The 144179-nt window shown below is 44.7% G+C and overlaps 6 protein-coding genes and 2 pseudogenes across 9 annotated transcripts in view; 2 read left to right on the top strand and 6 right to left on the bottom strand.

Moving 5' to 3' along the window:
• The window catches only part of LOC112223227 (protein transport protein Sec24C), a 30732-nt gene extending 19894 nt beyond the window's left edge, over window positions 1–10838 (top strand). The window contains exons 12-21 of the mRNA XM_042305530.1: window positions 55–246; window positions 1788–1998; window positions 2160–2330; window positions 2424–2520; window positions 2605–2889; window positions 3976–4094; window positions 8426–8605; window positions 8731–8916; window positions 9014–9103; window positions 9222–10838. Of these exons, the coding sequence (XP_042161464.1) occupies window positions 55–246; window positions 1788–1998; window positions 2160–2330; window positions 2424–2520; window positions 2605–2889; window positions 3976–4094; window positions 8426–8605; window positions 8731–8916; window positions 9014–9103; window positions 9222–9362 (1672 nt within the window). The 3' untranslated portion in view covers window positions 9363–10838. The remainder of the gene's footprint in view (window positions 1–54; window positions 247–1787; window positions 1999–2159; window positions 2331–2423; window positions 2521–2604; window positions 2890–3975; window positions 4095–8425; window positions 8606–8730; window positions 8917–9013; window positions 9104–9221) is intronic.
• A 2819-nt stretch (window positions 10839–13657) lies between these two features.
• Window positions 13658–19180, bottom strand: LOC112223421 (NACHT, LRR and PYD domains-containing protein 12). The gene is made up of 9 exons (XM_024386432.2): window positions 18656–19180; window positions 18330–18494; window positions 18144–18221; window positions 16075–17857; window positions 15805–15978; window positions 15490–15663; window positions 15160–15333; window positions 15031–15077; window positions 13658–14956 (listed from the first exon to the last, which is right to left on the bottom strand). Exons 1-9 carry the CDS (start codon window positions 18924–18926, stop codon window positions 14427–14429), a joined length of 3396 nt encoding a protein of 1131 aa, XP_024242200.2. The 5' UTR covers window positions 18927–19180; the 3' UTR covers window positions 13658–14426.
• A 1576-nt stretch (window positions 19181–20756) lies between these two features.
• LOC112223228 lies at window positions 20757–26514 on the bottom strand (annotated as a pseudogene).
• A 19319-nt stretch (window positions 26515–45833) lies between these two features.
• LOC112223422 (homeobox protein SIX3-like) lies at window positions 45834–48526 on the bottom strand. Its single transcript, XM_024386433.2, has 4 exons — window positions 47342–48526; window positions 46900–47271; window positions 46584–46747; window positions 45834–46299 (listed from the first exon to the last, which is right to left on the bottom strand). The coding sequence occupies exons 1-4, from the start codon at window positions 47468–47470 to the stop codon at window positions 46167–46169; spliced, it is 798 nt and encodes a 265-aa protein (XP_024242201.1). The 5' UTR covers window positions 47471–48526; the 3' UTR covers window positions 45834–46166.
• Window positions 48527–57671: 9145 nt separating this feature from the next.
• LOC112223425 lies at window positions 57672–93141 on the bottom strand (annotated as a pseudogene).
• A 10400-nt stretch (window positions 93142–103541) lies between these two features.
• Window positions 103542–110752, bottom strand: LOC121840689 (metastasis-associated protein MTA1-like). 4 transcript variants are annotated; one of them, XM_042305525.1, is made up of 6 exons: window positions 108059–110752; window positions 107749–107910; window positions 107629–107657; window positions 107195–107325; window positions 106488–106515; window positions 103542–104566 (listed from the first exon to the last, which is right to left on the bottom strand). In XM_042305525.1, the coding sequence occupies exons 1-6, from the start codon at window positions 108147–108149 to the stop codon at window positions 104507–104509; spliced, it is 501 nt and encodes a 166-aa protein (XP_042161459.1). In that variant the 5' UTR covers window positions 108150–110752; the 3' UTR covers window positions 103542–104506. The 4 variants fall into 4 exon arrangements, with proteins under 4 accessions (XP_042161459.1, XP_042161456.1, XP_042161457.1 ...); XM_042305522.1 differs by lacking the exon at window positions 106488–106515; XM_042305523.1 differs by lacking the exon at window positions 106488–106515 and having other exon boundaries at window positions 107195–107322.
• Window positions 110753–110903: 151 nt separating this feature from the next.
• On the bottom strand, window positions 110904–137339 carry LOC112223426 (metastasis-associated protein MTA3). The gene is made up of 14 exons (XM_042305521.1): window positions 137036–137339; window positions 131332–131399; window positions 129929–130022; window positions 129618–129744; window positions 125597–125660; window positions 125353–125470; window positions 125182–125284; window positions 124985–125084; window positions 124689–124877; window positions 112297–112371; window positions 112094–112152; window positions 111821–111939; window positions 111495–111652; window positions 110904–111347 (listed from the first exon to the last, which is right to left on the bottom strand). Exons 1-14 carry the CDS (start codon window positions 137061–137063, stop codon window positions 111102–111104), a joined length of 1548 nt encoding a protein of 515 aa, XP_042161455.1. The 5' UTR covers window positions 137064–137339; the 3' UTR covers window positions 110904–111101.
• Window positions 137340–140346: 3007 nt separating this feature from the next.
• Window positions 140347–144179, top strand: part of LOC112223427 (potassium voltage-gated channel subfamily G member 3-like) — a 6710-nt gene continuing 2877 nt past the window's right edge. Inside the window, exons 1-3 of the mRNA XM_024386435.2 lie at window positions 140347–141163; window positions 143561–143735; window positions 144070–144136. Coding sequence (XP_024242203.1) covers window positions 140743–141163; window positions 143561–143735; window positions 144070–144136 — 663 coding nt within the window. The 5' untranslated portion in view covers window positions 140347–140742. The remainder of the gene's footprint in view (window positions 141164–143560; window positions 143736–144069; window positions 144137–144179) is intronic.

Here is a 144179-nt window from a genome sequence, read left to right as displayed (position 1 = left end):
GGTACACACACGTACACCAGCGAATTAATAACATTTTGTGTCTTGTCCCTCCAGGGAGAATCCAGAGGCAGACTCGGTGGTGCGTGTGGGTTTTGTAACCTACAACAAGGTGTTGCACTTCTACAACGTCAAGTCCAGCCTGGCCCAGCCCCAGATGATGGTGGTCAGTGACGTCAGTGACATGTTCCTCCCACTGCTCGACGGCTTCCTGGTCAACGTCAACGACAGCCGGATGGTCATCGAGAGGTACACACACACACACACGCACGCACCAGATCTCCAGACTAACATTTCCGCTGGTGCATCTATGTTTTTCAGTTGGTGGCACCAGCCCATGATTTGGTCACAGCTATTTTGTTCTTGCGCTATCACGCGATAGAGAACATATGTAAATAGAATAGGGATTTTCAAGGTGAGGAGAAGAGCAGACAATCGATGTCCATCTGGTCTAATACAAGTTGCAACAGGGAGACGCCTCCAGAACAGAAGCAGAGAAAATGTGTAACTCTGCTTCTCCAAGAAGGTCCTTCTATTCTAATCTCACAGCACCGACGTTCTGTCAACACCAGCTGCTACACAATACAGTGACCGTGTCCTCTGTCCTTGTACCTTCAGTCCGGCGTCAGTCGCTATCAACAGATATGAGAACAATCCATAACATTCAGTATCAAGTCTAGTTACCATCAACCCAGACCCAATGAGTCCCAAATAGAGCCGGGAAATCCTGTGTATTACATAAAGGGAAAATCTGAAATATTCCGGCTCTAATAATCATTTTAGTCTCATAGACTACTGAGATGGCATTCAAGAAATAACTTGTTTTCATCTAACAAGTTGTGATAGAAAATGTTTTTATGTGCAACCTAATCCAGTGATTGTCATGAATTTCAGATTTACAAATAGATTATTTCTGTATTTACTGTTCAATGGAGATGAATTTGCCTTCATTTTTATATACTAATATCATGGGCTTCTTTTGGGGGGCTAATTCACTACCTGGTTAAGTGGAAACTCCAAACACATGACCTAGATTGCGAACTCTAAATATAAACCCAAAAACATGAGCTAGATCGCTAACTCAAAATATAATACCCACTGCTAGTATCCATAAATTAATCTAGCAGTACATTTTATGCCCTAAAAAACTGCCCAATGATGCCGATGCATTGGCTGATGCGCTCCATAGACCTATCTCAGCCATATGTAATATCTGGGTTCTTGAGCCCAGTAATCAGAGTTGAGAAATAAATTATACCCACCCCGGGAAAGGAGAGAGCGAGTGGCTCGCTCCCCGAAGGCGCCCCTCCCAGAGTGGGCGGCAGGCTCCCCTCCCAGAGTGGGCGGCAGGCTCCCCTCCCAGAGTGGGCGGCAGGCTCCCCTCCCAGAGTGGGCGGCAGGCTCCCCTCCCAGAGTGGGCGGCAGGCTCCCCTCCCAGAGTGGGCGGCAGGCTCCCCTCCCAGAGTGGGCGGCAGGCTCCCCTCCCAGAGTGGGCGGCAGGCTCCCCTCCCAGAGTGGGCGGCAGGCTCCCCTCCCAGAGTGGGCGGCAGGCGCCCCTCCCAGAGTGGAGGATCAGGATAATGTACTTTACTGATTGACGGGTTTTGATTGAGGTGACCATGTAGAAAAATTAAACAAAGCCAAGTCAAAGGGTCGCAAAATGTCTAAATGGCCGCGGTACGGAGCCCTAATATACAGACATTTACATTCATCACTTATATTACAGCAGAAGTCTCATCTGTCCAGGCTTCTCAACTGTTTCTGTTGCAGAGAATCATTGTGTGTGTCAGTTTGCTAGACCAGATTCCGGAGATGTTTGCAGACACCAGGGAGACTGAGACGGTGTTTGGACCAGTCATCCAGGCAGGACTGGAGGCACTGAAGGCTGCAGACTGTGCCGGGAAGCTGTTTTTGTTCCACTCCAGTCTACCCATCGCTGAGGCTCCTGGGAAACTGAAGAACAGAGAGGACAAGAAACTGGTGGGAACAGACAAGGAGAAGGTACACACACACAAACACACACACACACACAAGGACAAGGTAAACTGATATGGCTACTCAGCGTGGCAGACACAACACAGAGGGAGGATGTGTTCTCTCTGGTATTGGTTGGGCAGTTAATGACTCTGTCAATGTGTCTCGCTCCTCTTCCCCTCCCCCAGTCTCTGTTCCAGCCCCAGTCTGGTTTCTATAGTAACCTGTCTAAGGAGTGTGTAGCACAGGGCTGCTGTGTGGACCTCTTCCTGTTCCCCAACCAGTACGTCGACGTGGCAACGCTTGGCGTGGTGCCCGTCTCCACTGGCGGCTCAGTCTACAAATACACCTACTTCCAGGTAAACACACATTTATACACACACTGGCGCTGATCCAAACCCCATCCACCCTTCTCCTGTTATCTGCCTTCACTCTCTCTGTATATGTGTCAGGCTGAGATGGACCGCGAGCGGTTCCTGAATGATCTGCGACGAGACGTCCAGAAGCCGATGGGCTTTGACGCTGTCATGAGGGTCCGAACGAGCACAGGTAGGTGTTTCGCTCTCACACACACTACACCTAGTGTTAAATAGTTTTTCAGTGCCATCATAACCTCCTCCCTCTCTCCTCCAGGTATCAGAGCGACAGATTTCTTTGGCTCGTTCTTCATGAGCAACACGACAGACGTGGAGCTGGCGGGACTGGACTGTGACAAGACTGTCACCGTGGAATTCCGCCATGACGACAAGCTCAGCGAGGACACCGGGGCGCTCATGCAGTGCGCGGTGTTGTACACCAGCTGTAGTGGTCAGCGGCGTCTGAGGGTCCACAACATGGCGGTCAACTGCTGCTCCCAGCTCGCCGACCTCTACCGGAACTGTGAGACGGACACAATCATCAACTTCTTCTCCAAGTATGGTAGGAGTCACACGTCTATCCAACTATCTCCCTGTTCCCCTCTCTACACAGGGCCTTGCAAAAGTATTCACCCCCTTGGTGTTTTTCCTGTTTTGTTGCATTACAACCTGTAATTTAAATGGGTTTTTATTTGGATGTCATGTAATGGACAAACACAAAATAGTCCAAATTGGTGAAGTGAAATGAAAAAAAAAAAACTTGTTTCAAAACATTTTAACATTAAAAACTATGTAAAAAAAACTATGTATTCACCTCCTTTGCTATGAAGCCCCTAAATAAGATCTGGTGCAACCAATTACCTTCAGAAGTCATAAAATTAGTTAGATTGCGCACAGGTGGACTTTAAGTGTCACATGATCTCCGTGTGTATATATACACCTGTTCTGAAAGGCCCAGAGTCTGCAATAATAACACTAAGTAAGTGGTACCACCAAGTAAGTGGTACCATGAAGACCAAGGAGCTCCCCAAACAGGTCAGGGGGGGAACCACCAAGCAAGTGGCACCATGAAGACCAAGGAGCTCCCCAAACAGGTCAGGGACAAAGTTGTGGAGAAGTACAGATCAGAGTTGGGTTATAAAAAAAATATCAGAAACTTTGAACATCCCACGGAGTGCCCTTAAGAGCATACCCCGAGAGACTTGCAGCTGTAATTGCTGCAAAAGGTGGCTCTACAAAGTATTGACTTTGGGGGGTGAATAGATGTGCACGCTCAAGTTTTCTGTCTCATTTCTTGTTTGTTTCACAAAAATATATATTTTTCATCTTCAAAGTGGTAGGCATGTTGTGTAAATCAAATGATATCCCCCCCCCCCCCAAAAAAAACATTTTTATTCCAGGTTGTAAGGCAACAAAATAGGAAAAATACCAAGGGGAATGTATACTTTTGCAAGGCCCTGTATGTTAGTGAAATAGTTAACTATGTTTCTGGGATACGTTACTAAGAGAGCATGTATAAAGAACAGCAAGGGTTCACTCAACAAACAACCAATTCTACATCAGATGCGTTATAGCAGTCTGATCAGTAGGATTTAAACGTCATGTCTGGAAATGGATACCAATGGGCTTTTTCTCTCTGTGTGTGTAGCGTACCGCAGCCTATTGAACACCCCGACCAAGACGGTGAGAGACACCTTGGTGAACCAGTGTGCCCAGATTCTGGCCTGCTACCGCAAGAACTGTGCCAGCCCCTCGTCTGCCGGACAGGTCAGTCACTCACACAGCCCCCCTCTTGGACAGGTCAGTGACACACGCATGATACACACACACTCACCCGCACACTAAATGCTCACCACACACACACAGTCAGTCTCAAACACACACAACAACTTATACACACTCACTCAGGGTCGTCGTGCACCCATTATTTTAGAGGGGGCACAATGTACGTAAGAAAGGCGTTGCCATCTGTCGTGGAGTTGGATACATTTGCATTTTTCCTGCAATTTACAGCCATAATCGTTGTGCCTAGTTCTGTCAAAATGTCTATTTTCCTGTGTATGTGTCTAAACATACCTCTTTACTTGTTCAATTGTCATTTTAATGAGGGTGTCATTCTGTTGTCAATCACACACCTCAATGTGCTGTGCTAACATGCCTAGGATAATACATCCACATTACAACACAGGACATGGGATCATAACGCACGTTATCAAACGGGTTATTTGGATCCTGGATGTTGATTGGACGAGGAGCATTCCAAGCCGTTCTGTATTGGCCGTCACAAACACACCTATGCCTGCTAACCGTTCCATCTGAACGACCACTGCACCTTCATCAGAATATCATGTTCCTGTTGCTGTCCCAGTCAACTCTTGTATTGTTCTCAACTCGCCATTATTTCCCCTTGCTTCCAGCCTAGCATTTAGTTTGGTACAGCAGGGGTTAATATAAACCTCACTGTCTGCCTGTCTGAAGACAATGTTTCACTTTCGAATGTTGATCTGTGTCCTACCATACTTAGAGTGAACGTTCACCAGACAACTTCTACTGAGCCAGTCGAAATCACGCATCAACGTCATTGTCATGGACATATCCACGTTAAATGTCAATGGGAAAATGCAGCCAGCGTACTGTCATTCTAGGTCCAATGTTTGACGTGGCCGAAGTTGGCTAGCTAGCTAGCGACGTTATACAGCCTTCATAGCAACCATTTTGTTTAGAATGGACGACCAGTCCTTTTGCATAGCAACTAAGCAAAAATAATGAACGACTGGGTCGTGTCTGTAGCAACATGACCAAAAGACTGTTAGCAGTTGATGTTCTTTAATAACACAGACCCCGAAGCAAATCAGGAGGAGGAAAATAGGTTATTCAAATAGGACAAATCATGCTTGGAAGTAGATGGTCATTCTCCCCTGTCCCCAGTGATTCTCTCCTCAGAACAAAGGGACAGGATATACTTTATAACCCAGCCCATCATAAAACTGGGCCAATGGCCAAAGAACAAGTATCCTATTTCAGATTCAATGTATTAACAAGTTGGACCAATAAGAACGTGCCACAAGTAGCTGTAAGTTCAAGACTGACATTATGTTGAACTGAAAACCAACTATTTCCATTGATTCCCTATTACAGGAAAAGCACTATTTCCATTGATAATTCCCTATTACAGGAAAAGCACTATTTCCATTGATAATTCCCTATTACAGGAAAAGCACTATTTCCATTAATTCTATTCTAACACTATTGATAATCAGTACTCTCTTGACCTCTGCGTTGTCTTCATCTTCAGAACATTCTTACAGGGCTATCTTCTGATGGAAGAAGGAAGTTCTATCAATTCCCTTATCAAAATAACTTCTTAATGAAAATATGTCATTCATTGTTACTTGAATATGTTTGTAACAGTTTTCTAAAAGCTATAAGGCACGCGAGGCAGTGCCTCTGCTATCGCGTCGGGCCGAACAACGCCATTTACCTCTGACTGCATTCATGATACAGCACTGCTTCGTGTGCCTTATAGCTTAATCATCAACACAGGCACATATCGTACGGTGCCAGATTACAGTTAAACTATGTCTTTTTCTGCATATGTAAGAATACAGTACCTTCAAAGTATTCATGCCCCTTGACTTATTCCACATTGTGTTACAGCCTGAATTCAAGATGGATTAAATCATTTTTCTCACCCATCTACACACAATACCCCATAATGACAGTGAAAAACATGTTTTTAGGAATTTGAGCAAATATATATTGATAATGAAATACAGAAGTCTAATTTAAATAAGTTCACCCCCACTGAGTCAATACTTTGTAGAAGCACCTTTGGCGGAGTTTACAGCTGTGAGTCTTTCTGGGTACGTCTCTGAGCTTTTCACACCTGGATTGTACAATATCTGCCTATTATTTTCTAAATTCTTCAAGCTCTGTCAAATTGGTTGTTGATCACTGCTAGACAACTGTTTTCAGGTCTTGCCAAAGATTTAAGTCAACTGTAACTTAGCCACTCAGGAACATTTAATGTCATCTTGGTAAACAACACCCGTGTATATTTGGCCTTGTGTTTTAGGTTATTGTCCTGCTGAAAGGTGGAATCATCTCCCAGTGTCTGGTGGAAAGCAGACTGAACCAGGTTTTCCTCTAGGATGTGTTCCTGTGTTTAGCCCTGTTTCTTTTCATCCTGAAAAACGAACTCCTCGTTCCTTAACGATTACAAACATTCCCATAGCATGATGCAGCCACGACTATGCTTGAACATGTGGAGAGTGGTACTCCGTAATATATTGGATTTGCCCCAAACACAACTTTTTCCTCTTGAGTAGAAAGTGTTAACAGGATGCATGTTTTTGAATATTTTGATTCTGTACAGGCTTCATTCTTTTCACTCTTGTCAATTAGGTTAGTATTGTGGAGTAACTAGAATGTTCTTGATCCGTCCTCAGTTTTCTCCTATCACAGCCATTGAACTCTGAAACTGTTTTAATGTCACCATTGAGCGGTTTCCTTCAGCCACCTGGACATCTACCAATAGGCATTGTAAGACCTCCCTAGTGTTTGGTTACATATGTCTGAAATTCACTGCTCGACTGAGGGACTTTATATACTGAACACAAATATAAAAGCAACATGTAAAGTGTTGGTCCTGTGTTTAAAGAAATAAAATATCCCAGAAATGTTCCACAGAAAGTTTATTTCTCAATTTTGTGCACTATTTATTTTTTTTACATTTTTCACATTTCTACTTTACCGACATAATCCATGGGGCGGCAGGTAGCCCAGTGGTTAGAGCGTTGGACTAGTAACCGAAAGGTTGCAAGTTTGCATCCCCGAGCTAACAAGGTACAAATCTGTCGTTCTGCCCCTGAACAGGCAGTTAACCCACTGTTCCTAGGCCGTTCCTAGGCCGTCATTAAAAATAAGAATTTGTTCTTAACTGTCTTGCCTAGTTAAATAAAGGTAAATAAAAAATCCACCTAACAGGTGTGCCATATCAAGAAGCTGATTAAACAGCATGATCATTACGTAAGTGCACCTTGTGCTGGGGACAATAAAAGGCCACTCTAAAATGTGCAGTTCTGTCACACAACACAGTGCCACAGATGTCTCAAATTTTGAGGGAGTGCACATTTGACATACTGGTTGCAGGAATGTCCACCAGAACTGTTGCCAGAGAAATTCACGGTAATTTCTCTATCATACGCCACCTCCAACGTTGTTTGAGAGAATTTGGCAGTACGACCAACCGACCTCAACCGCAGACCACGTGTAACCACGCCAGCCCAGGGCCTCCACATCCGGCTTCTTCACCTGCGGGATCGTCTGAGTCCAGCCACCCGGACAGCTGATGAGACCGGAGTATTTCTGTCTGTAATAAAGCCCCTGAGTTTTTCCTCACATTCTGATTGGCTGGGCCTGGCTCCCCTGTGGGTGGGCCTATGCCCACCACAGGCTGCGCCCCTGCACAGTCATGTGAAATTCATAGATTAAGGCCTAATTCATTTATTTCAATTGACTGATTTCCTTATTTGAACTGTAACTCAGTAAAATCTTTGAAATTGTTGTGTCTTGTTTTATATTTTTGTTCAGTATAGATAATTCTGTGTGGGGTACAGAGAAAATCAAAAATCATGTGGAACACTTGTGGCAAATCTCAATTTAATCAGTTTTAAATTCAGGTTGTAACACAACAAAATGTGTAACAAGTCACGTGGTGTGAATACTTTCTGAAGGGTACTGTATATCAAATGAATTTACGAACATACCCCCTGACTTCCAGCAGCTAAAATGAAATGAAATGCTTTGTGTGCCACTCTACACTCTTTTTATTCCTCCACTGACAATACGGTCTGCACAGTCTCTGGTGCGCTCACTTGAGGGCTGGGGTGCTTTTTGTCTGGTCCAGTCAGTGTGCCCCCTGTGCAAAATACCACTGACATAACGTTTTATAAATAATTCTGATAAAACATGAGCTTAAAAACAAAGTTTAGTAATTAATTTACCATCTGAAAATGTTAACAAGACAAATCTGAGTGGGGCATGACGCTGCTAAACACACTCATACCCTTCCCCCTCTGTCCTCTCTCCTCCTGTAGCTGATCCTACCAGAGTGTATGAAGCTGCTGCCGGTCTATTTGAACTGTGTGTTGAAGAGCGACGTGCTGCAACCGGGAGCTGACGTCTCAGTAGACGACAGAGCCTACCTGAGACAGCTACTCAGCTGTATGGACGTATCAGAGAGCCACGTCTTCTTCTATCCCCGCCTACTTCCCCTGGTGAGACACACGCTTCTTGCTCTTCACTTCAATCAGCCTCATTTTGCATGACAAAGCATGAGCAAACATGTAAGACCATATTACATCAATGTTAAATCGTATATTCCAATCTCTTTCCATCCCAGGTGAAGTTGGATGGAGGGTCGTTGCCAATGGCAGTGCGTAACTCGGAGGAGCGCCTGTCAAAGGGTGGAGTCTACCTCCTGGAGACGGGGCTCTACCTCTTCCTGTGGGTGGGAGCCAATGCCCAGCAGGAGCTGCTCAGCAACATCTTTGGCACGCCCACCTTCAGCCAGATAGACCCCAACATGGTGAGACACACACACCTCTCAACTTCATACAAATCATCTTCCTGCCTCTAAGAGTGTGTGTGTTAGCAATCTCCTAAATGCGTGCGTTGCGTTCCAGACGAGTCTGCCTGAGCTGGACAACCCGTTCTCCCAGAGACTCAGAGAGATCATCGACTCCTTCAGATCACAACGATCACGATACATGAAGGTCCCTTCACTACCTCTCTTGCTCTCTCTCTCGTTCTTTGTATCTTTCAATCTCTATATTTCTCTGTGTTGTAGTTAGAGTATAATGTGTGTTAACATCTCTCTCTGCTTGTCTCTAGTTGATGGTGGTGAAGCAGGAGGACAAGGCGGAGCTCATCTTTAAACACTTCCTGTGCGAGGACAAAAGCGCCAGCGGAGGAGCTTCCTACGTTGACTTCCTGTGTCACATGCACAAGGAAATCCGCCAGCTGCTCAGCTAGGACCCTTGACCTCTGATTGTTCAACCCTGACCCTGTCGCCCCTCCGAAGCGCTTTCTTTTATTTACCTAATAAACTGAACCCCTCTCCCTCTGTCAGCGAGAGGCCAGAGACATAAACACAGCCTCGTGGCAGATTCCATGTGTCATCATATGACTCTAAACTATTCCAAACGTCAAGCTCTAAAACAACTGAAGCTAATCCACTGGCCAACGGAGGAGGTAGAGTGTGTGCGTGTGTGTGAGGGAGAGCACTGCTGTGGATTTGTACTAGGTGTTCTGTCTAGCACTGAAGCCCGTTGTAGCTGTACCCCCCCCCACCCGGCCTGTGGTAGAAACACCCAGTAGAACTAAGGAAGATGGCACAAACTAGACAGAAATAAATGCTGTTTTCCATCTCTAGAATAATTTTTCTATTTGTCTTTATTCTCACTTCCTCCTGTATGTTGTGTGTGTGCTTGTCTGTGACTTTTAGAAACACTACTAAGGCAATAGGAGAGAGGGGGCAGGAGTATATAGAGAGAATCTGTGGTGATAGAGGTTCATCTCCCAATTTAAATGTCTATGCATTGAATCATCCAGACTGGTGAGGGTTTTGAACTTTCACCTCTGACATTCTCACAGGGTCAACCAGCGTTGGGTCCCACTATGACTCACACAGGCACACAGTACAGACGATTTGGTGGAGGTGTGTGTGTGTCATGTTTTTACTAATGTGTGCATCTGAGACCATTCTGACAATGAGACCATTCTGACAATGATTCCTGCCTGTATTTGTCCTGTCTGTGGGGGAAGGAGTTACTGGCAGTGCTTCTCAATATTGAGGTCAGTCAGAGAATAACGGAGTCATGTTCAGGAGGTACGAAGCTGGAGAAACTATTTGAAACAAGGAAGTATGTTTTTTTTCTTCTCTCTTTTTCGTAGCAGAACGTTTTGCTATGTTGTCCCTTGCTGAACACGACCCTATGCTCCAAATACAGCTGTGTCTCTGAGTTGTCACCCTAAGGACTGTCTGCTGTAGCACCTCAGTTCAGAGTTGGATATATAACCTGTACAGAATTAAAGCCTCCATTTTAAAAACCTGTCTCAAATGCTGTGGTTTGTTGGTCCAAATCAGTTGCTGCCACTCTCTCACACACACGCTTGGTTCAAAAGCACTCCTGTTTTTTTTTTACGTCTATCGCAGGAGGTGGGGGTGTGAGAGAAGGTGGATGTGTGTTTCTGAAGGCAGATCATGGTGAATTTCTAGACAGAGGAAAAGAGGGGTCCGCTGATAGGTGCACACTGAATAATTTTCATTTCTGATTGTGTTTATTTTCTTGTCTTTACCACTGATTTTGTGTTTGTTGCCCTCTACCCTCAACCCGTCTCTATTGAATGGCCCTTCTTCCTGACTGGGATTTTAAGATTCCCTTTTCTTTGGTTTTGTATTTGTCATTGCCTCCTGGACTCCTTAATAAAGTTATTGTTGAATCACAATGCCATGCTCCTCCCATCCCTGTACTTATTGGTACTACGATTACAGTAGACTAGATGCGTCAGCATGCTTCCCAGCTTAAACATTTTGTATTTCTTGAGGCAAGTTGAAGTCGGTAGCCGAATACGCCCCTTCGTCGGTGATTGGTCAAAAGTAGGGAAAGTCTAAAGTGGCGCAGTGGTCTTGTGCTTTGCATCGCAGCACTAGCTGTGCCACCAGGCTCTGTCGCAGCCGGCCGTGACCGGCTTGGTTGGGTTGTGTTTCGGAGGACGCAAGGCTTTCGATCTTCGTCTCTCTCGAGCCCATATGGGAGTTGTAGCGATGAGACAAGATAGTAATTACTAACAATTGGATACCATGAAATTGGGGAGAAAAGGGGGGGTAAACCAGAGACGACTTGTTTTCATGCACATCTTTTCATTGATAAAAACTGCACCAAACATCTTTGATGTAAAATTGCGTGACTAGATTTCCTCTGCAAAAACATCAAAATTAATGACCGATTTCTTGTCTTACACTGAACAAGAAGTGTTAGTTTCATGAGCTAAAATAAAAGATCACAGAAATGTTCCATGTGCACAAAAGCTTATTTCTCTCACAAATTAGCTAACAGGGTTAGGGTTAGCTAACATGCTAAGTATTCCAAAATAGGTAAAAATAGTAAGTAGTTGCTATTTAGCTCAAATGCTAAAGTTGTCCATGTTGAGAATCAAACTCATATTGACGTTATACACCCATCCATCCTGACCAACCACCCTATGTTCTTTTTAGCCGTTAAATAAAAAAGGTTGATGTCCGCACCCCTGGGGAAATCTAATTAGTATAATACAGAAATCCCTATAAAAAAATCTGTCAATCCGCCTGTCGCACTTCCAACTCTTCTGTGAAAGGTGACAGAGCTATAGTCTTTGTCAGACCATGAGACATCCCGAAAACCGGTCTTCTCGTAAATTCGTCTGTAGTGTCCGAACGGTTTGGCCGTCAAACTATTATGACCCCTCTATGGAAAGATGAGACTCACGAACACAATGGTGTTACCTGCCTACTTCTGTCATTAGGTTCCCAACTGTTTGGGCTATGACCCTTTGGATATATGACCCCTCTTTTCAAAGGTGAGACCCTCACGAACATGTACAGGTGGGTTGTTTTGCTCACAGGCCTCAAGACTCATCTGAAGGTCCCCTGGTACCAGTTGAATAAGTGAATGGAAGTATATAATGGAGACTGTTTAATGCCAAAAATATAGGGTTAAATACATGTAAAGACAAAAAATGTTTCCTGATCGTTCTTATATTTATCAGATATAGGAGATACACTTCAGAACAAACATCCTTTTGATATTTTGTCACTATCATGAAAGTGATGACTGTTATTCATCAAATAATTACCTACTATGTTTAACTGTTATTAGATTAAATAAATCCTGTAACAAATAACTCATTTGGAATTTGGGGCACCACGGGAAAATTTGTTTAACGAGTTACTGTATCCCGAATTAACTCAAAGAAATAAAAATATAACAGTCACTAATTAATCATTTCCTCATATCAGTGTCATTCTGAACGTCGCAGACTTCGTGAATCAGCACAAACCCGAGTCTTACTAATCATTCCGTACCACACAAATTTATTTGATTATTTATTTACTAACAAACTCAATTATAACATAGGATACACACACACGGTATAGGTTATTGATTAGAAACTTAATACAACGACAAGTCCCAAGCAGACTAACACTATGATACTTGTTACACCAGATGTAGAGTTAAAGAGAGAGAGAAGCAACACTTGGATACATTTGGGAACTACACTCACAGTAACCCTAATACCTTGTCCCGAACTGGCGCTCTTACGGGTAAGAAGTAATACATGTATTTACGTTCAGGGATCGTCGGGGATCTCTGTTGGACCTAGGCCTTCGTGGGTTCCGCTTGGTGAGGAGGGTTCAATTGGGCCTTATTTCGGGTGGCCTTCTCCTTCGTTCTCAGGTGTAAGTCTCCGATAGTCCACAAAAGGTCACAATGTCCTTCTTAGTTGTCTGTTTTTCTTTGACTCTTCGTTCTGGAAGAGTGGACTTCTGTGGACAGCTAGTCAGCCGTGTCGATGATCCCAGAGTTGTGATGAAAGCAGTGTGGTGATATGAAGAGACTAACCGGAGGGTCCTACTTAAATTCACTTTCTTAGATACAGTACTTATAACAGATACTCCAAACATAACATTGATTGTTAAATGGTTTAGATTTCCACTGGTCTAAAGTCCATTGCTCGTGTTTCTTGGCCCATTGCTCATGTTTCTCATGTCTTTAAGAGCTTTGCACACCTGGATGGTACCATATAGTGCTAGACAGCCATTTTCAAGTCTTACCGTAGATTCTCATGTTGATTTAAGACAACTGTAATTAGGCCACTCAGGAACATTTAATGTCATCTTGGTAAGCAACTCCAGTGTATATTTGGCCCTGTGTTTTAGGTTATTGACCTGCTGAAATGTGAATTTGTCTCCCAAGTGTCTGGTGGAAAGCAGACTGAACCATGTTTTCCTCTAGGATTTTGCCTGTGCTTTGCTCTATTCTGTTTCTTTTTATTTAAAAAACTCCCTAGTCATTGACGTTTACAAGCAGACCCATAACATGATGCAGCCACCACCATGCTTGAAAGTATGAAGAGTGGTACTCAGTGATGTGTCGTGTTGGATTTGCCCAAAACATAACTCTTTGTATTCAGGACAAAAACGTTTTTTATTTCCCTTTTTTATTGCAGTATTACTTTAGTTCCTTATTGCAAACAGGATGCATGTTTTGGTATGTTTTTATTCTGTTCAGGCTTCCTTCTTTTCACTCTGTCAATTAGGTTAGTATTGTGGAGTAACTACCTTGTTGATCCATCCTCAGTTTTCTTCTATCACAGCCACTGTTTTAAAATCCCCATTGGCCTCATGATAACATCCCTGAGTGGAAGGGCGCCTGTATCTTTGTAGTGACTGGGTGTATTGATACACCATCCAAAGTGTAATTAATAACTGCACCATACTTTACTTTTTTTGTTACTCATGTTCCAATAGGGGACAGTGTTTGTTTACATTTGCATTGTTCACAAACAAAGGAGTAAAACAAGCTCATATTCTTGGTTTCCGTCAGTTGAAGAAAGCTCATGAGGCATCTATCTATAAGTTATAGTTAAGCAATACGGCCGGAGGAGGTGTGGTATATGGCCAATATTACATGGCTATGGGCTGTTTTAAAGCACGACGCAACGAGGAGTTGCGTCATATACCACAGACCCGAGGGTGCCTTATTGGTATTATAAACTTGTTACCAATGTAATTAGAACAGTAAACAAGTATTTTTCTGTCATACCTGTGGTTTACAGTCTGATAAACAATGGCTTTCTGCCAATCAGCATTCAGTGCTCGAACCACCCGGTTTATAATCTTCAATAATCATCGGGTATATATAACTCATTTAAAAGTCTAAAAATAGATGTAGCAACTGTAAAAGATCCCTTTAATATAACCCCTTTCTAAACTATGTTACACACAAATACATGAGTGTAAATCTCCCTGAAATCTCAGGTGTTTCTCCAGGGAGCCTATTCTACCTGACACAAGGACACGGACGAGTCCACCCAGCCTAGCCTAAACCCTGGATAGAGGGGCTCAGTGAACGTGGAGTGGAACGTGTGCAGGTGGGTCAGTGTGTTAGAGGAGACACTGTAGAAGGACAGAGTGCCGGCCGGCCAGTCCAGATACACTCCTACTCTGTTAGAGAGAGAGGGGATGGTTATGCCAGTGCTCTTGTCGTTGTGCCAGGCTGTGTAACTGTCATTAGAGCAGTTCAGACTCCAGGACACAGCGTTTCGTCCCAACCAGCAGTCATGTCCCTCTCCTCTCCTGCTGATCCCTCTGTAAGATACTCCCATCAGGGCCCTCCCACTACACTCTGCCTCCCAATAGCAGCGCCCATCCAGACCTTCCCGACACAGCACCTGCCTCCAGTAGTCAAATCTCTCTGGGTGATCAGGAAACGGCTGCTCTTTCCCTCGCGTCACCTTCCTGTTCTCCTCAGACAGCGAGAGCTCTTTGTGTGCTGTGTTTGGGTCCAGTGTGAGTTCACAGGCATCTGAAAAAATTATGAAACTCATAGTAAAGTAACGCACACACACACACACACACACACAAAATGTACATACTCACATCTCTGTGGTCCTGGTCTGATCCTGAACTCAGCACAGCACTCCACACTGTCAGAGAGGCAGTAAAACAGGGCTGTGATTCACTCAATCCCAAACTGTTAATAGCCTTGTTTTCCAAATTCATTGTTACCTAAGTTTCTCAAGTTTACAGTGTGGATCTTCCAGTACAGCAGAGAGAAGCTTCACTCCCGAGTCTCCTGGGTAATTATAGCTCAAGTCCAGCTCTCTCAGGTGTGAGGGGTTGGAGTTGAGAGAGGAGGCTAGCAAAGCACAGCCTTCCTCGGTGACACTACAAAGTGACAACCTTTAAACAAAAAGAGAAAATCCTTTTACATTTAGCTGCCTCTAAAAGTGGTGAATATATATTATCAATATTAAAATGAATATTATTATTATACATATATTACATGTATATACTTGTTTTTTACCCGTATAACCAGATTGTTTAGAAATCCCTCACCTTACAACCTCCAGTTTACAGTGCGGACTGCCCAGTCCTGCCGAGAGCAGCATGACTCCTGAATCCTGCAGGTTGTTGTCACTCAGGTCCAGCTCTCTCATGTGTGAAGAGTTTGAGCTGAGAGCTGAGGCCAACGCTTCACAGCATCTTTCTGTGAGTTTGCATCGCCTCAGTCTAGAATGAAAATATATCAAATGAATAGGGGACATACATAACAAACAAACATCGATGCTTTCCTAAAATATACTAGACAACACAGATTTTACATTAATTGTGAAAATAATGATCATGGTGTAAAACCACAGAAATGCTGACCTTAACGTTTCCAGTTTACACTGTGGACTTGCCAGTCCAGCAGAGAGAAGCTTCACTCCTGAATCCTGTAGGTCGTTGTGACTCAGGTCCAGCTCTCTCTGGTGTGAGGAGTGTGAGCTGAGTGCTGAGGCCAACGCTTCACAGCATCTCTCTGTGAGTTTGCATCGATTCAATCTAGGAAATAGAATACATAAACACAAGTCTTTACCTGACTAAACAGACAGAGCGAGAAGAGTGTGTATGTCTGATGATTTCTGATGTTGTACTCACAGGGCTGTTCTGGAGGCTTTGACCACTGGCAGCAGTCTCAGAAGACCCTCCTCTGATCTGGAGTATTTCTTCAGCTCAAACTCATCCAGCTCCTCTTCTGAAGTCAGCAACACAAAGACCAGAGCTGACCACTGTGCAGGTGAGAGTTTGGCCCTGGAGAGAGTTCCTGAGCCCAGGTAGCTTTGGATCTCCTCCACCAAAGAATGGTCATGCAGTTCATTCAGACAGTGGAACAGATTGATGCATCTCTCTGGAGAGGGATTTTCCTTGATCTTCTCCTTCACGTACTTGACTGATTCCTTGTTGGTCTGTGATCTACTTGTTTTCTGGGTTAGCAAGCCTCGTAGGAGAATCTGATTGGACTCCAGTGAGAGGCCCAGAAGGAAGCGGAGGAACAGGTCCAGGTGTCCATTCTCACTCTGTAAGGCCTTGTCAACTGCTGCTTTGTAGAAGCTGGTTGAGGATGAATTTCCGAATGGAAAACGTCTCAGAAATGATTGCTGTTTGGCTAATAGATTCACGTTGTCGTTGATGAATGTGAGAAACACATACAGGGCAGCCAGAAACTCCTGAATACTGAGATGAACAAAGCAGAACACCTTTCCCTGGCATAAGGTCAGTTCCTCACTGAAGATCTCAGTACACACTCCTGAGTACACCGATGCCTGGCCGATGTGTATGCCACACTCTCTCAGGTCTTCCTCATAGAAGATCAGGTTGCCTTTCTCCAGTTGTTGGAAAGCCAGTTTTCCCAGGGACATGATGCTCTTTCTCATCCAGTCAGGGTCAGGTGTTCCTCTTCCCTGAAGCCTGAGATCCATGTCTTTCTCCTGAAAAGCCAGGAAGTGTGAGTACATCTGAGTCAGGGTCTTTGGCATCTCTCCACTCCCTGCTTTCTCCAGCTTTCTCTCCAGAACAATGGCCGAGATCCAACAGAAGACGGGAATGTGGCACATGATGTAGAGGCTTCTTGATGTCTTTATGTGTGTGATGATTCTGCTGGCCAGGTTCTCATCGCTGATTCTATTTCTGAAGTACTCTTCCTTCTGTGGGTCATTGAACCCTCTTACCTCTGTCACCTTGTCAACACACTCAGGAGGGATTTGATTGGCTGCTGCAGGTCGGGTGGTTACCCAAAGTTGAGCGGAGGGAAGCAGATTCCCCTTGATGAGGTTCGTTAGCAGCACATCCACTGAGGTTGACTCAGTTATTTTAAACAGAATGTCATTGTTCTGGAAGTCTAGAGGAAGTCGACACTCATCCAGACCATCAAAGACAAACAGCACCTGATAATTGTCGTAGTTTGATATCTCGGTTTCTTTTGTTTCCGTAAAAAAGCCATTGAGAAGTTCGATCAAACTGCATCTTTTCTTTCTGACCAAATTCAGCTCTCGAAATGAAAGAGGGAATATCAACTGGAGATTTTGATTGGCTTTTCCATCTGCCCAGTCCAGAATGAACTTCTGCACTGAGACGGTTTTCCCGATGCCAGCGACACCCTTCGTCAGCACAGTTCTGATGGATTGATCAAGGAAGGGCTGAAAGATGTCGTTGCATTGGATTGGTGTTTCTTGTATGGCTGTTCTTCTGGATGCCGTCTCAATCTGTCTCACCTCATGTTCACTATTGACCTCTGTACTTCCAGCCTCTGTGATGTAGAGCTCTGTGTAGATCTGGTTGAGAAGTTTTCTGTTCCCGTGGCTGGCCAGTCCCTCAAACACACTGACGAACCTACTGTGCAGATTGTGTTTGAGTTTCTTTTGACAACTCTCGATTTGTTCATCTGGTAAAATAAACAAGGGACAAAGACGGTATACAAAGGTTGATGTGAATGTTAAATAGACGGTTCTGTGGATTATCCTAAAAACTGAAACTGTTTAGAGACTGCAGTATAATAATGAAGACTAAGGGTTGTTTAATTTGAATCTCTGTAAACTACAGGATACTGGACAACGCTGCCATGCTGTGGTTCTTCTTTACCAAAACAACTTCGGTTCCAAAGCGTTTCCTTGTTCTTACCACTGCCGATCTACAGTAACACAGCCATACACCCCTTCTATCAGTATTACCATTGTCTTCTGTATTCACAGGTTCAGGTGGAAACATGGTAAAATGGGCAGGTGAAGCTTGAGATGGAACTATGGGATCTGGGGGTAAGGGGAGAGGGACAGAGAGTAGTTTTACACTTTTACACAAGGTGATTTATTTTGAGAACTACAACATTCCGTCCAGTGTTGAGTATGTAGGTGACTTACCTTCGTCTAATGAGTTGACTCTGATGTTGAAGTGAACTGGACCACCGATATGGCAGCCGGAGAGCGAAGGGGCCACAACATGGCCGCCAGTCTGAGCTGTACAAGTGATGTAGACAGGAGAGTCTGGAACCCGAATTGAGGCAGCTGCTACCTCAACCTCAGCCTCTACAAATGGAGAGAGAGAACATTTTAGAGAATTTAAAAAATGTATATTTCATACATAATATTTTGTATAGTTTTCTGTCAACTCCAAGTGATTTTTTTTTCTGTGTATTTGTTTTCTCAAGTAATACTAAGCAGTGTAGGTGTGAGTATGGTATATCCACCTTGCTGATCCACTGTTAACGTCTTGCTGAGGTCCTTCTGGTTCATCTTCCTCAGGATCTCCAGTGAGATCTTCATAGCTACATCGTGGCCGTAGGTGTTCACCATCGTATCCACGGTGTCCTGCCTGTCAGCGTTCTCCAGATGGCCCTTGGGGATGAGAGGAAAGCCATCTGGTACACTCTGAGCCAGGTACCAGTGAAATGTCTTCAGATCGTTTCCTACCAGCTCCTCTAGAATAGCCAGTAGCAGGTCAGGAACAGATGTCGCCATCTCAGGTCACCGAAAGTTACAGAAAGAATCAAATCAAACCAAAATCCTCCGTCAGACACTGACACGTTACAAATGTGAGCTTTGTGTATGTATAGACAGAGGTCATCTGCCAAACTATTTCTCGATCTAGCTTCCAAAATGTCTATCACTGCATTTTCTCACTCTCTCTCTCTCTCTCTGTCTCTCTCTCTCTGTCTCTCTGTCTCTCTCTGTCGCTCTCTCTCTCTTTCTCTGTCTCTCTCTCTCTCTCTCTCTCTCATTTCTTTCTTTTATAACTCTGTCATATAGTGCCAGCTAGTGAAGCAGCAGTTTCCTGTGTGATCTGCTTTGTGGCATGCTGCACATCAAAACAGGAAGCTGTCTTTTCTGTGGTTTGATGTTTGGTTGGTGTCTGCGCGCTGACGCACAGTGATTTCATCACACTGGACCATGTCTTGTTAAAATGTGAGTCTTCATGTCATCACATGCACTCAGAGCCCCCTCTGACTTCTGGCTGCTCTGGCAGAATGAAGCACATCATGTGGTACTCTTACTCTGAGAGTACCTGAGGTTAGTGCAACTGTTGTAACCCCAAAAATGTCATTATTTGTGCACAATTCATTTTTATACAATTAAAGTGCTATTTGTGAGAGAAAATGACAAATGATGCATTTGTTCCATATTGCGGTTTGCACAAAGACTGGTTGATAAGTGATGTTATTAAAGGATTTCTATGGAATTCAAGACCACTGCACAGCACCTTTAAATGCACACACGCACACACGCAAGCACATCGACAACACTAACACGCACGCACACACACACACACGACAACACTAACACACACATCGACAACACTAACACACACGCACGCGCACACACATCGACAACACTAACACGCACGCACACACGACAACACTAACACACACGCACGCGCACACACGACAACACTAACACACACGCACGCGCACACACGTCGACAACACTAACACACACGCATGTGCACGAGCACGCTCAGTTAGAGAAAATGGGAGAGGTCGTTTTGTGTTGACAGCTGAGTGTTTATTACAGACAGACAGACAGACAGACAGACAGACAGACAGACAGACAGACAGACAGACAGACAGACAGACAGACAGACAGACAGACAGACAGACAGACAGACAGACAGACACTCGTTATCTCTATCATCCGAGGATCTAAAAACACTGCAATGCTGTTGTAGGAATTAAATTCCTCTGTTTTAACACCCAATTAAAATTAAACACTCTGTCAATTCATAAGGATTTGTATGACCCTTATTTTATAAAAATGGACAGAGCCCAGTCTTAAAGTCAACCAGCAGCTTTTATTCACGAGAGTACTGCTCCTTACACATTTTACCACAGGTTATAAACTGAAAATGACGTCATTAGTTTCAGTACCAAACCGTGGCATCTCCGCTCTAATACAAAGGCTGTATGGTTCTCACATCATCTTCCCCTATTAAGATGATATATGACTTGAGCTTAGGACAGCTGGTGTAGATAAGCCTTCTAGCCAGTCTGGCTATGAGTTCATTCATTTCTACCATGGTACAGACAGTCATTGTTCTAATTCTTGATTATATTTACACACATTATATTCAGTACTAGGATTAAAAAGAAAATTCATACATATACAGTAACATAATAGTATTCTGATTAGTACATATACATTAGCATAATAGTATTCTGATTAGTCAGTCCTGATTGAAATGTATACATAATTAGTCATTATTGATAAAAATTCCCTTAACAAATGCCATCACACATCAGACACGAGGGGCAGTTTAGATAAATCTTAGGGGACAGAAAGTAGAGTACCACCAGCTCAGCTCACCTCAGGCGCTATGTAATCAGGCGTGCCATAGAATGTGGTTGTGGTGACACCATTGATGATGCCCTCCTTACACATGCCAAAGTTTGCTAGCTTACAGTGGCCCTCTGCATCCAACAATATGTTATCTAACTTCAGATCCCTGAGAGAAAGGGAAAGAGAGAGAGAGAGGTGGTTAGAGGGCAGAGGTTACCTGTATATGACCCCGTTGCGGTGCAGGAACATGTGGACTGTGGTTAGAGGGCAGAGGTTACCTGTATATGACCCCGTTGCGGTACAGGAACATGTGGACTGTGGTTAGAGGGCAGAGGTTACCTGTACATGACCCTAACCACAGGAACATGTGTGCGGAGGTAACTTCAGCGGCGTAGAAGCGAGCCTCGTCAAACTTCCTGGAGTGTTGGATCTGAAACATCAGGTCTCCTCCGTTCACATACTCCATCACAAAGAACAGACGGTCCTGGGGAGGAGACGGTTAGAGTGTGAGTGTGTGTGCCTGCGTACCCGGGTCTGGAAGCAGCAGTAGAGCTGCAAGAGGTGTGTGTGTGTGTGTGTGTGTAGTGTGTGTGCCCGGGTCTGAAAGCAGCAGTCGAACTGGCAGAGGTAGGGGTGTGCGTAGTGTGTACCCAGGTCTGAAAGCAGCAGTAGAGCTGGCAGAGGTAGGGGTGTGTGTAGTGTGTACCCAGGTCTGAAAGCAGCAGTAGAGCTGGCAGAGGTAGGGGTGTGTGTGTGTGTATGTAGTGTGTACCCGGGTCTGGAAGCAGCAGTCGAGCTGGCAGAGGTAGGGGTGTGTGTAGTGTGTGTGTAGTGTGTACCCGGGTCTGAAAGCAGCAGTAGAGCTGGCAGAGGTAGGGGTGTGTGTGTGTATGTAGTGTGTACCCGGGTCTGAAAGCAGCAGTAGAGCTGGCAGAGGTAGGGGTGTTTCCTAGCTAGGGCCAGGATGCGTTTCTCTGTCAGGGTGCAGTCCACATCGTCATCCTGCTGGATCACATCCTTCTTCAACACCTTCACTGCAAACACCTCCTCACTGCCTTTCAGCTCTGCTAACATCACCTAAAGGAGGGAGGGAGGCAGAGTTAGAAAGAGAGAGGAAGAGAGAGATACTTTACACCTCCTCACTGCCTTTCAGCTCTTTCCCTCCCCCCTCCTTCTTCTCACCTTTCCAAAGCTTCCTTTCCCCAAGACCTTGATGAAGCTGAAGTCTTTGAGAGTCCTCTTCGCTGCTCCGTTGTCCCGCGAGGTAGAGGAGGAACCGGAGGAGGAAGAGCCTCGCATCTCTAACGACATCCCACGTTGTAGCCGCTCCTACTCATGCTGCTCTGCACAGACACACATGAAGAAAGTCAGACAGCTGTGTGACTTCGAGTGTGTTTGTGTGTTACCGTGCTGTGATGGGGAGGTGGGGGGGAAGCTCGTCTGAGAATTCTGAAGGGGACTGGGAGTCTATCCCTGGTGGTAACTAGAGAGAGGAAAGAAAAGCTCCATCATCACTGTCATCCTCGCCATCTTCTGTGTGTGTGTGTGTGTACTTGTTCTTCTATTCTTGTGGGGACCTGAAATCCCCAAATATCCCCACAAGGGAAGTAAAACAGGGAAAGTTCCCCCTCATGGGGACAAAGCCTTTTTTAAGCATAGGGTTAGGTGTAGGGTAAGGGTTAGAATTGGGGTTAGGATTTGGCGTTAAGGTTAGGTTTTAGGGAAAATAGGATATTGAATGGTTGTAAATGTTAGATCCCCACGAGGACAGAAAAGCTTGCTTGTGTGTGGGTGAACCTTTTTCCTGCACTGTGCACTAGTGGAAATCTTTTCAGGAGTGACTCCCATTTCAGCCAGGACTTTGGCGATGCCTTTAGCGTCCACCCCGCAGTTGGGAGCTACGTTGGACTCACACCTTTTGTGTACATTCATCTTACACACTAAACACACACACACACACACACACACACACAGTGTTGAAAGAAGCTACACATACATAAATCAGTGGATCTGTCTTATCTGACCTATGAAAACATAACCACCTTCATTACCAAAGTGAATACACACACACACACACACACACACAAATACCCTTGCATTGTAAGTTCAAATCCCCGAGGTGACAAGGTACAAATCTGTCGTTCTGCCCCTGAACAGGCAGTTAACCCACTTTCCCAGGCTGTCATTGAAAATAAGAATTTGTTCTTAACTGACTTGCCTAGTTAAATAAAGGTAAAATAAATAAATAGAGAGACTTTGGCAGCTGCTCGCAGCCCCATTCTGTAAGCTCGCAATGAGTTACTCAGTCAAGGAGCAGAATGGTGATAGGATAGGGGAGGAGAGGCAGCGTCAGGAGGAGGATAGGGGAGGAGAGGCAGCGTGAGGAGGATAGGCAGCGTCAGGAGGGGGATAGGATAGGGGAGGAGAGGCAGCGTCAGGAGGGTGATAGGATAGGGGAGGAGAGGCAGCGTCAGGAGGGTGATAGGATAGGGGAGGAGAGGCAGTAGGCGTCAGGAGGGTGATAGGATAGGGGAGGAGAGGCAGCGTCAGGAGGGTGATAGGATAGGGGAGGAGAGGCAGCGTCAGGAGTCAGGAGGGTGAAGGGTAATAGGATAGGGGAGGAGAGGCAGCGTCAGGAGTCAGGGGGAGAAGGGTGATAGGATAGGATAGGGGAGGAGAGGAGAGGCAGCATCAGGATAGGGTGATAGGATAGGGGAGGAGAGAGTAGTGGTGGCGAGAGAGCGAAGATTACGATGACTCATGACCATCTGGATTCCAAACCAAAACACATTGCGGTAATGTCACGTTTCTTCAAAATCGAACCCAGAAGCAGACCAGGACAAGGAGAGTAGGAAGAAGGTGAGTATTTATTTACAAGTGAATGTGAATGGGTAGATATATCCAGGTGGCGTAGCGGGCAGCGGTGGTGAGTTGATGGGAGTAAATAGGTGGATCCAATGGGGTAGCGGAATCCTCCGACGACCAGGCGGGAATGGGGTAAATGATCCGGGTGAGTAACTGAAGACAGAACAAACGGAGGTAAGTTTAAGGCAAGCAAGACGTAAAAAACAACAAAACAAATTCTATCCAACTTGAGGCTGATACTATGGCACAACATACTGTTCATGGCTAACGATCCGGCAGGGAATGGTTGTCAGGTCCGGGCTTATGAAGAGGAGAGATGATGATCAGGACCAGGTGTGCAGATAGCTGATGGGATACAGGTGCGGGTAATCAGAACTCCCAACTGGCTACATTGCCCGGCAACCAGACAGGGTGCGTTCCAGGACGCCGGAAAAAACACTCCAGGACAGAACACAGGCAAAAAACAGACTCAGGAAACGGGATTCGTGACAGGTAACTCATTGGTCAACATGGCCACCATAAACAGTCCGCAATACCTCCTCTGGTGTATCCTCCTGCTTCTTCATCCCGGCACACTTGGTGATGATGTGCTCATGGCAGCGCTTGTGGACCACGCACGTGCATACTGCAATAAACACACACAATTACACACTTTCACACTGAACAACACACGATAATAATACAACAGACAGACAATGTGCATCTCAATAATGTCTCAATTCATTCTAGAATGTTCAGGTATCACTCTAGAACTCTCATAATCATTTGAGAACCCAGACAGAAAGAGAGACAACTTGTTCTCACTCTGGCATTGATAACCCTGCATTCCCAGCACTCCCCTATAAAATCAAAAGAGAGAGAAAGAGGAAAAGAGGAAGAGAGAAAGTCATTATTTTGTATAGAAAACAGGGATATGCTACGATAATTATTGGAGCGGATTTCTGAGCCACTTTATCTGGGTCTCGCCAGCAGAGGGAGCCCTATCATGAGACAGCGGATAGACGGCTGAGACTGATGTGTGTGTGTGTTTCTCACCAGATGAAGTCTCGGCAGTGTGAGCAGTAGGTAGGTTGCCGTAGATACGTGGCCGTAGATACGTGGCCATGAACTTGTGTCCGTTAACCTGGTGGACACGCCTCCGGACGGCCCCCTGCCGCCGCCGAGGACCAATCCGCTCTCTGAACACACGCTCCTCATTCTCATTGGCAGCTGAGGCTAACAGACAGACAAAGAGCATTAAAGAGGGGTCGGTGGTAGGGTGTTGGGGGTACAGGCTAGAGTCTGACAGGATTGGGCACAAGAGATCATGAGACCATTCCTAAAAGTACAGTATCTTTCTCACTCCTCATCTTTCTCCCTCCTCCTCTACCTCACGTTATGTCTTTCTGTATGGGCACTAAACCAAAGAACAAAATTTGAAGATATAAAAATATATTTATATATCCTCCAACATATCGTTTTACTTCTCTCTCTCCCTCCATCTCTCCCTGTCCCTAGGACAGAATTAACCTTATGAGACAAGAGAACCACCTCCAATCCCCTCCTACTCTCTCACTTTCTCTGTCTGCCTAGGTTGTGATGCAGAGGTTGTGATGCAGAGGTGGTGACAGTGTGAGTGTGTGTGTGTGTGTGTGTGTGTGTGTGTGTGTGTGTGTGTGTGTGTGTGTGTGTGTGTGTGTGTGTGTGTGTGTGTTTGAGAGATAAAGCGAGAAAGTGCGGCATATAAATAGGCCATTACTGAGATCAGTGTGTTTTACATAACACATAACACATCATCCATCTGTCACACACACATTGGGCTGTCAGGAACGAAAAGAGCTTCGACAGGGCTGAGCAGGAGCTGGGGTGGGAGGGCCAAGATACCAGAGTTGGCAGAACGGAGTACTTGGGTTGGGGTGTAGGGTTTAAGCATAGCTTGAAGGTAGGTAGGGGAAGTTCCTCTTGCTGCTCCGTAGGCAAGTACCATGGTCTTATAGTGGATGCAAACTTTGACTGGAAGCCAGTGGAGTGTGAGGAGGAGTGGGGAGACATGGGAGAACTTGGAAAGGTTGAACACCAGGCGGGCTGCAGAGTTCTGGATAAGTTGCAGGAGTTTGATGGCACAAGTAGAGAGCCCAGCCAACAGCAGGGTGGCAGTAGTCCAGAAGGGAGATGACAAGTGCCTAGATTAGGACCTGCACTGCTTCCTGTGTGAGGTAGGGTCATACTCTACGGATGTTGTAGAGCATGAACCTTCAGGAGCGTGTCAATGCTTTGATGTTTGCAGAGAACGACAGGGTGACACCAAGGTTCTTTGCACTCTGGGAGGGGGACACCATGGAGATGTCAACTGGGATGGAAAGGTGTTGGAGGGGGCAGGCCTTCCCCGGGAGGAAGAGCAGCTCCGTCTTGTCCAGGTTGATCTTAAGGTGGTGGACCGACACCCAAGCTGAGATATCGTCCGGGCATGCAGAGATGCGTGTCAACACTTGAATGTCAGAAGAAGTGGAAGGAGAAAGTAGTTGAGTGTAATCCGCATAGCAATGATAGGTGAGATCATGTGAGGATATGACAGTGCTAAGTGACTTGATGTATAGAGAGAAGAGGAGAGGGCCTAGAACCGAGCCCTGTGGGACACCAGTAGTGAGAGTTTGTGGTGCAGACACAGATCCTCTCCATGTCACCTGGTAGGAGCGGCCTGCCAGGTAGGATGCAATCCATGAGTGGGCAGAACCTGAGACACCCAGACCTGAGAGGGTGGAGAGGAGGATCTGATGGTTCACAGTGTCGAATGCTGCAGTTAGATCTAGTAGGATGAGAACAGAGGAGAGAGAGTCAACTTTGGCAGCAAAGAGAGCCTTTGTGACACTGAGGAAAGCAGTCTCAGTTGAGTGACCTGCCTTGAATCAAAATTTATTTGTCACATACACATGGTTAGCAGATGTTAATGCGAGTGTAGCGAAATGCTTGTGAAGCCTGACTGAAGCCTGACTGATTAGGGTCAAGAAGATCGCTTTGAGGGAGATAGCGAGAGAATTGGTCAGAGACATCACGCTCAAGTGTTTTGGAAAGAAAATAAAGAAGGGATACCGGTCTGTAGTTTTTGACATCAGGGGGGTCGAGTTCTGGTTTCATAAGGAGGGGAGCAACTCTGGCACCTGGCAACCTTGGTTAGCGCGCACTGAGGCCGGCCCGCCACAGGAGTCGCTGGTGCGCGATGAGACAAGGATATCCCTACCGGCCAAACCCTCCCTAACCCGGACAACGCTAGGCCAATTGTGCGTCGCCCCACGGACCTCCCGGTCACGGCCGGTTACGACAGAGCCTGGGCGCGAACCCAGAGTCTCTGGTGGCACAGCTGGCGCTGCAGTACAGCGCACTTAACCACTGGGAAATCTGAGCTTTTGATGTTTGACGGAACGAATGTCTGGCGAATATCGAAACTCAAGCCAACTTTACCACAGTTTTTCAACAAGCTTTTCACTCCGGACGTTTTTATCTGCTCTACCATGCACCTGCCGGGTATGGTTGAACGCCTCCTCTCGAAAAAAGCTTCTTCCAAGCGGTGTGACACCTATTCCCATTGCCTGCTTCACTGCTGCTTGGATCCCACCTGGCGATCTGTTCCCTGACTGCCTGACTTCCCGTCTGGTACAGGTACCCCCGCCACACGCCCCCCTCTTTCCCGAAGTTTCGCTTGCCTCCAGAACACACGCACATACACACACACACACACCGCAGACTTTGAACTTATATGAATTTTATGTAGGCTAATTCTCTTGTGAAGCTTATTATGCTTTAATTATTAGTATAAGCTTACTATTTATTTATTTTATCTCAGACTTTTATAGCCTACTGGACTCAGAGACCTACTCTCTCAAGTTTTCTTGTTGGGACGAGTGACTCTTTGAACTTACAACAGCTAGCCCCAAGTTGCAAATGATTTTCCCTTGTGATTTATGCCATTTACCACATGACCCCTGCGTGCTTTGTTGACAATGAACTTGCTTGTTTACCCGACCATGGGACAGAAAATGTTTGTTCCCACTCTCGCGACTCTGACTCTATTGGTTACACACTCTTGGCCTCCAATCCTAACCACCTAGTTGCCAGCTATGTATTCATGTTACCTGATGAAATTGCTGTACAATATGACATAGTTACCATCTGATGCACATTCAAATGTCATAAAAAATCTACACTGCAGAGTTTTCCCTCTCCTCTGCCGTGCCCTGATTGTATTACGGTTGATGATATCTGGAAATGTGCATGTACACCCTGGCCCAACTACTGCTAGCCCCAATCCTGACTTGTGCTCTGATTTCTGCTACACTGAATTTTCTGTATGTTAACACTAGAAGCTTATTACCTAACATGTATCAATTGAAAGTGTGGGTTCAGAGCTCCAATCCAGATGTTTTGGTCATTACTGAGATGTGGTTAAGAAAGAGTGTTTTGAACACCGATGTTAACCTTTCTGGTTATAACCTTTTCCGGCAGACAGATCTTCCAAAGGTGATGGAGTGACAATCTTTGCCAAGGAACAACTTCAGTGCTCTGTTGTCTCTACCAAGTCTGTCCCCAAACAATTTAATTTGCTGGTTTTAAGCATCCAGTTTTCAAATAGCTCTTTGTTGACTGTTGCTGGGTGTTATCGTCCACCATCAGCACCGGCCTGTACCCTACCTGCCCTAAGCTCTCTCCTGGCCCCTTACACTAAGTCTGAATTTGTCCTGCTAGGTGAAGTAAACTGGGACATTCGTAAACCACCTGACCAAGTCCTAAAGCAATGGGACTCCCTAAATCTATCTCAGATTATTACCAATCCCACAAGGTATGACTCCAAACACCCAGAAAAGGCTACTCTCCTTGATGTTATTCTCACAAATAATCCTGATAGGTATCAGTCTGGTGTTTTCTGTAATGACCTTCATGATCACTGTTTTACAGCCTATGTTTGTAATGTCTGTTCAGTGAAACGACCTGTCCTGATTTGTCATAGACGCTTGCTAAAAAACTTTAATGAGCAAGCTTTCCTTCATGACCTGGCCTCTGTAAATTGGTATAGAATCAGCTTGATCCCCTCTGTTGAAGACCTTCAATATTTTCAGTGGTATTGTCAACAAACACGCCCCCATAAAGAAAATGAGAATTAAAAACAGGTTCAGCCCCTGGTTCGACCGTGATCTGGCAGAGTTACTCCACCTCAAGAATTCCATTTGGCGAAAGGCTCGGCACATGCATACTCAGGCTGACTGGCTGTCGTTCAGGCAAATGAGAAAAGTGCACTCAGGCTACCCAGAGTTACTTTAAGGAGCAGTTCTCTCTCTGTGGGTCTAACCCCAAGAAGCTGTGTAAAATGGTGAAAGACCTGGAGAATAAACCCTCCTCCTCAAAGCTGCACATCTCCCTTAATGTTGATGATGTGGTTATTACTGACAAGAAGCACATGGCTGAGCTCTTTAATCACCACTTCATTAAGTCAGGATTCCTATTTGTCTCAGCCATGCCTCATTGCCTGTCTGACATTTCCTCATCTACCAGCCCTTCTAGTGCGACTAGCCCCGATGTTCCTCCCTCTTTTTCACCTGCCCTGCTAGAACATTTCTAACTGCAGGCGGTCACTGAGTCTGAGGTGCTAAAGGAGCTCCTTGGTTTAGATCCTTTCTTCTTTAAGGTTGCAGCCCCTAACATCGCCAAGCCTACCTCTCACTTTCTTAACCTGTCTCTCCTCTCTGGGGAGGTTCCCATTGCTTGGAAGGCAGCCACGGTGTGTCCTTTATTTAAGGGGGAGATCAAGCTGATCCTAACTGTTATAGGCCAATTTGTCAAAAGTGTTGGAAATACTTGTCAATAATCAACTGTCTGGCTTTCTTGATGTCTATAGTATTCTCTCTGGTATGTAATCTGGTTTCCGCTCAGGTTATGGATGTGTCACTACAACTTTAAAGGTCCTAAATGATGTCACCCATTGCCCTCGATTCTAAGCAATGTTGTGCTGCCACTGGTGCCTCTGAGGAGTCTTTGGCCTGGTTTGCTCTCAAAGAGTGCACTGTATAAAGTCAGAACATCTGCTGTCTCAGCCACTGCCTGTCACCAAGGGAGTACCCCAAGGCTTGATCCTAGGCCCCACGCTCTTCTCAATTTACATCAACAACATAGCTCAGGCAGTAGGAAGCTCTCATCCATTTATATGCAGATGATACAGTCTTATGCTCAGCTGGCACCTCCCTGGATTTTGTGTTAAACACTCTACAACAAAGTTTTCTTCGTGTCCAATAAGCTTTCTCTGCTGTTAACCGTGTTTTGAACACCTCCAAAAACAAAGGTCATGTGGTTTGGTAAGAATGCTCCTCTCCCCACTGGTGTGATTACTACCTCTGAGAGTTTAGCGCTTGAGGTAGACACCTCATACAAGTACTTGGGAGGATTGTTAGACGGAACACTGTCCTCTCAGCACATATCAAAGCTGCAGGCTAAAGTTAAATCTAGACTTGGATTCCTCAATCGTAATTGCTCCTTTTTCACCCCACCTGCCAGACGAACCCTGATTCAGATGACCATCCTACCCATGCTAGATTATGGAGACATAATTTATAGCTCTGCAGTTAACTTCTTCCGGCTGGGGGGCAGTATTGAGAAGCTTTGATGAATATGGTGCCCAGAGTAGACTGCCTGCTATTCAGGCCCAGAAGCTAATATATGCATATAATTAGAATATTTGGATGGAAAACACTCTGAAGTTTCTAAAACTGTTTGAATGATGTCTGTGAGTATAACAGAACTTATATGGCAGGCAAAAACCTGAGAATAAATCCAACCAGGAAGTGGGAGGTTTGTAGGTTTTCAAGTATTTGCCTATCCAAGATACACTGTAAATTTGGTCCGATTGCACTTCCTAAGGCTTCCACTATATGTCAACAGTCTTTAGAACCTTGTTTAAGCTTATACTGTGAAGGGGGAGCGAATAAGAGCAGTTTGACTGAGAGGTCTGGCAGAATGCCATGAGCTAAATCATGCGCGTGGCCGTGAGAGTGAGCTGCGTTCCTTTTAATTTCTAAAGACAAAGGAATTGTCCGGTTGAAACATTATTGAAGATTTATGTCAAAAACATCCTAAACATTGATTCAATACATCGTTTGACATGTTTCTACGATCTGTAATATAACTTTTTTTTACTTTTCGTCTGAACTAAGCGATCGCGCATTGAGTATTTGGATTACTGGGCTAAACCCGCGAACAAAAAGGAGGTATTTGGACATAAATTATGGACTTTATCGAACAAAACAAACATTTATTGTTGAACTGGGATTCCTGGGAGTGCATTCTGATGAAGATCATCAAAGGAAAGTGAATATTTATAATGCTATTTCTGACTTCTGTTGACTCCACAACATGGCGGGTATCTGTATGGCTTGTTTTGGTGCCTGAGCGCTGTACTCAGATTATTGCATGGTGTGCTTTTTCCGTAAAGCTTTTTTGAAATCTGACACATCGGTTGCATTAAGGAGAGGTTTATCTATAATTCCATGCATAACACTTGTATCTTTTATCAATTTTTATTATGAATATTTCTGTAAATTGATGTGGCTCTCTGCAAAATCACAGGAATGTTTTGGAAGCAAAACATTACTGAATATAACGCGCCAATGCAAATGCAAACGCCAATGCCAATGCAAACTGAGATTTTTGGATATAAATATGAACTTTATCGAACAAAACATACATATATTGTGTAACATGAAGTCCTATGAGTGGCATCTGATGAAGATCATCAAAGGTTAGTGATTAATTTTATCTCTATTTCTGCTTTAAGTGACTCCTCTCTTTGGCTGGAAAAATGGCTGTGTTTTTCTGTGACTAAGTGCTGACCTAACATGGTATGGTATGCTTTCGTCGTGAAGCCTTTTTGAAATCGGACACTGTGGTGGGATTAACAACAAGTTTAACTTTAAAATGGTGTATAATACTTGTATGTTTGAAGAATTATAATGATGAGATTTCTGTTGTTTGAATTTGGCGCCATGCACTTTCACTGGCTGTTGTCAAATCGATCCCGTTAACGGGATTTCAGCCGTAAGAAGTTAAGGGCGCTCTCGAGCGGCTAGATGTTCTTTACCATTCGTCCATCAGATTTGCCACCAATGCTCTTTATAGGACACATCATTGCACTCTATACTTCTCTGTAAACTGGTCATCTCTGTATACCCTTCGCAAGACCCACTGGTTGATGCTCATTTATAAAATCCTCATATGCCTCACTCCTCCCATCTGAGATACCTACTTTAGCCCTCATCCTCCACATACAACTCCCGTTCTGCCACATTCTGTTAAAGGTCCCCAGATCCCTGGGTCACTCCTCTTTTCAGTTTGCTGCAGGTAGCGACTGGAACGAGCTGCAAAAAAACATCAAACTGGACAGTTTTATCTCAATCTCTTCATTCAAACACTCAAGACACTCTTACTGACACTTGTGGCTGCACCACATGATGTATTGTCTCTACCTTCATGCCCTTTGTGCTGTTGTCTGTGCCCAATAATGTGTGTACCATGTTTTGTGCTGCTACCATGTTGTGCAGCTGCCATGTTGTGTTGCTACCATGTCGTTGTGTGTTGCTGCCATGCTACGTTGTAGTCTTAGGTCTCTCTTTATGTAGTGTTGTGGTGTCTTGTCGTGATGTGTGTTTCGTCCTATATTTTTAATCCCAGTCCCTGTCCCCGCAGGAGGCCTTTTTGTAGGCCGTCATTGTAAATAAGGACTTGCCTAGTTAAATAAAAAAATACAAGTTTTCCTCCATTTTCACTCAGCTGCCCACAGCCCTGTTCTGTAAGCTCGCAATGAGTTACTCAGCAAGGAGCAGGAGGGGAGGGCCCAGCCGGCCAGGAGGAAAGGGGACAGTGCGAGTCATAGGATGAGGAGAGTAGGGTCGAAGAGGCAGCATCAGGAGTCAGGAGGAAGGAAGGTGATAGGATAGGGGAGGAGAGGTAGAATCAGGAGTCAGGAGGGAGAAGGGTGATAGGATAGGGGAGGAGGCAGCATCAGGAGACAGAAGGATCTAACAGAAGGGACAGCTGATAGGAGAGAAGAGGAGAGAGTAGTGTGAGAGCGAGAGAGAGACAGAGAGACAGAGAGAGAGAGAGAGAGAGAGAGATTACGACGGCGCATTACCATCTGGATAGGGGCTGAGTGGGTATGGTTGGAGGAGGGAGACAGAAAAGGAAATGAAGTAGTGATCTGGAGGGGCGTTAAAGATGAGGTCAAGCGTATTGCCTTGTGAGTGGAAGGGGACTGGAAAAGGGTGTGGTCAAAAGAGGCAAAGAGCTGGAAAGAAATGACTTGAAGGCAGACACCGGGAAGTTGAAGTCGCCCAGTATGAGCTTATCAACGGGTCAATGTCATTGAGGAACTCTAAGGGCACCTGGTGAACGATAAATGACAACAATGTTAAACTTGAGTGGGCAAGTGACGGCATGGAATTCATATGAGCAGATGGACAGGTGAGAGAGGGAGAAAAGAGAACATCTCCACTTAGGAGAAATGAGTAGCCCTGTGTCACCACCTCAATGACCAGATGCTCTTGAACTATGAGAGAACAAGTAGTCTGGTTAAGAGTGAGCAGCAGTGTTCTCTGGGGTGATCCATGTCTCCGTCAGGGCCAAAAAGTCAAGGGACTGAAGGGCAGCAGTGTTCTCTGGGGTGATCCATGTCTCCGTCAGGGCCAAAAAGTCAAGGGACTGAAGGGCAGCAGTGTTCTCTGGGGTGATCCATGTCTCCGTCAGGGCCAAAAAGTCAAGGGACTGAAGGGCAGCAGAGGCTGAGATGAACACAGCGTTCTTGACCTCAGATCTGCAGTTCCAAACGCCGCCGGAGACCCAGAATTCCATATGGGTTGTGCGCGCAGGGGACACCAAGTAAGAAGGGTTGCAGCCAAGGTGCGGGGAGCGTCTGTAAAGCAGGGAGAGGAGCGAACAGGTACAGAAAACACACATCGTTCACAGAGCTACAAAAGAGCAAAATGAGAGGAGAAAATAGCTAGGTAAGATGCTAAAGTGGGAGAGTGGTGTGGAGTCTTCCTCTGTTTCCTTCATCAAATAACTTGGCAGAACCGTCTTTTTTTCAGTCATGAGAAAACAGGGCAGACTGAAGTACTGACACTAATTGCAAATTGCCTAGCAGAGGTGAATAGCCCACCACCTGGTACTAATTGCCTAGCAGAGGTGAATAGCCCACCACCTGGTACTAATTGCCTAGCAGAGGTGAATAGCCCACCACCTGGTACTAATTGCCTAGCAGAGGTGAATAGCCCACCACCTGGTACTAATTGCCTAGCAGAGGTGAATAGCCCACCACCTGGTACTAATTGCCTAGCAGAGGTGAATAGCCCACCACCTGGTACTAATTGCCTAGCAGAGGTGAATAGCCCACCACCTGGTACTAATTGCCTAGCAGAGGTGAATAGCCCACCACCTGGTACTAATTGCCTAGCAGAGGTGAATAGCCCACCACCTGGTACTAATTGCCTAGCAGAGGTGAATAGCCCACCACCTGGTACTAATTGCCTAGCAGAGGTGAATAGCCCACCACCTGGTACTAATTGCCTAGCAGAGGTGAATAGCCCACCACCCGGTACTAATTGCTGATTGCCTAGGAGATGAGAAGCCACCCCCCTCCCCCTCTAATACAGCCACTGATTACCAAAACAACAAGAGTCACAAATTGCCCTGCCCCCTTAAACCTGGTTGATGTGTCAACAATCAGCTGCAAGTTATGAGCAGTGAGCAGTTCTCATACAAAGTAGACTACTGGGAAGCCAGGCAGCAGTTAACCTTTAACTGCAGTGGGCTAAATCAGTGTCACACAGAGTGTTTCTTGGTAGTCTTAAACAAATCTACTTTGAAACAAACGTATACACCTCAAACACATGGTTATGAGTTTAAAGAAAGTAGACACCTGGACCATGTCAGGTATAGAGTTGAAATGTTTTACATTTTGAGTTTGCATCCAAATATTACACTCCATATATCACAGAAGTAAAAAAACAAAAAACATTTGACATAGAAACACCAGGTTTTTGGCTTTTTAAAACAAATAATGTATATTAATTATAAAATTGTGAAAAAGATGAATAGCATTGCAACCATGAGGCCACTAGAGGGTGGTTTGATCATTTGACTGCAGGAAATGGAAACAGTAGATGGCCCTAGCTAGAAAAAAAACGGACTAAAACAAAATGTACTATCCCTCCTGGAGATATCAAAAGTCCTCTAGCTATAGATAGAAGCAGGTGTGAAGTAATTTGTGTGAAGTAATTGGTGTGAAGTAATTGGTAGCTTGGTAAACTATATTTTCAGAGTAGATCCAAAACACTGGAAAGAGAGCAGATAAAAGCTCAACAACTACGGTACAGTAACGGGAGTGAAGAGGCGAGAATTGTGGAATAGAGGCAGGAGAATTATAGGAGGATACACAGCAGTAACAAAAGGTGCGAGGAAGAGAGATGATGCACACACACACACACACACACACACACACACACACACACACACACACACACACACACACACACACACACACACACACACACACACACACACACACACACACACACACACACACACACACACACACACACACACACACACACACACACACACACACACACACACACACACACACACACACACACACACACACACACACTCTGACAGTTTTATAGTGTACCATGCCACCCACAAAAGGTTTTTAGATTCCAAAAATACAGTATGTATTTTGTGAGGTGGTACTGAATTACAGTAAATTACTGGCAGCACAGTAGCCAGTAAGTTACTGTAGTTTTACAGGACACATGTAAAACAATATGGTACTGTATTCTGTGCGGTACAGCATTCTCACTAATGGGTGCAACAAATTGCTATAATTTTACAGCAGTGTAGCAGAATTCCATAGAGCCCCCATAATGTATTACTCTTTACAGTATGGTACTGTAATATAGAATTACAGTAGCTAACTGTAAAAACAAAAACAAAAAAACAATTATATGAACTTAATATGTTTCTCAAAATGTAAGTATCTTTTATGAGGACAACCAAAGACAGAGAAAATAGTATGTTTACATCAAACTATTATATATTTTTCAATGTTAAACTGATTATGGCAGTAGGCAGATTATGAATAAGTCCTGTAAACACCTTACTCTGCTTATCTTAATCAAACTAAGGTCCAAATCTAAGTAAGCATATGCTGATTAAAACGCCGGGTTTTCTGAGCTGTCTTTTAAATGATTAGTACATGTAAACACCTTTAACCTGCATCCCAGCGCTGTATTTGATCTGTAGCTATGTGTCTTAGAAGTAGTTTTCACAGGCAAACTTTATATGTTCGAACTCAGAATCAAATATGCTTCCAAAAATAACATGATCGCTATGGTAGAACTTTTATTTTGATTACCGATTTTCTGCATTGCTCTGATTATGGGTAATTCAAATGTTTTAAACTTTATGATTGTTTTACACATTGTTGTATGCATGTTTGAAGAAAAAAAAAAAGTATACTTCTATGTTAGTATGAAATCAAATCTAATTTTATTGGTCACATACACATGATTAGCAGATGTAAATGCAAGTGTAGCGCATGCGCTTCGAGTTCCAACTGTGCAGTAATACCTAACAAATAATCTAACAATTCCCAACAACTAACTAATGCACACAAATCTAACAAGTAATCTGACAATTCCCCAAAAACTACCTAATACACACAAATCTAAAGGGGTGAATGAGCATATGTACATATAAACATATGGATGAACGAAGGCCGAGCGCCACAGGCAAGGTGCAGTAGATGGTGTAAAATACAGTGTATACATGTGATATGAGTAATGTAAGATATGTGGACATTATTAAAGTGTCATTATTTAGAGTGCCATTGTTTAAAGTGACTAGTGATGCATTTATTAAAGTGACCAGGGATTGGGCCTCAATGGGCAGCAGCCTCTCTGTTTAGCAGTCTCGGTCCCAGCTTTGATGCACCTGTACTGACCTCACCTTCTGGATGATAGCAGAGTGAACAGGCAGTGGCTCGGTGGTTGTTGTCCTTGGTGGTCTTTTTGGCCTTCCTGTGCTGTAAGTGTCATGGAGGGCAGGTAGTTTTCCCCCGGTGATGCGTTGTGCAGACCGCACCACCCTCTGGAGAGCCTTGCGGTTGAGGGCGGTGCAGCTGCCGTACCAGGCTGTGATACAGCCCGACAGGATGCTCTCGATTGTACATCTGTAAAAGTTTGTCAGGGTTTTGGGTGACAAGCCACATTTCTTCCGCCTCCTGAGGTTGAAGAGGAACTGTTGCACCTTCTTCACCACACTGTCTGTGTGGGTGTACCATTTCAGTTTGTCTGTGATGTGTACGCCCAGGAACTTAAAACTTTCTACCTTCTCCACTGCTGTCCCTTCGATGTGGATAGAGTCAGCGTATAGATCAATGTCGTTCTCTGATTTTTCAGAAAGACTGCATTTAATCAGTGGACACCACTCGTTTTTATTACAACACAACTGTCATAATTGTTTTCTTCAATAATAAGGCTAGGTGTCCCGCTAGGTGAAATTGGAGGGCAATTCAAATAAATAATTGTAATATTAAACATTTATGAACATACAGGTATCTTATATCGTTTAAAAGCTTAAATTCTTGTTAATCTAACGCCATTGTCCGATTTATAATAGGCTTTACAGTGGAAGCATACCATGCGATTGTTTGAGGACGGCGCCCCACATCAACATATTTTTCAACCAGCACAGGCTTCATAAAATCATAAATAGCGATTAAATAACTCACTTACTTTTGAAAATCGTCCTCTGTTTGCTATCCCAAGGTTCCCATCTACAACATGAATGGTCGTTTTGTTAAATAAAATCCTTCTTTATTATATCCCAAAAAGTCAGTTTAGTTGGTGCCATCGATTTCAGTAATCCACTTGTTCAACATGCAGACAAAGGAGTCCCAAACGCTACTGCTAAACTTTGTTCAAACAAGTCAAATCACATTTCTATCTAATCCTCGGGTACTCTAAAATGTAAATAAACTATAATAGGGGAGAGAGGCCTTCCCGTGCAGTGTGCTCGGGAAGACCACATTCTTGTTCCTCTTTGGGAGCTACGAAACTAGAGTGGTGGTGGGGGTGAAGGCAAACTTTGATGAGAAGGCCTCTCTCCCCCTTGTTGCGAGGAAAGAAGTATGTTCAATAGAAAAATAAAATTAGCAGGCTTGCCTCCTCTTCGTCACGTGCCGGCAGACTGATTTTCCACTGTGACTCTTTGTACCAAAACTCCAAATTCTTCCTTGTTTTGGAAGAAACAAGCCTGAAACCTTAAACAAAGACTGTTGACATCTAGTGGAAGCGATAGGAATTGCAATCTGGGAGCTAGAATTGCATAGGACCCATAGCTTTCCATTATAAGAGCCTGGGACCTAAAAGACAAAAAATTCTGGTTGGTTTTTCTTTGGATTTTCGCATTTTTTTGGCAACATAGTGATATATTCTTATATACTGTACAATGAGGAATTCAACTACAACATACTAGTCTTCTCCCATTTTTTTTACCATTGCCCCCACTCAAAAGGTGTATAAACAACAATAATAAATAAGAATAAAAACATGAAGAACATAAATCAATTACCTATAATTAGCACATGTAGGACAGTATGCAAGTGTGTGTGCATGGACTTTGCAGATGTATTTCTCACAAGTGCCGCACATAGTATTTGTTTCACAGTCCTTCTTTTGGGGGGCAGAATTGGCATCCCCTCCTCTTGCCTGCCCCAGCTGCAGCTTCAGGTGGATCAGGACAAGATTCGGCCCTCTGAACAGCTTTCACAAGCGCTGCAGAGGCTGCTCTGCAGGGGAGGCGCTCCCTTCTTTGAATATGTGGGGTTAAAAGTGCCTTTCCCAGCTGCTCCCGGAACACCCTCCTCTTGTTCCGCTTACCGGGCATCTAGGTAGGGTTGATCCTGTTCCATATCACGAAGGCATTGTATGAGGACACATCAATGATGTTATGGAAGATGACCAGGGGCCAGCGGGCAGTCATCATCCTGCAGCTGTAAGTTCCAATGACCTTGTCCAGGTTGTCCACACCTCCTTTGTTGTGATTGTAGTCCAGGATGATGGCTGACTTCCTGTCCTCATGATTACTGATATCAGACATTTTGTGCAGTGTGCTCGGGAAGACCACATTCTTGTTCCTCTTTGGGAGCTACGAAACTAGAGTGGTGGTGGGGGTGAAGGCAAACTTTGATGAGAAGGCCTCTCTCCCCCTTGTTGCGAGGAGTGCAGCGGGGAGCTCAGGCTTGTTCTTTCTAACTGTGCCAACCATGGTGATCTTCCTCTTCAGGAGCTGCTGGCTCAGTTCAATCAGTAGCACACATAATCTCATTTTCTCATTGTGTGTGTGTGTGTGTGTGTGTCTTTGTGGTTTTTGTGGTAAGTAAATGTATAATTGTAATTTTATAACTGCCGGGTCAAAAATGACCCTAAGACAATCTTTGTACCCTGGTGGTGTACAGCCTTGTACCCTGGTGGTGTACAGCTTTGTACCCTGGTGGTGTGCAGCTTTGTACCCTGGTGGTGTACAGCTTTGTACCCTGGTGGTATACAGCTTTGTAACCTGGTGGTGTACAGCTTTGTACCCTGGTGGTGTACAGCTTTGTACCCTGGTGGTGTACAGCTTTGTACCCTGGTGGTGTACAGCTTTCATGGAAATATGAACAAAGGCGATGTTTCACCTTTTCTAATGTTGGGGTGACTCTAGGAATAGTCATCAAATTTCAAGTTGAAAAAAATACAATTTTGGGGGTTTTCTCTGCTGTTAAACACAGTGGCAGGTCATTTTTGACCCTTAAGACAACACAAAGGTTAAGGCTTTGTCTCCTTCGCGTTTGGTGGCAACTCAGTTGTCACTAGTTTTGGTGTTAGAATGCCATAGCCGCGGAAAGTAGTTTGAGGGTGGGTGTGCTGCAATTTTTAAAATTATGATTATTTGATTCTTATTTCGCAGGGAGGGCTGCAGCACCCTCAGCACGCCTACGTCCCACGGCTATGTACAAAGCACTTCATTTTAGCCACGTCAAATCAAAGCAAATCCAATTGGATTTGTCACATGTGCCGAATACAACAGGTGTACCGCGAACTGCTTTACTTACACGCCCTTAACCAACAATACAGTTTTCAGAAAATATTTGCTAAATAAATTAAAGTAAAAGTAAACACAATAAAACAACAATAACAAAGGGTATGGGTACCGAGTTAATTTGCAGGGGTACAGGTTAGTTGGGGTAATTTGTACATGTTTGTAGGGGTAAAGTAACTATACAAAGATAATAAACAGTGAGTAGCAGCAGAGTAAAAACAAAGGGGGGTGGGATGTCAATGTAAATAGTTCGGGTGGCGATTTGATTAATTGTTCAGCAGTCTTATGGCTTGGGGGTAGAAGCTGACTTTGCACTCTGGTACCGCTTGCCGTGCGGTAGCAGAGACAACATTCTATGACTTGGGTGACTGGAGTCTTTGACAATGTTTTGGGCCTTCCTCTGACACAGCCTAGTATTTAGGTCCTGGATGGCAGGAAGCTTGGCCCCAGTGATGTACTGGGTTGTACATACTACCCTCTGTAGCGCCTTATGGTCGAATGCCAAGCAGTTGCCATGATGCAACTGGTCAGGATGCTTTCGATGGTGCAGCTGTGGAACTTTTTGTGGATCTGGGGACCCATGCCAAATCTTTCCAGTCTCTCGAGTGGGAAAAGGCGTTGATGTGCCTTTCTTGGTGTGTTTGGACCATGATAGTTTGTTGGTGATGTGGACACCAAGGAACTTGAAACTCCCGATGCAAATGGGGGCGTGTTTGGCCCTCCTTAGTCTTGATCACATTGAGGGAGAGGTTGTTGTCCTGGCACCACACTGGCAGGTCTCTGACGTCCTCCCTATAGTTTCTCTCATTGTTGTCGGTGATCAGGCCTACCACTGTTTTGTTGTCAGCAAATGTAATAATGGTGTTGGAGTCATGCTTAGCCACGCAGTCGTGGGTGAACAGGGAGTATAGGAGGGCACTAGCACACACCCCTAAGGAGCCTCCGTGTTGAGGATCAGCGTGGCAGATGTGTTGTTGTCTACCCTTACCACTAGGAGGTGGCCCGTCAGGAAGTCCAGGATCCAGTTGCAGAGGTAGGTGTTTTAGTCCCAGGGTCCTTAGCTTAGTGATGAGCTTTGTGGGCACTGTGGTATTTAACGCTGAGCTGTAGTCAATGAACAACATTCTCACATAGGTGTTCGTAGACATTTCCACTCATCCAAGGGGCTGCTACAAGATGCCGCAAATGTAGAAGAGGAATACGGAGTGGGATTTTAGTAAGACTCAGGAGGCATGCACACCATCTACTGCTTCCGAGTATATTACTCACTAATGTTCAGTCCCTGGACTTTAAAATAGACGAGCTCAGGGCGAGGATCTCTTTCCAGAGAGACAGTCTGTTTCATGGAATCATGGCTCTCTCCACATATACTGTCCCCGTCCATACAGCTTCTCCGTACATTCTGTGGACAGGAAGAAAGAAATCTCCGGGAAAAGGAAAGGCGGAGGTGTATGTTTCATCATTAACTACTCATGGTGTGATTGTGGTAATGAACAGGAACTCAAGTCCTTTTGTTCTCCCGATCTGAAATACCTCACTATCAAATGCCGACAGCATTACCTCTCAAGAGAATTCTCTTCTGTCATCGACACTGTTGTGTATATTCCCCTTCAAACCGAATATTCCGCTTAAAGTGAAATTGATGAAAACACTACTGAAGTTTTATCAACACAACACCTGAGCTACTTGCTCATCAAAAATTTGGGACCAAATCAAATCAAATTTTATTTGTCACATACACATGGTTAGCAGATGTTAATGCGAGTGTAGCGAAATGCTTGTGCTTCTAGTTCCGACAATGCAGTAATAACCAACAAGTAATCTAACTAACAATTCCAAAACTACTGTCTTATACACAGTGTAAGGGGATAAAGAATATGTACATAAGGATATATGAATGATCCCCCTTCCGGGATGGCTATAAGCCCCTCCCCCGCCCTGCCTTTGGCAAATCAGATCGCACCTCCATTCTGCTCTTCCCTTCCTATAGACAGAAACTTAAACAGAAATTACCTGTGGTCAGGACTATTCAACAACTTTGGTCTGACCAATCAGAATCTATCACACGGACTGGGATATGTTCAGGGTTGTCTCTGAGAAAAACATTGACGTACATATACACTGACTCGTGACTGAGTTCGTCAGGAAGTGCATAGAGGATGTGGATCCCATTGTGACGATTAGAACTTATCCAAACCAAAAGGCGTTGATAGATGGCAGGATTTGCGCAAAACTGATGACGCATCTGGAATACTGTAAGAATGCTGTTCACCGGACTACAGCCCAACCTTTAACCCCATAGTGCCCTCCAAGCTCATCACTAAGCTTGAGGTTCTGGGTATGAACCCCGCTCTGTGCAACTGGTTCCTGGACTTCCTGATGGGCCGACCCCAGGTGGTGAAGGTAGGCAACAACACCTCTGCTTTGCTGACCCCACAAGGGTGCATGCTCAGCCCCCTCCTGTACGCCCAGTTCACTCATGACTCTATGGCCACGCACGTCTCCAACTAAATCATCAAGTTTGCAGACGACACAACAGTGGTAGGCCTGATTACCAACAACAACAACAAGACAGCCTACAGGGAGGAGTGGGCCATCCACATGGACAGTGTGGAAGGCACAACAGCGCTTCTTTAACCTCAGGAGGCTGAAGGAATTTGACTTGGCCCCTCAGACCCTCACAAGCTTTTACAGATGCACCATTGAGAGAGCTCCATTGAACTGCACTGTCCGCAGCCGCGGGGCTCTCCAGAGGCTGGTGCGATCAGCCCAACGCATCACTAGGGGAACACTGTCATCTCTCCAGGACATCTATAAGCACCCGGTGTCACAGGAAGGCCAAGAAGATCATCAAGGACCTCAGCCACTTGAGCCACGGCCTGTTCACCCCGCTACCATCTAGAAGGCGGAGACAGTACAGGTGATTCAAAGCTGGGACCGAGAGACTGAAAAACAGCTTCTTTTTCCAGGCCATCAGACTGTTAAATAAATCAAATCAAATCTTATTTGTCACATACACATGGTTAGCAATGTTAATGCGAGTGTAGCGAAATGCTTGTGCTTCTAGTTCCGACAATGCAGTAATAACCAACAAGTAATCTAACTAACAATTCCAAAACTACTGTCTTATACACAGTGTAAGGGGATAAAGAATATGTACATAAGGATATATGAATGAGTGATGGTACAGAGCAGCATAGGCAAGATACAGTAGCTGATATCGAGTACAGTATATACATATGAGATGAGTATGTAAACAAAGTGGCATAGTTAAAGTGGCTAGTGATACATGTATTACATAAGGATGCAGTTGATGATATAGAGTACAGTATATACGTATGCATATGAGATGAATAATGTAGGGTATGTAAACATCATATAAGGTAGCATTGTTTAAAGTGGCTAGTGATATATTTACATCATTTCCCATCAATTCCCATTATTAAAGTGGCTGGAGTTGAGTCAGTGTCAGTGTCAGTGTGTTGGCAGCAGCCACTCAATGTTAGTGGTGGCTGTTTAACAGTCTGATGGCCTTGAGATAGAAGCTGTTTTTCAGTCTCTCGGTCCCAGCTTTGATGCACCTGTACTGACCTCGCCTTCTGGATGATAGCGGGGTGAACAGGCAGTGGCTCGGGTGGTTGATGTCCTTGATGATCTTTATGGCCAACCTGTAACATCGGGTGGTGTAGGTGTCCTGGAGGGCAGGTAGTTTGCCCCCGGTGATGCGTTGTGCAGACCTCACTACCCTCGTTGAGTGTGAGGTTATTTTCCTGACACCACACTCCGAGGGCCCTCACCTGCTCCCTGTAGGCCGTCTCGTCGTTGTTGGTAATCAAGCCTACCACTGTTGTGTCGTCCGCAAACTTGATGATTGAGTTGGAGGCGTGCGTGGCCACGCAGTCGTGGGTGAACAGGGAGTACAGGAGATGGCTCAGAACGCACCCTTGTGGGGCCCCAGTGTTGAGGATCAGCGGGGAGGAGATGTTGTTGCCTACCCTCACCACCTGGGGGCGGCCCGTCAGGAAGTCCAGTACCCAGTTGCACAGGGCGGGGTCGAGACCCAGGGTCTTGATGACGAGCTTGGAGGGTACTATGGTGTTGAATGCCGAGCTATTAGCTGGCCTCCACCCAGTACCCTGCCCTGAACTTCAGTCACTGTCACTAGCCAGCTACGACCCGGTACTCAACCCTGCACCTTAGTACTGCCCTATGTACATAGTCATTGAACCCTGGTCGCTTTAATAATATTTACATAGTGTTTTACCCACTTCATATGTATATACTGTATTCTAGTCAAGGCTCATCCTATATAACTACCACTGTGCACATCTTTTTTATTCATATGCTGTCCATCATTTCTAAACAACCACAGCAGGTTGGTGGCACCTTAATTGGGGAGGACGGGCTCTTGGTAATGGCTGGAGCGGAATCAGTGGAATGGTATCAAATACATTAAACATATGGTTTCCATGGGTTTGACGTCATTCCATTGACTCCGTTCAAGCCATTATTACAAGACATCCTTCCCTCAACAGCCTCTACTGATACACACCATCATATACATATAAACTCAGCAACAACAATAAAGACCCTTTTTCAGGACTCTGTCTTTCAAAGATAATTCGTAATAATCCAAATAACTTCACAGCTCTTCATTGTAAAGGATTTAAACACTGTTTCGCTTGTTCAATGAAGACAGGACGGACAGCTGATCGTCCTCACAGTTGCAGACCAGGTGTAACAACACCTGCACAGGATCAGTACATCCGAACATCATACCTGCGGACATCCGAACATAATACCTGCAGAACAGGTAAAGGATGGCAACAGCAACTGCTTGAGTTACACCAGGAACGCACAATCCCTCCATCAGTGCTCAGACTGTCCACAATAGGCTGAGAGAGGCTGGACTGAGGGCTTGTAGGCCTGTTGTAAGGCAGGTCCTCACCAGACATCACCGGCAACAACGTCGTCTATGGGCACAAACCCACTGTCGCTGGACCAGACAGGACTGGCAAAAAGTGCTCTTGGACGAGTCGCGGTTTTGTCTCACCAGGGGTGATGGTCGGATTTGCGTTTATTGTCGAAGGAATGAGTGTTACACCGAGGCCTGTACTCCGGAGCGGGATCGATTTGGAGATGGAGGGTCCGTCATGGTCTGGGGCGGTGTGTCACAGCATCATCTGGCTGGGCTTGTCAATTGCAGGCAATCTCAATGCTGTACGTTACAGGGAAGACATCCTCCTCCCTCATAGCCCGCAGGAGTGGGCTATAGCCTGCAGGCTCATCCTGACATGATCCTCCAGCATGATAATGCCATCAGCCATACTGCTCGTTCTGTGTGATTTCCTGCAAGACAGGCATGTCAGTGTTCTGCCATGTTGGATCGGAGGGTGAGGGCTAGGGCCAATTCCCCCAGAAATGTCCGGGAACTTGCAGGTGCCATGGTAGAAGAGTGGGGTAACATCTCACAGCAAGAACTGGCAAATCTGGTGCAGTCCATGAGTCGCCGCACTGCAGTACTTAATGCAGCTGGTGGCCACAGACTGTTACTTTTGATTTTTCTTAATTGCTTTATTTTTGGGGAGACGATGTGTGTATTGAAAGGGAAAGGGCATACCTGGTCAGTTGCACAACTGAATGCATTTCTGCTGAAATGTGTCTTCCGCATTTAACCCAACCTCTCTGTTTTGTATTGTTAGGTGTTACTGCACTGTTGGCGGTAGGAATATAAGCATTTTGCTATACCCACGATAACATTTGCAAAACGTGTACACAACCAATAAAATTGTATTTGTAAAAGACCAAGGACATGCTGTTGGCGACATACAAATAGGTAAATGGCTCTGCATTCTAGTCTGTTGTCTCCATCCAGTGGTCCCAAGGAGGAAGTGCATCTGCCAGCATAATGACATCTCATTGTGGCCACCAGACTGCGCTGTTTCACATGAATTGATGCCAGTTTGTTCCCGCAGTGATGACATAACACGTTGCAAAAAGCAGTCAGACTCCGTGTATGACAACACTTTATAGAATAACCACCAACTCTAGTCCAATAATAAATGAACTCAATGATCAAATTCACATTTATTTCCATAAAGTACGTATTTGTCAATTATAAACCAACAAACAAGCCTTTACAGTGCTTCAAAGGACCATCTGTACAATTTCTGACATCAGATGAATAATTTATTTACAGATAGACAGACTGGGAAGGTGCACTAAACACCATGATGGTCAGAAAAGCATCAGAAGAGAGAGAAATGTTCTGCACATTGTAAATAATGTATGTATTTCAATGTATTTCAGACAGCAAACTCTTATAACATAAAAATAAATATGTCCATATGAATTCTCCGTGAAATCCAAGCCCCTTAGTAGCATGTATCCCGTTATCAATGGGCAGTTTCAGATGTCAAAGTCAGAGTCGCTGTCCATTACGGAGAGGATCATCTCCGGGCTGCACGCACTTCCGGTGGGGCTGCATTCTGTCCTGGCCAGAGCGAGCATGGCTCTCGGTCGCATCCCGTGGTGCGCGAGCCTGGGAAATAACACACAAATTGTTGTATTACCCAGATCACAGCTCACCACCCAAATGTTTATAGACAGACACAAATATTTGCAGATGTTGCAAAATAGGTAAAAGTCCTATACACATCAGTGCATCCCAAGATGTTTATCCAGAACTCATGTAAAGTCCAAGGCTTTCCATTTGGGTTCACTTTGCTGAATCAGATTTCCTGTCTATTTTTAAACAATAGCTACATTCTCCCTGAACGGAAGTTGTGGATGATATAATCACTTTTATTTATGTATTGTATTAACCTGTTCTTGTTAGCGGCTGCTCGGTCTCTCTGTCTCCGGTTCTTGAACCAGTTCCCGACCTGTGTTGGAGTGAGCCCGGTGGCGCGCGCCAGCTCCCTTTTCCTCGCGGGGTCTGGGTAGGGGTCCTGGAGGTACCGTTCCCTCAGCAGGCCCCGTGTCCGCTCCTGGAAAACAAATAATGTAATCCAAACCATACGGAAATAAATCTAAATTAAATGTAGGCTATCCATAACAATTAAAGTGTAGAATTGGGCTACAACTCCATAAAAGCAATGGCCTGAAAAAATATTAAACACCAATAAAACAAACAAAAAACCTTGAAGCAGTGTGTGTTCGTCTCGCCGTCCCAGATGGTTCTTGGTAAAGGGAACTTCTTCCTAATACGGTACTTGTCCACCGGGCCCAACGACCGCCCGCGCAGCCTCTCAGCCTCCCGGTAGTGCGCCTCGAGCCACATTGCCTGTAGTTTACCGTGCGAGGCGCGGCGCATAAAGCTGTGGTTCTCCAGGATGCAATAGAGTTCGCGGTAGTTCCCGGTGTGAAAGGCGACCACGGCACGCGCCCTCCGGACGGACTCATGCTCTGTAATGAAGCACGCGCCACCTGGGGCAACCGGCAGGGACCACAGAAACCGCGCGAGCCGCTCGACGTCCCCGGTCTCCTCCAAAGTCTCACACACACCGGCCACCTGACAAGAACAACAACAACTGTAATCTCCAAAAGTAAGACACACATCAAACAAATAAACACACACACACCTGCGCCGCGGAGAAACGGAGCCCAGGGAGAGCAGAGGCAGGTGCGCAAGCAGGGGGTTCCTCCGGTAATAGCATGCCGGGCAGGAGGAAATGGGCGGGAAAGAGCTCTAGCGGGGATCTGAACACCATCGGGTCAGCGTAGAGGAGAGAAGAAAAGGCCAGTGGTCCCTTATGAGCTCCGTTATGAGCTCCGTTATGAGCTCGACAGTCTGGTGGAGTCTTTCTATAGCTCACCTGATGGGCGGGGTGGGACCCTAGGTCTGCATCTCCATTGGGTGCCCTGCTGGAAGGGGCGGGGCTGTGAAAGCAGCAATGCCCATCACAGCCTAGCAAGTGACAGACCCTTTCCCCTCCGAAGGGGGACAAACACACATGATGAAGAGAGGAGAGAGTGTTAAAAAAAGGGTTACAGTTTATCCAGAAAAAGTGTTCTGAATTCTACAACATCAATGGAAAATCTCAATTGGATTTCCTTTATTCTTCTCATGCCTCCTCCCCTTCATTTTAAAAAGTTCAAAGGTAATTGAGGAGAAGCAGCAAGGAGAGGGAAGTTGGAGAGAATGTGGAAACAAATGTGCTTGTAAGAAATTAGACTCTCGTCCACTAGCATGTCATCAGGCAAATGATGTTTACAGAGGTGGAATCCCAAAATACATGTGTAAAGTGGTAAAAATATATGTAGCTAGTTGGTGAATTGCCACTGGGGATGGGGGGGGAGGTGTAGAATTTCAGGATATTCACTTTAAAAACAAAAACATTCACACCCCTACTAATTTCACCCTTGGTGGTCTCCCATTTTCATTGGGTCATAGCACTATCAATATGGCTCAGATTGAAAAGGAGAAAGTGCATTCGTTCTGGTTTTCCTGTTGGCTGGGGAAAAAATGTGGGCAGCACCCCTGGTAGGCTAAACCAATCACACCCGACAGTCCTGCGGGCTAAACCTAAAGCACCAAAATAGTACCCCGTCGTCATTGGCGTTTGTCATTTGAAGAAAAATTTTCAGAATGACTGAGATGCTGACAGAATCTTGTCCTGGAGACAGAACTGAGTGATTTCCACTAGATGGGCCAGCTGCAAAGTCAAATTTGTCTGTATTGTAAAATCACTTTTTGGTCTTCAGTTAAGGTTAGCAGTATGGTAAACAAGAGCTTTTTAAATTCCCCCCCCTTTATTTAACTAGGCAAGTCAGTTTAGAACAAATTCTTATTTTCAATGATGGCCTGGGAAGTGGGTTAACTGCTTGTTCAGGGGCAGAACGACAGATTTTTACCTTGTCAGCTCAGGGATTCAATATATAGCAACCTTTCGGTTACTAGTCCAACGCTCTAACCACTAGGCTACCTGCCGCCCCGGTCTAACTACTGAGGCAGAGGTCCTGAGTTCCAGCCTCGGTATGAGCCAAATCAGGAGGAAGTGGTTGAATCAGTTGTTTCCACGTCATTTCAAATGAAATTACAATGAACCAACGTGGAATAGAACGTCGAACTGCCCAGTGGGTCCAACGGTCCAACTGCCCAGTGGGTCCAACTGCCCAGTGGGTCCAACGGTCCATCTGCCCAGTGGGTCCAACTGCCCAGTGGGTCCAACTGTCCAACTGCCCAGTGGGTCCAACTGCCCAGTGGGTCCAACGGTCCAACTGCCCAGTGGGTCCAACGGTCCAACTGCCCAGTGGGTCCAACTGCCCAGTGGGTCCAACGGTCCAACTGCCCAGTGGGTCCAACTGCCCAGTGGGTCCAACGGTCCAACCGCCCAGTGGGTCCAACTGCCCAGTGGGTCGATACTTATACCTCATTTGAGTGTCACTACAGTACCAGGCATTTTATTGATGTGAATGAGGAAAAAAAAGTTACCTCTAACCAAGGCTGGAATTAATTGTTACATTCTTAGATGTGTTTAGTGGACATAGTTAGGTTAAATAAAATACCCTGGATTCTGGAATGTATTAATGATCAATTATAATCTCATAGACCGACAAACAAAGTTGGGCTCCCGAGTGGCGCAGTGCTCTAAGGCACTGCATCTCAGTGTTTGAGACATCATTACAGACACCCTGGTTTGAATCCAGGCTATATCACAACCGGCCGTGATTGAGAGTCCCATAAGGGCGAAGCACAATTGGCCCAGCGTCATCCAGGGCTGGCCGGTGTTGGCCGTCATTGGAAATAAGAATTTGTTCTTAACTGACTTGCCAAGTTAATAAAGGGCCAAATGAATAAAAGTTGCTCTGGATAAGAGTGTCTGCCAAATGAATAAACTGTCAATGTAAGATGACGTTTAGCCTTGGCTAGACCCGTTTTGTGTGCATCTCTTAGAAACAGGGTACTCTTATACAAAATATGATTATCAGATTCTTGATGAGAATGAATACCAATCTGTTCACTATTTGATGATGTACTGGCATTTCAATAGCAAAACAACTCAACCATCCATGTCCTTGTTCGTAAAAGCTTGTCCTGTTATGTGATATGCATGTCCCCATTTTGAAACCCCATTGGTACAGGATTAATTGTGTAAAGTCTCCCATTGGACCTTTGACAGTAACATCTATCAGAAGAGGAAGCTGTCACGGTCTTCTTCCAGCCAGATACTCTGGTTGTACCTGGCTCCTACTAAGTATGTGAAGACACAGCCGTCTAGAAAACTAGCACCTTAAATGTAATATATACAGTTGAAGTCGGAAGTTTACATACACCTTAGCCAAATACATTTAAACTCAGTTTTTCATAATTCGACATTTAATCCTCGTAAAAATTCCCTATTTTAGGTCAGTTAGGATCACCACTTTATTTTAAGAATGTGAAATGTCAGAATAATAGTAGAGAGAATAATTTATTTCAGCTTTTATTTCTTTCATCACATTCCCAGTGGGTCAGAAGTTTACATGCACTCAATTAGTATTTGGTAGCATTGCCTTTGAATTGTTTAACTTGGGTCGAACGTTTTGGGTAGCTTTCCACAAGCTTCCCACAATAAGTTGGGTGAATTGTGGCCAATTCCTCCCGACAGAGCTGGTGTAACTGAGTCAGGTTTGTCGGCCTCCTTGCTCGCACACACTTTTTCTCAGTTCTGCCCACAAATTCTTTCGGATTGAGGTCAGGCCACTCCAATACCTTGACTTAGTTGTCCTGAAGCCATTTTGCCACAACTTTGGAAGTATGCTTGGGGTCATTGTCCATTCGGAAGACCCATTTGCGACCAAGCTTTAACTTCCTGAGTGATGTCTTGATGTTGCTTCAATATATCCACATAATTTTCCCTCATCATGAAGCCATCTATTTTTGTGAAGTGCACCAGTCTGTCCTGCAGCAAAGCACCCCCACAACATGATGCTGCCACCCCTGTGCTTCACGGTTGGGATGGTGTTCTTCGGCTTGCAAGCCTCCCCCTTTCTCCTCCAAACATAACGATGGTCATCATGGCCAAACAGTTCTATTTTTGTTTTCATCAGACCAGAGGACATTTCTCCAAAAAGTACGATCTTTGTCCCCATGTGCAGTTGCAAACCGAAAGTCTGGCTTTTTTATGGCGGTTTTGGAGTAGTGGTTTCTTCCTTGCTGAGCAGCCTTTCAGGTTATGTTGATATAGGACTTGTTTTACTGTGGATAGAGATACTTTTGTACCTGTTTCCTCCAGCATCTTCACAAGGTCCTTTGCTGCTGTTCTGGGAATGATTTGCACTTTTCACACCAAAGGACATTCATCTCTAGGAGAGAGAACTCATCTCCTTCCTGAGCGGTATGACGGCTGCGTGGTCCCATGGTGTTTATACTTGCGTACTATTGTTTGTACAGATGAATGTGGTACCTTCAGGCATTTGGAAATTGCTCACAAGGATGAACCAGACTTGTGGAGGTCTACAATTTATTTTCTGAGGTCTTGGCTGATTTTTTTTGATTTCCCCATGATGTCAAGCAAGGAGGCACCAAGTTTGAAGGTATGCCTTGAAATACATCCACAGGTACACCTCCAATTGACTCAAATGATCAGAATCTTCTAAAGACATGATATCTTTTTCTGGAATTTTCCAAGCTGTTTAAAGCACAGTCAACTTAGTGTATGTAAACTTCTGACCCACTGGAATTGTGATGCATTGAATGATAAGTGAAATAATCTGTCTAAACCATTGTTGGAAAAATTACTTGTGTCATGCACAAAGTAGATGTCCTGACTTTCCAAAACTATAGTTTAACAAGAAATGTGTGGAGTGGTTGAAAAACAAGTTTTAATGACTCCAACCTAAGTGTATGTAAACTTCTGATTTCAACTGTATATATATACACACAATTTCATTTATAATGTATATATGTGTGTGTCTAAAAAAAAAAGCATATGTTCCATGGATCAGGAAGCCTGACCTAGAGCATACTGCTGAGCCAAACTGGATCTGTGTTAATGCAGATTGAATGTGTTTCTCAGACTAATGTTAGATATGATAATCTGACTATAATAGAATGGCTTAACACTCAAATGATGAATATGATAAAGCAGAACAGTGGTTAGAATAATGGCTTATATTAAGGGCAGAACACAGAGTAACACATGCTCAGTCTGTAGTCTAGGTGAGATTCTCCACCACAATGCCCCCGTACCGGATGTTTGCCATTACCAGTATTAATGGGGCAAGCTGCTTAACGGTGATATAGTGGACAGAGGTCACACCCTGGACCTGCGGTTTATTTCATCATAATGATAATTGTCTGTGTGCATGTAAGCGCATATGTCCAGTGTGTGTGTCCACTACCTTGGGATGCAGACATCATACAGTGAGATTTGATTTCAGAAAGATAGATGAAGATCTATATATCTGCAGGAGTGCCCATGAGGTCTGGGGAGTTGATTTGGGATTTGGGCAAGATTGTTGTGCCCTGTCCAAAAACAACCGTATACCAGATTGGTGATTGACACATCTGATCACTTATGACACATTGTTGTTCTTCATGCTTCCAGATGAATCAAAAACAACGAGAAAACACACACAGGCCCATGCAGATGTGTCAGTGTGGACTGTGGGGGGGGGTCACTGCACAGCTCAAAGGGTTAATGCCTATTTCCCCCACATGCAGATGGACCTGTCTGAGCCCTGTCAGCGTGTGTGTGTGTAGTGTTCTGCATTGTCTAGGAATGTGTTGATGGTTTATTCACTCAGGGTGATGCATCTGAACCAGGATATGTCAAGGCAGTATCCATTCCATCAATTCTCTAACTCTCTCAAACAAACACACACGCGCTACTAGAAATGTCTTAGCTATTGGTCACAGTCTGTCAGATCCACTGTGGAGTCTAAAGCAGACTGCTGGATCTATAATAGAACTATGACACCAGGTAGGTGTGGTTCTACTTGACCCACACAAGGAGACACACAAAGGTACGCTGGTATCAATGTTCTGTCCTTATAAGCTGTATAGCAGGCTGGTTCTATACTCAATACACATCTATTGTCCCCAATCTCCCCATGGAGAAATATTAACCATACAGAAACATTTAAACAGGAGGCCACATGAGGAGGAGAAGAGAGGGGGAGGAGAGGAGTAGAGAAGGGGAGGAGGAGCAAAGGGAAGGTGAGGAGTTGCCTGATGATTCTCACTGAATTTAATAAAAAACAGAAGTGAGAAGTAGGCATTGTGGTCTGAAGCCAAAAAAGAAAGTAAATTCACGAGCACAATGCGCTACTTTACCCAACCAAGGTTTTCCAGCACACTGCTTTGACCCACTACAGTAGCTATGTTGGTCTATTGCACTTACAACAGTGTACGCAGGATGCTTATGACTCAAACCTTCACAAAAACAGCCTAATTCATAGTCTTTGAGGAGGCTCTCCCACAATGTGATTTGTACCGCATACAAGGTAATGTGTTGCATTTCTGTATGGACCTCACTTTGTGCACGGGGGCACTGTCATGCTGAAAACGGGAAAGAGCCTTGCCCAAACCGTTGCCAAAGTTGGAAGCACAGAATCGTCTAGAATGTCATTGTATGTTGTGGTGTTAACATTTCCCTTCACTGGAACGAAGGGGCCTAGCCCGAACCATGAAAAACAGTTCCAGACCATGATTCCTCCTCCACCAAGCTTAACAGTTGGCAATATGCATTCGGTTAGGTAGCGTTCTCCTGGCATCCGCCAAACCCAGATTAGTCCGTCACACTGCCAGATGGTGAAGTATGATTCATCATTCCAGCGGTCCCGTTCTTTGAGCTTGTGTTGCCTACCACTTCGTGGCTGAGCCGTTGTTGCTCCTAGACATTTTCACTTCAAAATAACAGTACTTACAGTTAATCAGGGCAGCACTAGCAGGGCAGAAATTTGACGAACTGACTTGTTGGAAAGGTGTCATCCTTTGAAGGTGCCATGTTGAAAGTCACTGAGCTCTTCAGTAAGACCATTTTACTGACAATATTTGTCTATGGAGATTGCATGGCTGTGTGCTCGATTTTCTACACCTGTCAGCAACGGGTGTGGCTGAAATAGCCAAATCCACTAACTTGAAGGGGTGTCCACATACTTTTGTGTATAAAGTTTACGTCAACTTGACACTATTGAAATGGACAGTATGGTGACGACAGTTACAAAATGTGTTTGTTCATTTCGCTTGCTTGTCTGTCTAAAACAGTTGTGTTGGAAACAAGTTACAAGTTAGCAAGCATGGATGGCACTGTCTTGACTGCACACAGGTCGCGCAAGCGATTAACATAGTGATGTTTTATCTGGGTGCTTCGTGTTTAACCCACAGCCCTGCTACTTTTTACTGGGTGGATGGCGACTTCAGGAACACATTAAAAAGTAACTTGACACTGTACTGATCAGTCAGTGTAAAGTTAGATTATAATGACAAGAAAATGTCATTGACAGAGGAAGGAGTGTACTGAATTCTCACATAAATTAAGGTATATCATTTGCTCTGGGTTTTCCAACAGCGACACGTCTGATCTGGTGTATTATACATTAGCAGCCTTGCAGTTTTTCTAAAGTTCCCAAAGTTTGGTGTTTCTAACTGGCTCTGATAGCTGCCAAGGACGTCCGCTAGTTTATTTGTTTGTGCCCGGATTACGCAGAAGTGTCCAGGTCAGCAGTTAACACATTACTTCAGCCATATGAAAAACCTTCCATAGTAAAATCCAGCTACCTTTTGCTTCTCACCCTACTGGTGCTACTATTGAGTAGCAACCGAGTTGCACCCGGTTTTAGAACTTGGCTGAAAAGATTTGAGCATTGTCAGAAATGCTACATAAAAAAGGTAGCACATCATTGGTTTGTATTGGGCAGAAATGTGCACGTGAGAGCCGTACATCGTGATTTTTTGAAACATTTTTTTTTTTTTTTTTAACTGTTGCACCTACAAACTTAAATCCAAATCTAAAAGGTCACTTTATGGATGCTGTAGCCTTGTTAAAAATCCGACGTTTAGAATTTGAGCGAAACTATTTGACCACCCTAATGCTAGCGACCCTGTAAAAAAAAAATATTTAAAAAAATATCGGTAACGGTTGGACAGATCATTACGAGAGGCGGGGAGTGTGTTGTATACCTCCAATTAAGTTCATTTGTGAATGTTCAGCGACATTTGTGTCATTGGCTTAGATGTGACGGTAGGAAAAATTGAATTCAACACGGAGTTTCAACCGGCACGAATATAACTAATCTCTCTCTACATACATTCAGTCAGACTGCCCTCGTAGAAGTCCTTTGTACTTAATAAATCATCAGTAATTGGACCAATCAGAGTATCAAAACCAATAACTATTTCCTAAACGCTGCTTTACTCACCTGTTCAGGCTCTGGCCCAACCCATCGGTTTCTGGGACCAATCAGAACAGTTTGAATGTGTTCACATTGGAGAAGTCTTCAGGGGAGGAGATCAAATCCAGCCTCACAGTGGAAAAGAAACAGTGGGCCTGGTGTTTGGCAGGAGCAATGTGGATGAGTACCCACTCAATTACAAACACCCATCACACACCCAAAAGCTTAAACACTCACCTATTAACACAAAACTATAAGATTATAAATAGATCAGATGTCCCAAATAAGTCCTCTTCTGTGTGTATGTGTGTGTGTGTGGGTAAGTTGAACTGGGCAGATGTTTACTCTAATTAAATAATTATCCAGTAATATGGTGACATCACATAACAAGGTTGTTTTTAATGACTGTGTGGACAAAAACACAAACAGCTGGAGGAACACACTCAAATGGACAGGACAAACCTGAGGAAAGAGAGAGGTCAGGACAAACCTGAGGAAAGAGAGAGGACAGGACAAACCTGAGGAAAGAGAGAGGTCAGGACAAACCTGACAGGACAAACCTGAGGAAAGAGAGAGGACAGGACAAACCTGAGGAAAGAGAGAGGTCAGGACAAACCTGAGGAAAGAGAGAGGTCAGGACAAACCTGAGGAAAGAGAGAGGACAGGACAAACCTGAGGAAAGAGAGAGGTCAGGACAAACCTGAGGAAAGAGAGAGGTCAGGACAAACCTGAGGAAAGAGAGAGGTCAGGACAAACCTGAGGAAAGAGAGAGGACAGGACAAACCTGAGGAAGAGAGAGGTCAGGACAAACCTGAGGAAAGAGAGAGGACAGGACAAACCTGAGGAAAGAGAGAGGACAGGACAAACCTGAGGAAAAAGAGAGGACAGGACAAACCTGAGGAAAGAGAGAGGTCAGGACAAACCTCAGGACAAAGAGGAAAGAGAGAGGACAGGACAAACCTGAGGAAAGAGAGAGGACAGGACAAACCTGAGGAAAGAGAGAGGACAGGACAAACCTGAGGAAAGAGAGAGGTCAGGACAAACCTGAGGAAAGAGAGAGGTCAGGACAAACCTGAGGAAAGAGAGAGGACAGGACAAACCTGAGGAAAGAGAGAGGTCAGGACAAACCTGAGGAAAGAGAGAGGTCAGGACAAACCTGAGGAAAGAGAGAGGTCAGGACAAACCTGAGGAAAGAGAGAGGTCAGGACAAACCTGAGGAAAGAGAGAGGTCAGGACAAACCTGAGGAAAAGAGAGGTCAGGACAAACCTGAGGAAAGAGAGAGGACAGGACAAACCTGAGGAAAGAGAGAGGACAGGACAAACCTGAGGAAAGAGAGAGGTCAGGACAAACCTGAGGAAAGAGAGAGGACAGGACAAACCTGAGGAAAGAGAGAGGACAGGACAAACCTGAGGAAAGAGAGAGGACAGGACAAACCTGAGGAAAGAGAGAGGACAGGACAAACCTGAGGAAAGAGAGAGGTCAGGACAAACCTGAGGAAAGAGAGAGGACAGGACAAACCTGAGGAAAGAGAGAGGTCAGGACAAACCTGAGGAAAGAGAGAGGTCAGGACAAACCTGAGGAAAGAGAGAGGACAGGACAAACCTGAGGAAAGAGAGAGGTCAGGACAAACCTGAGGAAAGAGAGAGGACAGGACAAACCTGAGGAAAGAGAGAGGTCAGGACAAACCTGAGGAAAGAGAGGACAGGAGAAAAAGGAAAGGGGCGAGAGAAGGAGGGAGTTGTGAGTCATGTTTACTGTTATTTATTTTTTATATCTACTTCACTTGCTTTGGCAATGTAAACATGCTTTTCCCATGCCAATAAAGCCCTTGAATAGAATTTAGTTGAAAACAAGGAGGGTCGGAAGAAAAATGGACAGAGATAGGAAGAGTAGGAAGGGACAGAGGGCACAGGAGTAAGGTAGGAGGGAGGGAGGCAGCAGTAGGGGAGGGGCATGGCGTGTCTTTGTGAGGATAATAATCTGCTCTAATCTAGAGCATGTTAACCCATCTGAGCAGTCAAAGCAGATTATCCCTCTAACAATGGCCTGACCTCATCTGCTAAATGACTCCACTAGAAATCATATGCTGTCACACACACACACACACACACACACACTTTTACTATCTATATGCAGAACCGTTCACAAAACAAAAGAATCGCAGGACAATATCCAGTCACACCTCTGCCCTAGGAGAGGAGCTGGTGTGTTACCATGAGTAACAGATAAATAAAAAAGAAAATATTTATAACTGAAGATCCGATGACCCTGGGAGATAGAGTAACCATCACAAAATTAAACTCCCCCCACCCCACCCCCCCCACAACACACACAAACGGCCCATAATCCCCTAATCCAGCTCAGATTAAGAACACCTTAAAGATGTGATTTCAATTGGAGATTATGGTGAAATGATGATTGAGAAACAGAGGGTATTGGGGGGGGTATGTCTGCAGTTTGATTCTCCCTGAAGTGTACACTCCATTCATTGTCCCTCCATGAGGAGGCATGAGTGTCCACTTCCAGAAAAATAAGTGAAAATTGGAACGCACATAAATAGGGTAAAGCATACACACTACCCAGAGACTGTGGCCACTGGTCCTTGGCAGGTATTTTATTTCATATATAGACGCTTTCTGTAATCAAATGTGAGTGCAACCAAACAGCAAAAACAAAACATTACCGATGTAGTCCGAACCAGGAACACAGGGTAAACACTGGGGACTCTACCTGGGTTAAAAGGTACATGCCACAGCCTGACTTCGTCATACAGTGAGGGCAGCACTCTGCTTTAAAGAAAACAGCAACAGATTATTAAGTGTCAATTTTGGCAGATTTGAATTGTGTAACCAGGAAGTTGCCCTGCAGTGTATGGTTATGTCACATTGCGGGGTGCACCTTTAAAACTAGAAGCCTGGGGGCCAACTGAGTCTACCAGAGGGTATGTTGTCACAAAGCAGGATCAAATGTTGAGGTAAAGTTCCTAAATATTCTCAAAATCCATATTTCCTAGTTTAAAAAGCGACATTTGAATTAAACTTCAGCTTTTGTAATAATTTGTCAAATAAAACGGCTACGTGTGACTGTTGATCAAAGTGTCTAGGTTAACCATTGATCCTGCTTCGATCAGGGGGCAGGGCTGGGAGGTGGTGAGAGAGCGGGATCTAGGAGATGTCTGATTTAGACACAGAAGGTCCAACAGTGACACCCTAAACCCTACTCCCTCCCTCCCTCAGTCCAGCCAGTGACATCACACAGGATGAGATCTTCACACAAAACTCACCCCCTCAGAATCCACCATTGTGAGCCCATTCCCACCCGAGAGAAGAGAGACTTAAAGTCCTCTGCTGAATCCCAAACCAGTCCCTTGCGTCTACCAACTCACTGAGGTCCCTCCATAGTCACACTTGCTGACAAAACAGAGGCTGATTTTCAGCACAACGAAGTGAACAATGAACCCCAACTTTGGGACACACATGACTTGTATGATGCAATTCACGTTCATAAATGTAATGTGCATGAAATCCTAATTGAGAAATGTCCCGTTGTTTCAATATAGTGTAAATCGTAGTAAACTGAACATTTGATTTGGAAGGAATTATAATTCATTACGTCAGAACAACAAATGTGACAAATTGTGAAAATGCGTGCCTAATTATGAAATTACACAAACTCCAAAACATGTCGTGTTGGGTGTCGGTATACTAGTTTTCTGTGAAGTATCAAGGTGTAACAGAGGGTCGAATTAGCCCCTAATCCCACAATATTTTCACTCCCTCAGCTTTGGGAAACTTGTGCACATGGCTGGCACGAGGGGGAAGGAACTGGTTTGGGATTCAGCACTCCACTTTCTCCTCCTTCCTTTATCTGACAGCAAACAAGAGGAAAAAAACATCACAAATCTCCATCCATCAGCAGGAGCCAATCAGAGGCAGTCAGGTGGGATCCGTTTTAACCAATAACTGTCCACTAGCGGTGGAGTTTTGCAGAGGGGGTCATGAGGGGTTGGATAACCATCAACATGTAGCACGTGGACCTTCCTCTGAGTGTGTGTGTGTGTGTGTGTGTGTAGGTGGTACATGCATGTGCAGGGTGTGGTGTGTAAGGTTGAAGGATGTGTGTGTGTTCGGGTCCAAGACAAGAGCCAGATTGAACCAGTCTGGTTCCTGGTCCCCCACCTCAAAGCTTTCTTTCACACACACAAACAAATACACCTCAGGTCCTCATGTCCGTGTGTAGTCGGGTGATCAATGTCAACAACATCAAAAAAATAAAATAAAACACCAGAAAACCTGGAAGGTAAAAATCATCTTCTACCATCCTGACGTTTCATCAGTCCTTAAAACCGCAACACCTCCAAAAACACACTCCTCCCAGGTAACAGCAGAGCGTGTGTGTGTGGGTTCGTCCTCACACACATGCACGTCGTCCACTGGGCGTGTGGAGGAGGCAACTCCCCCTCTGGGTGGCTAGACCAATCACAGGAGGAGACCGGGGGTCGCCGTTACCACGACTACCAGTGGTCCTCCAGATCACACTGAGAGAAAGAGAGAGTACAGAGAGAAGGTGTTTATGAGGTGGCATAGGAAATACAATATAAATCTGATGTTATTTACGTAGTGATGTTGAGAAGTGTGCGTGGATCCCGAGCTAAGAATGTGAGGGGTCGATAAGTGGGACGAGTCCATCTTGGACTCACCTGACGGTGGCCTACTGAAAGGCCGGCTGTGTCTGAATTCTTATACTAGGCTACATCCCATTTAATAGGATTTGTGTCAGGAATATAACATTTGTACTGAGTATGCTAGAAATGCCAGGATGCCTATGTAATAGGAATTCACTGTACACTATTCAGCACGTGAAGAGCCATTTCAGACCCACAATGGAATGTTTACAGGGAAAAGGTGTTTCTATACCAGAACAGAAAGACTGTCAGACACCGACCAAATCTGACAGACAAGAGACAAACCAGATACAGATCTTAGTATGATTATTAAATCAAATCACTTTTATTATTTTATTTGTTCACAAATCGCTGTATGGAACAGATTCAGCACCCCCATAGCCTTTTTACAAGTGAGAACTGGCAAAATGTCCTCAGTTCTCGATTTTAGTTGGTTTACTATTGTTGTGAGGACTTCTGGTACTCGGACGTATAGTGAAACGTGCATACACACAAACCATCATTTTGTGCCGTGTATTTATCTCAGAATATGGCACTTTGTATATGAGGGCAACAACTCAGTATTTAGAAATACAACAATGATAGGGGACAAAGCTTTTGAAAAGCAAATATTTCAAAAAAACTTCTGTATTTTAAACTTTGCATTCTTTTAGAACATTGTATTTTTCCTGAATTTTGAAGTAGAACAGGACCTTAAAGTACTGAAGTGGACACACACCTCACACATTCACGCACAGACTCTCTCTCATGCATGGCCGACCAGACAGGCAGGTAAGACAGACACAGACAGGTGGTTTATGGGAATTTGTGCTTTTATAACGCCAGTCCAGTAGAGGAGAGAACTCCTCTCACTCAGTCGGGTAGAGGTCCATACATGATCGGCCCCTAGACTTAGACCACTCATCTTTCCATCTGTCCCCTTATGGTGTCTGAGAGCGTGGACGGGGGGAGGGGGCCTGGTTGGACAAACTTTTTCGGAGCCGCCGGAGGATCTGGTTGGTCAATGTCTGCCAGAGCTGCTGGAGGGGCCATGTCTTTGGTCCTCTCTGCGTCGGGGTGGGGGTTCTGGCGTCTCGACGACGGCGAGGTGGGGGAGAGAGAGGGGGAGTCAGGGAGTAAAGGAGGAGGATTCCTCACGTGTGGGCTGTATTTTCCCCAGGCAGACGGTAGACAGCGAGAGCTTTACTCCAGCACTGAGCGATACTGCCCCCAGTGGTGCAGGTGGAAATGACGCACACAAACGCTTCTCACACCATACTAGCCCCTACCCCTGTGGCCAGCTACCCGTAGTGACATCGTCTTTGTCCAGTGAGGAGAGGAGAAGCCACCAGTGCCTTCCAATACCCCACTATGAGTCCCAATTCCCAAAACACAGACACAGTAAAGACAGTCTAGACTACGCCATATAGCTAGTTCCTGTTCTTAAGATGTCCTGGACTTTAGTGGGATTTTCTAAAAAGGTTGGGACATGGTAGGAACATCAGGGAGCAGTTTTCATGTCATGTGAAACAAAGTCTCGACTCTGGATCAAATACTCCATTTTGATCACGCTTGGTCCTCGAAGCCCATTCACACCCCGGCCCAGAGGGTGGCGCTGTTGTGACTGGGCTGGAGTGGATCATTGTGGAAGTGGGAGGTCAGCGGTCAAAGGAGAGTTACTCACCCCTTCCTCTTCTCTGTGTGGGTTCAGCCTGCTGTACACCGCCTCGATCACACTGCGCCTGAATACACAGAGATTATACATTATAGTTTGTGTGCATTAGTGAAGATTGATCTGAAAAGAAAATGGACAATGAAGTACATTTCTTCAGTGTGAGTGTGTGTTCATAGTATTTACTTGCTGGCCAGGCCTCCTCCAGGAGGTAGGTTGGGGATGTTCTCAGAGGCGATGTACCTCAGAACAGACACAAGGTCAGGAACCCCCTCTTCTCCACAGCCACCCAGCAAGTCTATGGACAGACACAGGGTTAAAGTGGAAACAGAAAGATGGACGGCTGGGTGCCTTTGAACAGATTCTACATGTTGAATCGGCGCAAACAGCCATTGCTCGTGGCTCGCTAAAACACACTGCAGCGACAGCTAGCGATAGGGCGGCTCGCTAAAACACACTGCAGCGACAGCTAGCGATAGGGCGGCTCGCTAAAACACACTGCAGCGACAGCTAGCGATAGGGCGGCTGGCTAAAACACACTGCAGCGACAGCTAGCGATAGGGCGGCTCGCTAAAACACACTGCATCGACAGCTAGCGATAGGGCGGCTCGCTAAAACACACTGCAACGACAGCTGGCGATAGGGCGGCTCGCTAAAACACACTGCAACGACAGCTGGCGATAGGGCGGCTCGCTAAAACACACTGCAGAGACAGCTAGCGATAGGGCGGCTCGCTAAAACACACTGCAACAACAGCTGGCGATAGGGCGGCTCGCTAAAACACACTGCAGAGACAGCTGGCGATAGGGCGGCTCGCTAAAACACACTGCAGAGACAGCTGGCGATAGGGCGGCTCGCTAAAACACACTGCAGAGACAGCTGGCGATAGGGCGGCTAGCTGTTCTTCGGTGCAGTGTGTCCAAGCTCTCAGAGAGGATGTGCGTGGTCTCACCCTCTACACGAGTCTCCAGGTATTTGTCCAGTTCCTCCTCTTTCTTCAGCGCTTGTTCAGACACCTTGGGAGCTCCCGGTAAAGTCACCAACACCACACTCATGTTATCCCTACTGCCCTGGACACACACACAGAGAGAGGGTTGGAACGTCAAATAAAATCTTATAGGTCACGTGCTGATTGTACTGTGAAACGCTTACTTACAAGCCCTTAACCAACAATGCAGAAACGAAAAATAAGATTTTCGAAAATATTTACAAAGTAAAAAAGTAAGAATAAAATAACGAGGCTATATACAGGGGGTACAGAGTCAACGTGCGGGGGTACGTACTGGTTAGTCTAGCTAATTGAGGTAATATGTACAATCAAAGTCGGAAGTTTACATACACTTAGGTTAGAGTCATTACAACTTGTTTTTCAACCACTCCACAAATTTCTTATTAACAAACTATAGTTTTGGAAAGTCTGTTAGGACATCTACACATTTGAGATCTACTTGACACAAATAATTTTTCCAACAATTGTTTACAGACAGATTATTTCACTCATAATTCACTGCATCACAATTCCAGTGGGTCAGAAGATTACATACACTATGTTGACTGTGCCTTTACACAGATTGGAAAATTACAGAAAATGTCATGCTTTAGGAGCTTCTGATTGGCTCAAATGATGTCAATTAGCCTATTGGAGGTGTACCTGTGGATGCATTTCAAGACCTACTTTCAAACTCAGTGGTTCTTTGCTTGACATCATTGGGAAAATCAAAAGATATCAGCCAAGACCTCATTGTAGACCTCCACCAGTCTGGTTCATCCTTGGGAGCAATTTCCAAACGCTTGAAGGTGCCAAGTTCATCTGTACAAACTACAGTAAGCAAGTATAAACACCAAGGGACCACGCAGCCATCATAGCGCTCAGGAAGGAGACGCTTTCTGTCTCCTACAGATTAACGTACTTGTGTGAAAAGTGCAAATCAATCCCAGAACAACAGCAAAGGACCTTGTGAAGATGCTGGAGGAAACAGGAACAAAATGATCTATATCCACAGTAAAACAAGTCCTATACCGACATAACCTGAAAGGCCGCTCAGCAAGGAAGAAGCCACTGCTCCAAAACCACCATAAAAAGCCGGACCACGGTTTGCAACTGCACATGGGGACAAAGATCGTACTTTTTGGAGAAATGTCCTCTGGTCCGATGAAACAAAAAATATAACTTTTTGGCCATAATGACCATCGTTATGTTTCGAGGAAAAAGGGGGAGGCTTGCAAGCCGAAGAACAGCATCCCAAATGTGAAGCACAGGGGTGGCAGCATCATGTTGTGGGGGTGCTTTGCTGCAGAAGGGACTGGTGCACTTCACAAAATAGATGGCATCATGAGGCAGGAAACTTGTGTGGATATATTGAAGCAACATCTCAAGACATCAGTCAGGAAGTTAAAGCTTGGTCGCAAATGGGTCTTCCAAATGGACAATGACCCCAAGCATACTTCCAAAGTTGTGGCAAAATGGCTTCAGGACAACAAAGTCAAGGTATTGGAGTGGTCATCACAAAGCCCCGACCTCAATCCTATAGAACATTTGTGGGCAGGACTGAAAAAGTGTGTGTGAGCAAGGAGGCATACAAACCTGACTCCGTTACACCAGCTCTGTCAGGAGGAATGGGCCAAAATTCACCCAACCTATTGTGGGAAGCTTGTGGAAGGCTACCCAAAACAATTGACCCAAGTGAAAAAAAAATATAGCAATGCTACCAAATGTGTGTAAACTTCTGACCCACTGGGAATGTTATGAAAGAAAGAAATCTACTGTTATTCTATAATTATTTCACATTTTAAAAAATTAAGTTGTGATCCTAACTGACCTAAGATAGTAATAATGTACTAGGGTTAAATGTCAGGAATTGTGAAAAACTGAGTTTAAATGTATTTGGCTAAGGTGTATGTAAACTTCCGACTTCAACTGTACATGTAGGTAGAAGTGAATACGCATTGATAATAAACAGTAGCGCAAAAGAAACGAAGGTATTTGATTAACTGTTAAGAAGTCTTATGGCTTGGGGTAGAAGCTGTCAACTTCCTGGTGACTGGGGGGCAGTATTGAGTAGTTTGGATGAATAAGGTGCCCAGAGTAAACCTCCTGCGACTCAGCCATAAAAGCTAGAATATACATATAATTAGTATATTTCGATAGAAAACACTGAAGTTTCTAAATCTGTTTGAATGATGTCTGAGGATAACAGAAGTCATATGGCAAGCAAAAACCTGAAAAGAATCCAACCAGGAAGTGGGAAATCTGAGGTTTGTAGTTTTTCAACTCAGCCCCTATTGAAGATAGTGGGATATTGGTCATGTTGCACTTCCTAAGGCTTCCAGTAGATGTCAACAGTCTTTAGAAACTTGTTTGAGGCTTCTACTGTAAGGGAGGGGCTCATAAGGGCTGTTTGAGTTAGTGGTCTGGCAGAGTGCCACGGGCTCGTGACGCGCGGTCATGAGAGAGTTAGCTCGCATTCGATTGCTTTTCTACAGACAAAAGAATTCTCCGGTTGGAACATTGAAGATTTGTTAAAAACATCCCAAAGATCGATTCTATACATCGTTTGACATGTTTCTACGGACTGTAATGGAACTTTGACATTGTCTGCTCCTAGTGAACGCGCTTCGTGATTTTGGATTTGTTTACAAAACACGCAAACAAAAGTAGCTATTTGGACATTATCGAACAACTCAGACATTTATTATGGAACTGGGATTCCTGGGAGTGCATTCTGATGAAGATCAAAAGGTAAGTGAATATTTAATGTTATTTCTGACCAATGTTGACTACACAACATGGCGGATATTTCTTTGGCTGGGTTGGACTCTGAGCGCCGTACTCAGATTATTGCATGGTTTGCTTTTTCCGTAAAGTTTCCGTAAAGTCTTTATTTTATTTGTTTTTAATCTGACACAGCATTAATGTCTTTTGGCTGCAGGGGCACTATTGAGTAGCTTGGATGAAAGGTGCCCAGAGTAAACAGCCTGCTCCTCAGTCTCAGTTGCTAATATATGCATATTATAATTAGTAATGGATAGAAAATACTCAGAAGTATCTAAAACTGTGTGAATGATGTCTGCGAGTACAACATAACTCATATGGCAGGCAAAAACCTGAAGAAATCCAAACAGGAAGTGCGAAACCTGAGGTTGGTATATTTTCAATATGAATGAAGATTCACTTCCTAGGGCTTCCACTAGATGTCAGCTGTCTATAGAAACTTGAATGAGGCATCTACTGTGTTGTGGGACAGAATAAGAGAGGGGAATGAGTCAGCTTACTGGCAGAGAGCCAGGTCCTGGTCATGCGCATACAACATGATATCTTCCTGCGTTCTGTTCCTCCTCAAGACACAAAGGAATTCTCCGGTTGGAACTTTATTGAAGATTTATGATAAAAAACATCCTAATGACTGAATCTGTACTTAGTTTGAAATGTTTCGACCTGTAATATAACTTTTTGAAGATTTTGTCCGAAGAAATGGTCGACCAGCACCAGCGTTTGGATAGGTGTACCAAACGTGCTAACAAAGGTAGCTAATTGGACATAAATAACGGACATTATCGAACAAATCAAGCATTTATTGTGGACCTGGGATTCCTGGGAGTCCATTCTGATGAAGATCATCAAAGGGAATATTTATGTAATTTCTGCTTTATGTTGACTCCAATGGCGATTATTTTTATTATATTTCTGAGCACCGTCTCAGATTGCATGGTTTGCTTTTTCCGTTAATTTAAAAAAAAATCTGACACAGCGGTTGCATTAACCTCTTGAAACTGGGGGCACTATTTTTATTTTTGGAAAAATAACGTTCCCAAAGTAAACCGCCTATTTCTCAGGACCAGATGCTAGAATATACATATAATTGACAGCTTAGGATAGAAAACACTCTAAAGTTTCCAAACTGTAAAAATATTGTCTGTGAGTATAACTGATATTGCAGGCGAAATCCTGAGAAAAATCCAATCAGGAAGTGACTTATTTTGAAACCCTGTGTTTCTATGCATCCCTATTGCCCATTGAAAGGGATATCAACCAGATTCCTTTTTCTGTGGCTTCCCTAAGGTGTCTACAGCCTTTAGACGTAGTTTCAGGCCTTTATTTTGAAGAATGAGCGTAAACGACTACATTGCGTCAGTGGCCAGCTGAGGGCTCTCAGTGAGTCTTGCATAAAAGACAGAGGTAGTCATTTTTACTCTCGCTCCTACTGAAAAGCCAATCGTCCCGGTTGATACATTATCGAATAGATAGTTGAAAAACACCTTGAGGATTGATTATAAAAAACGTTTGCCATGTTTGTCGATATTATGGACATAATTTTGATTTTCTTCCCGCCGTTGTCGTGACCGCTATTTCCGGTGGATTTCTCAACATAACGTGACCAACAAAAGGAGGTATTTTGGGTATAAAAATAATCTTTATGGAAGAAAAGGAACATTTGCTGTCTAACTGGGAGTCTCGTCAGTGAAAACATCCGAAGATCAAAGGTAAAAGGGTTAATTTGATTGCTTTTCTGATTTGTGACCAAGCTTCCTGCTGCTACCTGGACATAATGCTATTGATAGGCTATCGATAAACTTACAAACGCTTGTCTTGCTTTGACTGTAAAGCATCATTTCAAAATCTGAGATGACAGGGTGATTAACAAAAGGCTAAGCTGTGTTTCACTATATTTCACTTGTGATTTCATGAATATGAATATTTTCAAATATTTTTTGACCGTTGCGCTATGCTATTTAGTGTAGTTGATGACAATTCTCCTGGATCCAGGATGGGTAGTTCCAAGAGGTTAACGGACTTGCCTAGTTAAATAAAGGTAAAGTAAATATTCCAGTCTATGCTAGCAAGACAGTCCTGTAGATTAGCATCTGCGTCATCTGACCACTTTCGTATTGAGCGAGTCACTGGTATTTCCTGATTCAGTGTTTTGTTTGTAAGCAGGAGGATAGACTTATGGTCATTTGCCAAATGGAGGGTGAGGGAGAGCTTTGTATGCATCTCTGTGTGTGGAGTAAAGGTGGTCTACAGATTTTTAATCCTGTAGTTGCACATGTTACATGCTAGCAGAAATTAGGTAAAACAGATTGAAGTTTTCCCACATTAAAGTCCCCGGCCACAAGGAGTGCCGCCTCTGGATGAGCATTTTCTTGTTTGCTTATGGCCTAACACATCTCGTTAGGTGCGGTCTTAGTGCCAGCATCGCTTTGTGGTGGTAAATAGACAGCCACGAAAAATATAGATAACCTCTCCTGGTAAATAGTGTAGTCTACAGCTTATCATGAGGTACTCTACCTCAGGCAAGCAAAACCTCAAATATGAGATTTCACGCACCAGCTGTTATTGACAAATGGACACAAACTACCACCTCTCATTTTACCAGAGGTAGCTAGCCTGTCTTGCCAATGCACGGAAAACCCAGCCAACTGTATATTTTCCATGTCGTCGTTCAGCCACGACTCTGTGAAATATAAGAGATTACAATTTTGGTTGGATAATCTCGAACGGAGCTCATCCAGTTTATTCTCCAATGATTGCATGTTGGCCTATATGATGATGGAAGAGGCGGGTTACCCACTCGCCAACAAATTCTCACAAGGTACCCGGATCTGCATCAGTGCCATCTCTTCATGCGAATGACAGGGATTTGGGCCTGGTCCAGCTGCAGTAGTAAATCCTTTGCGTCTGACTCACTAAAGAAAAACTCTTTGTCCAGTTCGAGGTGAGTAATCGCTGTTCTGATATCCAGATGCTCTTTTCGGTCATAAGAAACAGTGGCAGAAACATTGTGTGATGTGTACCTTGTGCAGGCAGGTGTCCACCACAGCGTTGCAGACTCTCTCCAGGTCGTCAAACACCTGTAGCCGGGACCTGACGAACTCGCACAGCTCCTCGTTAGACATCACATCCCAGATCCCATCGCACGCCAGCACCACAAACTCATCCCCCTCGGCAGCACGCTCCAACACACACACCTGGGGGAGGAACACACATCTCAGCCTGAGAGATCACACACACACCTCAACAAGGACAAAGAACTATAAGCTGTTCCAATCAACATGCTACAGTAATAAAGGCTTTTAAAAAACACACCTCTGGCTCTGGGCTGACCAGCTGTTCTGTGGGACCCTTCCCATCCACACACTTGTAGTCATAGTCCCCCAGTGCTCTGGACACGGCCAGGGAACCATTCACCCGCTGGATCATCACTGACCCCCTGCGTTCTGGATACGCTCCTTCTCTCTAGGGTTACACGGCTTGTGGTCCTAAAGGGGGGGGTCATATGTGCATCCCAAATAACTACTCATTACATGATCAAGATTAGAGATTCTGCATCTCACCTAGCTCAAACAGATCCCCTAAAAATACATGATTAATGTTACTATCACTCAGTCTCTTCATCAATCCCACCCTCTCCCCTTACTCACCCTCAGTATTAAACCCGTGTAGAAAATCCCTCCTTCCACCCACTCTCCCTTTGAGTGTGTGTATCCCAGTATGTATGTATATATGCATGCATCCCAGTATGTATAGATATATTGTATAGTATTGGACCATTATATATCTAGTGCAGGGTTCTCCAACCCTGTTTCTGGAGAGCTACTCTCCTGTAGGTTCATTCCAACCCCAGTTGTAACTAACCTGGTTAGGCACATCAACCAGCTAACTATTAGAGTCAGGTGCTCTAGATTAGAGTTCGAGTGATAACCTACAGGACGGTTGCTATCCAGGAATAGGGTTGGAGAGTCCTGGTCTAGTGCGTAGCATTGTACCTGTGTGGAGAATCCAACTCGCCCTTCTCGGCTCAGCACGGCCCGGGAGTCGCCACAGTTTATGAAGTAGAGGTGGGAGGGGCTTAGCAGCACACCCACTGCCGTGGAGCCGCTGCGATCCAACCCATGCCGCAGGTCCGAGAAGTTGCGCATGTACTCGTCGATCCTCAGGAAGCCGGCGCGGATCCCATCTTTCACGCCCTCCACTGAGCCCATACCCGGGGTGAACTCTGCCCCCCCTAACAGGATGTGCTCCAGCAGGTGGGCAGAGCAGTAGTTGGCGACGCGGGAGCCGGCGTGCCCGTCATAGACGGCAAAGAAGGACCAGTCGTTGAGGCCTTGGGGAAGGCCCACCATGGCAGTGTGGGCATCCTCCATCTCCACCCGCCAGCCCTGCATGCTACTCAGGCCATAGTGCAGCCCGTTGCCCTGGCCATGGGCCGTGTGCTTCTCGGTCTTAGGCTTGTCCAGGAACGCCCCCATACCTACACACTGCTGACAGACAGTACATAATCAACATTGACATATTAATGCATGACTATGTTACCTTTTGGAAGTCTAGACACTTCTTTTATGTTCATGAGGTACAGGTTTTAGACTAACTTTTCCCACCGGTGCCACCATTTCCACTGGCGCCACCATTTCCACTGGCGCTACCATTTCCACTGGCGCTACCATTTCCACTTGTGCAACAGCAACTTTTTCCAGTTGACTGCCCCAGCACAAGGTTTGGACACAACAATTTATAATTAAGGTCCTATCAAATTATTTTATTCTCTTCCCGAGTCCATTCTTCCCCCCCAAGAATGATGTTTCCCCAGTTTTTCACTTATTAGAAAAACAACCAAATTGGATGTTCTAAATCCGCAACAAAGCATAAAACACACCCAGAGACCACTTTTGAGGTCTGGGAATTTTGGGTGTAGTTACCCTTTAATTCAACTGTGCACCAGCCAGAGACAGTAGTTTGGTTAGCGATGTTTCGGTAGTGCTCATATTGCAGAGTTTGCAAAACAAATGGCCACTGGATTGATACAAATAATATATAATTCTGCCAGGTAGTCATAGGCTACTTTGCAGTTAACATCTAATTGAGAAGGTTTATGGGAAATCCTTTGTCTACCAGAAGACTGTTTTCATTAGCATCATCGCTAACGGCTAAACACACAGACGGCACATGAATACCCCCGTTTCAGAAAGTTACATGAAAATACAAATCACTGATGCATTATGATTACCTTGGGCTAATTAATGCATTTAGTTGATATCCTACTAATAAGTTCAATTAAAAAAAACATTGTTGAATTCCGTTTTAATGTTCGAAATCCATGATTCCATCTGCGTTGTCCTGTGGCGATAATGACCTGACCTGTGTGGTTTATACAATCAATTTGACTTTGTTCTTAATAACAGTAATCATTTATTTGAACAGTAAAATCTATTGATACTTTGCGTAAATCAAGATGTAGCCTAGGCCTACTCATAATGCAGGTGAATAGGGTGATTTCATGGGGCTACAGACGAAAAACAATTTTCCCTTTCATTTGTGACTTATTTTATTGTTGTGATCAACATACGCATAGAAGAAGTAATGTCTTCTTTTGTACACAGTGAGAGAGAGAGAGAAGAGACGCGAGGGAGACTTAAGGCATCCGCGTGCTTCCCAGCCGAAACAGTTCGGTGGAGTTTGTGGATATATTATGACATTTTGGACACTGAGGGATATTTTTGATTGTTCGGACACACCAAAAATATTCTGGAGGCAAACCGAAGTTCTGAGGCTAAATATACGCACGCCCCTGTGTGGGTGATTGGGTGACAGTAAGGATTATTCAATAAAGTGTGTTATCATTCAGCGAGAGACTACTCGTTTTCATGCACGTTTTTTCATGGCGAAATACCACACCAAACATTTTAGTTAGATGTCAAATTGCACGACTAAAATGTCCTAAGCAAAAAAAAGTAGAAACTCATGAAATCTGTCATTACCATAGATTATTTTGACGAAGTTCATACTGGCTACGGCGTCTCAAAATGTTAATATTGATTTCTCTCTGTAAAGTAATTTTGGTTAGGCTGTGTAGAGAAATGCTATTTCTTATGCAGGTGACCAACCCATTGCTAATACAGGGCTACAACTCAAAGTAAAGCCTGTGGGGTCCCCTACAGGATAGCTCCCGCATTACACTAACTGCCAAAACCAGCGCACACACATAATCTCCTTTGTAGCTGAACATTGTGTGCCCGAAGAGGATTCTACGATGACGGACAGACAACTGAGCCAATGGCGGAAGACTACAGACTACACCCCAGCTGAACCAATCCAAAGATCCGATCTTCCAGAATCAACCTACTTTCTGTTCTGTATATTAGTGGTGTACTGATTGTAACGCTCTCTCTTTGCCTGCTGTTCCATACGAACTAACGGAGGAGCCGTAATTACGCTGTACTAGATATCTTCACTCTGAATAAACTGTTACTTAGACCACCTGGAGGTCAGTCCACATTGAACCCCATGACCAGAGCGGAACCACTCTCAGCATGTGGAAGGAGATGGTGGTGAATGGGACACCCATAGAAGTGAAAACCAAGCTTAGGGCCACAGTGGGGCTGATGGCCTTGCCCACTGCCCAATTCAACTCCCATGTCCACCATCACATCTCTCAATACAACAAAGACAAAGGCACGGCTGATTCACAAATTCAGTCGCTGCAACTCCAACTGCTCAAATTACAATTGAATGAGGCCCAAAAGACCGCAAAGCCAAAAAAGCAAATGGTGGCGGAGGAACCCACTGATATAGCCAAGATTGTGACTCAGAACTGAAAATCCCAGAAGGAGTGATACTCATACAATACGTAGACGACCTGTTGCTGGGGGCTCCCACCTCAGACCTCTGTCTAGAAATGACTAAAACCCTGTTAGACTTTCTGGCAGTCGAAGGCTACAAAGTCAAGATGTCAAAAGTCCAATCATGCAGACGAACCGTTCTGTTCCTGGGAAGGGAAATCTCAAGCGAGGGGGCCGGACTCTCAAAATCACACAGAGACTCAATCCTACATCATCCCAGGCCCATTACTGTTTCAGGAATGCTCTCTTTCCTGGGGTTGACGGGATACAGCCGTACTCACATCCCAGACTATACTGAAAGAACTGAACCTCTGAGAGAAATTGTTCGAGAAGCTGGCCCAAGAAACCTACAGGCCCCACTTACATGGACTCCTGAAGCTTCAACGGCGTTTGGGCTCCTGAAGACTGACCTGTCTGTGGCTGCTGCTCTCACGGCACCAGACTACGGTAAAACATTTCACCTGGATGTTTCTGAAAAGGAAGGCTTTGCATCCGCCGTCCTTTTCAGAAACATGAGGGGGAGAGAAGAGTACTCATGTACCACTCTTCAAAACTTGACCACATTGAAACCGGCCAGACCGCCTGTTCCAGATACGTTGCGGCGGTAGCCAAGGCGATTGAGAAGACAGCCCATCTGGTAATGTGCCACAAGATGCAAATACACACCCACCACGGGGTGGCAGCATACCTCATCAGCAAGGAATTTACCTTCAGTGCGGACAGAAAAAACAAAATCCAGAACAAATGCACCCAGTCACACATCACTTTTGTGAACACCGACAAGAACATGGCAGATGCACTCACCGCAGAAGATGGCCTAGCACACTCCTGCCAAGAGAGGGCAGCACAAGAGCTCAAACTGAGACCAGACCTGGAAAATGAACCACTGACATCTCCAGACCTATGGCTGTACACAGACGGATGTTGCTACAAGGGAGACACAGGAAACGTAGCTGCCTATGCGGTCGTACAGCAGCTGCATGACAAAACACATGTCACGTTGGAATCAGGAATTATCCCCAGCCAGCATCGGCACAACTTGCGGAAATTGTGGCTTTGACTCAAGCTCTAGAGAAAGCCGAAGGAAAAACTGTAAACATTTACACGGACTCGGCATACGCACACGGAGCAGTGCACATAGATGGACCACAATGGGTTAGGCGCAACTTTACCACCACAGGTAACCTACCCATCAAGCACCGAGCCCAAATGGAACGTTTGATGCATGCCGTGTCCTTACCAAAGACAGTGGCCATAATGAAATGCCGAGGCCACCAAAGACTGACCAGCAGAATCAATCAAGGAAATGATGCCGCAGACCTGGCAGCCAAGGCCGCAGGAGGATACAGCCCCCGACAGATGGTGCTCGGGATAGAACCGGCAAGGACTGAATTGACAAGCCAACACATACTAGAACTACAGGAAGAGGCAGGCCCTTACGAACATTCGGTTTGGACACAGAAGGGAGGCTCTAAGGGACCAGATGGAATATGGAGATGCCATGATGGCCGACTGGTGGCTCCGGCTAATCTCTGTCCAGAACTGATAAGGGAAGCCCATGGACCCACTCATGAAGGGAAACTCAGAACTTTACAGAAGGTTTCATACATATGGTGGCACCCCCACATGAAGGACATGACAGATTTATTCTGTGACGAATGCAACATATGTGGAAGCCACAATCCAAAGAAGCCCTACCAAACCCCGATGGGGGCCTACCCGGTGCCAAACGCATGTTTCAAGACATCAGTATAGACTATACAGACATGGGAGAAGACAATGTAAAGAACGGGAAGAGATATTTGCTAGTAATGGTAGATAGATTCTCTAGATGGGTAGAAGCAATTCCAACAGCTAAGGAGGATGGGAAAACGGTCATTAAGTGGCTACAGACAGAACTCATACCTAGATATGGGGTCCCTAGACATATCCGAAGCGACAATGGGTCCCACTTCGCAAACAAACACCTGAGACAGGTGGAGGAGAGGTTCGGCATTATACACAAGTTTGGTTCCGTGTATAAGCCGCAGGCCCAAGGCCTTGTGGAGCGCTGCAACCAATCTCTTAAGTGTAAGATAGCCAAAGTGTGTGCTGGTACAAAACTGACATGGGTGGAGGCCCTGCCACTGGCGTTGATGGCCATGAGGTCATCACCTGGGGCAGGGACTCATCTCTCACCCCACGAAATAATGACAGGAAGAGTAATGCCAGGTCCACCAAGAGAGGGAGGTCATATGCCCCCTCTTGATGTACACCAGATAGGTATGACTGACTATGTAAGAAAATTGGAGCTGCGGAACTGTCCGCAGCTCTTTCCAAACAGATACACAAAGTCCATGAGGGGGAGCTGACGGGAGATCCGGAGCAACTGAGGGTAAAAGTCGGCGATTGGGTAAGGATCAAGGTCCACAAAAGAAAGTGGGCGGATCCCAGGTGGACTGGACCGTACGAAGTGAAGGAGGTTACTTCACACTCAGTCCAGGTCAAAGGTAAATCGGGCGCACCTTGGCACCACTTGACTCATTGTACACCAGCACCGACTCCTTCTAGAACTCTGACTGAAGTCAGGGTCGATTTGAGCGACCTAAATTTGATTACAACCACAGAACCCTTAGTTGGTGAGGATGTGGGAGCAGCTCCCCAGCACACCAACTAACAGGTCGTCCAGAGATAGGGGCTATCCCTGGACGAGATTGGGGATATCGGGCCCAGTGTTTGTTATTTTTATTGTAGTCACAGGAGTTTCCATGGGGATTCTCCTGTGGGTATTAGAGCATCATACACCTACATCACAAGCAGATATAGGACCCTCTAATGGGTCATCCAACCTGACCACATCCATGGCACATATAGAACTGACCAATCATTTGTGCAAGAGGCATTCCACCACCCCTGACACTGATTGTAAGGCCAACGACATACGGAGCACGACCGTTTGCGTCCCCGCAAACGCAACTAATATCATTAACATCCCTTGGGGGACTTTAGGGTACTCTAGGCTAAAGGGGAGGGAACAGGCGGGGACCAGTGCACTCTGGTTTGCCGGACACGTCTGGTATATGACATTAGGGAAGGTTGGCGATTGGTCTTGGAGGAATTTGGTGGGGGAGACAGGTAATGGGTGGGAAGACTGGACAACAGACGAGGGGGCAGTGAAATGGCGGAAGCGACTGACTAACTAAGACAAATACGGGACTGAAACTTACTGTTAGGCCAGGGGGCCAGCCCTTAGGGTGTTATGATTTCATACTGGCTCCAGGGAATTCCGGGGTCAGATATTGGTTGTGGCGAATTTGCGTGACTAATAATCCTAAACCGACTTCGGTTACAGTAAGGAATGACCACACCCGTAAAAGGGTCCCCGTCATCCCCACTGTTTGGCCCGGTGGAGGCAATATCCAGGCTTAAAAGTCCGGATGATGTAATTTTAACAGCCACAAGAGTCTCAGGTTTTTCCAATAATTGGCTATTGTTGACCGAGGAAGCTGCAAATACCACCAGGCAGAGTTGTGTGGTGTGCATGGGAGCTCGTCCATTGCTCCGCATTGTCCCAGCAGTAGTGACTCTAGCATGTCTAATTCCTCTTATGACTACAGATAACCCCAGGGATAATTGTACTGCCTGGGATGAGGTCTATCCGGTTACTAAATTCACCACTAGGAACCCAGTGTTTTCCAACCAGGTTGCAAGGGCAAATTTTACTTGTGTCAATATGACGGGAGGAGGAACCGAGGTGGGATGGATCCCTGCGGATTGGTGTCTGGATACAGTTAATATTAAAGGGAGCCTCAGGCCAATATCCAGAGCAGATGTGTGGTGGTGGTGTGGTAGCACGGTCCTGTTTGATAAGTTACCCTCCAACAGTACTGGACGCTGTGCACTTGTTACTCTCTTGTTGCCTGTTTCTATCTACCCTATAGGAGCCGAGGACCTTGTACTGCGGATCCAGGGAGTGAATCCCGGATATAGGGGACGTTCCAGGAGAGACACCACCCCATCTAGTGGAGACCCCTCCTACATAGACGCTATCGGAGTCCCTAGGGGAGTGCCTGATGAGTATAAGTTAATAGATCAGGTAGCTGCAGGGTTTGAATCATCCATCTGTTGGTGGTGCACAATTAACAAGAATGTTGATCGTATTAACTATATACATTACAACGTCCAAAGACTAGGAAACTGGACTCAGCAGGGTTTTGAAGCAGTACATGGTCAACTGGCTGCAACCAGCCTGATGGCTTTCCAAAATCGTATTGCCATTGATATGTTACTCTCTGAGAAGGGCGGAGTTTGCTCTATGTTTGGTGACCAGTGTTGTACTTTCATCCCTAATAACACAGCCTCGGATGGTAGTTTGACGGTCGCTCTGGAAGGTCTGCGGACGCTTAATGGTAAAATGAAATCTCATTCTGGGATGGATACCTCGATGTGGGACTCCTGGATGAGTGCGTTTGGTAAATATAAAACCCTGGTGTCCTCCATTTTGGTATCCATTTCGGTGTTCGCTGCCATTTTAGTTCTCTGTGGATGCTGTTGCATTCCATGCATCCGTTCCCTTACCACTAGGGTTATCTCTAAAGCTATTGACCCTTCCTCCCCTTCCCAGATGTTTCCTCTGCTGGATAAAGACCTACTTGAATTCGAGGATGAGAGTGCCTATTAGGTTTACATTATATCTGCTGTTGCCTTATGGGGATGTATGTATGTGTTATGCAAGTGGATCATTCTGCCTGACTTGCCTAGTTTAAGTCACATCTCTTTGGAGATGTGAAGAGAGGGAATCACAACTTTTTCCTGCGGGAAAAAGTTGGCTTATGTAGACAAGCATTTTACTTTTATTTTGAGCTGTTGTTCTCCGCTCTGTTAAATGAGGGTTGTAAGTTCCTAGGTGGCTGGTAGCCAACTTAGTACATAGTGGGATTGAATGGAGAACATGATGGTAATACATATATATCTATTTCTGTTTAATACCGTGCCTTATTTCATAGTCCCCTTGGGAGAAGTTTCTCTTTGTGTCTGGATCTAGTTAGGTTGTGTCACGTCTCTGGTGAGACGTGAAGAGAGGGTTTTGTAGAGAAATGCTATTTCTTATGCAGGTGACCAACCTATTGCTAATACAGGGCTACAACTCAAAGTAAAGCCTGTGGGGTCCCCTACAGGATAGCTCCCGCATTACACTAACTGCCAAAACCAGCGCACACACATAATCTCCTTTGTAGCTGAACATTGTGTGCCCGAAGAGGATTCTACGATGACGGACAGACAACTGAGCCAATGGCGGAAGACTACAGACTACACCCCAGCTGAACCAATCCAAAGATCCGATCTTCCAGAATCAACCTACTTTCTGTTCTGTATATTAGTGGTGTACTGATTGTAACGCTCTCTCTTTGCCTGCTGTTCCATACGAACTAACGGAGGAGCCGTAATTACGCTGTACTAGATATCTTCACTCTGAATAAACTGTTACTTGTCATAAAATTTACCACTTTGTCTGAATCGATCCTTGACCGGCTCACCCATCTACATATCTAATTTCTAACAGCTGCTATTGGGTCAATATAGGGCTGCACGATTAATCCAATTTTTATAAAAATTGCGATACTGATATGTTCCATATCCATATGGCAAGAGGCCGTGATATTTTGAAGGGAGTGGCTCCTAATCCGTCAACATATTTAATATTTCTGGGGCTCCGTATCCATGAGCACGCAAATTCTTGCAGTATTTTGTGGGAATTTGGGACTTCGTCCATTCTCATACTGAAACCAGATTAGATACATAGCTAAATTAAATGCCCAAAAGATGATATTCACAATGTCAGTAAGCAAAAAACAGCAATAGCCACTACAATGTCAAAACATGATTGTCATGAGTTCAAAACCATTTGCTTGATTTTGCAGACCCACGACTATGGTGTAGTCATTTGCTAGCGACGCTAACATTAGCGAGCTAGCAAGCGTTAGGTACCTAGCAACGAGGCACTGAGTTTGAAGGTAGGCCTTGAAATACATCCACAGGTACACCTCCAATTGACTCAAATTATGTCAATTAGCCTATCAGAAGCTTCTAAAGCCATTACATCATTTTCTGGAATTTTCCAAGCTGTTTAAAGGCAGTCAACTTAGTGTATGTAAACTTCTGACCCACTGGAATTGTGATACAGTGAATTATAAGTGAAATAATCTGTCTGTAAACAATTGTTGGAAAAATGACTTGTGTCTTGCAAAGTAGATGTCCTAACCGACTCGCCAACACTATAGTTTGTTAACAAGAAATTTGTGGAGTGGTTGAAAAACAAGTTCTAATGACTCCAACCTAAGTGTATGTAAACTTCTGACTTCAACTGAATGTGAAATACATAATAAACATAAGAAATATGATGAGGTTGGTAACTACATAATATACTTACACCAACCTAATACGCACAGTTCAAGTCGGAAGTTTACATACACTAAGTTGACTGTGCCTTTAATAAACAGCTTGAAAATTCAAGAAAATGGCGTAATGGCTTTAGAAGCTTCTGATAGGCTAATTGACAATTTGAAGGTGTACCTGTGGATGTATTTCAAGGCCTACCTTCAAACTCCGAGCCCCTTTGCTTGACATGGGAAAATCAAAAGAAATCAGCCAAAAAAAAAAAAAAATAGTAGACCTCAAGTCTGGTTCATCCTTGGGAGCAACTTCCAAACGCGTCACAAAATAGATGGCATCATGAGTGAGGAAAATTATGTGGATATATTGAAGCAACACCTCAAGACATCAATCAGCAAGTTAAAGCTTGGTCACAAATGGGTCTTCCAAATGGACAATGACCCCAAGCATACTTCCAAAGTTGTGGCAAAATGGCTTCAGGACAACACAGTCAAGGTATTGGAGTGGCCATCACAAAGCCCTGACCTAAATCGAATACAAAACCTGGCCAACAAAACCTGACTAAGTTACAGCAGTTCTGTCAGGGGGAATGGGCCAAAATTCACCCATCTTATTGTGGGAAGCTTGTGGAAGGCTACCCAAAACGTTTGACCCAAGCTAAACAATTTAAAGGCAATGCTACCAAATACTAATTGAGCGTATGTAAACTTCTGACCCATTGGGAATGTGATGAAATAAATCACTCACTCTATACTATTATTCTGACATTTCAGTCTTAAAATAAAGTGGTGTTCCTAACTGACCTAAGACAGGGAATTTTTTACAAGGATTAAATGTCAGGAATTGTGAAACTGAGTTTAAATGTATTTCACTATGGTGTATGTAAACTTCCGACTTCAACTGTATATTTCTCAGAAGAATGTATTTTCTTCAGGATTGCTCTGTCTTTGGCCAGCTTCTCCATGAACTCCTGGCAGGGGAGGTAGAAGTTTGTCTTCACAATAAGCATGGCCTTGATGGTAGGAACAGTGAACCTATTTCTTGCTGCTGTCCATATATCATTCATTTGGGAGAACAATCTGCCGACTGGTGCATTACTTCCAGGTAAGCACATGACAACTGAAGCTAATCTAGCCAAGTTAGGGTGTGGGATGTCATTCCCTTTGAAGTGGGTAACCACCGTGCTCCATCTCTGACTACGCGGTGTCTCAGATGTTTTCCATTCTTCAATCGAACTCCCCTTCAGGAACTCTTGCAGGCTAGTAACCTTGTCAAACAATGCATACACATTGATGGCCGGATCTCTTCACATTGAGGTTTTAAAAGGAGACAATGTAAATCTTTTAGATTATCTGTGTGCTTTCCCCCATGCTTGCAAGTAGTTCACAGCCGTAGTGAAGAATGATTGGGATGTTTTGACATGGTTCCATTGTCCTCTAGCTCTCTCAGAAGTCCTCATCACGTCTTGTAGTCGATTTTGCCTCAACGTTTCTCACAATTGCAAGGGACTTCACAGCACAGCGATCCTGGCCTTCAAGCATCTTGATCGTGACACTGAATACAGTCAAGTTTCCATGGACAAAGGCCAGCCAAAGTTCAGTCAGTGGCTTTTCGAACATTGCCCTGTGAACATTTGTCTTAAGAACGAAAAAAGATTTCAACGGCACATACATTTTCAGCACTCTTTCTAGAGCAGGGAGCATGGACAGCCAGTGAACATTGCTGTGTCCTAAAATATTATGGTACTCCTGGCCAACAAACTCACCAAAGCTCTTCAGTCTTTCTACTCTGACATGAAAATATCTTTGTGAGCAGGTACTCAACATCATATCCAAAGCTGTTCTGGCCGTGTTATGAATGATGTGTGCAGGACAACCTAAGCCAATCACCTCCCGCACATTTTTGGTATTTGTGTTGTCGGCAGAGAATGTTTTCCAGGTTACATTTTTGGATGACCACCAGGACCTCAGCTGCAATTTCCTCTGCTGTTTCTCCTTTCAATTCAACCAAATCAAGCAGTTTTGTTTCCACAGATGTGCTGCCATCATATATCTTACAATATCTGACTACTATTGGTAGCAGCTTTACATATCCATGACTGGACAGGGACACAAATTTAACCTGGTCTAGGTCCTGTGTTTGCCAAAGAAGCTGCCCATGTTGCTAACGCGTTACTCACTATGGCATCACATTTTGTCCAAACACATGTAAACTTTGACTCATAAAGCTACCGTCAGTTGTGCTGTGCAGTCCATAGATCATTAATTAACTATGATTGTGTAGCATAGTGTGGTATACAAAGACACCCTCCTGCACAGCTAAACCATATTCTTCTTTGGAAGGCTCTACCTTCTTGAAGAATGTGGTGACAGAGGGCATACCAACACGGCCAATCAGAGAGGCTTTATGCTTTTTCATCTGTTGATGTTCTACCACCGCCGTTATTCCCCGGCTGTCAAATGAAAGAGGAATTACAAAGGGTGCAGTGAACAACTATCGTCTTGACCTGAGAGTATAAATGGAAATTCTCTCATGTCATAAAAAGTGCATTTCTGTTTCTTGGAAAGAGCCATTGTACTGCTGTCTGCTCTTCTTCACTCTCCTTGTCGCTCTTCATACTCTTAACTTTTTATTCTCCTCTTTTCTTCCCTCATCTTCCTTCCTTTCCTTCTCTTTACCTTTCCTTCTCTTTACCTTTCCACACTCACTTCACTCCCATAATTTTTCCTTCTCCTTCATTTCCAATCTTGAATAATAAATAGTACACTATTAGATAAAACAGATTCCCATTGCTTGCCTTGCCTGTATTTTATCTCAAAAACATTGTTTGGAAAAATAAATTGGCAGGCTCTGTAATCATATCTTTCCTCCTCCATCTTCCTATCCAGTCTTCCTCCTCTCCACTGCTAATGTTATCCATGAACACATTCCTCTACTACCCCCTCCATCATCCCTCTCCACCCACTGGCCCCTCCATACATCCACCCACCCACCCACCCACCCACTAGCCCATCCATCCCTCGCATCCACCCCTTCCCTCCACAAGCCCCTGCATCCACCCCTTCCCTCCACAAGCCCCTCCATTGTTTTTAGCCTAAATAATCAATATTTCAACTGGACAAAAGCATTGTTGAAAGGCGCGCTCTCGGTCGTGCAGCGAAGAGCTCTGGGGACATCACAGGGTCCACTCCCTCAATGTGGTCATTCTCCCTAATTTTTCAGAATAACAGCCTGAAACAATGTCTAAAGACTGTTCACAACTAGTGGAAGCCATAGGGAATGAAATCTGGGTCCTATCCCCTTAAATGGTGGATAGGCTTTCATTGGAAAAACAGCCATTTCAAAATAATGGCACTTCCTGGATGGATTTCTCTCATGTTTTCGCCTGCCATATCAGTTCCGTTATACCCACAGACATTATTTTAACCGTTTTGGAAACAGTGTTTTCTATCCAAATCTACCAAATATATGCATATGCTAGCTTCTGTGCCTGAGTAGCAGGCAGTTTACTTAGACCACGCTTTTCATCCAAAATTCCAAATGCTGCCCTCTATCCTAAAAAAGTTAAGCCATTTTGACACAACTTTGGAAGTATGCTTGGGGCCATTGTCCATTTGGAAGACCCATTTGCGACCAAGCTTTAACTTGCTGACTGATGTCTTGAGATGTTGCTTCAATATATCCACAATTTTCTTGCCTCATGATGCTATCTATTTTGTGAAGTGCACCAGTCCCTACTTCACCAAAGCACCCCCACAACATGATGCTGCCACCCTCATGCTTCACGGTTGGGATGGTGTTCTTCAGTTTGCAAGCCTCCCCTTTCTCCTCCAAACATAACGATGGTCATTATGGCCATAAGGTTCTATTTTCCTTCATCAGACCAGAGGACATTTCTCCAAAATGTACAATCTCTGTCCCCATGTGTAGTTACAAACCGTAGTCTGGCTTTTTTATGGAGGTTTTGGAGCAGTGGCTTCTTCCTTGCTGAGCGGCCTTTCAGGTTATGTCAATATAGAACTAATTTTAATGTGGATATAGATACTTGTGTACCTGTTTCCTCCAGCATCTTCACAAGGTCCTTTGCTGTTGTTCTGGGATTGATTTGCACTACTTGCACAAAAGTAAGTTCATCTCTTGGAGATCTCCTTCCTGAGCGGTATGACGTCTGCGTGGTCTCTTGGTGTTTATACTTGCGTACTATTGTTTGTACAGATGAACGTGGTACCTTCGGGCATTTGGAAATTGCTCCCAAGAATGAACCAGACTTGTGGAGGTCTACAATTTTTTTTTATGGGGTCTTGGCTGATTTCTTTTGATTTTCCCATGATGTCAAGAAAGGAGACACTGAGTTTGAAGGTATGCCTTGAAATACATCCACAGGTACACCTCCAATTGACTCAAATTATGTCAATTAGCCTATCAGAAGCTTCTAAAGCCATGACATCATTTTCTGGAATTTTCTGAGCTGTTTAAAGGCACAGTCAACTTTGTGTATGTAAACTTCTGACCCACTGGAATTGTGATACAGTGAATTATAAGTGAAATAATCTGTCTAAACAATTGTTGGAAAAATTACTTGTCATACACAAAGTAGATGTCCTAACCAACTTTCCAAAACCATAGTTTGTTATTAACAAGAAATGTGTGGAGTGGTTGAAAAACAAGTTAATGACTCCAACCTAAGTATACGTAAACTTCCAACTGTACATTGCTCCCTCCACTAGTCACTCCATCCCTCTCTCCACCCACTAGCCCCTCCCTCCCAAAAACTAGCTACTCCATCCATCTCCCCCACCACTAGCCCCTCCCTCCACTAGCACATCCCTCCCTCCATCCACGAGCCCCTCCACCCATCCACTAGACCCTCCATCCCTCCACTAGCCCCTCCATCCACCCACCCACTAACCCTTGCATACATCCATCCACCAACTACCCCCACATCCATCCCTCCTCCACTAGACCATCCATCCACCCACCCACTAACCCTTCCATCCATCCACTAGCCCCTCCCACTACCTACCCACCCACTAGCCCCTCCATCCACCCACTAGCCCCTCCATCCATCCATCCACCCACCCCCTCCATCCATCCATCCATCCACCCACTAGCCCCTCCATCCATCCACCCACCCACTAGCCCCTCCATCCATCCACCCACCCACTAGCCCCTCCATCCATCCACCCACCCACTAGCCCCTCCATCCATCCACCCACCCACTAGCCCTCCATCCATCCACCCACAGCCCCTCCATCCATCCATCCACTAGCCCATCCATCCACTAGCCCATCCATCCACTCACTAGCCCCTCCATCCATCCACCCAGCCCCTCCATCCACCCACTAGCCCCTCCATCCACCCACAGCCCCTCCATCCACCCACAGCCCCTCCATCCATCCACCCACTAGCCCCTCCACCCATCCACCCCAGCCCCTCCACCCATCCACCCCAGCCCCTCCATCCATCCACCCACTAGCCCCTCCATCCATCCACCCACAGCCCCTCCATCCATCCACCCACTAGCCCCTCCATCCACCCACTAGCCCCTCCATCCATCCACCCACTAGCCCCTCCATCCATCCATCCACCCACTAGCCCCTCCATCCATCCATCCACCCACTAGCCCCTCCACCCATCCACCCACTAGCCCCTCCACCCATCCACCCACTAGCCCCTCCATCCATCCACCCACTAGCCCCTCCATCCATCCACCCACTAGCCCCTCCATCCATCCACCCACTAGCCCCTCCATCCATCCACCCACTAGCCCCTCCATCCATCCACCCACTAGCCCCTCCATCCATCCACCCACTAGCCCCTCCATCCATCCACCCACTAGCCCCTCCATCCATCCACCCACTAGCCCCTCCATCCATCCACCCACTAGCCCCTCCATCCATCCACCCACTAGCCCCTCCATCCATCCACCCACTAGCCCCTCCATCCATCCACCCACTAGCCCCTCCCACTACCTACCCATCTCTCCATCCACTAGCCCCATAACTCAATCACCTTTACCTCCTCATTTTTTGTGTGTGCTTTGTAGTCCACCATTCACAGCCCACATTTCACCAGCCACTCACATTTTGTCCAAGCCAAGAAATCACATGCACATGGTTTTGTAATGCGAAAACAATTTATCACAGTGTATTCTATCCCTTTTCCAGCAGGCAAGGTCTCCATCTTTCTGTCTATTGTATGAACCCACGCAGTACCCCACCCTGCTTTCACCACTGTAGCGTTGAGACTCTCTTCCAGCACTGACATACGCACAGAACTATGGAAAAAAATAAAATACAACCACTCCCAAATGCTGTGTGACCACCCACCAATGTGTGACCACCCACCAATGTGGCCAGTAAGAATAGACATTCTTAACATACATTCTAGCATTTTACTGGTGGCTGGTGTTGATTTCCCACTCCGTCAGTGTCTGTCATCTAAGGCAGCAATGCTACTCTCTAAAAATAAAACAAACTCACTGTGCAGTTTAGGCTTCATTCAGCTACCTCAGTCCACACAATCTCACAAAATGGGAGCAGTGTGTGTGTACTGAGGTAGTTGCATAGCCCAGCCTGAAACGACAGGGAAACACCTTTCTTAGCACCCCCTTTATTCTCCTGTGTCATTTAAGATGGACTGAGACACACACACACACACACACACACGTAACATAGGCATAGCTGTTATTGAGAGACATACACCCCCTCACTTGGACGAAAGCACGCACACTCGACCATTCAACCCTCAGACCGAAACCAGATTTCCCACAGAGGCTTTTTTCTGCATTAGAAAAGTGATCAAACGGGGGTGGCAAAACAATTTTCTGTGGAAATGTAAAGTTAGTCAACGGACGTTACACAAGCTGCACGGCAACTACTACGATGAGCAAGATACAGGACTTCACTCTCACAGTCGAACACAGCCGTGCACATGTGCCGATACTTCGCTTCACACACACTTACAATGTGGGATCCAGGGGACCAAGACAGTGTAGAAGTTTAGCCTCGCACTCCCAACGCTCTTAGTTGTTGCTGAAATGTACCCACTATACGGTTTACTTTGCGCATTTACGTCATGTCGCAGAGTCCACCTTTAATACGACTAAAACCAGATATAAACCATGTAGGAAAGATAATGAACCTATAACTTGTTGATTAAAGCGCCAAGATAAAAACAAAACGAGGGGGGGGAACATTTTTGTTTAGGCCCCATTGATTTTTGTTATGTTTGAGTCACTCAGCATAAGAAAATGGCATGAACCATGGCAAAATGTGTACAATTGTAGGAAATTTGCTTTAAAAAACGGCAACATATGGTCACTGCGGCCAAGAGGGGCTCAAAAATGTGCCGTCGGTGACCGCGCCATTGGCCAAGCCCACTGGCCCGTCACGCCCACCACCTAAGCCCCATTTTGATCCTGAAAAATCCCTGACATGGCTGCCAAGAGGCACTGACTCTGCAGAGGGAATGAACTCGGAGTTCAGCTCTGTGGTCACACACACAAATATACTTTAAAACTGTTCACAGATCCATTTAGAATCTTCCAATACACTGCTTCTTGTCTATAGGCTCCACTCACGTAATCACCTAGTCAACACACACACACCCACCCACCCACCCACCAAACCACATTCTGGGTTTGAGTCATTCTGGCCAACACCCAGACACACCCATCTCATGGCATATAATGTACACACACACACAACCTTCTGCAGACAGTGCTCATCTTTCCCTGACCAGACCCCTCTGGCCTCAAGCCCAGCCAGGGTGTGAGAGTTAGCATCTCACCTTTAGGACCTCATCTGCTGTTCACCCAGTCCATACTAACTGGCCCCATCTCATATCAACCCCTAACCTGGTTCTAGACCCTACACACTAGGGATTGTTAATCGAATATCAGGATATACGAAAGGACCCTTGATGTGTTCAGTTTGAGAAAAAAAAATGGTATGCTTATTTTAACAAAGAAAAAGCCTTGTCTAAAAAGCCTTGTCTTAATTTTACTTATAAAACAAACTTTTGAATATGTTTATGCTATTTCCAGGCTACCCTGACAGTATGCTATTTTCCCCATTTCAAATAGCAATTACAGGTGAGTTCCCAAAAGACATGTAACAGAGCAATGTAGAGCAGCCACCATAAAACCCCTTTGTAACAGAATCAGGTCTATCAGGGCGAAAATCAGACTTTTCTTTCACTGTTGACAACTTGCCAAAGGAAAGCACACTGTCTGCCATGTGCATCATTCTGACCGGGTTTTTTTTTTATTTTTTAGAATGACAAGTCCCATCTTAGTATATATTTGTTTTGCATAGAAAGTCTTGGATGGACCACCTAAGTGTTTATTCGGGCCGCCTATGTCCAAACAGTAAAAAAAAAAATCCATTATTCGGGGTGAAAAAAAAGATTGTGAAAACTTAGACTAAAACAGGGGAGAATCTAAAACTCAAAACAATTATGCATTTGAGTATTTTTGTCATTGATTTTGTTATAATTTAACCTTCAACTAAGCAACTCAGTTAAGAACAAATTCTTATTTATAAATGACGGCCTCGCCCGGCCAAACCTTAACGATGGTGGGCTAATTGTGTGCCGCCGCCCTATGAGACTCCCAATCACCGAATTGCACGAAATGTGCTTTAAAACAGCAAAATGTCACTGGACAGCAGGAGAGCCTGTACATTTTTGGGTCGACAGCCTCACCATTGTCCACGCTCTTGACACACCCTGCTGACAGCAGGAATGTCCACGAGAGTTGTTGCCAGAGATTGTAATGTTAATTTCTCTACCATAAGCCGCCTCTAATGTCATTTTAGAGAATTTGGAAGTACGTCCAACCGGCCTCACAACCGCAGACCACATGTAACCACGCCAGCCTGGGACCTCCACATCCGGATTCTTCACCTGCGGGATGGTCTGAGACGAGCCACCCAGACAGCTGATGAAACTGGGTTTGCAAAACTGAAGAATCTTTGCACAAACTTCCAGAAACAGTCTCACCGGTGTCTTCACCAGACTGTAGTTCGGCATCGTAACAGAGTTCAGTGGGAAAATGCTCACTGGCACGCTGAAGAAGTGGCAGACGTGTGGGTGAGCGGTTTGCTGATGTCAACGGTGTGAGCAGATTGACCCATGGTGGCGGCTGGGGTGGGCAGGCAAAAGCTACAGACAACCAACACATTTGATCTATGGCATTTTGAATGCAGAGATACAGTGACAAGATCCCGAGGCCCATTATCGTGCCATTCATCCCCACTGTCACCTCAGGTTTCAGCATGATAACGCACAGCCCCATGTCACACGGATTTGTACACAATTCCTGGAAGGTGAAAATGGCCTGCTTACTCAGATATACCACCCATTGAGCATGTTTGGGATGCTCTGGGTGGACTTGTATGACAGAGTGTCGCAGTTCCCGCCAATATCATGCAACTTCGCACAGCCATTGAAGAGTGGGACAACATTCCACAGGCCAAAATCTAGTCTGATCAACTCGATGCGAAGGAGATGTGTCGCGCTGCATGAGGCAATTTTTATTTTACCTTTATTTAACTAGGCAAGTCAGTTAAGAACAAATTCTTATTTTCAATGACGGCCTAGGAACAGTGGGTTAACTGCCTGTTCTGGGGCAGAACGACAGATTTGTACCTTGTCAGCTCGGGGATATGAACTTGCAACCTTTCGTTTACTAGTCCAACGCTCTAACTACTAGGCTACCCTACCGCCCCAGAGATACCATAAATGGTCACACCAGATACTGACTGGTTTTCTGATCCATGGCCCCACCTTTTTTTAAGGTATCCGTGACCAACATATGTATAAATGTATTCCCAGTCATGTGGAATCCATTGATTTGGGCCTAATGACTGATTTCCCTATATGAACTGTAACTCTGTAAAATCCATGTAATTGTTGCATGTTGCATTTATATTTTTATTCAGTATACATTTGACCGTCGTGCTTATCGGTCTATTTGCATAACAAGAGGAATTAAATTGCTGTGTGTGTTTTCATTAGTCATCATGTAGCCTGGTGGTTAGAGCATTGGACCAGTAACCGAAAGGTTGCTAGAACAAATCCCCGAGCTGACAAGGTAAAAATCTGTTGTTCTGCCCCTGAACAAGGACGTTAACCCACTGTTCCTCAGTCGTCATTGTAAATAAGAATTTGTTCTTAACTGACTTGCATAGTTTAAAAAAAAGGTAAAATAAAAATGACTTATACAACTATAACACGCGCACATCATACACAGCCCCCTTTTGCGCAGGATTTCTTCTGCAGCTGATTGGCTGCTGGACTAAAACCTGCTTTTATAAGCCCATTTATTGAGCAACAATTGTAAATGCAAACATGTTTAAAAACAGTGTATTGCATGATTTTAATTTCTCAACTGGAAGGCTAATTGAAGCGCACCTCCCATTCACCATTCAAGTGCTGTCAACAGGCTCTCGGCGCATCACCATCACTTTGCAAAAGCCTACTTAATGATCTGAAACCTGAATGTTTTAATACATATTACGAGGCATGTCTTACCTTGCTTCAAATTAGCCTATAGGCAGATACGACCATGGAAACACGGAGGCAATTATTTTATAAGGACTTCATAGTCGCCGTGTGAGTTTCAAGTTTTGGGGAAGCTTACAATTTATCCTACCATGTCTACTGATCTGCATGCCAGTTATCATATTCTATATGTACATTTTCATGGAACAGTTATTTCATTAATAACTTATTTCAAGATAATTGTCATGTGGTTAATACACCGTGATCACCAGCCTCTGCCATATGGACACATTGATACACCGTGATCACCAGCCTCTGCCATATGGACACCGTGATCTATTGGCGGCTAAAACGAGCACATGAAACTCAGCCTATAGGCCAAAAACTTCCATTGTCAACTAGGTCAATACACAACGCCGACAAAAAGTTGAAAATTATCAATTCAGGTCCTTTCAAATGTAATTTCAACTCAGCCTGTCTGCCTCACTTTCTATGTCTTGAGCTGCTCTTTTTTTATCAATTCCCCATTACATACGTTTACTACCAGTGACAAATGTAATGTGGAATTGATCAAAATAATAAACAAAAGGGCAAACAATCCACACAACGAAACGATGAATGTGCAAGAATTGACAGGAGACAGCTGAGCCATTCTGACGAGAAACGGGCCTATATCGTCGCCACACCCCTCTCCTCGTCTCAATTTTTAATTATACTCAAGACACATCTTCACACATATTTCAGATGTTTTCCACTGATGGCTGCAACTCAATAATCAGCAAGGCCTATTGCCACGTGCTCTGGCCAAATTACACAATTCCCAAATAGGCATAGGTCTACAAGCTTGTGATTTTAAACAATCCACAGCTACAGTGGGGCAAAAAAGTATTTAATCAGCCACCAATTGTGCAAGTTCTCCCACTTAAAAGAATCTAATCTTCATCATAGGTACACTTCAACTATGACAGACAAAATGAGGAAAAAAAATCCAGAAAATCAAATTGTAGGATTTTTAATGAATTTATTTGCAAATTATGGCGGAAAATAATGATTACACATTTGTTTTAAACACAAAATGTCCGCCTCTGTACGTATACGCAGTATGGGCACACCTACTCATTCAAGGGATTTCTTTTTTACACTTGGTAGAATAGAGAAGAAATAAAAACTATGAAATAACATATGGAATCATGTAGTAGCCAAAAAGTAATTTACAAATATATTTTATATTTCAGATTCTTCAAATAGCCACCCTTTGCCTTGATGACAACATTGCACACTCTTGGCATTCTCTCAACCAGCTTCATGAGATAGTCACCTGGAATGTATTTCAATAAACAGGTGTGCCTTGTTAAAAGTAAATGTGTGAAATGTCTTTCCTCAATGTGTTTGAGTCAATCAGTTCTGTTGTGACAATGTCGGTGTGGTATACAGAAGATGGCCCTATTTGGTAAAAGACCAAGTCCATATTATGGCAAGGACAGCTTAAATAAGCAAACAGATAAGGTCAGTCAATCTGAAAAATACCTAGAATTTTGAAAGCTTCTCCAACTGCTATGATGAAACTGGCTCTCATGAGGACCACCAAGGGAAAGGAAGACCCAGAGGTACCTCTGCTACAGAGCATAAGTTAATTCGAGTTATTTGCACCTCAGATTGCAGCCCAAATAAATGCTTCAAAGTTCAAGTAACAGACACATCAAGATCAACAGTTCAGAATAGACTGCTTGAATCAGGCCTTCATGGTCAAAATGCTGAAAAGAAACCACTACTAAAGGACAACAGTAAAAAGAAGGGACTTGCCAAGAAACACAAGCAATGGACATTAGACTGGTGGAAATCTGTCATTTCGTCTGATGAGTCCAACCGCCGTGTCTTTGTGAGACACAGAGTAGGTGAACGAATGATCTCCACATGTGGTTCCCACTGTGAAGCATGGAGAAGGTGTGATGGTGCTTTGCTGGTAACACTGTCAGTGATTTATAGGACAATGACCTAACAAACCTCCAGACTGTGTAAGGTATATTTGACCAAGAAGGAGAGTGATGGAGTGCTGCATCAGATGACCTGGCCTCCACAATCACTCGACTTCAACCCAATTGAGATGGTTTGGGATGATTTGGACCTCAGAGTGAAGGGAAAGCAGGAAACAAGTGCTCAGCATATGTGGGAACTCCTTCAAGACTGGTTGAGAGATTTCCAAGACTGTGCAAAGCTGTCATCAAGGCAAAGGGTGGCTACTTTGAAGAATCTCAAATGTATTTTGATTTGTTTTTTGACATTTTTTTAGTAACTACATGATTCCATCTGTGTTATTTCATAGTTTCAATGTCTTCACTATAATTCCACAATGTAGAAAAGAGTTTAAAAAATAAAGAATAACCCTGGAATGAGTAGGTGTGTCCAAATTGTTTACTGGTTCATCTTACTCTCAGAATGGGTGGAAACCTATCCAGTCGAATTAGATCTACAGCCCAGCACCAACACACCTGATACAGCTAACTGAGATCTTGATGGGAGTTGATTAGTGGAACCAATCATGTCTGTTAGTGCTGGTCTGGAACTAATACCTGCACACCCTGCATCTCTCCAGGACCAGGTGAGAAGATAAGTGTCTAACATTTTGGTTTCAGAACATTTAGAGTTACATTCGGCCTGAACACGACCCTGTACCGAACCTTTCATCCTCTCACTCCATTTCCCTGCCTTGTCTCTTCTCGCTATATTCTCCATCTTAGTTCCAGTAGTGATAAAGATAGGGCTGTGTCAATGCTAAACATCTGTCCAAGTTCACATAACACTCATCCATCCTAGAGTCACTGCATATTTCTTGTGTTTTTATCTTATTTAACTCTGCATCATTAGGAAAGAGCTTGTAAGCATTTCACTGTAAGGTCTACACCTGTTGTATTCAGTGCATGTGACAAATTCATTATTTGAATCACTACTCTGTGTATATCTTGATATACCTGAAGAATAGATAGGGGGTCAGAGTCTAGGTGACCTTACACAATCTGGGTCAGCAGGTGACAGACCTCGCCCACTGCCCCTGTCAAGGGTCACCCCAGAATGCCACACACACCCTACCTGGCCCACTGCTACACCGACGCCAAACCACAGAGGCCCTGCTCTAGCTGTGCAGTAGCAGGGGTTTGTAGCATGGTGAATGGACCAGTCCTGGGTTAAGATTCTACCATGAAACTATAAAGCTACATTTATGGTAGTATTCTAAATCACCCAGACTGGCCATCACAGACCACTAGCATTGCTTTAGTTAACTAGTTGGATAGTTATCTAACTGTAGTCAATGGTTAACGTCAGTTAGCCAAATGCCAGTATGTGTCTTGAGTTTAAAAAAATATGCGATGCTAATTTAACGCAGTTGAGGAGAAAGCGCAGCAAAATGTGGAGTGGGGGAGGCGATTATATAATTAACTGTGCTAATAATATTACATTTGATCCGATTAGGTTAAACGCGTTAAACACAACTGCCAACAAACCAAACGATAGTTAACTGGCAAGGTGTCACCTGAAAAATAGGTGGCTAACGTTAGTTAGGTAACTAGCTAAATTGTTGGCAAAACAATGACATTTCCCAGCCCACGCACGGAATTGGAAAACAATTGATGCACCTTTTAGACGACGTTGACAGTCAGACGCACGTAGCCAAAAGCAGCTAACTTGCTAGCTAATGTTAGCTGCTACCCAAACTAACGTTACACAACAGCATGCGAGAATCAATAGAGTAGCTATCTCTGCGATAACGTCAGATAGCCTAGCATGGCCTATTAGCATTCTGCTAACGTTAGCAAGCTAACCAACAACGATTGCTCCACCAGCTAAACCTCTTCACTTATACTTACGTTTCCAACTGTAAAACGAATGTAGATGTTTTTGAGGTCCCTGTGTAGTGGGTATTTTCGTGGTGATGTGTCAAGCTAGCTGACGTTCTTGTTTTGTTTCCTTATTTGACGAAACAAAATCGGCGAGTTTGGCCTCAGATGAGTGGCGATAATTCCTTTCTCGGCGGTTCCCTGTTCGGATGGCGTAGGTTTTTACGCATGTTTGACACTAACTAAGTTTGTCACATCAAGCGAAAAAATAAAAATATTCTGTACGTTTCTACACAAATATGGGCAGTCAGTAATAGTTAGCTAGCTATAATAGACAACACAGACGAATCTCGCACTTTCGTCCTTTAGGTGCTGAACAAGAGGAGGTGCTATTTTCGATATTCGTTCGCTGATTGGTCAAAATTTCTCGAGGACGCTAACACTGATTTGTTGAAATCACTCTCAATCAGTTCTGCCCCCCCGTTCAAATCTGCCGTTTCATTGGTTGTTGTGTGTTCCTCTAACATTCTGACGTTTCGCAAAGTTGCGCTCGTTTTCCCCGATGGCGTGTCCTGAGATCGGCAGATGAGTTTAGGGGTCAGTTACAACAAAACATGAGTTTTTAGTTAGACGAGATTAACAAATGTATAATAAAAAAACACACTCCACACTACAAATTCTCCAGTGTTAAAAAAACAACTAAATTAAAACTGAGAGTGCTAAATCAACACAGAAAGTGTGGAGTCTGTGGAACCATAGATACCGGAACAGTGTTAAATTAACAAACTGCTTAGTGTAAAGCCTTATTCAAATACTTCCCAGAATGCCTTGCCTTTGTGGACCCAAGAAGAGTAGCTGTTGCATGTGCAGCAGCTAATGGGATCCTAGTAAACTAAATTTCCCGCATTTGGAGTAAATTGTAGTTACCACGGTTTCCACTAGACACCACAGCCACAAAGTCAAACTTGCATATGCCAAAAAAAATGAAAACAAAAACGAGGTTAGTGTTAAGCATAAGGTTAGAAGCGTGGTTAAGGTTAGGGTTAACACTAGGGTTAGGTTTAAAATCACATTTTAAGAAGATTCAAGAAGATTTTAGAAGATTTTAAGAAGAACTGTAGAAATAGGTGGGGGGTGTTTATGGCTTTGTGTCTGTGGTAGTTAGTGATGACCACTTACCACCAGTTACTGTATTTGTTAGTGACAGAGCCATGGTTATTACATTAATTCATTTTCAGTCCTATGAACTTCACCAAGTGAGATCCCAAGCGAAAATGTTATCATAAAAATATATGTTTAACACAATAACATCTGTATTTCATGAGGCCTTATTTTGAGGGCCTAGTTTTTCTTTATGTATATAACTAGTCAAGTCTGTTATGAACTAATTATTATTTACAATGACAGCCTACCCCAGCCAAACCCTAACAATTGTGCACCACCCTATGGGACTCCCAATCACAGCCAGTTGTGATACAGCCTGGAATTGAACCAGGGAATCAAACTAGGGTTTGTAGTGATGCCTCAAGCACTGAGATGCAGTGCCTTAGACCACTGCACCATTCTAATCCAGAGGCCTGAAACGCATAAATATCACTTTGAACCAAAACCACACCCTTCGTTATCATATTTCCCAGCTTGCTCTATTGCAGGTAGATTTTTTTTTAATTGTTTGTTTCAATATCTATGTTAAATCCCATCTAATATCTAATTAATCTTACGCTACTCAAATATAAATTACAACAATTTTCTAAACTAATTCAATATGTTACTGGGATTTATTTTACTGAAATGTTTGTTCCAGTTCAGATGGTTTAGGAGGTCTCATCACTGAATCTGGCGCCCGGAGGGGGTTTGAATATGGAGGATGAGGACAGGAGGTTGATACGCGTCAAGTAGAAAAGTGGAAATTCGTAGCTTGTAAGAAAGCAGAAAAGTTGAAGAAACAAGAAAAACCTGTGATAAGAGAAGTTATTGAGAAAGAGAAGCAAAAAAAACGAAATTGCGCTACAGCAGTTCGGATGTTGAAACTGACAAGAGGAAGGTGGTGGCAGGGTGGAGGGAACAAGGAAAAAACCTGGGCAAATCAAATGTATTTATAAAGCCCTTTTTACATCAGTAGATGTCACAAAGTGCTTATACAGAAAGAGATGTTGGGTGTCAAGTACAAAAATGGAAATCCGTACTTTAGTAGCTCAGAGAATGAATCTGATGATAGTGACATAGAGTTTGAAGGAGTTGAAGAGAGAGAGGTTGACATTTTTTTATGGAGGAACAAATTCTGATTCGGAGCAGCAAGGTGTGGAGGTTGATATGTCTGTCAAGAGTGTGAAGAAACGAAAGGATGGCAAAGATGATTTTGGCCCAGTGGGAGTGAGATTCTGGGTAGAAAATGTATCCTTGCCTTCTGACTGGTCCATATCTGGTGTCCTGTTGGGTGGGGAAGAGGTTTGGGGACTGTTGAGTCGGTGAAAGTACCTCGAAGTGGACTCAGTATTATACACTGCTCCAAAAAAATAAAGGGAACACTAAAATAACACATCCTAGATCTGAATGAATGAAATATTGTTATTAAATACTTTTTTCTTTACATAGTTGAATGTGCTGACAACAAAATCACACAAAAATGATCAATGGAAATCAAATTTATCAACCCATGGAGGTCTGGATTTGGAGTCACACTCAAAATTAAAGTGGAAAACCACACTACAGGCTGATCCAACTTTGATGTAATGTCCTTAAAACAAGTCAAAATGAGGCTGAGTAGTGTGTGTGGCCTCCACGTGCCTGTATGACCTCCCTACAACGCCTGGGCATGCTCCTGATGAGGTGGTGGATGGTCTCCTGAGGGATCTCCTCCCAGACCTGGACTAAAGCATCCGCCAACTCCTGGACAGTCTGTGGTGCAATGTGGCGTTGGTGGATGGAGCGAGACATGATGTCCCAGATGTGCTCAATTGGATTCAGGTCTGGGGAACAGGCGGGCCAGTCCCTAGCATCAATGCCTTCCACTTGCAGGAACTGCTGACACACTCCAGCCACATGAGGTCTAGCATTGTCTTGCATTAGGAGGAACCCAGGGCCAACCGCACCAGCATATGGTCTCACAAGGGGTCTGAGGATCTCATCTCGGTACCTAATGGCAGTCAGGCTACCTCTGGCGAGCACATGGAGGGCTGTGCGGCCCCCCCAAAGAAATGCCACCCCACACCATGACTGACCCACCGCCAAACCGGTCATGCTAGAGGATGTTGCAGGCAGTAGAACTTTCTCCACGGCATCTCCAGACTCTGTCACGTCTATCACATGTGCTCAGTGTGAACCTGCTTTCATCTGTGAAGAGCACAGGGCGCCAGTGGCGAATTTGCCAATCTTGGTATTCTCTGGCAAATGCCAAACGTCCTGCACGGTGTTGGGATGTAAGCACAACCCCCACCTGTGGACGTCGGGCCCTCATACCACCCTCATGGAGTCTGTTTCTGACCGTTTGAGCAGACACATGCACATTTGTGGCCTGCTGGAGGTAATTTTGCTGGGCTCTGGCAGTGCTCCTCCTGCTCCTCCTTGCACAAAGGCGGAGGTAGCGGTCCTGCTGCTGTTGCCCTCCTACGGCCTCCTCCACGTCTCCTGATGTACTGGCCTGTCTCCTGGTAGCGCCTCCATGCTCTGGAAACTACACTGACAGACACAGCAAACCTTCTTGCCACAGCTCGCATTGATGTGCCATCCTGGATGAGGTGCACTACCTGAGCCACTTGTGTGGGTTGTAGACTCCGTCTCATGCTACCACTAGAGTGAAAGCACCGCCAGCATTCAAAAGTGACCAAAACATCAGCCAGGAAGCATAGGAACTGACAAGTGGTCTGTGGTCACCACCTGCAGAACCACTCCTTTATTTTTATGGTGTCTTGCTAATTGCCTAAAATTTCCACCTGTTGTCTATTCCATTTGCACAACAGCATGTGAAATTTATTGTCAATCCGTGTTGCTTCCTAAGTGGACAGTTTGATTTCACAGAAGTGTGATTGACTTGGAGTTACATTGTGTTGTTTAAGTGTTCCCTTTATTTTTTTGAGCAGTGTATATTGCATTCCTTCCATCCAGAGAGAGCGGGCGCTCCTTAACTGGGACTTGCTTTGCTCCCCGGAGCAGGGCGCCGTTGAAGGGAATGATAACTGGGGTGATGTTATTAAGTGTTGGAGAGGATCAACCGAAATTGATGATTTTGTTACGTTACAGCCTAATTTAAAACTTTTTTCTTTTACATTTATTTAACTTGGCAAGTCAGTTCACTGACTTATGGTACTTATGGTACTGTAAGCTGCTGTTGTATTTGGCACATGTGACAAATAAAATTGGATTTGATTTGAAGGACTTATTTACAATGACGGCTTACCCCTAATTTCAGGAAAGTTATCCGAATTTTGCAGCCCTACCTGTAAATCACATTATGCTGAGGAGACTACCGAATGCGTTTAAACTGGAACCTTTATTCAGTAACTGGTGCAAAAATTCTAACTAACTGATTGGATTAGTTTATACAACTGTATGTTATTTATATTTGTGTAGCATAAGATTAACCTATCAATCAATGCACAAACATAGATATTAAAACAAACATTTTTAAAAAATCAACCTGCAGTATAGCATGCTGGGAAATATGACAATGATGGCCGTGATTTTGGTTCAGCGTGATGTGTCTGAGTTTCAGACCCCTGTATTAGGGTAAAACTAGGCCTTATGAAATACTTCTGGTACTGTGTTAAATATACATGTTTTATTATAAGATGTTTGCTTAGGATCTCACTTGGGGAACTCCATAGGACTGAAAATGGATGAACGCAATAACCAGGTGTCTGTCACCAGTGGAGACTGGTGGGATGAGCTATAGGAGAAGGGGCTCATTGTAATGTCTGGAATGGAAATAATGGAATGGTATCAAACATATAAAACCAACTCCAATATATTCTCTCGCCAGCTTCCTCTGTCCATCACTAACAAAAAAAGTCATGGGTGGTAACTCTACAATTTACTCGAAAGGCAAGGCACTCTGGGAAATATTTAAATAAGGCCTTACTCTAAGCAGTGTGTTAATTTAACACTGTTCCGGTGTCTATAAGGGTCCACAGACAACACTTTCAGTGTTGATTTAATACTCTGTGTTAATTTTGGGTTTTTTTAACACAGGAGAATTTGCTGTTTACCCTAAACATAACCCCTAAACTTAAAATAGCCTTTATCCTCATGGGGACGTGAGAAATGTCCCCACAAGACAGAATTTTCCTTGTCTTACTATCCTTGTGGGGACTTTTGGGGATTTTAGGTCCCCACAAGAACAGAAGAACCAACCCACCCACACACACAAATCAAATCAAACTTATTTGTCACATGCGCCGAATACAACAAGTGTGTACCTTACCATGAAATGCTTACTTACAATCCCTTAACTGACAGTGCAGTTCAAGAAGAGTTAAGAAAATATTTACCAAATAAACTAAAGTAAAAAATAAAAACACAATAACTTAACAATAAAGAGGCTATATACAGAGGGGTATCGGTACCAAGTCAGTGTGCGGGGGTGCAGGTTAGTTGAGGTAATTTGTACATGTAGGTAGGGGTGAAGTGTACCAAACAAATGGAGGGGGGGGGGGGGTCAATGTAGTAGTCCGGTGGCAATTTGATTAATTGTTCAGCAGTCAAAAGGCTCCTTAACAGAAGCTCTTAAGGAGCCTTTTGGTCCTAGACTTGGCGCTCCGGTACCACTTTCCGTGCAGTAGCAGAGAAAACAGTCTATGACTTGGGTGACTGGAGTATCTGACAATTTTATGGTCTTTCCTCTGACACTACCTAGTATATAGGTCCGTCCTGGATGGCAGGGAGCTTGGCCCCAGTGATGAACTGGGCCGTACGTACTACCCTCTGTAGCGCCTTACGGTCAGATGCCGAGCAGTTGCCATACCAGGCGGTGATGCAACCAGGATGTTCTCGATGGTGCAGCTGTATGATAGGCAGTGCAGATAGACAGTCTGAGGTCTTTAGGATTAATATCAGAGATTAACCCTCCGTGTAAGACTCAGGGGAGCTTGTTGTCATGTAGTGTTTCTTGGTGTTTTCCAGCAGGATTAATATCAGTGTTATTATGAACAACTCATCAGATACCACAGCAGCTTTTGCCGAGGCCAACAAGCATTGTGACACACAGCCACAGGCCAGTGTGGAGTGGGTATTTCATTTGCTGAAATGTAGGATTATCATTGATAGAATTCAATCATTCTTCTCTGATCTCAGGATGTTCAATCTCAGTTTACCCCCCCAAACAGACACAGACAAACACACACAAGATCAGCTGTGGGGTTAGGGGTGTGTGTGTGTATGTCTGTACAGTGCATTCGGAAAGTATTCAGACTCATTTTGTAACGTTACGTCCTTATTCTAAATTGGATTAAATTGTTTTTTTTTCCCCTTGTCAATCTACACACAATACCCCATAATGACAAAGAAAAAACTGAAATATCACTTTTAAATAAGTATTCAGACCTTTTACAAAGGACTCTGTTGAACCACCTTTAGCAGCAGTTACATCCTCAAGTTTTCTTGTGAATGACGATACAAGCTTGGTAAACCTGTATTTGGGGAGTTTCTCCCACTCTGCAGATCCTCTCAAGCTCTGTCAGGTTGGATGGGGAGTGTTGCTGCACAGCTATGTTGAGGTCTCTCTAGAGATGTTCAATCGGGTTCAAGTTCAGGCTCTGGCTGGGCCACTCAAGGACATTGTCCAGAAGCCGTTCCTGTGTTTTCTTGGTTCTAGAAACATCTCAAGATGATCAATGGAAACAAGATGCATCTGAGTCTCATAGCAAAGGGTCTGAAATCTTGTGTAAATAAGGTATTTCTGTTTTTTATTTTTTTATATATTTGTAAACATTTCTAAAAAACTGTTTTTGCTTTGTCATTATGGGGTATTGTGTGTAGACTGCTGAGGAAACGGTTTTATTTAATCCATTTTAGAGTAAGGCTGTAACGTAACAAAATGTGGAACAAGTCGAGGGGTCTGAATACTTTCCGAAGGCACCGTATTTATTTATGTATGTAAGTACAGTACCAGGCAAAAGTTTTAGAACACCTACTCATTCAAGATTATTTATTTATTTTTACTATTTTCTACATTGTTGAATTAATAGTGAAGACATGCCAAGATTGTGCAAAGCTGTCATCAAGGCAAAGGGTGGCTACTTGGAAGAAAGTCAAATATAAAATATATTTTGATTTGTTAACACTTTTTTTGGTTACTACATGATTCCATTTGTGTTATTTCATAGTTTTGATGTCTTCACTATTATTCTACACTGTAGAAAATAGTACAAATAAAGAAAACCCCTTGAATGAGCAGGTGTGTCCTAACTTTTGACTGTACTGTATGTATGAGAGAAACAAGGGGTCAGGCGTAGGCTGTGTTGCGCTGGACCCTATAGGGGATTTAGAGTCTTATAGGAGCGGCTCAGAATCCTAAATTAAAAACTGTACTGTCTAATCTGCCAGTGTCTCACACACACACACACACACACACACACGCAAACACCCTGAAATTTGAGCACTAATCCATTATGTTGTCATGGCTCAGGGTACACACACACACTGATAAAGACACACTGATTGTGTCCAGGGCTGGATGAACGAAAGGATAGAGGGAGAGAGGAAGGGAAGGAGGAAGGAGAGGTAAGGGACACAGATTTACATTCTCATTGTCAGTTCAGAGATCAGAGACATCTAGGTCACATCATTATTACAATCTTCTGCGTGTTCATTCCCAGTTTACACAGCTTACAGAGCTATATATGTAAACACACACAAACATTTGAATGCATAATGAAACATTGTTAATAGAAAGAACACACACATTTAATAAGTCATACTTGATGGTTCTCCCCCTTTTTTTATTTTTATTTTATTTTTTATTTCACCTTTATTTAACCAGGTAGGCTAGTTGAGAACAAGTTCTCATTTACAACTGCGACCTGGCCAAGATAAAGCATAGCAGTGTGAGCAGACAACACAGAGTTACACATGGAATAAACAAATTAACAAGTCAATAACACAGTAGAAAACAAAGGGGGAGTCTATATACAATGTACAATGTGTGCAAAAGGCATGAGGAGGTAGACGAATAGTTACAATTTTGCAGATTAACACTGGAGTGATATATGATCAGATGGTCATGTACAGGTAGAGATATTATCGATGTTATGTTAGCTTTACATTGAGGCTTGCCCCAAACTGGCCCCAATACTATTTTGGGGGGTGCTGGCCTCACCCATGGAAACACAAAAGTCTGACTCATCAATCATGAATTTAAATATATTTATTGAAAATACTGGTCAGTTTTCAATTCATTAATGACATTTTTATTAATTTCCTGAATCATCTGAATATACCTATTTTGTAATGGCCCTAACTCGGGTTTAAGAAGCTGTAACCATGAGAAGTTAATACTGGAGAATACTGGGACAAGATATGTAGGCCTATACCACAGATGAAAGGGGTTATGAATATCTTTGCCTGTACTGTGGCACTGGGACAAAGGTTTGGGAAGACTGGGTGTGGAATAGACGGGGGAAGGGGAGGGAGGTAGCGATGTGCTGCCCTCTGGTGGAGAAGGACAGATCATACTAGGTTTGCATTGTTATGATTATGAAACACGCGTTTCTTTTTTTTTCTTTTTCTTTATTTAACCTTCATTTAACTAGGCAAGTTATACTTTCATTACGACACAATTATATATTCACAATGGGGAAAAATCCCTAACTTCTGCAGCAGTAAATCAATGTTTCCTTTTTACCTTAAAGTAATATATTTCCAACCGGTAGAGAGACCATCTACAACACTCAGTTGCAACAATCCTAATATAAACAGAAGATGTTCAGCGTTTTCTCTCCTGTTTACAAGTAGGGTGTGCTGTTGAGCAGCAGTTGAAGAGGTATGTGGTATTAATGTCTATGATTTGAACACCAAAACTTCAGCCGTCATCCCTTTTGGGTTGGAAAATTAGTACAAGCAATAGATCAGTCAGAGCAGAAGTTGTGTGTTCTACAGATGAGATGAGCACTTACAAATTGAATTAACCCTTACAAATAAAGAGAGCCGTTTTGAAACTCCAGTATTTGCAACATAGTACACTCGTTTTCAGTACGGGAAAGTCCAGTTGCAGGTACGCCGAATACTGCAGCATCAATTTTTTATTTTACTCATTTATTTAACCAGGTAGGCCAGTTGAGAACAAGTTCTCATTTACAACTGTGACCTGGCCAAGATAAAGCAAAGCAGTGCGATGCAAACAACAACACAGAGTTATACATGGAATAAACAAAAGTACAATCAATAACACAATAGACAAATCTGTATACAGTGTGTGCAAATGTAGTAAGGAGGAAAGCAAAAACATAGGCCATAGAGGCGAAGTAATTACAATTTAGCAATTAACACTGGCGTGATAGATGTGTAGGTAGAAATACTGGTATGCAAAAGTGCAGATGATACACCGCTGTAGCGTGAATTTTAAGTCTTTTAACAACTTCTTCTCTGCGGTTCGGGTACCGAGCACCGTTAAAAACGCTCGGCTCCAGGTGAGGGCGTTAGATCCGCCCTCTACCTATTGCCTAGCCTTGGGGAAATGTCGACGTTTTCTGTCATTTTTCCTTTTCTACCTTTTTTCCTACTTCTAACAACTTGGTCGCTTGCAGCTAATTGTATCGACATGTCTGACTGACTGGGACGTATGTAGTGAACTTACTGCAGAGGGGAGCAACACGAGAGAGAAAAACGTTACCAAGTGGAGTATACAGAATAGAGAATGCTGGTTCAGAAAAGAGAAGAGGTTCATGGGGATTAAAAGCTAAAAACGATTTTCTAATAATATGCTTGCTCTTTCTTTCTAAATACCCAATGTCCTCTGTAATAACAGGGACCGATGGTGCGCCACCGTGGGGCTTGATGGATCAGCCCTACCACCCACTAAGCACACTGTAGAGACAGGGTGCATTTTGTGTATTAGGCTACTGTTCATTTCCCAGTATGCTGAGGCAAAGATGATTCTCATATCCCATTTTGCCTATTCGTCTGTGGTTGAGGGGTTCTTATTGAAATGCCTCTGTTAACAATAGGTCTTGTATTGTATGCACCACGGTCTGTGTCCCGTATTGTGTAGTATCATTCACTGGATGTCGATATGGACTTTCTTTATGTGTGATAATGAGACCGGAACAGTCTGCCATTAAATCTGTGTTGAAGGCTGGGAGGCAGAATATGAGAAATCACCCTGCATGAAATAACACATAAATCAATGGGAGGGGAGGGGGAGGTGGTGTATTTGTTTTATGTTGTGGTCTCACCCAAACAACCCAAGCATAAACACACATAAATATTAGTTATGTCTTTCTCATACAAACAGACACACACCTATACTTGTTGTGCTTTCAAATCGCAAACACACACAGACACATCCCTGCTGTGTGCTGTAATCTTCAGCGTGTGATTGGTGCTCTGAGCAGAGTCTTCAGTCTTCTCTGGTTACTGTTTATTATTGTGTTTCCATGGGATATTTACAACGTCATTCCGATATAAAATACCCAAACCTGAAAACCCAGCCCCCATCCAACATAACAAACAGTCACACACACACATATGCACGCACACACACAACACACATACTGATCCCTGGGACTAGGAGTGTTTAAATAATTCAAGCTTCGGGCCCTCTGAAGGAAAGGACACAAGGAGATACGGAGAGAAGATGAGGAGACAAGTAGAGGAAACTGTGTTGTTTTTAATCAGCATATTTCATATTTCAGCACGTGACATTCATGAACACCAACATAAACAAATCAGGAGGCTTGACCTCAGTGGCATGCTACAGCAGGGGACGTCCTAAATAGCCCCTTATTCCCTTGGGCACTAGATGGCTCTGGCCAAAAGTTGTGCCCTACACAGGGAATAGGATACCAAATCAGATTAGATCTGTCATGAAAGTCCCAGGTTCCGTTGAGAAGAGAGGAAGTGTTCTGCCTATAGCAGTGCTAGGTAGAGCATAAAATATAATGTCTAGACTGTACAGAGTTGCAATCGGTATAGTAATATACAATGAGCGTATTTCTATGTTGTTGACTCAGAAGTTAAGAGTTTCATGGAACTGTAGGATACATAATGATGCAGTTATCTAGTTAGTGATCCGATCCCTTTAACCATCTAGTTTGTGATCAAACCATCCCTGTAAATCCAGCCGATCTGGTTAGTTGATATCAGGTTTGATCTCTCTGACAAACCGAGGATTGCTCACAACCACCAGTCACTGACATGCAGTAGGTACTGAAGAAGAAAAAACATAATCAAGGTCACACACTCACTGGTTTTCTGTCCCAGGGGAGTTGGATCTGTACAGGTGGGAACGCCTTTATGTCTGTCTCCACGGCAACGAAGCACATCCCTTCCTGCCGAGGTGAAGGGTCAGATTCCGAAGAGTTCAGAGGTTCACCGTTTTTTAATTCTTTTTTTAAAGGGGGGCGTTGGGGAGGGCGGGGGCTGGGTGAAACTAGGATTAGGGTCTTGTATGTCGAGCTGAGCATAGGCAGGGGACAGGTATGGGAGGGAGATAGGGTCAGGGGTCAGTCGTGGATGACAATGGGTCCCCTCATCCGGAGGCTGGGGTGGGGGTGTGGAAGGGCGAGGAGCGGCCCCTGTGGTGGTGCCTGGGATGCCCTGCACAGGGTGATCTGCTCACAGGGCTGTCGACAGGCGCGCCTCAGCTGGGACCGAGACAGCAGCCGCCTGACCCTCCTGGAGAGACAGGACATGACATCAGGTGGACTGGACATGACAACAGAGGGGAACTCAACAGAACATTAGAACACTGTTAACACATTAGTCGCTCACATAGGCAGAGCGAGAAATTCAGTAAAGGGCTGTTGTTCGAGGGAGTCGATGACTGCAGCAGCAGCATCTCTCTCTCTCTCTCTCTCTCTCACTCACTCACTCACTCACTCACTCACTCACTTAGGGTTGTTTATCATTTCTCTGAACAGAAAAACATATCAATTACCTCCAGTACAACGCTGGGATTGAATTAGTGCAGGCTAATATAGACACTGTGTGTGAGAGTGTACCACAGGAGGTTGGTGGCACTTTAATTGGGGTGGATGGGCTTGTGGTAATGGCTAGAGCGGAATCAGTGGAATGGTGCTAAAATACGTCACATGGTTTCATTGTGCTTGATGCCATTCCATTCGCTCCGTTCCAGCCGTTACTATGAGCCGTCCTGCCCTCAGCAGCCTCATGTGGCGTGTACGTGCATACTGTGTTGTTTAGGCCATTGTGTTTTACCGCATCAAGAAAAGAGAGAGAGGGAGATGGAGAGAGAGAGAGAGATGGGTCCTGAGGGCTGTCCTGTGAATGACTGAGTGTTTATTATAAAGAGTGATGACTGTAATAGAGCTTCTCTGTGTGATATAATCTGTAATATTGATCACTCTGTCTAGTGAGGCAGGACCAGTCACAGAGTCATGGAAAATGTATGAGTGTGAAAGTACCTTTTGCTGAATGTATTATTTCCTAGTCTCGGAGGTCCCAGACCAGGGCAACAGCACGAGGTCTGTGGAACATGGTGGATTTTCTCTGTTACTTCGAAAACGGAGAATTTTTGGGGAGGGCGAGCTTAAAATTTGAGCAGGAATTGTGCTCAAAAATGATCTCGGTAACATGACAGAGGCGGACCCAAGGCCCGACGCAGATAGCTAGGCTAATTATAGTGGTTGTAAGCTTGTAACACTAACGTTAGCTGTCATGGCGCAAACTACTCACTTGAGAAATACACTAATTGAAAATATTATCTGCGAGCTCCATCTAGCTAGCTACCAATTTTGCGTCCGGCGGGGAAGTTTACGCCAGGGCCCTAACGCATAAGGCTCGGGACGGATTTGTACCAGTCCATTTCCCGCCTAGCCCAACCTATGCTTCTACCTGTGCAGGCATATAGGTCGGAACATTATTAATGGAGACTAATCTCTACCTGCTAAGAAACACACACACACACAGCTGTGGGAAGTAGTTTTGGGGTGACAGATTTTAAAATTTGTAGATTTTTTTGCCCGCACTACAGACACTGTAGGTCTGCTAATACAGCACTATTAAAGGCTCATTGCACTCATTTTGTGAAAATATTTACTTGGGGAAAATTGGTATTTATTATTATTTGTATGTATTTTTTCTTTTTCAGGGGGTGCACCCCTACTTCTCACAGCTATGGTCACACACCACCAGCCTGACCTCTAGCTGAGCTCTGATTGGTTCTAATAAAGAATAGAGCATCTACATCATCTGTCATTAGTGTCAGTCAGCCAAACAGATGAGATGCATTAGCATATTCTATTCCTGTGATTCTGGGAAGATGAAGTCTCCTGACACACACACACACACACACACACACATGGATGTAAGTGGATGCTCCAGTAATGCAGTAATGATATTTCCACTGAAACCTGGTCAATCTCAGACAGTTAGTCTGAAATAACCCTTCATCCTGGGAAGCCGGGGGGTGATGCGGGTGGCAATGGTTCATGGACACAGTGAGTGTGTGTATGTTTGTGTGTGAGTGCATTATCAAGTTGACTGGACTGTACGCTGCACAAGTGAGAAAACAGACTCCACAGGTAACCCAGGTCATGTGTGTGTGTGTGTGTGTGTGCGGGGTGGGGGGGCTTACCGTGAGCAGTTGTGTAACGGCTGCAGCACTGAAATGAGACAAGCAGCCAGTCACTGACAGGAAGGGAAACACACGCCGACCCACGATGCAACAGGGCACAAGAGGTCAGGGATCAGGGTCTGTATTCCCAAAAGCGTCTCAGAGTAGGAGTGATAGTGCAGGATTTTATGGAACTGATCCTGGATCAGCACTTCTATTCTGAGACACTTATTGAATACAGACCCAGGTGTTGTGCACATTAAGAGTCATTACATCATGTGAGTGTGTTTTGTATGAGATGAGATTATTTGGTTACCTGTGGAGTCCCATTCATCAGCTTGGCAGTGGCCTCAGTCTCAATCCTGTTTACAACCCTGCAGTTGTCTCCTTGTTAGTCCCCTATAAAATATGTTCAACTAACCCTTACCCTAGCAAGTTGTTGCATAGCAAATCTATATCTAAAGACTAATTGGCCCAGTTTGCTCACTCAACTCCTGATGAATCTCAACCCACAGCAGTGATCTGCTTATTAATTCAATTTCTACACGCTGATCTCTAGAATTATATTTCTGTGCTTGGTGAGTCAGGGTTGTCGAAGCTTGTTAGGACACAGCTGCTTCAGCCCAGTCAGCTGTCAGTCACAGGCATAATAAGCCATCACTCTCCAATCACACGCAAGACGGTCTCACGCATCATCAAGCCAGTTGCCAATCAAAGGCCACCCCTACCTGGTCTCCCGGGAGACAAAGAAGAAGCTGTCATCGGGGGCATCGATCAAGTTTGGGCGTCTCTTCCTAATCATGACTCCGCCCCTAGCACTGCCCCTGGTCCCCCCGCCTCCACTGCTACGGCCGTTCTGCTGGGAAGAGCCAATCACAAACAATTACTCCAGAACGAGAAAATCAAATACGAGCACCTCATGATTATCCAATAAAAAAAACTGCCATGCTTAATGATGTAATATTGTAGAGTCAACCTTAAATGTCTGTATTTGAAGTCTATGGTTGGTCTACGGGCAGATTGGTATATTGTGATGTGGTCAGCTGACATGTTAAACACCTATCCTGGCGATTTGAGATCTATCATGCGTCTGCAATGTTGTCAGGCAGGAACACCACATATTTAAAGTCCTGTGTTTAGTAAAAGAGAAACTTTTACTCACCACTGGTATCGTTGTCTGGCCTGGGTGTTCTACAGAAGGACACAGGAGACAACATGATAGAGATTAGTTGGTGTGTGTGATTGTAAGTGTGTGTTCAAGTGTGTGTGTGTGTGTGTGTACCTGGGCGTTTCTCTGGCTCGGCTCTGGTGTGGTGGTGGAAGCTGCGTTTACCCAGAAGGCCATGGGGACCGTGAGGGAGAGAAGAGAGGAGGCGGCGAGGGGGAGGGGCTTGCAGGCCAAGGGTTCGGTGAGAACGGGGGGCGTGTATCGCGGGGCGGGACTCTGGAACACATAGCATCACATGTTTGACCACCCATATTACTCAGTTGTTTTTCTATTTGTTGTCATAAGAGAACGTCATTCCTTGGAGACTACTCTTATGTCATACAAACACGTATTTGCTCCATTGTTTAGGCATTACTTGTGTTACCCAGGAACTGCAGGACGCTGGTCAGGGTGCTCCTCTGGGTGGTCCGGATTCTGGGCGGTCGCCCGACTTGCCCCTCCGACAGCCGCAACATATCTAGACCAATCACCACACAGCAGCTCTACTACTGATCAATCACCAAACAGCGCCAGTGACAGACAAAGCAGCTGTACTATGTCATTCAGTCAAGAATACGGAGAATGTTTCAGACAGAGAAAAGATATGAACATTGCTTCATCTACTGGTGCCTGTGGCATGCTGTGTAGTTGTTTTGAATTGGTGAACCTCTAATACAGAATGTATCTGAAAGCTCTGAAACTAACCCTTACCAACTAATAGTAACTGCTAATAAAACTGTAAATACCTGCAGTATGAGTTGAAAGCAGTTTGAAAGTGAAACACTGTGTAAGATGACACTGTAGGAGGTGGTTATGGGTAGATGTAGCAGCAGTGTGTTAATGACTTACTGTATGAGGTGGTTATGGGTAGATATAGCAGCAGTGTGTTAATGACTTACTGTATGAGGTGGTTATGGGTAGATGTAGCAGCAGTTAGATGATTTACTGTATGAGGTGGTTATGGGTAGATGTAGCAGCAGTGTTAGATGACTTACTGTAGGAGGTGGTTATGGGTAGATGTAGCAGCAGTGTTAGATGACTTACTGTATGAGGTGGTTATGGGTAGATGTAGCAGCAGTGTTAGATGACTTACTGTATGAGGTGGTTATGGGTAGATGTAGCAGCAGTGTTAGATGACTTACTGTATGAGGTGGTTATGGGTAGATGTAGCAGCAGTGTTAGATGACTTACTGTATGAGGTGGTTATGGGTAGATGTAGCAGCAGTTAATGACTTACTGTATGAGGTGGTTATGGGTAGATGTAGCAGCAGTGTTAGATGACTTACTGTATGAAGTGGTTATGGGTAGATGTAGCAGCAGTGTTAGACTTACTGTATGAGGTGGTTATGTGTCGATGTAGCAGCAGTGTTAGATGACTTACCGTATGAGGTGGTTATGGGTAGATGTAGCAGCAGTGTTAGATGACTTACCGTATGAGGTGGTTATGGGTAGATGTAGCAGCAGTGTTAGATGACTTACTGTATGAAGTGGTTATGGGTAGATGTAGCAGCAGTGTTAGACTTACTGTATGAGGTGGTTATGGGTAGATGTAGCAGCAGTGTTAGATGACTTACTGTATGAAGTGGTTATGGGTAGATGTAGCAGCAGTGTTAGACTTACTGTATGAGGTGGTTATGTGTCGATGTAGCAGCAGTGTTAGATGACTTACCGTATGAGGTGGTTATGGGTAGATGTAGCAGCAGAGTGTTAGATGACTTACTGTATGAGGTGGTTATGGGTAGATGTAGCAGCAGTGTTAGATGACTTACTGTATGAGGTGGTTATGGGTAGATGTAGCAGCAGTGTTAGATGACTTACTGTATGAGGTGGTTATGGGTAGATGTAGCAGCAGTGTTAGATGACTTACTGTATGAGGTGGTTATGGGTAGATGTAGCAGCAGTGTTAGATGACTTACCGTATGAGGTGGTTATGGGTAGATGTAGCAGCAGAGTGTTAGATGACTTACTGTATGAGGTGGTTATGGGTAGATGTAGCAGCAGTGTTAGATGACTTACTGTATGAGGTGGTTATGGGTAGATGTAGCAGCAGTGTTAGATGACTTACTGTATGAGGTGGTTATGGGTAGATGTAGCAGCAGTGTTAGATGACTTACTGTAGGAGGTGGTTATGTGTCGATGTAGCAGCAGAGCTCACACACTAAATATATAAGCGTAACCCTTACAACATGCACACGGTGAGGGTGTGACTGGGGTGTGATGGAAGCAGGCAGAGAAGGGTGGAGTCCATGCTGCAGTAGGGGCGGGCCTTGTCTGGTCCTCTGACCAATCGGTGAGTGTGGTGGCGTGATGACAGGTACACAGACAAATGAAGCACAAGGACTCAGAGAGGATGGTTTCAGCTGTGACTTTATTACAGTTACCACTGTCACATTCACAGAGAGAGGGATGGAGAGAGGAAGAGAGCGAGACGGAGAAAGATGAGAAGAATGGAGAGAGGAAGAGACGAAGAGAGACAAAGAGAGGGAATGGGAGAGATGAAGAGCAAGAGACAGAGATAAATACGAGGTAGGAGAAATAGAGAGAAATAGAAGTGAGTCCATAAGACTGGAACAGAGGAACATCCTGATATGGGCATGTGAGAGTGGCTTACAGGATGGAATGGGAGCACGTGTGGAGGTCGGCTTGGCAAGACAGAAACAGGAAATAAAAAAAGGAGCTTTAAACTCAGAAAGAAAAGCTGAGAATAGAAGGCTGTGGTCATTTTCATAAAGCCACTACTGCCTGAACTCACCCATCTACATTCCTCCCTCCCTCCTTGTCATCAGATGAGCTCTAATGAAACTTCTCAAATCAATCACGCCGACCACTCGTCTCTCATACACACAATTCCTTGCAGAAAAAGCACACCAAGGCTCATCAATGTAACACGCACTGTGCTGTGCAAAATAGAGCTTCTCTTAGTAAAATATGTCTCCTCCACTTCTAACTAACCTTAGCAAATATACGCTGCCATTCTGCAACTATCATCTACTCTGGCCCGGAGACGAGGGAGAGCTTCCATTATGTGTGTTTGTGTATGGGTGAGCATGTGTAGGACGTGTGTGCGGGGCATGCATGTGTACAAAAGGACCCGTTCTGAGAAATGTTTGGAGAAGAGTGTGTGTCTATATGGATTTCAAACGGCTCTAACGGCTGTTGAGTTGATATCGACAAAAACGAACCAAAAACAGACCTAGACAGACGGATGAACAGATGGTGAAACTCAAAAGTCATGAGGACCGCCAGTCTTTATTGGAAACGGGGGGGAATACAAAAAACAGAATAATAATATAATACAATATAACAAAAACAGAGAGAGAAACAGACAGAGGGTGGGAGGAGAGGGGGTGAAAGGGGGGGGCGTCAAGGTGAAGGAGGGGGCGGTGTGTGTGTGTGTCCGTGTGTGTGTGTGTGTGTGGAGGCAGAAGTTAGGAATTGAAGGAGCTCTTACACGCAGCCTTTATGGCGCCACAGTTAATGGGCACAAAGGGGCGCCGCGCAGCGCGTCGCAGTCTGATGATGTCGCGGCACATGTGGCGTGCCAGCTTGGTGAGGCGGGTTGCCTGCAGCAGGAAGGCCTGCTTTGTCTTCGTGGAGGACTTGGGGCTGCCGCTGTTACGCACCGGCACCATGTGACTGGACTGGCGGGGGCCGTGGCCGCGCGACCGAGGCTCCTAGAGGGAGAGAGTGCCAACATGAGTACCTGTTCTGCATGACGGAGAAAAACAACTGTCCTACATTATATATTTATCAGAATGTTTAGTAACATTGATTCAGCAGAATAAGCCCCTGGGGTACAGTAGTTACAGGTGAGGTCTTACGTTGGGCACAGGGCTGGGTGGGGTCTTCTCCTCGGGCCCCTCCGCTCTGCTTGGCATCTTAAGGCCACCGTACTTCTTCCAGTACATCCAGCACGACACACACAGGCGACACTGCATGTTGGGTGGCCCCCACGAGTACCACTGGGCTGATTGCGTCGCTGTACACACACACACATTCTGCATGTTAGGACTCATACACCTCATCAAAGCATAATCAATAAACATGACCAATAGCTAACAGTTGATCGATAAGTCATCCTCTTCAACACTCTGAGTGTTTAAGATGAGGGATGGAGAGCTGGATGGATGGATGAAGGTCTACTTACAGTAGCAGCTCTCGCAGGCTCGTCCTCCCCCCGCTGCATGGTAGGCTCCAGGCCCCGCCCCATTCACTGTCGCCATCTTCCCATTGGTCACTGAGATCTGGTTAGGGTTGGGCTTATTGCTGCGAAACAAGAGGGAGGTAGATACACAACCAATCTTCAACATGAATCCTCTAACGCTGAAGACACACACTGTCTATGGACATGATTGTGCACCAACACTCACACACAAACACTTAGACAGACACTCAATCAATAAAACACACACACACTTACTATGTGGGGATGTAAACCTGCTTCAGTTTGCTTTCTGCTTCTGCTGCCTTCAGTCTCTTCTGCTCAGAGAGAAAGACAGAGAGGAGGGTTAGACTACTAGCCAATAAGACCAGAGGACAGCTTGGCACTGGATGCTGCGGTGTGGCTAACAGCTAGGTTAGCTAGCTAGCTAGCAGGAGTGGGTTAGAGATACGGAGACTGACCTGCTGTACGTATCGGTCTGTTGTCTTCCACATGTAATAATACTCTATTATACTGGTCAGAGACTTCCACGGTAGCTAAAAAGAAGGAAAAGGAGAGAGATGGCATTAACGTTCATGTTTTTTATGTCTGTGTCAGGTCCCTCATGGATATTGATGAGCAGGCCGACCAGGGTTATTCTGAAACCTACTCATCAGACGCAAACACACACACAAACAAGATGGCGCCATACTGTATGGCTGCCATCTTGCGAGCTCCAACCCAACTTTGCTATTTAGTGATTATTTTAGCATTTATCCATACTTTTTTTTGCACAAAATGACTGACAAGAACGTTTGAACATCAGATCGGCAGTTACTAACCTAATTCCGGCATCAACTCAGACTCATCTGTTCGTTGTATAATTCTGACCCAATTTTCCCGGCTATCCAAGAGGAAATGCCGGTGACAAAGAAGCAGGAGTGGGGAGCCCTAGCAACATTACGGCAAAGGGAAAACCGGCCACTTCTTCCCTCCATTCTATTGGCCAATGTAGTCTCTTAATAAGATGGGTGTTCTCCGATCGCAGATTTTCTACCAACAGGACTCTAGAAACTGCAATATTCTCTGCTTTTCTGAAACGTGGCTTTCGGACAAGATAATCCCCTGTGGCTATCCAAATCAAAGTATTTCCCATTCACTGAGCAGACAGGACATTGGATTCAGGGAAGTTAAGAGGGGGAGGGGTATTCCTCTTCCTCAACAACAAATGGTGTGCTGAACTCTCGACCCATTGTTCACCCGTCTTGGAATACCTGATGGTCAAATGTCAACCTTTTACCTCACAAGAGTTTTCAGCTGTTATTGTGACTGCTGTGTGTATATATATATATATATTCCAGCTCAGGACAAGAAAAAGAAGCAGGCACTTAAACTGTACGAGGCTATAAACAAGCAGAAAACCATACACAACGGAGGCTGCTTTCCTTCTGCGTCATTAAGATATTTAGAGGTCTGCGCGGGACTGATGAATTAATCCCGCTCCCACAGCTTTTCATACCGCACCTGCTGGCTTCCTGTCAGACTCCCACCCGCCCACACCTGCTGGCTCCCTGTCAGACTCTCACCTGCTGGCTTCCTGTCCGACTCCCACCCGCCCACACCTGCTGGCTTCCTGTCTGACTCCCACCCACCCACCCACACCTGCTGGCTTCCAGTCCTACTCCCACCCGCCCACACCTGCTGGCTCCCTGTCAGACTCTCACCTGCTGGCTTCCTGTCCGACTCCCACCCGCCCACACCTGCTGGCTTCCTGTCCGACTCCCACCCACCCACCCACACCTGCTGGCTTCCAGTCCTACTCCCACCCGCCCACACCTGCTGGCTCCCTGTCAGACTCTCACCCACCCACACCTGCTGGCTTCCTGTCAGACTCTCACCCGCCCACACCTGCTGGCTTCCTGTCACCCTGACTCCCCACCCACCCACCCACACCTGCTGGCTTCCTGTCCGACTCCCACCCACCCACCCACACCTGCTGGGCTTCCCACCCGCCCACACCCTGGTCCCTGTCAGACTCCCACCCACCCACACCTGCTGGCTTCACCAGTCCGACTCCCACCCACCCACCCACACCAGCTGGCTTCCTGTCCGACTCCCACCCACCCACCCACACCTGCTGGCTTCCTGTCCGACTCCCACCCGCCCACACCTGCTGGCTTCCTGTCCGACTCCCACCCGCCTGTCCGACTCCCACCTGCCCACACCTGCTGGCTTCCTGTCCGACTCCCACCCGCCCACACCTGCTGGCTTCCTGTCCGACTCCCACCCGCCCACACCTGCTGGCTCCCTGTCAGACTCTCACCCGCCCACACCTGCTGGCTTCCTGTCCGACTCCCACCCGCCCACACCTGCTGGCTTCCTGTCCGACTCCCACCCACCTACACCTGCTGGCTTCCTTCCAGAGGACAAAAATCAGTAAACCACCTAACTGAGGAACTCAATTTAACCTTACGCAATACCCTATATGCAGTTGCACCCCTAAAAACTAAAAACATTTCTTATAAGAAACTAGCTCCCTGGTATACAGAAAATACCGAGCTCTGAAGCAAGCTTCCAGAAAATTGGAACGGAAATGACGCCACGCCAAACTGGAAGTCTTCCGACTAGCTTGGAAAGACAGTACCGTGCAGTATCGAAGAGCCCTTAATGCTGCTCGATCATCCTATTTTTCCAACTTAATTGAGGAAAATAAGAACAATCTGAAATTTATTTTTAATACGGTCGCAAAGCTAACTAAAAAGCAACATTCCCCAAGTGAGGATGGCTTTCACTTCAGCAGTAATAAATTCATGAAATTCTTTGAGGAAAAGATCATTATTATTAGAAAGCAAATTACGGACTCCTCTCTAAATCTGCGTATTCCTTCAAAGCTCAGTTGTCCTGAGTCTGCACAACTCTGCCAGGACCTAGGATCAAGAGAGACACTAAAGTGTTTTAGTACTATATCTCTTGATACAATGATGAAAATAATCATGGCCTCTAAACCTTCAAGCTGCATACTGGACCCTATTCCAACTAAACTACTGAAAGAGCTGCTTCCTGTGCTTGGCCCTCCTATGTCGAACATAATAAATGGCTCTCTATCCACCGGATGTGTACCAAACTCACTTAAAGTGGCAGTAATAAAGCCTCTCTTGAAAAAGCCAAACCTTGACCCAGAAAATATAAAAAACTAATTGCCTATTTCGAATCTTCCATTCCTCAATTTTTTTAGAAAAGGCTTTTGCGCAGCAACTCACTGCCTTCCTGAAGACAAACAATGTATACGAAATGCTTCAGTCTGGTTTTAGACCCCATCATAGCACTGAGACTGCACTTGTGAAGGTGGTAAATGACCTTTTAATGGCATCAGACCGAGGCTCTGCATCGGTCTCGTGCTCCTAGACCTTAGTGCTGCTTTTGATACCATCGATCACCACATTCTTTTGGAGAGATTGGAAACCCAAATTGGTCTACACGGACAAGTTCTGGCCTGGTTTAGATCTTATCTGTCGGAAAGATATCAGTTTGTCTCTGTGAATGGTTTGGCCTCTGACAAATCAACTGTAAATTTCGGTGTTCCTCAAGGTTCCGTTTTAGGACCACTATTGTTTTCACTATATATTTTACCTCTTGGGAATGTCATTCGAAAACATAATATTAACTTTCACTGCTATGTGGATGACACACAGCTGTACATTTCAATGAAACATGGTGAAGCCCCAAAATTGCCCTCGCTAGAAGCCTGTGTTTCAGACATAAGGAAGTGGATGGCTGCAAACTTTCTACTTTTAAACTCGGACAAAACAGAGATGCTAGGTCCCAAGAAACAAAGAGATCTTCTGTTGAATCTGACAATTAATCTTAATGGTTGTACAGTCGTCTCAAATAAAACTGTGAAAGACCTCGGCGTTACTCTGGACCCTGATCTCTCTTTTGACGAACATATCAAGACTGTTTCAAGGTCAGCTTTTTTCCATCTACGTAACATTGCAAAAATCTGAAGCTTTCTGTCCAAAAATAATGCAGAAAAATGAATCCATGCTTTTGTTACTTCAAGTTTATTGCAATGCTATACTTTCCGGCTACCCGGATAAAGCACTAAATAAACTTTAGTTAGTGCTAAATACGGCTGCTAGGATCCTGACCAGAACCAAAAAATTTGATCATATTACTCCAGTGCTAGCTTCCCTACACTGGCTTGCTGTCAAGGCAAGGGCTGATTTCAAGGTTTTACTGCTAACCTACAAAGCATTACATGGGCTTGCTCCTACCTATCTCTCTGATTTGGTCCTGCCGTACATACCTACACGTCACAAGACGCAGGCCTCCTAATTGTCCCCAGAATTTCTAAGCAAACAGCTGGAGGCAGGGCTTTCTCCTATAGAGCTCCATTTTTATGGAATGGTCTACCTACCAATGTGAGAGACGCAGACTCAGTCTCAACCTTTAAGTCTTTACTGAAGACTCATCTCTTCAGTGGGTCATATGATTGAGTGTAGTCTGGCCCAGGAGTGTGAAGGTGAACGGAAAGGCTGTGGAGCAACGAACTGCCCTTGCTGTCTCTGCCTGGCCGGTTCCCCCCTCCTCTTCTCCACTGGGTTTCTCTGCCTCTAACCCTATTACAGGGGCTGAGTCACTGGCTGACTGGTGCTCTTTCATGCCGTCCCTAGGAGGGGTGCGTCACTTGAGTGGGCTGAGTCACTGATGTGATCTTCCTGTCTGTGTTGGCGCCCACCCCTTGGGTTGTGCCGTGGAGGAGATCTTTGTGGGCTATACTCGGCCTTGTCTCAGGATGGTAAGTTGGTGGTTGAAGTTATCCCTCTAGTGGTGTGGGGGCTGTGCTGTGGCAAAGTGGGTGGGGTTATATCCTTCCTGTTTGGCCCTGTCCGGGGGTATCATCGGATGGGGCCACAGTGTCTCCTGACCCCTCCTGTCTCAGCCTCTAGTATTTATGCTGCAGTAGTTTGTGTCGGGGGGCTAGGGTCAGTTTGTTATATCTGGAGTACTTCTCCTGTTTTATCCTGTGTCCTGTGTGATATTAAGTATGCTTTCTCTAATTCTCTCTTTCTCGGAGGACCTGAGCCCTAGGACCATGCCTCAGGACTACCTGGCATGATGACTCCTTGCTGTCCCAAGTCCACCTGGCCGTGCTGCTGCTCCAGTTTCAACTGGCCGCGGCTATGGAATCCTGACCTGTTCACCGGACGTGCTACCTGTCCCAGACCTATTATTTGACCATGCTGGTCATTTATGAACATTTGAACATCTTGGCCATGTTCTGTTATAATCTCCACCCGGCACAGCCAGAAGAGGACTGGCCACCCCTCATATCCTGGTTCCTCTCTAGGTTTCGTCCTAGGTTTTGGCCTTTCTAGGGTTTTTTTCCTAGCCAACATGCTTCAACACCTGCATTGCTTGCTGTTTGGGGTTTTAGGCTGGGTTTCTGTACAGCACTTTGAGATCTCAGCTGATGTACGAAGTGCTATATAAATACATTTGATTTTGAAGGCTAAAAGAACTGGTCGTCTAGTGCGTTCGAAACAGAGAATAAAGGGGGCAGGTTTCTGGGCATGGAAGGATAGATTCAAGGCATAATGTACAGACAAGGGTATGGTAGGATGTGAGTACAGTGGAGGTAAGCCTAGGCATTGAGTGACGATGACAGAGGTTGTCTCTAGAAGCACCATTTAAGCCAGGTGCGGTCACCGCATGTGTGGGGGGTGGAACAACAGGCATATTGAGCAGGACTGGAGGCTCTACAGTGAAATAAGACAAAGATTACTAACCAAAACAGCAATAGACAAGGCATATTGACATTAGGGAGAGGCATGTGTAGCCGAGTAATCATAGGGTCCAGTGAGTAGCTCGGCGAGCTGGAGGCACGGAGATTCAGACAGCTAGCAGGCCGGGGCTAGCAGCAGGCTAGCAGATGGGCCTCGGGGACGTCGCAACGGAGTGGGCCTGTTGAAACCCCCTCGGACGGTTATGCCGGCAGACCAGTCATGATGGATCGGCAGGGCTCCGTGTCAGCAGCAAAGGGTCCAGGCCAATTGGCAAAAGAGGTATTGAAGCCCAGGAATTCTTGATAGATCTAATCGGCTAGCCGGGAGATGGGCATAGATTCGAGGCTAGCTCCAGGCTAACTGGTGCTTGCTTCGGGACAGAGAAGTTAGCCAGGAGTAGCCACTCGGATAGCAGCTAGCTAACTGCGATGATCCGGAGTAAAGGTTCAGAGCTTGCGGTAGGAATCTGGAGATATGTAGGAGGAAAGGAGTCAGATATGCTCTGGGTTGATGTTGAGCTGGGCAGGCTGGCAGGACTTGACCTGGCTGAAGCTGGCAGATGTCCCGGTTAACGGTGATGGCTAACTAGCAGTGGCTAACTGACTACTAGCTGGCTAGCTTGAACGGGGTTACGGTTCTAAAGTATAAAAAAATAGCAGATGCATATAGCATTGGGTGAATGCAGGTTGCAGGAGAGTATGTTCAGTCCGTAGATGGATTTTGTAAAATAAAAAATATATACGAAGAAAGAAATTGTATATATAGTTGAAGTCGGAAGTTTACATACACTTAGGTTGGATGCATTAAAACTTGATTTTCAACCACTCCAAAAATGTATTGTTGTTAACAAACTATAGTTTTGGCAAGTCGGTTAGGACATCTACTTTGTGCATGACAGAAGTAATTTTTCCAACAATTGTTTACAGACAGATTATTTCACTTATAATTCACTGTATCACAATTCCAGTGGGTCAGAAGTTTGCATCCACTAAGTTGACTGTGCCTTTAAACAGCTCGGAAAATTCCAGAAAATGATGTCATGGCTTTAGAAGCTTCTGATAGGCTATTTGACATCATTTGAGTCAATTGGAGGTGTACCTGTGGATGTATTTCAAGGCTTACCTTCAAACTCAGTGCCTCTTTGCTTGACATCATGGGAATTTCTAAAGAAATCAGCCAAGACCTCCACAAGGCACCAAAATTGTAGACCTCCACAAGTCTGGTTCATCCTTGGGAGCAATTTCCAAACGTTCATCTGTACAAACAATAGTATGCAAGTATAAACACCATGGGACCACGCAGCCGGCCTACTGCTCAGGAAGGAAACACGTTCTGTCTCCTAGAGATGAATGCACTTTGGTGCAAAAAGTGCAAATCAATCCCAGAACAACAGCAAAGGACCTTGTGAAGATGCTAGAGGAAACGGGTACAAAAGTATCTATATCCACATAACCTGAAAAATTTTACTTTTTGGAGAAATGTCCTCTGGTCTGATGAAACAAAAATAGAACTGTTTGACCATAATGACCATCGTTGTGTTTGGAGGAAAAAGGGGGATGCTTGCAAGCCGAAGAACACCATCCCAACCGTGAAGCACGGGGGTGGCAGCATCATGTTGTGAGGGTGCTTTGCTGCAGGAGGGACTGGTGCACTTCACAAAATAGATGGCTTCATGAGGGAGGAAAATGATGTGGATATATTGAAGCAACATCTCAAGACATCAGTTAAAGCTTGGTCACAAATGGGTCTTCCAAATGGACAATGACCCCAAGCATACTTCCAAAGTTTTGACAAAATGGCTTAAGGACAACACAGTCAAGGTATTGGAGTGGCCATCACAAAGCCCTGACCTCAAATCCTATAGAATATTTGTGGGCAGAACTGAAAAGGCGTGTGCGAGCAAGGAGGCCTATAAACCTGACTCAGTTACACCAGCTCTGTCAGGAGGGATGGGCCAAAATTCACACAACTTGTTGTGGGAAGCTTGTGGAAGGCTACCCGAAACGTTTGACCCAAGTCAAACAATTTAAAGGCAATGCTACCAAATACTAATTGAGTGCATGTAAACTTCTGACCCACTGGGAATATGATGAAAGCTGAAATGAATCGTTCTCTCTACTATTATTCTAACATTTCACATTCTTAAAATAAAGTGGTGATCCCAACTGACCTATGACAGGGAACTTTTACCTGGATTAAATGTCAGGAATTGTGAAAAACAGATTAAATGTATTTGGCTAAGGTGTATGTAAACTTCCAACTTCAACTGTACAAGGGACGGGACAAGACAATCGAAACATCCCACTGCTACGCCATCTTGGATTACCAAGTACTTGGCAGTCTGGTGAAGTACACTTCCAAGCAAGGGCTTTGGAATGGAGATGCAATATGGCAGTCGTGCCAACATATCTCATCAGCCACATTGTGGTTGAAAACATTTTTGGGAGATGTGATGGATCATTGGGGATCATTCAATATTCCCTTTTGTTGTTCAGTGAAATCCTCCCATATGAAGAGTCAACTCATTTAATTAAAGTTCAATTCGTAACTAAATAGTTTTTAACATTTCTATTGGAAGGATTTAATAATTTTCAATTATGTCTACTTATGATGAGGTAAAAGGTTTATGTTTGTCACACCCTGACCTTAGAGAGCCATTTTATTTCTCTATTTGGTTAGGTCAGGGTGTGATGTGGGGTGGGCATTCTATGTTTTGTTTTTCTAGAATTTTGTATTTCCATGTTTTGGCCGGGTATGGTTCTCAATCAGGGACAGCTGTCTATCGTTGTCTCTGATTGGGAACCATACTTAGGTAGCCCTTTTCCCTCCTTTCTTTGTGGCACATAGACCTTAAGCTTCACAGTTGTTTTGTATTGTTTATTGTTTTTGTCGGCGTCATTCTAAATAAAAGGAATATCCACCCTCACAACGCTGCGCTTTGGTCCTCTTCATTTGACAGCCGTGACAGAACTTCCCACCATCAAAAGACCAAGCAGCGTGGTAAAGAGGACTCCTGGACATGGGAGGAGATCCTGGATGGTAAAGGACCCCGGAGGCAGGCTGGGGAGTATCGCCGTCCAAGGGAGGAGATAACGGCACCGAAGGAGGAGCGGTGGCGATATGAGGAGGCACGTCAGCGGAGCAGGAACGAGAGGCAGCCACCCCAAAAATTTGGTGGGGGGCACACGGGGAGTTTAGCTGAGTCAGGTTGGAGACCTGAGCCAACTCCCCGTGCTTACCGTAGCGAGCATCGTACTGGTCAGACACCGTGTTATGCGGTGAAGCGCACAGTGTATCCAGTGCGCGTTCACAGCCCGGTGCGCTACATCCCAGCTCCCCGCATCTGCCGGGCTAGGGTGAGCATCCAGCCAGGACGGATGGTGCCGGCTCAGCGCTCCTGTTCTCCAGTGCGTCTCTTCGGCCCAGGATATCCTGCGCTGGCTCTGCGCACTGTGTCTCCGGTACGTCTGCACTGCCCAGTGCGGACAAAGCCTCCTGTATGTCGCCCCAGCCTGGTGAGTCCTGTGCCTGCTCCCAGAGCCAGGCCTCCTGTGTGTCTCTCCACTCCAGTGATGATCCATGGCACGAAGCCTCCAGTGATGATCCATGGCCCGAAGCCTCCAGTGATGATCCATCCAGTGATGATCCACGAAGCCTCCAGTGATGATCCATGTGAAGCCTCCAGTGATGATCCATGTCAAGACGCCTCCAGTGATGATCCATGGCACGAAGCCTCCAGTGATGATCCATGGCACGAAGCCTCCAGTGATGATCCATGTCACGAAGCCTCCAGTGATGATCCATGGCAAGATGGCGCCTCCAGTGATGATCCATGGCACGAAGCCTCCAGTGATGATCCATGGCAAGAAGCCTCCAGTGGTGATCCATGGCACGAAGCCTCCAGTGGTGATCCATGGCAAGAAGCCTCCAGTGGTGATCCATGGCACGAAGCCTCCAGCGACGGCCTCCAGTCCGGAGCCCCCAGCGAAGGCCTCCAGTCCGGAGCCCCCAGCGAGGGTGCCCAGTCTGGGGCCCGCAACGAGGGTGTCCAGTCTGGGGCCCGCAACGAGGGTGTCCAGTCGGGGGCCCGCAACGAGGGTCCCCACACCAGAGGCGCCACCAAAGCGGGGTGAGCCAGAGGTGGAGCTGGGTCTACGTCCCGCACCAGAGCCGCCACCGCGGATAGATACCCACCCGGAAACTTCCCTATAGGTTCAGGTTTTGCGGCCGGAGTCCGCACCTTTGGGGTGGGGGGGGTTACTGTCACACCCTGACCTTAGAGAGATGTTTTATTTCTCTATTTGGTTAGGTCAGGGTGTGATGTGGGGTGGGCATTCTGTTTTGTTTTTCTATGATTTTGTATTTCTATGTTTTGGCCGGGTATGGTTCTCAATCAGGGACAGCTGTCTATCGTTGTCTCTGATTGGGAACCATACTTAGGTAGCCCTTTTCCCTCCTTTCAGTGTGGGTAGTTAACTTTGTTTGTGGCACTATAGCCCTGGAAGCTTCACGATTGTTTTGTATTGTTTCTTGTTTTTGTCAGCATCATCCTAAATAAAAGGAATATGTGCGCTCACCACGCTGCGCTTTGGTCCTCTTCATTCCACGGCCGTGACAATGTTTAGGTCTCCATATGATATGGTAAATATATCCTATGCAAAATACATTTAAATGGTATTAATATTAATTTGCATGTATTTCTGTTAAATCCCATATATTCCCGTTAATTCCCATGGAAAGTTTCCACCTCTGAATATTCCCCAAAATGTGCAACCCTACCTCTGCCACACTGACCCTCAACACATGGGCCCCACAGGGGTGTGTGCTTAGTCTCCTCAGGTACTCCCGGTTCACCCACGACTGCATGGCCATGCACGACTCAAACATCAACATCAAGTTTGCTGACGACACGACGGTGGTAGGCCTGATCACCGGCGACGATGAGACAGCCTACAGGAAGGTCAGTGACCTGGCAGTGTGTACATATCGTAAGAGTGGGGGTGTTCACCACCAGTGTCCCAAAAAAAAATCCCAATCTGGCTCTAATACCATCATGGCCACCTAATCATCCCCAGCTTCCAATTAGCTCATTTGTCCCCCCTTCTCTCCCCTTTAACTATACCCCAGGTTGTTGCTGTAAAATGAGAATGTATTCTCAGTCAACTTACCTGGTAAAATAAGGATTAAAAAAATAAAGTGTGGTGCCAATACATCAACGTCTCCCTCAACGTCAGCAAGACATATCTGATCATCGACTACAAGAAACGGGGAGCAAGCACGCCCCCTGTCCACATCAACGGGGCTGCAGTGGAGCGGGTCAATAAGCTTCAAGTTCCTCTGTGTCCAAATCACTAAGGCAGCGTTTCCCAAACTCGGTCCTCGGGACCCCAAGGGGAGCACATTTAGTGTTTTGCCCTAACACGACACATTGATTAAAAAGATCAAACCTTTCTTGAATAGTTGATTTGAATCATATGTGTAGCGCTAGGTCAGAAACCAAAACACCGCTTGGGGTCCCGAGGATCGAGTTTGGGAAACTCTGCACTAAGGACTTCAAATGGTACACATACACACAAACAGTCAAAGACCCTCAGGAGGTTGAAAAGATCTGGCATGGGCCCTCTAATCCTCAAAAGGTTCTACAGCAGAGGGTGGTGCAGACAGCCCAGTACACCACTGGGGCCGAGCTCCCTGCCATCCAGGAACTCTATACCAGGCGATGTGAAAGGAAAGCCCGGAAAATCGTTAAAGACTCCAGCCACCCAAGCCATAGACTATTCTCTCTGTTTCCGCACGGCAGTACCAGAGCAACAAGTCTGACACCAACAGGCTCCTGAACAGCTTCCAAGCTTTAAGACTGCTAAATAGCTAACAGAATGGCTACATGGACTATGTGAGTTGACCCTTGATTTTATTTCTCTTTCTCTCCATCACTCCAGTATCCCTGTCCCCTTACCCCTATACATATCTAACTCTATCACTCCAGTATCCCTGTCCCCTTACCCCTATACATATCTACCTCTATCACTCCAGTATACCTGTCCCCTTACCCCTATACATATCTACCTCTATCACTCCAGTATCCCTGTCCCCTTACCCCTATACATATCTACCTCCATCACTCCAGTATACCTGTCACCTTACCCCTATACACATCTACCTCCATCACTCCAGTATCCCTGTCACCTTACCCCTATACACATCTACCTCCATCACTCCAGTATCCCTGTCACCTTACCCCTATACACATCTACCTCCATCACTCCAGTATACCTGTCACCTTACCCCTATACATATCTACCTCCATCACTCCAGTATCCCTGTCCCCTTACCCCTATACATATCTACCTCCATCACTCCAGTATCCCTGTCCCCTTACCCCTATACATATCTACCTCCATCACTCCAGTATCCCTGTCACCTTACCCCTATACATATCTACCTCCATCACTCCAGTATCCGTGCACTCTGTAAATAAGGTATTGGAACTGACCCTGTATATAGTACCTTTACCCCTCTACATTGTTAATATGGTACTGAACTGACCCTGTATATAGTACCTTTACCCCTCTACATTGTTAATATGGTACTGAACTGACCCTCTACATTGTTAATATAGTACCTTTACCTTTACCCCTCTACATTGTTAATATGGTACTGAACTGACCCCCCATTGTTAATATGGTACTGAACTGACCCTGTATATAGTACCTTTACCCCTCTACATTGTTAATATGGTACTGAACTGACCCTGTATATAGTACCTTTACCCCTCTACATTGTTAATATGGTACTGAACTGACCCTGTATATAGTACCTTTACCCCTCTACATTGTTAATATGGTACTGAACTGACCCTGTATATAGTACCTTTACCCCTCTACATTGTTAATATGGTACTGAACTGACCCTGTATAAAGCTCCTTACTTTCTCCTGTGTTTTTTGTTCTACCATACTTTAGTATTTTATAGTCCTAATGGTATTGGTTACTGCATTGTTGGGAACAAGCAAGCAACAAAGGCATTTCACTGTACATGTGCGCGTGACATTAAAAACAATGTACACACACACTGAGACTGTGACTTACGAAGTCTTGTCTTATGTCGTTGAAGTCCTTTCCGTATTTCTCCAGAGCCTCCTCAAACATGGCTGCCTCCGAGGCGCTCCACTCCTCCATCTCGTCCCGACACAGCACCGGCCCACCGGACGGCACCAACACACTCAACGCACTGGACAGGTCGTAACCATGACGATGCAGCGTGTCCATCGCGTGGAACTACACACGGGGACACACGCAGGCAGATAGAAAGTTAGAGGAGTTTACATCCTTAGACGAAAAGTCAGACTCGGGACAATACAAAAGTGTGTGTGTGTGTGTCTCACCAGTGTGATGTCTCGTGAGGCGGCGGCTGCACTCGCATGTAGACTGGGCTGTCTGACCGAACTGCTACAGTCCAGCGCCCTGGCAAACGTCCCCACCGCCCTACAAGCACACAGTTTTAATGTCAGGGCTAGAGATCAAGGGTCTTCGGTACGGAACACGAACCGTGAGGTCAGGGATAAGAGGTTAAAGGTCGTACCGTGCCACCACCAGGAACTGGTCTATCTGTTTGCTGGAGAGAGGACAGTCAGGATCCCATAGCTTCTCTTCTAGCTTTGATTGGTCACGTTCATCTGAGTCACCTATGAAGAGATACAGTCAGTCAGAGGGGGTGGGGGGGGTTGTGTGTGTGTGTGTGTGGTGTGCCTACCCTCCTGTAGCATGTCAGGTACGTCAGCCTGAAAGCGTGGTCCCACTCTGATCTCTCCTTTATCAGCCAACAGTGTCTTCTGGGTAGGGTCGTAGACCAGCGAGTAGAAGAACATATCCTATGGAAAACACATGTTTTTACAATACACACACACACACACACAAAGCTGACACATGAGAATGGTATGGGAGGCATTTTATTGGCAGGTGTGGACCTATCAACACCTACACACGACCCCTCTTACCTCTTTGTCCAGGTAGGAGAGAACAGCTTCCGTCTCATTCAACAATGCCACACTACACTTCCCCCTAAAAGAGAGAGACGGGGTGGTGAGCACTGTTGTCTGTGGTACACGGTTTAATGGCTGGGTGAGTGTGCATCCTGGGGTACTGCCTGTTACAGCAGGGGGGATTGTGTGTGTGTGTGTGTGTGTATGTGTGGGGGGGGCACAATGACTGTATAACCGTGTCACCGACGGTTATGGATGAAGACAGTCATGAAAATAAAATGATCAGTTCCATTATTATGAGCCGTCCTCCCCTCAGCAGCAACCACTGATAAAGTGCATTCAAAAAGTATTCACACCCCTTGACATTTTCCACATTTTGTTACGTTACAGCATTATTCTACAATTGATCAAATTGTTTTTCTTCGTTATCAATCTACACACAACACTCCATAATGACAAAGAAAAAACTGGTTATCAATTTTTGTCAATTTATATTTAATAAAAACATAAATATCACATAAGTATTCAGACTGTTGACTCAGTACTTTGTTGAAGCATTTTTGGCAGCGATTACAGCCTCGAGTCTTCTTGGGTATGACACTACAAGCTTGGCACACCTGCATTTGGTAAGTTTCTCCCATTCTTCTCTGCAGATCCTCTCAAGCTGTCAGGTTGGATGGGGAGTGATGTTATTTTCATGTCTCTCCAGAGATGGTCGATCGGGGTCAAGTCCGGGCTCTGGCTGGGCCACTCAAGGACATTGAGACCTGTCCCGAAGCCACTCCTGCGTTGTCTTGGCTGTGTGCATAGGGTTATTGTTCTGTTGGAAGGTGAACCTGCATCCCACTCTACGGTCCTGAACGCTATGGAGAAGGTTTTCATCATGGATCTCTCTGTACTTTGTTCTGTTCATCATTCCCTTGATCCTGACTAGTCTCCCAGTCCCTGCCGTTGAAACACATCCCCACAGCATGATCCAGCTACCACCATGCTTCACCGTAGGGATGGTCCCAGATTTCCTCCAGACGTGACGCTTAGCATTCATGGCAAAGAGTTCAATCTTGGTTTCATCAGACCAGCTAATCTTGTTTCTCATGGTCTGAGAGTCTTTAGGTGCCTTTTGGCAAACTCCAAGCGGGCTGTCATGTGCCTTTTACTGAGGAGTGGCTTCTGTCTGGCGATTCTGCCATAAAAGGCCTGATTGGTGGAGCGCTGCAGAGGTTGTCCTCCTTCTGGAAGGTTCTCCCATCTCCACAGAGGAATTCTAGAGCTCTGTCAGAGTGACCATCGGGTTCTTGGTCACCGCCCTTCTCCCCCGATTGCTCAGTTTGGCCGGGGCGGCCAGCTCTGGGAAGAGTCTTGGGGGTTCCAAACTTCTTCCATTTAAGGATGATGGAGGCCACTGTGTTCTTGGGGACCTTCAATGCTGCAGACATGTTTTGTTACCCTTCAGCAGATCTGTGCCTAAAAACAATCCTGTCTCGGAGCTCTACATACAATTCCTTCAACTTTCTGGCTTGGTTTTTGCTCTGACATGCACTGTCAACTGTGGGACCTTATATTAGACAGGTGTGTGCCTTTCCAAATCATGTCCAATCAATTGAATTTACCACAGGTGGATTCCAATCAAGTTGTAGAAACAGCTCAAGGATGATCAATGGAAACAGGATGCCCCTGAGATCAATTTCTAGTACATGTAGTCAGGAGCAGAGTAGAGGAGATATGTGCGTCTTTTAAACATGTATTCCTTTAATAGGGAAACTGACACATTCGTTTGCGATATCACAACAACAAAGAAGTCACTTGACACGCGCGACTGAAGAGCACAAAATGTACAGCCTTTTTTTGGGGGGGGGACCATGCTGACGTCTCCTCAGCTCAGCAACAAAAACAATGGTGGTGGGGCGGCCGTGGCCGTGTTTTCCACCTACTGCGGGTTCAATCTTTAAATATATATATACACATATACACACACAGAGCCCGACATAGGGAATAGTGTGTGATTTCAGATTTGCACCATATACAGTTGAAGTCGAAAGTTTACATACACCTTAGCCAAATACATTTAAACTCAGTTTTTCACAATTCCTGACATTTAATCCTCGTACAAATTCCCTATTTTAGATCCGTTAGGATCACCACTTTATTTTAACAATGTAAAATGTCTGAATAATAGTAGAGAATGATTTATTTCAGCTTTTATTTCTTTCATCACATTCCCAATGGGTCAGAAGTTTACATGCACTCAATTAGTATTTGTAGCATTGCCTTTAAATTGGTTAACTTGGGTCAAACGTTTTGGGTAGCCTTCCACAAGCTTCCCACAATAAGTTGGGTGAATTTTGGCCTATTCCTCCTGACAGAGCTGGTGTAACTGAGTCAGGTTTGTAGGCCTCCTTGCTCACACACATTTTCAGTTCTGCCCACAAATTTTCTATAGGATTGAGGTCAGGGCTTTGTGATGGCCACTCCAATACCTTGACTGTGATGTCCTGAAGCCATTTTGCCAAAACTTTGGAAGTATGCTTGGGGTCATTGCCCATTTGAAAGACCCATTTGCAACCAAGCTTTTAACTTCCTGACTGATGTCTTGAGATGTTGCTTCAATATATCCACATAATTTTCCTTCCTCATGAAGCCATCTATTTTGTGAAGTGCACCAATCCCTCCTGCAGCAAACACCCCCACAACACGATGCTACCACCCCCGTGCTTCACGGTTGGGATGGTGTTCTTCGGCTTGCAAACCTCCCCCTTTTTCCTCCAAACATAATGATGGTCAAACAGTTCTATTTTTGTTTCATCGGGCCAGAGGACATTTCTCCAAAAAGTACATTTTTTTTGTCCCCATGTGCAGTTGCAAACCGTAGTCTGGCTTTTTTATGGTGGTTTTGGAGCAGAGGCTTCTTCCTTCCTGAGCGACCTTTCAGGTTATGTCAATATAGGACTCGTTTTACTGTGGATATAGATACTTTTGTACTTGTTTCCTCCAGCATCTTCACAAGGTCCTTTGCTGTTGTTCTGGGATTGATTTTCACTTTTCGCACCAAAGTACATTCATCTCTAGGAGACCGAGCGCATCTCCTTCCTGAGCGGCTGCATAGTCTCATGGTGTTTATACTTGCGTACTATTGTTTGTGCAGATGAATGCGGTACCTTCAGAGGCACTCGCATATCTGAGCAAACTTATTGCAGGTGCATGTCAATAGTTGAACAAGATGAATGAAAAAGGAAACCGCACACTGCTCTAGATAGTATCACTGATCTTTAATAAGGTTACATATCGGCCTTGCGGCCTTCGTCAGAGCTTTTGAGGGCATAAGCTCTGACGAAGGCCGATACGTAAGCTTATTAAAGATCAGTGATACTATCTAGAGCAGTGTGCGGTTTCCTTTTTCATTCGCCTTCAGGCGTTTGGAAATTGCTCCCAAGGATGAACCAGACTTGTGGAGGTCTACAATTGTTTTTCTGAGGTCTTGGCTGATATCTTTTGATTTTCCCATGATGTCAAGCAAAGATGCACTGAGTTTGAAGGTAGGCCTTGAAATAAATCCACAGGTACACCGCCAATTGACTCAAATGATGTCAATTAGCCTATTAGAAGCTTCTAAAGCCATGACATCATTTTCTGGAATTTTCCAAGCTGTTTAAAGGCACAGTCAACTTAGTGTATGTAAACTGCTGACCCACTGGAATTGTGATACAGTGAATTATAAGTTAACTAATCTGTCTGTAAACAATTGTTGGAAAAATTACTTATGTCATGCACAAAGTAGATGTCCTCACTGACTTTCCAAAACAATAGTTTGTTAACAACAAGAAATTTGTGGTGTGATTGAAAAACGAGTTTTAATGAATCCGACCAAAGTGTATGTAAACTTCCGACTTCAACTATATATATATTTTGTTTGTTTGCTATTCGAACGGATATTAAGATGCCTGTGGTTATTTGGCTGACCAATTGCAGTCATCCAAAATTCCATGACCGTCATGTCCCTAGCGTGTGTGTGTGTGTGTGTGTAAATGAGTGAGAGTACCTGATGTGTGTGGCTGGTAGACTCTCATATTGGCGCGAGAGGAACAGTTCTCTGTGGCGTAACTGGTGCTCCTGTTTGTCTGTCAGGTCCGCCTCCGACGGACTCTCTTTCTCCTCCTCTAGGTCCTCTGTATGTTCACACACACACACACACACACACACACACAAAACATGACTGTCTGAGCCTTCACCCGTTATATGGATCAGGAAACTCTACAGACATTCAGCTACCCCCTACTGTTACACTGATACACAAAAGCACACATATGGACGGACAGACTGACGCACGCACACCCACACAGGGCCACCTACGTGCGTGTTTGTCAGCCAACTGTATGAGGCTGTGTGAGATGTCTCTCCTTCTGTAGAAACACACCACCTTGGCCTCCACATTGCCACTGGCCGTCTGAAGAGAGAGAGGAGAGAGGTTAACACTAATTCATCACATAAATACAACTCAAATTTATGACTAGCTGTTTATGGGAGGGGGAAAGAGAGTTCCAACACTTTAAAAAACAGCGTCTTGAATTGCATTTAGAGAGAGAGGCAGGGAAATACAATGACTAACTAACAAGAAGACCAACATTTTAATTTCCCATGAGACTTTTCTCCCTGACCTAATAGCCATGACACTGACTGATAGATACATTGAAAGATTGTGGATGTAACTGGGCAAGCAGATGTTTTGTCTCCTCTGAGATAAAACATGTTGACGGAAGGGCATGGAGGAAGAGAGGAAAGAGGGAAGGAGGTACGGATGACAGAGGGAAGGAGGTACGGATGACAGAGGGAAGGAGGTACGGATGACAGAGGGAAGGAGGTACGGATGAAGAGGGAAGGAGGTACGGATGACAGAGGGAAGGAGGTACGGATGAAGAGGGAAGGAGGTACGGATGACAGAGGGAAGGAGGTACGGATGAAAGAGGGAAGGAGGTACGGATGAAAGAGGGAAGGAGGTACGGATGATACGGATGACAGAGGGAAGGAGGTACGGATGACAGAGGGAAGGAGGTACGGATGAAGAGGGAAGGAGGTACGGATGACAGAGGGAAGGAGGTACGGATGACAGAGGGAAGGAGGTACGGATGACAGAGGGAAGGAGGTACGGATGAAGGGAAGGGTACGGATGACAGAGGAAGGAGGTACGGATGAAAGAGGGAAGGAGGTACGGATGAAAGAGGGAAGGAGGTACGGATGACAGAGGGAAGGAGGTACGGATGACAGAGGGAAGGAGGTACGGATGACGGAGGTACGGATGACAGAGGGAAGGAGGTACGGATGACAGAGGAAAGGAGGTACGGATGACAGAGGGAAGGAGGTACGGATGAAGAGGGAAGGAGGTACGGATGACAGAGGGAAGGAGGTACGGATGACAGAGGGAAGGAGGTACGGATGACAGAGGGAAGGAGGTACGGATGACAGAGGGAAGGAGGTACGGATGAAGAGGACAGAGGGTGGTACTGAGGGAGAGAGAGGGGGTTGGAGGAGGTGTGCCCATTCTCACCTTCTGGTTGCCATGGAAATGACAGTTAGGCAGGTAACATCTGTCGCTAAGCATCATATTACACACACAATCTCACACTCACACACACTAGCGCAGGACAGGAAAAGTCACAGGACAGACAGGCAGCTATTTCGCCGTCAGGCACATCAGCCAGAGTACTTTAATTACCTACACACAAACACACACACACACACCCCAGGGTGGGCAGTACCTTGTTTAGTTCTTCTATCCGGCGGATCAGGTAAGGGTTGCTGGAGGAATTCTCAATGAATACATAGTCTGGAAGAGAATACAATAACATCACATTGACACACTGCCTGCCACCTTACTGTATAACCACTCCAGCTTCTGGGTGTGCAGGCTTTTATTCCAGCCCTGTTCTAACACCTAATTCAACAACAGGGGAGAACAACCCAATGGGGCTTGAACCAGTGACCCTGCAGTTAGCGGGCCAGGCCACTGCATCATGGTTGTGACATAAAAGATCCAAAACCCTTGGCAGAGGCTGCAGTCGTCAAATAAAGGGAGACAGGGGACATACAGTCAAACACAAACTCTTTCTGAAAGTTGTTGGTTCTGTTCACATTTGAACAAGTCAATCAGGTCTGTGTGGCACACCTACCTGATAGCCTTTACCTATAGAAGCATATCAACCGTCATCAAATAGGTTTGCTACGTTACTGGACACACACAGGGCAAGTTCCAGGCATAAATGGTCCAATAGCCAGATTACACATTAACAGAGTAGCTATAATATCATAGCTATAATATTATATATCATAGCTGATTGAGTCATTTTCAACCTCTCCTTGTCCCAGTCTGTAATCCCAGAGTCTTAAAATGACTACTATCATTCCTGTTCCTAAGAACTCTAAGGGTTCATGCCACAATGACTATCATCACTCCTGTTCCTAAGAACTCTAAGGGTTCATACCACAATGACTATCATCACTCCTGTTCCTAAGAACTCTAAGGGTTCATGCCACAATGACTATCATCACTCCTGTTCCTAAGAACTCTAAGGGTTCATACCACAATGACTATCATCACTCCTGTTCCTAAGAACTCTAAGGGTTCATGCCACAATGACTATCACCCTGTAGCTCTCACATCTGTAATCATGAAGTGCTTTGAGAGGCTGGTTATGGCAAACATCCACTCTGTCATCCCAGACACCCTAGACCCACTCCAATGTGCATACAGCTTCAACAGATCCATAGACGATGCAAACTCAATTGAACTCCACAGTGCCCTCACCCACTAGATAAGAGGAATACTTATGTGAGAACGCTGTTCATTGACTACAGCTCAGCGGTCAACACCATTGTCCCCTCCAAGATCGTCACCAAGCTCTGGACCCTGGAACGGAACACCTCCCCCTCTGCAACTGGATCCTGGACTTCCTGACCCAGGTGGTGAGGGTAGGCAAAATCCCCTCTGCCACGCTGACCCTCAACACAGGGGCCCACAGGGGTGTGTGCTTAGTCCCCTCCTGTACTCCCTGTTCACCCACGACTGCATGGCAACGCACGACTCCATCACCATCATCAAGTTTGCTGACGACACAACGGTGGTAGGCCTGATCACCGGCGACAATGACAGTCTAAAGGGTGTAGGTCAGTGACAACAAACTCTCCCTCAACGTCAGTAAGACCAAGGAGCTGATCGTGGACAAGATACAACAAGGGGTGGAGGGGGTGAGCACGCCCCCATCCACATCGACGGGGCTGCAGTGGAGTGGACCGAGAGCCTTAAGTTCCTTGGTGTCCAAATCACTAAGGACTCAAAATGGTCCACTCACACAGTTGTGAAGAAGGCACAAAAGTGCCTTTTCTGACTCAGGAAGTTGAAAGGGTTTGGCATGGACCCTCAAATCCTCAAAATGTGTTACAGCTGCATCACTGCTTGGTTTGGCAACAGCATCGCTCCCTGTCATCCAGGACCTCTATAACAGCAGTACCAGTGCATCAAGTCTGGCACCAACAGGCTCCTGAACAGCTTCTATCCCCAAGCCACAAGACTTCTAAATAGCTAACAGAATGGCTACACAGACTGAGTTGCACTTACAGGAGTCTACACACACACACACACACACACACACACACACACACACTGACACTTCCAACAACCACGTAATATGCACACATTTATACTGACTCTATACACACGCACATACAATCACAATTTACGCTGCTGTTACTCTGTTTATTATATATATATATATATAATACCTACTCCCCTTTCCCCTATACATACAGTACCTTCAGAAAGTATTCATACCCCTTGATTTATTCCACATTTTGTGTTACCATCTGCACACAATATCCCATAATGACAAAGTGAAAACATGTTCAGAAATTTTTTTTGCTTACTGAATTGAAAATGAAATACCAAATTTACATAAGTCACACCGGTGACTTAATACTAAAATCACCTTTGGCAGCGATTACAGTTGTGAGTCTTTCTGGGTACGTCTAAGAGTTTTGCACACCTGGATTGTACAATATTTGCACAATTCTTCAAGCTCTGTCAAGTTGGTTGGTGATCATTGTTCGACAACTATTTTCAAGTCTTGCCATAGGTTTTCACAACAGTTTAAGTCAAAACTGTACCTAGGCCACTCAGGAACATTCAATGTCATCTTGGTAAGCAACACCAGTGTATATTTGGCCTTGTGTTTTAGGTTATTGTCCTGCTGAAAGGTGTAATAATCTCCCAGTGTCTGGTGGAACGCAGACTGAACAACGTTTTGTTCTAGGATTTTGCCTGTGCTTAGCTCCATTAGATTCATTTTTTATCCTGAAAAACTCTGCAGTCCTTACAGATTACAAGCATACCATTACATGATGCAGCCAACCATATGCTTGAAAATACAGAGAGTGGTACTCAGTATTGTGTGTATTGAATTTTCCCAAAACATATAACTTTGTATTCTGGACAAAAAGTAAATTGTTTTGCCGCATTTTTGCAGTATTACTTTAGTTCCTTGTTTCAAACAGGATGCATGTTTTTGAATATTTTTATTTTGTCAATTAGGTTAAAATTGTGGAGTAACTACAATGTTGTTGATCCATCTTCAGTTTTCTCCTTTCACAGCCATTAACCTCTCTGTGAGTAAGGCTAGTTTCCTGAATTTCCGCCTGTCTGACGTGCCCAAAGTAAACTGCCTGTTACTCAGGCCCAGGAGCTAGGGTATGCATATAATTGGTAGAAAGGGTAAAAAAACTACTGAAGTTTCCAAAACAGTTAAAATAATGTCTGTGAGTATAACAGAACTGATATGGCAGGCGAAAACTCGAGGAAAATCGATCCAGATGTTATTTATTTATTTAGGTCTGAATGACTTCCACTGCAATGCTATTGAACGATCTCATTTCCACCTCTCAGATTGCAGTTCCTATGGCTTCCAGTAGATGTCAGTCTTTATACAAGGTTTTAGGCTTGTTTTTTTTTAATTAAAATGTATTTGTAGTCTTTCCAATTTGAGCGCCAGGGCAAAAGTTGTCTTTTTGCGCAAGTGAACGTGGGCGCGCTCTTCGTTCTTTTCCTTTGCTATTGAACATAGAAATCTCCATCTGAAATATGATCATTTATTTAGATATTAGACAACCTGCAGATTAATAAAAAAACATTGTTTGACTCGTTTGGATGAACTTTGCTGGTAACTTTTTGGAACCCTTTGTACGCATGTTGAAGGACTGGATTATTGAATTCAATGACGCCAACTAAACGGCATTTTGGGGATATAAAGAAGGACTTTATCGAACAAAACCACCATTCATTGTGTAGCTGGGACCCTTGGGATTGCAAACAGAGGAAGATCTTCAAAAGTAAGTGATTTATTTGATCGCTATTTGTTATTTCATGACGCCTGTGCTGGTTTGGAAAATATGCTAATGTTAGGCGCTGTCCTCAGACAATCGAATGCTAGGCTTTCGCCGTAAAGCCTTTTTTTAAAAATCTGGCAACGCTGTTTGATTACCAAGATTCTACGCTAAAGAATCATGTATGACACTTGTATTTTCATGAATGTTTAATATTACGATTTTGTATTTTGAATTTGGCGCACTCCGATTTCACCGGATGTTGTCAAATTTGATCCCGCTAGCAGGATCGCCGCTTTAAGATTAAACTCTGTAACTGGTTTAAAGTCACCTTTGGCCTCATGGTGAAATCACTGAGCAGTTTCCTTCCTCTCCAGCAACTGAGTTAGGATGGATGCCGGTATCTTCGTAGTAACTGGGTGTATTGCTCAAAGGGATATTCAATGTATTTTTCTTCTTTCTAACAATAGTTGTCTATCTTTGTGAGACATTGGAAAACCTCCCTGTTCTTTGTGGTTGAAATGCATTACTCGACTGAGGGACCTTACAGATAATTGTATGTATGTGTGGGGTACAGAGATGATGTAGTCATTCAAAAATCATGTTCAAACCTATTACTGCACACAAGAGTGTCCATTAAATTAATTATGTGACTTGTTCAGCAAATGTTTACTCCTAAACTTATTTAGACTTTCCATAACAAAGGGGTTGACATGACAACTTTAAACGGCAGGGTGTTGGACTAGTAACTGGAAGGTTGCAAGTTTGAATCCCCGAGGTGACAAGGTACACATCTGTCGTTCTGCCCCTGAACAGGCAGTTAACCCCCTGTTCCTAGACCGTCATTGAAAATAAGAATTTGTTCTTAACTAACTTGACTAGTTAAATAAAAGGTAAAAATAAATTTAAAAACTGGATACAATGCAAACACACAGTGACATCCGGTGGAAAACATAGCCCTAAATAACTCTGAAAAAGATAACAATTGATCAGACATCCACGTGACGTACATTCCGATACTCTGTAGCCGATAAGAAAAAAAAGCATCGTTACATTGTTTCCAGATCGTCCTTTCACCCAGCAGTGTTTTACGTTATTATACATGCAAGATACTATCCTTTACCGTTGCCTTTGTTGCCCAGGGCAGATGCTCTGGGATCATTATCATAAACAGTAGCTAATGGGACACGATATGTTCATGTCACGTCGATACAAAGTGATTGTCGTAGCAAATTAGGAGAGCATCTTCGCTAACCTTAACCTCAGTCTCCTAACCGGGTACAAAAAAAAAGTAACTTCTGTATCGAAGTGGCGTGACAATAGTGTTTCCCCACTGGCTCGTCTCGCAAACGTGAAAGACTAGTTCACGTGACGCCATGAGACAATGTCGGAATCGAATGGCATCAACAGCTAGTTAGCTAGACGAGAAAAAACAGCTAGCTAGGTGGATAACCTGGGAAACTGCATAGCTAGCTACCTGGAGCTGAGTATCAGCAAAACTACAAGAAACAGATGCATGGGCCATTCCCCTCACGATATCAAACAAAGCATTATTAGCTGGCTATAGCGGTTAAGATAATCCATTGAATTGGCAACAAAGCATGCACTTCTAGTCAGTTGACTCGTTAGCTTGCTGTTAGCTAGCACAATAAGGAGCCGTATTACATGGGTGCGTGCCAAAAAGGAGCCAAATACAAAGGCACCTCTTCCTAACAATAATCATAAAGACAATCCAACGTGCACTCAACAAATCATGCAATGCATGTCTGTGCATGTGTATATTAAATGGGATATTACGTGAAAATAAGAGTACATTAAGCTAAAGTAGAAAATAGTCATGTTTATGGTGTAACATGCTAGCTAATGGCTAGCTGGCTGACTGACTGGTATGGCCACGATAGTCGCGAGGCCTGACCCATTAGATTCCCAAATATTTGGAAATCCATGCATTTCTCCTGTAAATGACTGCACACGTTTGCCTGCCAATTATAATAATTTACACTATATCTATATCTGAGAAAATAACACATTCGCCGACATAGAGAGAAAATTAGCATGTTTCGACTTCATCAAAAACCCTATGTGACATACCTCCGACCCGGTACATGTTGGCGGCCATTTCTGCCCTCCCGGTGTGTAAAAACACAAACCATAAACTAACCGAAAATGTTATCAATAAATAAAGCGATCAGTTGTTAAAGTCCTGTTATCGGTTTAAAAAAAAAAAACGTTGAAGTTAGAAAGTGAGTTTGTGGGGGGGTTGAGCGGGAGATTTTGGTGCGGTGCCCCCTATCTGTCTACCTTCTCACAGTACAATACAGTAGTACTGGGCGCGCACACACAGAGAGAGAGAGAGACACACACACACACACAACCAAAAGACTCCGATCAACCCGAAACCATAGGCTTCTAGTGACGGTCCCGGAGGAGAGAGGGGGAGGGAACCAGCAGTTTATATATACACTAGGTGACACATAGGGGGTGCTGTGCTGAAGCCACCGTGTCTCCATCTTGGCACTCCTCACCGTTGTAAAATATATTAGAAGCTATAGAATTGTATTAATTAATGTCTACATTCGTTTTTGCCATACGTATTCTATTACGGACACCTTAAAGGTGCAATATGCAGAAATATCTCCGCCATTTCCTGGATGCTAAAATTCAAATAGTTTGCCTAATTTCAGTTTATGTGACAAAACAAGCAGTGTGTAGGGAATTATTGTACCATCTAAACCGCCTTGTAATGTATTTCCCATAACCAAAAATATTGTTTTTTTCAGCTGTTTGAAGCTCGTGTACAAAACCGAGAGTAGAAGATGCAAAAACTAAACATAAGAACGGGAAGCATAGAAATAGCACAGAGAACAGATCTATTGATTCTTAGACTTGCTTTTAATCAGAATGAAAGATCTATAACTCACATCTCTATGTGAATTTGGTCGGCTTCCCAAAAAGTTAGATATTGTGGCATTAATGCATACTATTAAATTATTTAAGTGAGCTTTAAATAAAAACACAAGAATACATATTTTCCTTAGAGTATACTTTTTTGTGATTGCTAATGTTACTGGCCCCACTACAAAAAAAAAAAAACTTAAATACATGTAATTTTGTCCCTGAAAGATTTGGTTGAAATACTGTAGAATTCCATTATTTCTATAGAGGACTGCCCCTACTGGGGAGTGCCATTATGGCCGACCTGTGGTTTCAAAGCCTCTTGATGGCCAAAACATAGAATCAGTAATCCAGGGTTTATATACATCATTTGAGAGAACTAGCCTAGGCCTACTGTGACGTGACACACACACACACACACACACACAAACACACACAAGCACACACACGCGCACACACACACACACACACACACATCACTAAGTAATTTGAGCTTTGTTACCGCATGCTGCGTCACCTTATAGCCTATTCTGCAGTTCCAGGTTATTCTATAGATTTCTTATATGTTGCTTTACTGCACTAGGCTACACAACAGTATGATACTGTATAACCTGAATATAGTAGATTACCATAGAATGCATATATTTGTTTTATAGCACACTGTAAGACCTTTTGTAATTTCAACAGTAAATCACTGTCGAATGCACTGTAAAAAAAATGCAAATGTGTTTTACAGTATTAATTATGGTGGTGCATTGTTGGAAAATGTGTGCAGGGAAAGAGTTTCTGTCTCTTTAACATATTTTAAGGTGTGTCTTGTAAAGTTGCAGCTGTGAATGAGACTGCTGCACCCCCACGGAATGCAGTAACATACTGTATTTTAGGAATTCTACAAACCTTGTCCTGAAACTCTACATTAACTTACTGGACAATTGCTGCCAGACATGTACTGAAATTCCAAATACAATATCATAATGCATTTCTGGAGTGCCAAAAACCTTTTGAACACTAATTAGTGCATGGTTTTGTTGTTTCTTAGTCATCAACATATTTTGAGGCTTGCCTTGCACATGACTATATATATTTTAACCTTTATTTTACTAGGCAAGTCAGTTAAGAACAAATTCTTATTTTCAATTACAGCCTAGGAACAGTGGGTTAACCGCCTGTTCAGGAGCAGAACGACAGATTTGTACCTTGTCAGCTCAGGGGTTTGAACTTGCAACCTTCCGGTTACTAGTCCAATGCTCTAACCACTAGGCTACCCTGCTACCCCTATTGCACCCATTTGTGAGATTCCTGTACCAATTTATGTGATAAGTGTTGGTAGTTCCCTAGCTATTAAATGGAAATAGGGAACAGAGTGGTAGTGGGTCTTAAATCTTTTAATGGTTGAATATTTACCCATGTCCAGTTGAGCTGTTTTGCCCTTCAATCAGGGCCAGTTTGGAAGTCTTTGTTTATGCTTCTAAAGAGTGCAAGTGTTCCTTAATATCCTGTAATATGTGAATGCCTAGAGCTAACCTGTTTGCTCTAATGCCTTGTAATTACAGTATAATACTGTGGAAATAATTTTCTTACGAGTGAATAGCCACTTTGCCTGTATCGTACTGTGTTTCGTTGCTCTGGCATCAAGTTACCGTGAGTATCTCAGTAATGTATTGGCACTATCCAGAGATAGTCAGAGATAGTCAGAGATATATCATAAGACATCTTGTTTTAATTACAATTATTTTGGAGGGAGATTTAGACTAACTACAACAACATTTTCAGTAACGTTACAGAAAAGTTTTACTTGCTATCAATATGATATGTGTTTTTTATCAACCTTGGTTGAATGCACTGACAGCACCTGCTAAATGACAAAAATGTAAATGCAAAAATAAAAATGTGCAAAAAACACTGGGTCATATGTCGCTGCATGGATAATTCCAGTAATATAAATGTAAATTAGATTACAGTAACATTTTAGGCGACATAAAATAGATTACCGTAAAATGGATTACAGTAGCTGTACTGTAAAATAAATTACAGTAACTTAATGGCCAATTTCTGCCAGTAAGTTGCTGTACTTTTTACAGGAAATGTTTTACAGTGTATATCTGGTGAAAACATTCATATTCACAACAGTTCTAGCTAACATAGTCCATAACTTGCATTAACAGAAACATTTATTTTAAACTATAGGTTGTCACTGCCAAGTTATCCTTTCCAATGTAATTCGTACTCTTTGGGTCCGAATGTCTGTCTGTCTGTCTGTCTGTCTGTCTCTGAGTCTGTGTGTGGGCGTGAAGTATATGCAATAAGCTGTTCATAAACGGCCCTATTTCATGTTCTGATCGCCTCTCGTTGGCAGCTCTATCCCAGACGTGTTACCATGGTGCGCAATGTTTATCTAGCGTGTGTGTGTGTGTGTGTGTGTGTGTGTGTGTGTGTGTGTGTGTGTGTGCGTGCGTACATGTGTGTTGAGAAAGGGGGAGATTTGTGACATCACAGAGAGGGAGAGAGGTGGTGGAAAGCGAGTGGTTGGTGCAGACGGAGAAGAGAGAGGAGAGGAGCAGTTTCCATCCCGCTCTGGGCGCAACCTCATCCATCAATCCATGGGAGCAGAGACATTACCCTTTCCTCTATAGTGGAGATCAGTCTGAGTCCATCTCCTGTGCGTAAAACACCGAGGACAGCCTGGAGTCAAGAAGTGCGCCAGGACGGATCCGGAGAACCCGGGTCTATACCGACGGCAGAGGAAGTTTCTGCTCTGCCTGATTGTTATCTCCAGAGTGATTTAGTCATTTGGTTTGCTTGACTTTTGATCTCCGTGGTTGGAGAGGAGATGGGACACCATCAGACCTGAGGACATTTCTGGATTGTGTGTACGGTTAGGCTACCGTGGACCGGAGAGAGAGATGAAGTTCGGTAAGAAGAGCGTCTGTGTATTGAACGTGGGGGGTACCCGGTACGCATTCCCTGGCGAGGTGATCCGTGATTTCCCACTTCAGCGCGTGAGCCGCCTGCACGCCTGTGTCACGGAGAAGGAAGTCCTCGAGGTCTGCGACGACTACGACCAGGATAGCAATGAATTCTTCTTCGACCGGCACGCGCAAGCCTTTGTCTTCATTATGCTCTACTTGCGCTCCGGAAAGCTCCGATTCGTCCCGGGAGTGTGCGCGCTCTCCTTTTACAGCGAAATGCTGTACTGGGGGCTTGGGAGCGCGCATCTGGAGTTCTGTTGCCAGCGGAGACTAGACGACACCGGTTACTCCGAAGAGGACCTGATTATGCGCGCGGAGGACAACGAGTCCCGGAGCGAGGTGGAGGTGGAGAAAGGTGTGTGTGTGTGTGTGTGTGTGTTGTCAGAGGTGTCATGCACTCATTATTTTAGAGGGGGCACAAAGACATGAGGATTGGGTGGGGAGGGGGGGGTTGCATTTCTCAAACACCTGCAATCTAGTGTATGTTCTAATTCTATATAATAAAACAAATGTATGCTTTTCTGCATAGGTTATCTAAGCATACTTCTGTACCTGTTCAATTGTTATTTTACTTAATTATGCACATTGATTCATTAAGAACTTTTATGCCTTATGGAGTTTAGTACAACTACCACACTGGTATATAGTGTCATAACCCAATAATTAAATACATTGTAGTCAATTGTGTATCTATTTATTGTCATTTGAGTTTTGAAAAGAACAATCTAAATGGCTGTCAATCTTTGCATGCAGGCATCTAACGATGAATTTCACTGTAGAAAATGTCTATGAATTCATAGGCAGTGATTTTAATTCGCTGTCTGAATTTCCAACTTCATAAAATTGCTAGGTGGCTAGTATTACAGAGAAACAACAAAACATTTGCATTTTATTTATTCATCAGGAAGGAGTTAATGGCTACATATACTGAAAAAATATATAAACGCAATGAGGAAGAATTTCAACAATTTTACTGAGTACAGTTCATATAAGGAAATCAGTCAATTGAAATAAATTAATTTGGCCCAAATCTATGGATTTCACATGACTGGGCAGGGGCTCAGCCATGGGTGGGCCTGGGAGGGCATAGGCCCACCCACTTGGGAGCCAGGCCAAGCAAAAATTTGAATTTGTTTTTACCCACAAAAGGGCTGGTCTCAGACGATCCTGCAGATGGAGAAGCCGGATGTCGAGGTCCTGGGCTGGCGTGGTTACACATGGTCTGCGGTTGTGAGGCTTGTTGGACGTACTGCCAAATTCCCCCCAAAAATGTTGGTGGAGGCTTATGGTAGAGAAATTAACATTACATTATCTGGCAACAGCTCTGGTGGACATTCCTGTAGTCAGTATGCCAATTGCCAGTGGTGGAAAAAGTACACAATTGTCATACTTGAGAAAAAGTAAAGATACCTTAATAGAAAATGACTCAAATAAAAGTAGAGGTCACCCATTAAAATACTACTTGAGTCAAAGTCTTAAAGCATTTGGTCTTAAATATACACAAGTATCAAAAGTAAATATAACTGCTAAAATATACTTAAGTATCAAAAGTGAATGTACGAATTATTTAAAATTCAACATATTATTTATTTGATTTATTTAACCTTTATATTAAGCAAACCAGACGGCACAATTTTCCTGTTTTTATTTATTTAGGGATAGCAAGAGGCACGCTCCAACACTCAGACATAATTTACAAACGAAGCATGGGTTTAGTGAGTCCACTAGATCAGAGGCAGTAGGGATGACCAGGGATGATCTCTTGATAAATCTGTGAATTAGGCCATTTTCCTGTCCTGCTAAGCATTCAAAATGTAACAAGTACTTTTGGGTGTCAGGGAAAACATCATTTTCTTTAGGAATGTAGTGAGGTAAAAGTAAAAGTTGTCAAAAATATAGATAGTAAAGTGCAGATACTACAAAAAACTACTTAATTAAGTAGTACTTTCAAGTATTTTTACATAAGTACTTTACACCACTGCCAATTGCACGCTCCCTCAGAACTTCAGACATCTGTGGCATTGTGTTGTGACAAAACTGCACATTTTAGAGTGGCCTTTTATTGTCCCCAGCATATGGTGCACTTGTGTTATGATCATGCTATTGAATCAGCTTTTTGATATGCCACACCTGTCAGGTGGGTGGATGGTCTTGGCAAAGGAGAAATGCTCACGAACAGGGATGTAAACTCATTTGTGCACTACATTTGAGAGAAATTATCTTTGTGAGCGAATGGAACATTTTGGGGATCTTTTACTTCAGCTCATGAAACACGAGACCAACACTTTACATATTGTGTTTATATTTTTGCTCAGTATAGCTTGATCAATACGGCACACACTAGAGTAGTGTCCTGCCTAGGCATCTCTTTGCTCCTTGCACCTTGGAAAGAACCACTGACTAGGGAGAATGGGGGGGGTACTCTTTGCCTGGTCCAGTCAGTGTGCCCCCTCCACCAAACACCACTGACAGAATAAAAAATAAATAAAAAATAATGCTAAAAGATGGGCTTAAAATGTTTAGTAATCAATTAAACGTCTGAAAAATAAACAAATAGGACAAATCTGAGTTGCCAAGTGCCTTTGTGCCCCCTATGGGTGTTGGGAGCCCCATCTCAAATGCTAGTTAGATAGATAGACGCCACTGTCTGTGTCTGTGTGTAGGCCTTTGAGTGTGATATGTTTGACACATGTAATACAGACCTGTGTGTGTGTGTGTGTGTGTGTGTGTGTGTGTGTGTGTGTGTGTGTAGGATCAGGGTGGCTAGAGTGGATGCGTCGGACCTTTGAGGAACCGGGGTCATCGGTGGCGGCTCAACTCCTCGCTTTGCTGTCCGTCATCTTCGTCATCGTCTCCATGGTGATGCTGTGTATGAGCACGCTGCCAGATTGGAACACGGCAAAACACAACACAGTGGAAGAGCACAGGTACACACACTCACAAAAGTGCACGCACGCAAGCAGGGGTCATTGAATTTCAGTCGAACCGGGGTGTTCGTGTGTGTGATGATTGTGGGCTTCTCGGTAAGATGGATCGGTGACAACAAGCAGCCGGATGCTGCACAGCAGACAGCCATGGGCTTTAATTTAAAACATTCATTATCCGCACACACATCACCTGGCTGCAAATCAATAAGCAATCAGACGTAGCTACAACAACAGGACATGTTTTGGCTGGTTAACTCTAACAGTCCTATTGTCTTCTCTGTGTCTCTCCTTTCCCTCTCTGTGTTTCTCTTTATATACCTCCTTCTTCTTACAGGATTGTGGAGGCGGTGTGTATCGGTTGGTTCACAGCGGAGTGTGTGGTGCGTTTCCTCGTGGCTAAGGTGTGTTATCTTCTTGGTTCCACACACTAAAATATAATTGTTC

Source organism: Oncorhynchus tshawytscha, linkage group LG24, assembly GCF_018296145.1.
Source record: "Oncorhynchus tshawytscha isolate Ot180627B linkage group LG24, Otsh_v2.0, whole genome shotgun sequence".
In the NCBI taxonomy this organism is placed as follows: Eukaryota; Metazoa; Chordata; class Actinopteri; order Salmoniformes; family Salmonidae; genus Oncorhynchus; species Oncorhynchus tshawytscha.
The sequence above is the reverse complement of the archived record's forward strand: the minus strand, read 5'-3'. Positions and strand labels throughout refer to the sequence as shown.

Excerpts from the sequence above, each read along its gene's own strand:
- LOC112223426 (XM_042305521.1), bottom strand. The coding sequence starts at position 137,063 with ATGGCCGCCAACATGTACCGGGTCGGAG. Across the intron at positions 125,085-125,181 it reads CAGTTCCTGGTGGTGGCACG|GGCGGTGGGGACGTTTGCCA; the intron begins GTACGACCTTTA and ends GTGTGCTTGTAG. Across the intron at positions 112,153-112,296 it reads CAGACCGATACGTACAGCAG|AAGAGACTGAAGGCAGCAGA; the intron begins GTCAGTCTCCGT and ends CTCTCTGAGCAG.
- LOC112223421 (XM_024386432.2), bottom strand. The coding sequence starts at position 18,926 with ATGGCGACATCTGTTCCTGACCTGCTACTGGCTATTCTAGAGGAGCTG. Across the intron at positions 18,495-18,655 it reads GTTAACAGTGGATCAGCAAG|AGGCTGAGGTTGAGGTAGCA; the intron begins GTGGATATACCA and ends CTCCATTTGTAG. Across the intron at positions 18,222-18,329 it reads AGTCAACTCATTAGACGAAG|ATCCCATAGTTCCATCTCAA; the intron begins GTAAGTCACCTA and ends CCTTACCCCCAG.
- LOC121840689 (XM_042305522.1), bottom strand. The coding sequence starts at position 108,149 with ATGTTGCGGCTGTCGGAGGGGCAAGTCGGGCGACCGCCCAGAATCCGG. Across the intron at positions 107,326-107,628 it reads GCCAGACAACGATACCAGTG|CAGAACGGCCGTAGCAGTGG; the intron begins GTGAGTAAAAGT and ends GGCTCTTCCCAG. Across the intron at positions 104,567-107,194 it reads TTTGTCTCCCGGGAGACCAG|GAGGGTCAGGCGGCTGCTGT; the intron begins GTAGGGGTGGCC and ends CTGTCTCTCCAG.
- LOC112223422 (XM_024386433.2), bottom strand. The coding sequence starts at position 47,470 with ATGGTGTTCAGATCCCCGCTAGAGCTCTTTCCCGCCCATTTCCTCCTG. Across the intron at positions 47,272-47,341 it reads TCCGTTTCTCCGCGGCGCAG|GTGGCCGGTGTGTGTGAGAC; the intron begins GTGTGTGTGTGT and ends TGTTCTTGTCAG. Across the intron at positions 46,748-46,899 it reads CGAACACACACTGCTTCAAG|GAGCGGACACGGGGCCTGCT; the intron begins GTTTTTTGTTTG and ends TTTGTTTTCCAG.